The sequence below is a fragment of the Mytilus trossulus genome, chromosome 2, assembly GCF_036588685.1.
Source record: "Mytilus trossulus isolate FHL-02 chromosome 2, PNRI_Mtr1.1.1.hap1, whole genome shotgun sequence".
In the NCBI taxonomy this organism is placed as follows: Eukaryota; Metazoa; Mollusca; class Bivalvia; order Mytilida; family Mytilidae; genus Mytilus; species Mytilus trossulus.
Window position 1 is genome coordinate 36,127,244 of NC_086374.1, and position 144,179 is coordinate 36,271,422.

At 31.0% G+C, this 144,179-nt stretch overlaps 2 protein-coding genes across 4 annotated transcripts; one reads left to right on the forward strand and one right to left on the reverse strand.

Annotated features, from left to right (window-relative positions):
• The first annotated feature begins 3,444 nt into the window (after positions 1–3,444).
• Positions 3,445–26,900, forward strand: LOC134707105 (probable N-acetylgalactosaminyltransferase 9). Of its 2 annotated transcripts, none has more exons than XM_063566624.1 (11): positions 3,445–3,843; positions 7,467–7,633; positions 8,329–8,506; positions 9,230–9,433; positions 12,511–12,628; positions 14,259–14,346; positions 14,868–14,965; positions 16,250–16,384; positions 16,938–17,045; positions 19,908–20,033; positions 22,107–26,900. In XM_063566624.1, the coding sequence occupies exons 1-11, from the start codon at positions 3,512–3,514 to the stop codon at positions 22,245–22,247; spliced, it is 1,695 nt and encodes a 564-aa protein (XP_063422694.1). In that variant the 5' UTR covers positions 3,445–3,511; the 3' UTR covers positions 22,248–26,900. The 2 variants fall into 2 exon arrangements, with proteins under 2 accessions (XP_063422694.1, XP_063422695.1); XM_063566625.1 differs by lacking the exon at positions 9,230–9,433 and adding an exon at positions 11,873–12,073.
• A 5,418-nt stretch (positions 26,901–32,318) lies between these two features.
• Positions 32,319–89,558, reverse strand: LOC134705084 (secretin receptor-like). 2 transcript variants are annotated; one of them, XM_063563851.1, is made up of 13 exons: positions 89,440–89,558; positions 49,394–49,493; positions 48,228–48,338; positions 47,276–47,412; positions 43,581–43,675; positions 41,770–41,938; positions 39,528–39,684; positions 36,840–36,900; positions 36,227–36,296; positions 35,732–35,823; positions 34,945–35,083; positions 34,047–34,088; positions 32,319–32,733 (listed from the first exon to the last, which is right to left on the reverse strand). In XM_063563851.1, exons 1-13 carry the CDS (start codon positions 89,440–89,442, stop codon positions 32,371–32,373), a joined length of 1,539 nt encoding a protein of 512 aa, XP_063419921.1. In that variant the 5' UTR covers positions 89,443–89,558; the 3' UTR covers positions 32,319–32,370. The 2 variants fall into 2 exon arrangements, with proteins under 2 accessions (XP_063419921.1, XP_063419920.1); XM_063563850.1 differs by lacking the exon at positions 89,440–89,558 and adding an exon at positions 60,266–60,413.
• Positions 89,559–144,179: the final 54,621 nt, after the last annotated feature.

The window sequence follows — 144,179 nt, forward strand, 5'->3', positions numbered from 1 at the left end:
ACAGAAGAAAAGTGGACACTGATCAAAAACAAAATACTAGAAATAACAGACAAAAATATTCCATCAAAAATAATGAGACAAAAATAAGATATCCCTTGGCTAACACCAGAAATAAAGAGACTAATAAGAAAAAGAGACAGAATACATAAGAAAATAAAGGCAACAAAGTCAGAAAAAAAATCGGATACTATCAAAAAGCACCGATCCTTAAAACACAAAGTACAACAAAAGCTTAGAACATCATATTGGAACTACATAGAAAAACATTATAATTGAAGACAGTAAGCTGAAAGACAGTAAACCAAGCAAACAAATTTGGTCATTCATAAAAAAACAAAAAGTAAAAATATATATAGGTGTATCACCACTAAAGGTAAATGGTATTACAAAAACAAACCCCCAAGATCAGGCTGAAGCACTAAACCATCAGTTTCACTCAGCATTTACCACACCTAAACCTTTGAAATGATCTCACATTAGTGAACTAAAATCATTAAAATCGAAAACACAGAAATTTGAAATGAAGCAAATAAACATCACCCCAGAAGGAACATCTAAATTACGAAAAAACTTACACCCATCAAAAGCAATTGGACCAGACAAAATATCATCTCATTTTCTAAAAGAAGTTCATCATGAAATCTCACCTATAATATCTGACTTGTTTAACTCATCAGTAAATACAGGCACAGTACCAAACGACTGGAGAGAGGCCTTGGTTACACCAGTTTTCAAAAAGGGAGCAAAATCTAAACCTGAAAACTACAGGCCCATCTCTCTAACCTGTATCCTTAGTAAATCATTAGAACATATAATTGTATCATCAATAATGAAACATCTAGACATTCACGATTTACTATACCCACTGCAGCATGGTTTTAGATCAAAAGTTAGCTGTGAAACACAACTTTTAACTTTTACACAGCAAATGCTTGACTATATGGCAAACGGTAAACAAACTGACGTAGTTGTCATGGATTTTTCAAAAGCGTTTGATAAGGTGGACCACCAAAGACTTATCCTAAAACTTAAACGCATGGTAATAAATAACAAATAGTTATCAAAGGTACCGTACCAGGATTATAATTTAGTACGCCAGACGCGCGTTTCGTCTATATAAGACTCATCAGTGACGCTCATATCAAAATATTTATAAAGCCAAACAAGTAAAAAGTTGAAGAGCTTGAGGATCCAAAGGTTAAAAAAGTTGTGCCAAAAACGGCTAAGGTAATCTATGCCTGGGATAAGAAAATCCTTAGTTTTTCGGTAAATTCAAAGTTTTGTAAACAGGAAATTTATAAAATGACCACATTAATGATATTCATGTCAACACCGAAGTGTTGACTACTGGGCTGGATAGAGGCATGGTTATCACATAGATCCCAGAAAGTGGTGGTTGACAGCTCACATCAAATAGCTGTCCTGTATTGTCAGGCGTTCCCCAAGGCTCTGTTCTCGGACCATGTCTGTTCCTAGTCTACATTAATGACATACCAGACAACCTCAAAAGTAATATTCGCCTCTTTGCAGATGACACTATTGTGTATCTAACAATTTCATCATTAGATGACTGGCACATCCTTCAATCAGACATACATAAACTGGAACAATGGGAGCAAGAATGGCTCATGTCCTTTAACCAAGACAAATGTGAAATCATCCACATAACAAGAAAACATAAACCAATCATCTATTAATACACATTACATAATCATATTTTAAAATCAACAAACAAAGCAAAATATCTTGGCGTTTCCATCACAAACGATCTGACATGGAATTCTCATATAAATGACATCACGAACAAAGCAAATGCATCACTGAGATTTGTTTAAAGAAACGTCAAAACTAACAGCATAAAAACAAAAGAACTGGCTTACAAAACATACGTAAGACCAAAAATTGAATACTGTAGTGTCGTCTGGGGCCCCTGGCAGAAACAACAAATACAAAATTGAAATGGTACAGAGAAGAGCTGCCAGGTATATGTGAGCCAAAATTTGTTCCTGTGATAAAAGTTCCAGTGGAACTAATATCACAGGATATATGTTCTGGGAGAACTTTTTTCACATATGATTTCTATATAATTTGTTCCATCTCTATGAAATAAGTTCCACACTTTACCTGGTGATATAAGTACCGGGTTGGTGAAAATTGTTCCTTACTTCAAGAAATTAGTTCCAGGTTTATGAGATTTGTTCCTTACCTGGTGAAATAAGTTCTGGGTTTGTGAGATTTGTTCCTCACCTGGTGAAATACGTTCCTTGTCTGTGAAATATGTTCCACTGGTTAAACAACTTATCTTATATACTGAGCATTTGTCATCAGTGAGTTTTATGTTATCATTCAAGTGCATTATAAAAATAAGTATTAAATCAATAACATAATAAGTGGAAAGAGTGTAAATCATCCAATTTAGATCCTGTGAAGTATAGTAAATGTTTGATTGTATACTCCGTCAAAAAATATCAAAATGACACTTTTGAGCCAGAATTGAGTAGAATAAGAAAAAACTATTCAGAAAAAGACTAGCCGGAACACAGGGCCATGACAGTTAACAAATACCAAGGAGGAATACCACATACAACATAACTACAAATTATGATACATTATCATCGCTTTTATAACTTATATCTTTATCCTATCATTTACAGTCATGCCTTCAATTGCGTCAAATGTATCCCATGCAAGTACACTCAATTTAGCTTGCATTATAATTGAAGTGTAACAAGAAAATGTTTTGCTGTGCAATTATGTTGCAAACTGGTACTTATTTTCTTCGAAAATAGGTTTGAACGGAACTTATTCATTGATTTCTATGAAATATGTACATGTTCATTTAAAACTGATATCACAGGAACTTATTTAACTTTTTAAAAACTCTTAAATATGTATTGGAACAAAATTTATGGAAGTATGATTTTTGTCCGGTGCCGGAACAAATTTTCTGTGATATTCACTCCGGGGGAACATATTTCCTATGAAAACTGTTCCGGCGGAACAAATGTCATGCCGGAACAAATATTTTGTTACATATACACTCAACCAATACAGCTATCAAAGCAGTGTAACAGTCATGCTTGAACATTTAAGATGGCCAACATTACAACAAAGAAGAAATCTTGCATCCGTCACCATGCTATATAAAATTCAACACTAATTAGTCTCCATCCCAGTAAATACATACCTAATACCATCTAAAGAACATACATTCATACAGCCATTCTCTCCCACAAAGGAAACTATCATTTATATTCATTTTTTCCTAGAACAATAAGGTTGTGGAATGCCCTACCATACCAATAAGCCTGTAGCCCAGACTTAGAAGCTTGAAGTCTGGTGCAAAACCACATAGGTATTGCTAAACCAAACCATGTTTTTATCTATATACAAAAAAAAATAAATTAAAAAGATGTTTACAGGGACTAATTCCGGAAGAATGTCGTCGTCGTTTTAGGAATTGGTGTGGATATTACATCGATGTAAACATGGACATTTCTTTCCGGTGAAAATGTTGCCACGTTCTTTGAGAAGATATCGGATCCCATGGAAATATTTAGCATTGTTGTCAGTATTGACAATAGGAATATATCTTTTTTTCCATAATGACAAATTTTCACATATTAGAAATGACGAATTGTTGGCGTTCAGGAAGAAACGCTACTTGGACTACAAGACGTCTGAGAGTAAAAGGACAGGCCCTGGTGAAAAGGGAAAAGCTGTGATTTTGGAAGGAGAAGAGAAAGCTCTTGGAGAAAAACTGTATAAAAAAGAAGCTTTCAACATCATTGCAAGTGATAAAATATCATTACAGCGGTCTGTACCTGATGTGAGGGATGCTGGGTAAGTTAGCTACATTTGTATGATCCTGATCCAGTTAATGTAGTGTACATGTATGTGTGATGCAGTTCTATAAATACACCCATCTAATATGTTAGTCACACTAGGCCACGATTTGCACTATGATCTCTGAAAAAATGCAAATTTTGACGATTGTAGTGCAATCTTGCAGCGTTCACCATGTTCACACAATCTTTTTTCCCTTGGTCATGTTGGTGGTCCTTGAAAAAAATCTGCTTGTCCTCAAAATTAATTCTATTGGAAAATACTGAAAGTGTGTCAGTCCCATTCAAAATTTTGGTGGTAAAATCGTGAGGACCGCAACTTTTCACGAACTCTGATCTTGAAAATAAAAGTGAGGTCTTCATGAACATGATCAGCGTGAACCAACTTTGAACATGTTCCAAAAAATCAGCAAAATCAGGTTGACGTAAAAGTGAAGTTAGAAGGCAGTAACTGAGTAAGGTTGTTGTAAAAAGGTAGATGTACAAATGTACCGTTGTTGCGAGAGCATAGCGAAAGCACAATTCTGTTTGGAGATATTATGCAAGATATAACAGCTATGTTACTACGACCTGCTATAACCCCAACCCAACCACACTCTACTACAACTATATACTGAACCACGTTTATACCATGCTTTTCAAGACCACAATGCGATTCTCTAACTCATGTTGTTCATCTCAAGCTCCTCTTATGACTAACTTGACTACATTCATATACATGTACATTTCAAGTTTTATTCATGCTCACTTTTCATCATCGCATAAAACATTTAAAAGCTCGACAGGTTTAATTTTGTTTGAAACATCAATTTCAATTGAACCATGCATATTGGAAACAATAGAGCATACATGTACATGTAGTTATGCTTCTGCAATCATAAGCACAGATGCAAATGACCCATTGCTGGCCTTTAGCTGTTGACAGCTCTAGAACTATGGTCGGTTTGTTGTTGCTTTGACACTTTCCCCATTTCTTTCTTTCTTAATTTTATCTTATATCATTATGAAGCCTATATATACATGATATATGCCATGATACTGTAATTGAGTGAGGGTAGAAGAAGAAGAAGAAAAAGTACCTTCTTTAGACTTTTTTTTACTTCTACCCCTACTACCACGCCAACAAGTTCAGGAAGATTTTGGTGGAGGAAAGATAAACATATTCCATTTCGTCTTAATTGTAGCTAGTGTAAACATTCCTGTATAACATTGAAATATCTTAATCTAGTAATGGACATTTATTACCGTTTCTATTTGATTTGTTTAATTTTTGCAGTATATTTAGAAAATTCTTGTTTATTTAACCAAAAAAAATCATTAACATGATTAAGATATATATATATAACTATCATGATTACATGTATACATGTTATAAGTGTTGTTGAATTTATGATGTACATGTACATTGTACATGTAAATGCAATTTAGATGGGTCTTTGTTGAGTTTGGTCATGATCATAAACGGAACATTGTAAAGATTATTTGGACTTAGTAGATGTCATGGGCATCAGTGATGTGCCCCATTACTATTGACGTATTTGATTAAATTACATGTAACTTTGTCAATTGTAGGATAAAATTGAATTTAGGATTACAAATTCAATGTACATGTACATCATTTATCTTATTAAATTAATAATAATGATTACTTTAGTACAAGTTGTATTAAAATAATCATGAATACATTTGATTACAATGAATTTCAAAATAAGCCATTTCAATGATAATAATAAATAGAGGGTTATAAATGTAGCACATTATGAGAAAGGATTTTATTATAGTAAATTTTCTAAATCATATTGAATTGCTTGTACAACTACCAAGTCATGACATGCAGTTATTACCCATGGCATCTGTTTGAACTGTTTGAGCTTTAGATATTGCCATTTGGTCATGTTGATTAGGGACTTTCAATTTTGAATTTTTCTTCAAGTTTGGTAATTTGTTATTTTATTTTTTGATATGTCATGGATGCTTATTATAGCTATAAAAATTATTAATTTGGTATACCACAAAGATATATGAATATATTGTTGTCAGTTCAATATGGCCCATTACACTTTATCTTTATTAAAATCTGAAATATTTTGACTTCAATTGAATAAAAGTTTGTACAAGTAACATAAGTAATCTTGGTAAAGAGGCTTGGTTGTTGTCTTTTTGACATATTACAGATTTTGAATATATATATATATATATATATAAAACGAGTCTAAATTGAAAACTACGTTCAAACCTATGATTGCGTTGGATAAAAACCGCAATTTTTATACGTGTGCATGTCAAACAAATTTCGTTGTAGAAGGGTCTAAAAACAGCACAAACAACATTTTCCAAAAGACCAAAAAAGTGAAAAAGTATATTTAAACAAAACGCATTTGACTAAACATATATATATGTAATATACTTTTCACTTCTTTCTTTAAGGCTAATCATGCTAATGAAGACTTCCAAAACTATTACAGTTTATTTTTAACACAAGAAAAAAAAAATTAAGTTTAACCTATAAATACTAGCAAAAATTATTTGTGAGAAAGACCTGTTTTCAATTAAAATAGCTTTTCTTTGAAAAAATTATTATCAAAACAAAACAGATTTCAATATTTCACCTTTTTTTTTCTAAAGAAACAGCTGAATATTAAGCCTTTCACTTTATTCATGTACATGTACAAATGTATGTCAGTTACATAAAAAAAAGATGTTTTTTAATCCCATAAATTTGTTATAAACATTATTTATATTTCGTTTTGATTATTCAATATGTATTCCATTTAGCTTATGTTAACCAGATTATCACCAGGCAACAACCACAAACTGCTTCAAAGAAGTGGTTCTGGGATACTTGACTAACTAACAACAGCCATACATGCCATATAATTGTATGGAGATGTGGTATGATCAAAATTGCCAATGAGACATTGAACTACATGTAAATTTTTGTACATGTACATACATATATATCTACCATATCTACCATAGACCGAAGGATGAGAATATGAACAACAGTGATATGATAGATTGTACATGTATATTAATACTTTGGAAAATTGTAGATTATTTATATATGGCATTCAACAATGCAATTATGAGCAAAACACATACTTCGTATTGTAAAGATATCTCTTAAATGCAAAAGTATGACAAAATATGAAACAATTTAAAAGAGAAAACCAACTGCCTGATTTATTCCAAAAACAATAAACATAATAAGCAAAATAACCCCAAAAAATGAAGACAGTGAGCCAATGGATTACAGCTGAATCCTTGCTTGCGAGATGCACATAAGGATATAGTGGATTCAACATGTTTTCGAGTGCTCACTTCCTGTAGATAAATGCATTTAATTATGTATTCAAAGCCACAACCTTACATTCATACATGTCATATGCAGCCACTTCTACAATATTAATGAGGAGTCCAATAATATCCCTTTTTTTTTTAAAGTACATTCATGAACATATGATGATATAATATATATGAATATTATTGTACATGTACATTTGTCACTACTGTACACATGTTCAATTTTTTGGATAGAGGTTTAAATCTGATTATTGCATATACAATGTTAATTATAATAATTATTATAATGTTATATAATTGTTCCGTTATTCCTTTTAGGTGTAAAAATATAAAATATCCTAAAGAGCTACCTACAGCTAGTGTGATAATCATATTCCATAATGAAGCCTGGTCTCCATTGTTGAGGACAGCTCACAGTGTTGTTAATAGATCCCCACCAGAATATCTATATGAAGTTATTCTATTGGATGATTTTAGTGATAGACGTATGTACATTCAATTAATTTTGTTTCAAAACCATGACCATTGATGACAGTTACCACTTCTGTTCTCTTGTGATAGTAACCATACATTCCATATGTTTGCTTTGGTCATAAAAATTCTGATTTAGATAACATTGTAATTGTAATGATCATTATACATGTATATGTTATAAAAAATTTGAAACCATGCATTCTTTCTCCTATTAAAAAAAACTGAAATTGCAATGGTACAATAATTAGTGTACGTTTTGTACATGGTGTATACACATGCACAAATTTTGCTAATTTGAACCAAACTTTCCTCGCCATCTACATATATAGCAATGTATAGGTTAATATTTCACCATTACCATTCCTGCATATACATGTAACTGGAATTATTCATCAGAATATCATGACAGAGCATATAGTACCCAAGGCATCACTTTAACAAGTCTATTTATATGTACATTTAAACATGAACAAAATATATTTCTACACTGAATAAATAAATTTTATTGAAACGTTGGTCAATATAAAAAAAACATTTATTATTTTCCAAAAAAATGTATAATATATTTTATATATTCTGTCACAGTCTGTCAGTTTCAGATAAGGAATCAAAAGAAAAAATGTATGTCTAACTTTGTCATACATGAATGTTAATATCAATCACTTTTAAAATAAAATAACAATGTTATAAAACTTTTAACTTTCAGCTGAATTAGGAGACAAGTTAAGAGAGTATGTTGCTAAAACCTGGCCTGATGGTGTTGTAAAAATTGTCAGGACCAAAGAAAGAAGTGGGTTGATAAGAGCTCGTCTGGCAGGAGCCAAGGCAGCTACTGGAGATGTTATTATATTTCTAGATTCACATTGTGAAGCCTCAGAGATGTGGTATGACTTTTTGTTATCATAAAGTCATGAGAGTCCTTTTGAGATTTAAATTTCAACTTATTTAGATGTGAAGGGAAATTTAAAGAGCTGCATTCCACCTGGCTTTTCATAGCCTTTTTCCAAGCTTTTCAAACAGACAATATTTATATAGATATCAGAATTCAATACAACAATCAATTGGTTCAGATCTGTGAATTTTGTTGAAGCAATTACTACCACAATGTTATGTAAACTAAACAAATATATCTGACTTCTCTAGGTACATGTAGAAACAATATTGATGATATTGATTTTAAGTTATAATATATCATAGATTTATTTTAAACCTGACATCAAATAACAAAAATTCAATGATTTTCAGATAAAAACTAGATAGACACATTATTGTGTGACATCTGTTAATTTTATTACTAAAATCATATATAAAGATCTAGAAACATGTAAAAAAAAAAGACAGTGGTAATAGTATTTCTGCATGGGTTTTCAGTATGATGTATTCAGTGAAATTTTACTGTAGAATTATAACTTCAATCATGATCCTGTGAAGTTTCAAATGTTTATATTAATTATATATAATTAGTTTAAGTTTGATAAGTTAAATCTGAACTTTATTCTTCTAATTTATCATATTTAAGAATGCAATTGCTGATCAAATAAAACAAAACATTTGTATCTTAAATAATGAAGCTTACTAATTAATACAAAACAACTGTGCATGTATAGGTTAGAGCCACTCCTTGCCAGAATTAAAGAAGATAGAAGGGTTGTCTTATGTCCAAGTATAGATAACATTGATAAAATGTCATTAAGTTATGGCGGCACTGGCAGTTCTAGTGTGGGAGGTTTCTGGTGGAGTTTACACTTCTCATGGCGTCCTATACCTAGCCATGAACAGAACAGGAGAAAGTCTTCAGTTGATCCCATTAGGTAACCAGTGTGTAACTGTTTTGTAACAAGTTCATTTTAACCAAAATGTTTGGTTGTATGAATATAGATGTATATGTGTGTGTTACAAGTACAGGATCTGGTATTGTAATTTCAGGGAAGTTCTATAAGAAAAAATCCTTTTTTATTATTTTTCTTGCATGTCCTATCTTTTTCTTTATCTTATTCTTTGAAACTTAAACAATGCATGCCTTTGCTCCACTATAGACTCTTTACAGATGTGATGCATCATGGAGAAAGATTAAAACACACACAAACATAAAGACTTGGTTCTGCACCAGAATACAATTTTTTTTGTATTTTTCAGTCTCCCAAAATTCTGCAAGTGGCAATGACAATTTTTTGATCTCAAGGCCATGGGTATGAACCTGTAGATCAATGCTCTACCGTTTATTTTACAAATTACAGTGATTTGTATGCACATTAAAGTTCACCGAAAAATTAATTTAAAGTGACTTAGGCATGATGTGATGCAGTTTTGTGAAGAGCTTTCACACAGTTTTATTCCTATTTCATTTCATTTCATTCATTCAATCTTGAATGTACTTAGTGAATGGGATTCATCCATAAACTGCATTGTTGGTTAGTAGTCTTACAAAGTATTGGATATTAAGTTATTTCAGTTCTTTTTTATTTGGTTTACATATACATATACAACTTTATCAAATTGTATTGTTGATATAGAATAACCATTACATCTAATTATAAGATTGATGACATATGCAAAGTCAGTGAGTTTATATACCTTGAATTATGATGTTTTATTCATAAACATTTTTATCTGTTGGGTATATAATCAAACCAAGAGTTATGTACTTCTTGTCAACAACTTCCTGGTTTATTTCAGGGTCAACAAGTAGAACATTAAGGTTTATGACCCCTTGAGAATCCATGTGCTTTACACAAATTTTAAAGTGAAATTATATCCAAACAGAAAAGATAATGAATAATAGAGACATGAGAGATGTGCCATTTTGTTCATAGATCGTTTTAAGCTTATTTAATATTTATTGTTTTATTGCATTTAAAAGAAAATGAGAATTTATGGCAAATAACATGATAAACCCAAGATTTTTTTGGCATAAAATCCTCAGACTTCAATCCGAATATTTTCAGTATAAAAATTTAAACATAGATTACTCACTATAATGTACTAGCATTTATTGTCTACAAAGAGTCTTAAACAAGCTCATATGTCCTATCCTGGTATGTTTAAGCCATACATCTTAGGTTTACATATGCAACTCCTCTATAACAGTTTAAAAGCAAGAACACCAATTAAACTCTGTAAGCTAGCTTGCTGTTGTAGGAAGCTTATTATTTACCCTGCTTTTCAAAATGATCTGTCTTATTTAACCCTGATACAATTTGTGTATATACCAATTCAGGCATTTAGAACCATATGTTGTTCAATGTTGTTTGTATTTCTGTTTTCTTTTCTCAATTTTATTCATACTGGTTGAGAGAGATCTCACAGCGTTGAAGCCCCATTGGTGTCCTTCAGCTGTTATCTGGTCTTTGGTCAGGTTGTTGTCTCTTTGACATATTCCCTATTCCATTCTCAATTATTACATTTTGTTCTTTGGTTGCTTATTGCCTTTTTACCTATTCTTAAATGCTGTATGATTCAGGTTTAAACAGTAATTGTTCTGTATGGTTGTTATTAGTCTTTGATTTTAAACAACCTAAATATCAATTTCTCACTCTTGAGGTAAGCAGGCTTTTACAAAATCACTGTGACTCTTATTCTACTAAGAAGTTGTATAAAGGATCAACACATCTTCTAAAGACTTCAATAATCAGTATTATAGAAAGGATTTTTGGGAGTGGCTCTGACACTTTCATGCTTTTAACATAGATGGTTTGGAGCATGCTTCCTATCCCCTTTGTCATGCATGTTACAGCAATCTAAATTTGAAAAAAAAAAATTTGATGTAAATATCAGAAAAGGTGCAGGTTACTTTAAAATGGTAGTGTCAAGGAATGCATATAGTTTTAAGTATATATATACAATTGACTTTTCGATTTTTTGTTGTTGTAGAATATGGGATACTTTAAAGTATACAAATACTTTTCAATACTCTTTATTCCTTTATTTTAGAGGATGGTAAAAAAAATAACACATTTTTTGGATATTTGAGTTCATGGATTTGCCATTTTCTCTAAAAAAATTGACACTTCCTGAACATTATAATTTGTGATTTCCTTACCAACAAAATCCACAAAAGTTGATACTTTCCCAATCATAAAGAATCAACAGTAGAATGAGTAGATTTAGGAAAACTAACAATAAATTGACTAACACTTAAAGAAAATAGACATTCTTCATGGAAAATATCACAAGTCAAATGTATATATTTACTTATGCATGATTAGATTTTCATTGGTAGAAGCTTTTCTTATGTTGCTGTCTTTCTATAGGCTTGAGCCTTTATTAGCCAGGATAAAGGAGGACAGACGGAATGTCCTGTGTCCCATTGTGGATGCTGTAATGGATGATACATTGGAGTATTCTAAAAATGGCGGGTACCAGGTTGGGGGGTTTACATGGAGCATGCATTATACATGGCGAGATGTCCCAGAACGAGATAGAACTTCCAGGCAATACACAGATCCTGTACGGTAACTGTCAGTCTAAACACGGAAAAAAAATAAAAATATTCCCTTAAATTTATACTTTTTCTATATGCTGAAACTTGATTTCATATGTGGTTGCTTTTTTTTTTCTTTTAAAAAATCATTGCTTTTGTTGATGCTAATGGGTAATCTCTATGTGTGGTTTTAAAACTTTTCATTCATTTAGTATACATATTGACTTACTTAATTTTGATTTTGTATAAAGATAATATTTGGACAGTTAATTGTTTTCCCCTTTGTATAATTATAAATTGTTCAATATTGTATGCTGTAGATACAATATTTATATTTGATATCTATACAAATATGCTTTTTATTTTAATGTCTCTGTTATAGAAACAGAAATTAATATGTTCTTAGCCTTATATTATAAAATTATCATGTATGTAACAAATATCCCAGTATGTTTTTCTCTAAAACAGATCCCCTACCATGGCTGGAGGCCTGTTTGCTGCTGACAGGAAATATTTCTTTGAACTTGGATCCTATGACCCTGGTATGGATGTGTGGGGAGGAGAAAATTTAGAAATTTCATTTAGAGTAAGTATGTGTAATATAGATATGTGGTATGCTTTTATATTTGAGTATATGATGATGCTGAAATTCATGGCTCATTTTGTGAACTTATCACATCTTTAAGGGTTAGTTTGGCTTTGTCATACCAAGTTTGCATGATTATGATTTTAATGTAAAAGGAAATTATGCCTACTGCCATACAACATATACAACAACGTTCTTATTAAAAGAACAAAAGCACAGAAAAGATGTATTGAGAACTACAAATATTTCCAAGACATGCTTTAGTGTACATAAACTCTTCATAGATACCAGGATTAAAATTTCAAAATACCATGAATACCAGGTACCTTATACAAAATTTTAGATGAAAATCATAAATTATCTTAATCTGCTAAATGATACTTATTTTCTCTTAAGGATGTAATTTAGGTGAGGTTTTGAATTCGTGTAAAATTTTCGGACTCCTTGGTGTTTTTCCATAAAAAACAAGGTAAAATATTTTGCCCAATAACACCCATTTATTTTTCCATATAAGACTAAATAGCTCATGAAAGGTCATTTACCAAAATTTTAGAAGATTCTTATTTTTTTCTTTTGTTTTGGGACACAAATAATACCAATGCAAACATAAGGTCAAAGTCTGAGTCATCCTTTTTCAGCCATATTTTGAATCTCAAATATCTGGAAAAGGAGGTCAATGACCTATCAATATTTTAAGCTTATTTGTATCCCAAAAGAATGCTCTACCAGCTTATAATATCCATTTTAATATCTTGATTTATTAATTTTCAGCTAACCTCACCTAAGTACATCCTTAATACATGTAGCTTAGTATACAATTGATATGTATTTTAGTGCTATAATATTGTAGACACCTAGTTTAAAAAAGGGGGGGTATACTGTTTTACCTCTGTCTGTCCGTCCGTCAGTCTGTCTGTCAGTCCGTCCGTCAGTCTGTCCGTCAGTCAGTCCGTCCCATGAAACTTTCGTCACATTTTTCTCAGGAACTACAATACAAGGATTTCTGAAATTTAGTTTCAGGGTTCATCTAAGTCAGCTATACCGTGTGATGCGTTTTCAGATTGATCACTTGACAACTTCCTGTTTACCGAACACTTGTATGATTTTACACATGATAGCCAAGTTGAAAATTTTCGTCACATGTTTCTCAGGAACTACAATGCAAGGATTTCTGTAATTTGGTTTCAGGGCTTATCTAAGTCAGCTATACAGTGTGATGCGTTTTCAGATTGATCACTTGACAACTTCCTGTTTACCGAACACTTGTACGATTTTACACATGATAGCCAAGTTGAAAATTTTCGTCACATTTTTCTCAGGAAATGCAATACAAGGATTTCTGAAATTTTGTTTCAGGATTTATATAAGTCAGCTATACCGTGTGATGCGTTTTCAGATTCATCACTTCACAACTTCCTGTTTACCGAACACTTGCATATTTTTACACTATTAATATTATCCACTTGCGGCAGGGGTATCATCAGTGAGCAGTAGCTCGCAGTTTACTTGTTTTTTTCTGTGGATACTGTTTTTGTGTTAGGATCAGACAAAGGTAGACATTTTAATCAGGATTTAGCCAGATTGTTATGTTTAAACAATATATTTATGATTTACATTCTTCTCTTTGTAGACATGGATGTGTGGTGGTAAATTAGAGTTTATACCTTGTTCCAGAGTTGGTCATATATTTAGATCTAGTCACCCTTACACATTTCCAGGTAAAGTGCTACAACAGAGGGACATTCAAACTCATAGGCTGTTGTCTGCTCTATGGCCGGGTTGATGTCTCTTTGACACATTCCCCATTTCCTTTCTCAATTTTATCATAGATAAGAAATAAAGTCACAATGCCATAGCTAAAAAAGCAAAAGACAAACAATAGTACACAAAACACAACATAGAAATTTTGTATATTTGTCATGTTGTAGTTTGATAAAATAGGTATTTATATATTTTTGTAAAGAAATAAATATAGCTACAAATGAAATATTTTGTATCAATTGTGTGCCAATGTTTCAATGAGGAAACACATTCAAAATACATTCAAAATATAATAAAAGTAATTGTGCTACAATCATGAATAAGTCATAATTTTTAAGCAATCAAAACTCAAAAGCAAACAAATAGCACAATAATGTTTGGTTCTTCTAAATTATTGATTATGGTAAGATTATAAATATAGAAATTTTGATTTGAAAAGACATAAATCAAAGTATATGATGTCAGCTTTTTATTTCAGGAAATAAAGATACACATGGAATAAATTCCATGAGGTTGGCAGAAGTCTGGATGGATGAATATAAAAGATTATTTTATATGCACAGGAAAGATCTCCTAGTAAGTTACACAGTACACAATATTTAAGGTCATTTTGTTAAAAAATTGTTGTATGGCTATTTAAAGGGAGATAACTTGTAGTTTTATGTGATAGCCAGGCAACATTTTGATTTATGGCCTTACTTTTAATTTTTCTAATGATTTTACAGGAAATGCTTTAGAACTACCATCACTCTCAAATTAATGATATTTTTTATCCAAGTCTAATAATTTTCCTCCTAGAAAGAGTGGTAGGATATATGGTTTCATCCATGTTTGTTCCTCCTTTCCATGAAATTTCCCTCCAATTCTGCAAATCAGAGGTTTCTGTATTTTTTTATTAGGCTTCAAGAGGACGTTTATTGCTTTAATATCATCTTGATACCTGTTAACAAAATACTTGGTTATTTTTACACTTATAACTGCCTATTATTAATGGAATTTTATTCATATTTATCTCAGCATTTGAAAATCATTATTGAGCAGAATTTCGCAGTTATACTTGTTCTTATCCTCATCTTTTATATATGGTTTACATGGATAAATTATTGATTGTTTCAATGATTCTTGTAGCAATCTTTGCAATATCATGGTTTCCATATTTTTTTTGTTGGAGAAAGATACTTCCCAGAGAAAACATTAACTTTCAGCAGGAAACTTGTTATTCTAGTCAATAAAGATTAGAGTTAAAGGCAACTGCCATGAGCAAGGTTTAAAGTCACATTCTTAGTGTTGACAGGCTTGTTATTAATGTAGATGCTCTTCTGACATTGGACTTGGACTTGTTTGAACTGAATTTTACTGTGCTTATTGTTATACGTTTACTTTTCTACATTGGCTAGAGGTAAAGGGGGAGTGTTGAGATCTCAAAAAACATGTTTGACCCGCTGCAATTTCACCTGTCCCAAATCAGGAGCCTTTGGCCTTTCTTAGTCTTGTATGATTTTAAATTTCAGTTTCTTGTTTATAATTTGGAGTTTAGTATGACCTCTATTATCACTGAACTAGTATATATATTTGTTTAGGGGCCAGCTGGAGGACGCCTCCCAGTGCGGGAGTTTCTCACTGATTGAAGACCTATTGGTGACCTTCTACTGTTGCATATTTTATGGTCGGGTTGTTGTCTCTTTGACACATTTCCATTCTCAATTTTTAATTTTAGTAATAAATGTAGATGAAATACTACTCTGCCACTCGTACCCTCATATTGAATATAACAACAAACTTGTACAGGCACCTGAAAATATTTATTGAACAGATATTATATTTTAAAATGAATGCATTATAATGAACTTGTTATTACAGGGCCAGGATTATGGAGATATATCTGGAAGAAAAGAATTAAGAGAAAACTTAAAATGTAAAAGTTTTAGGTGGTTTCTGGAAAATGTGTATCCAGAAAAATTTATACCAGATGAAAATGTGTATGCCTGGGGTATGGTAAGTCACATGCATTTGATTATTTCAATTTCACAAATGAAAATTTCAGTTTGTTTAAGTGAGTTGCCAATTTATTAATTATACTGTTAATTCATATATTATTGTGTGCATTTATAATGGTGATTTTGACGTGAAAGACCAAAATGTGAGAATAACTAAAGTGATCACAGGAACACGAGTTACACAACAGAAATATTCATCCATTTATCTTAAAAGAGTATTAACCTTTTATTCCAATTAAAAAAAAAATGATTGCAGTAAGAGTTCTTTGTTCACTTAAGCTTGTTAAGACAAGTTCAAGCACACATTTAATCATAAATTAACATAGTAGGGTAAAACATTAGTTGTTTTTTTACAAGTTATAAAAAACGAAGTACAAAATGCATATACAGAAAAGTTGTTAAAACATATTTATAGCTCTTGTATAAAAAAAAGTATTCTCATATTGGAAATTGCATTGATCTTGATTAAGTGTTGAAGAATTAACTAAATTCATAATTTTAGATTAATGAAAGAAACAGTTTCTTCAAATATATTTCTGTCATGTTTTCAGGTAAGGAATCCAGCCACAAATTTATGTTTAGACACATTACAGAAAGATGAGAAGATAACATTTAACATGGGATTATTTAGTTGTCAGAATGGTGCAAGTGCTAATGAGGTATATAAGTTATTCATTAATATAGCAACAAAATTTACAATATGGACCATACTTTGCTATTGGGCTCGTTTCCTATAACTATAGAAAAGTGATAAAATTGTGAATTACTGTAAGAAAAGTTGTAACTACATCTAAAGATGCCATTATTTTTATCAACATACAAATGTATGCTACTCTTCCCTAGAAAAAAAATTGAAATATACAAATTTCAAAGATTCTACAACCGTATTTTTGTGTCGTTTCTCGCGTTACTTTTTGCTTCCGAAGAGCATAACGCTGACTGATTTATAGATAATCGTCACCGGCAAATTCGTAACTTTTGCTTTCAAATAACAAAGAACATCGACCAATAAGAATAGTCAGAAAAAAATGCTGAGAACTATAAGTACATTGTATTTATGTAGCAGATGTAAGAACAGTGGCGTGACTTTTGTGTCCAATTTCGTAACGCAAATTTTAGATGATGTAATCTGCTTTGTTGTAATAGAATTCTTAAAAACAGTATGCAAATATGAACTCTCGCGAGATGTTCAAACAGGTAAATCAGAGATGATTTACGTTCTTGTTTTGATCTTAGTAATAATAAAGTAAGAAAATGACTTTATTGTTATGCGTTACATTTCACACGAAACAGAAGTCCAGTTATTTATTAAAATTGTTTTTGTCCTTAAGTTCTGATCATTTCCGGTCATACGTGAAACATGTGACTAACATGTGATCACGGCCTTACAGCCGGACATACGATATACTAGTTCTAAACATTGTTTTTGTTTCCAACGGGATGTTAGCAAACATAATCTGTAGACTTGTTTCAACTTGTTTAAAAAAGGAAAATACAATTTTCAAAGAGATTGCGCGGGGGGTCTATTATTTTTCCTATGTGCATAATGTTACATACGATCTTGTGTGAAAATAAATGCCCAATGACTTGACAAAATCGATTTCAGATTTGACCAACGTTTAAACACACTACGTTTCCCAATAACGATGTAAAGGGTCCTTGGAAAATTCAATCGAATTTACGTCTCTTATCATGGTGCCGATGTTCGTTGGATTGATTTTGCTTCAGCAGTAAATATTACTGGATATTTTAGGTGAATAAAGATAATTAAATGAAAAATGCATGTTAATATACCGTTACACTTGGAATGTACAAAGTTGATAACTTTGTCACAATTTTTAATTAATTTTTTTTATTCATGTTCTGCAAACACTTTTCAGAAACGCAATAAACTTTTCAAAGGAAAAGTAAACTTTTACCAGGCATGACTTGAAAGGAAGTACTTTATTGATTTTAGCCCACTAAAGTAGGTTAAAATGTGGAAACCATGTAGATGGTGTACAGGTCACAAATATCACAAGGGGGCCTATTTTAAAGATTTTAATTCCAAGTTAAAAGTTTTATTCTTTACTGGATTTAAAGAATTTTACATTGCCAATGATTTGGAATAATTTTATGTAACTGGAATTTCAAAACCAAATATAAATATATTTTTTTTGGCCAAAACATCAAGATACAATGATTATGGTATCCTGTATCAATGAAGAAAATATGGAAAATTCTGAATAAATTGTACTAATTGTTTTCAAAACAAGCACATATTTAGGAGTTTTATAATACTGTTACATTTAAGATGGATTTTAAGAAAAAGTATACTGTTCAGATTATTTTAAGCAGATTTTGCAATAAAATAAAACAAAAAAAATGCTTTCGGTTTCTTATGGTTTCCTGTCACGTTTAAAAAAAACTTTAATATAACATTGAAAATAGATTTTTAATATTAACATGAAGCAAGTAACACTAGTTATGGTGTTTATTTATGCCTTTTGAATTATGTTGTGCAAAATAAAGAAAATAAAGATTGGTTTCCTGTTTGGTTTCCTGTCACGTAAATGCTGAATCAAAATGTATTAATTTTTTCTCGAAAAACTCAATTGTTCCATTCATACTATTCTAACACCAACACAACCCACAAAATAAAAGTTAAAATTTTAGAACTTATAAAAAAGGATACAAAAAGAAACCAAAGGCGGAATACCAAATTATGGTCCATATGCATAATTCAACATATTGATTATGTTTCGAACTAACAGTTTTTTTCAATCAAATGAGAACATGTATATTATTTTTTATCTCTTTGATTCTTCTGTATCACAATTCATAGCTTCTTGATAAATGCCATTTAAATTGGTTTTGGACCTTTTACTGTTTTCATTTGAAAATTATAAATGCATATAATATAAAAGTTTTGACCAAAGTTATCACATTAGTGATAGATGTATATCGTTACCAAGAGCAATCTGATTAATATTAAGTTTATAGAATATAAACATACTTTTGGACACCTTGAAATGGACATTTTGTTTATCTGTCTTTCAAGGGTTGTTAACCATATTATCTTTTCTGTAATTATGTATTATTTTTTATTTATTTTTTCAAAAGTCCGGATTTAACATCACCCTTACAGCACCACCTGACTAAGGTGTTACAGGGTTTCAAATATATAACAACAAAAGACTATTGTTTTATCAAGATTATCACACAAACTAAAATCTCTTTTTTGTCTCTCTCTCCCTTTCACCCTCTTTCTCTCTTTCTCTCCTATTACACAATCTCTTAATATAGAAATATCTTTAGATTATTTAATAATAAAAAAAAAAGGTTTACATGTGCTATGCATACATTTCATGTTGTTTGCTCTGTTCCATAAAAAGGTCAAAAAGATATATATTAGATTCAATACTTAACTTGATTAATTTGAAAATAATAAAATTATAATTTAAAAACAGCAATGAAGTAAAGGGAGGTAATCATTTGTATTCTAACATTTTGCATCACATTGTGTCTTTACATATTTATAGGTATTTTCTATAAGCATTGATAATGAACTACGCAGAGAGGAGGGATGCTTAGCACACCATTCTGGTAAAGATGTACCATTAGAAAACTGTAATGGATCTAAAAGTCATAAATGGGTGCATGATAAGGTAAGCTTAACATATGCATGATAAGGTAAGCTTAACATGATTTAGATAATGTTATGAATAGGAATCTAGAGGGAGGAGAAAAGTGCTCAAGGGCATATGATACAGTTTCTATCCCACAATGAATTATTTACGAAAAGTAGTAGGTTCGATAAGGCCCTAAAATGGCCCTCTTTTTTACCTTAAATTTCAAATTAGGATTTATTGACCAATATCACATGGAATCATAGCTAATACATTGACTAGATAGGAAATAAGTTTTTTTGTTGAAAATTTACGTTTCTGCGTTCCATTGATGACGTCACAAACAGTACTCATTTTCAGTTTCCATGAAAAATCAATGAAAAATTTTGCATTGATTATTGGACAGGTAACATAGAGCGCATACGTCAACAAAAAAGATATTTGAACATAATGTTTGTAATGACATTTTACATGTTTAAGTTGAATATTTAGTTTGTCGACGCCTGCACTCTGTTTCCTGGTCCTTAATTAGGTTGAAATCTGGCCAATTTTGTACATTTTCGTCAAAATCTCTTATTTTGACATATTTTGGATGCAGAAATCAACACGTTAGAATAAAACTTTGACCCAATTACTTCTATTTTACTTTCTCATATGTCTTTAAGACAACTTAAAACATATTTTATCTTGTACCATTTTATTTTATAATCGGGGCCAAATAAGGGCCTTATTGAACTTACTCCTTTGCCTTGAAGCAATTCAAATATGTACTTGAATATTTACCTTCAAGTTCTACTTTAAGAAATAGAAGGGTCCAAGTTTTAAACATTTACTAAAATTTTATATTTTTGGAAATTTTCAAATAGACAAACATAACTTTTTTATTTGAGCAGATAAACAGATGAGGATTTAATATGTACAACAATTCCTCGAAAATATTTTAAATTTTACTAAGTTTCAGGATGTTAGGGAAAACAGCAATTAATGTGGTATATTTATCAATTAAAAAAAAATCATCATTGATTTTTCATTAAAATTTGTACAAATAATCTTCATATGTAATTAAATCTAATGCCATTTTAAAAAAGAGAGATCCATGTACTAGTTTTTAAGTAAAACAAATTAAATCATAAAAAAAATATGATGATATGTCACAGTTTGATGTTTTAAAAATAACATTTTTCCTTAGCACGACAGTACCTCCCCTGCTACTGTATCTTTTTCCCTTTTAATATGTGGGTAACTAAAAATATATCATGAGAAGGCTATGCTGGGTGATTATATATATATTGGTCCATTAGTAGAGAAATATCTCCTAAAGACTTATTTTGTTTCAATATGATCACATGAAAATGTTCTCCCTCATCAAAGATATGTGGTAAACAACAATATATGGCTGTGAAGCTGTAGTATAGCATATTAGAGGCTGTCGTTATTAAAGCTTGAAAACTATATGCTGCTATCATTGAAATTGATTCTGACCTACTTATATATATTATAAGTTATATGGTTCATTACTGACCCCCTACAGATCCATAGAGGGTTAGTAAAATCCATAGGGGTTGAGGCCTGAGTCCGGGTCCCATATGAATTTTAATCACCCTCTAAGGATCTGTAGGGTGTCAGTAGCTAACCGTATAACGAATTTATTGGACACTGGACTTTTTCTACGGTGTTTTGTTGAAAAATAAACAAAGAAACACAACAACATTAATAGATGACGTCGCCATTAACAGGTCATGAACCCCATATGAAACTTACTAACCCATATATCGTAGGGGGTCACCATGTGACCGCGTTAAACCAATCACGTGATAATTCATTTGTGGTCCGATAAATTGACATAAACATAACATTTGTTTAACATTGAAAAAAAATTGATATAGATAAGAATGATTTAGTTATAGCTGTATTCTGTTTGTATATAACTGGATTAAAACAGGAAAATATGAGACAATGACACATGTGCATACATATGATGATATAAAAGGCTTGGAAATGTAGATTAATTTGCATTGCAACCATATAAACAATGTTGACATAAGTAGAAGAGTCTCAACAGTGGGTCGATAAAATGTGTGAATTTAGTTTACTTTATCTTTACTTAAACAGGAAAAGGGAACAATAAAACACAAGGAGTCAGGGAAATGTTTAGACATAGCAGGAGTGAAGTCAGGTGGAACTGTTGTGGTCAACCCATGTAATGGTCAAGACTCACAAATATGGACATTTGAACATTATCTCAATTTATGATTGGACATGGTACACTAAGTTGTTGGTATTTGTTTGATATGTGCTTTCAGGGATTTATACAGTAAAGGTGTAGACTATGTTATGCTAGAGGTATATCTGTGATTTATGAGGGTTTTGACTATTAGTCTTAATTCATGTATATTCATGTACATTGACCATATGATTTTAGAGTTTATCTAAGCCATTTTATTTTCAAATTTTTATAAAGATTTTTAAATTAATTTGACTGTTTTGTATAAATTCCATCTGATATATATTATATCATACATTTAAGCTTATTTGATATTCTTACATTGAATTTTTACAAATTTTGTACTTATCTGTTAAAGGTTGTCAAACATTTTTGCCTTGTTATTCTAAATATAAGAATGAGCCATTCCTATTACCTTATTTTAGAATGTAAAGAAAAAGTTTGTTACTAAACTCAGAAATCCCAATGCAGTATTGAAGTAATATATGGTTAGAATTTAAGAACCAAGGTTGTTTTTCTATTTTGAAAATGATGTTGTGTATTATTCAATGGTTAAGGCAAATTATAGAGTAAATTGTTAATATTGAAATTAATCCAATTATAGATTATAATGTATTCCATTTATCTATACTGTGATGACTATTTGTTGTGTTGAAATAGAAAAGTGTGGACTCATGTAATTTTGGTAGAAACAAATTTTTGTGGAGAGGGAAATTGTATTTTCCTAAATATTTAATTTTGCAGTTTTGTTCTATTGTAGAACACTTGTACGTCTTTAAACACTTAAATTTGCTCCTTATGTTTAGAAATATTCTATTAATCTGTTTTCAGTTACCATGTCCCCTTAGTTTAAAACTATTTAAATTTAAAAAAAAACAACTTAATACTGTAAAAGAGGAAATTTTCGTGGGGGATTTAATTTCATTTATTTCATGGATAAGAATTATCCAGGAAATTAAAACCCCAAAGAGAATTTTAATGTAGATTTTAAGTCAGATAATAATCCTAATCTTTTGTTTGTGCAGTAAAAATTACTATCAAAAGCCTTAGTATTTCAAAAATTCAAAGTTTTGTTAACAGTTAATTTATTATTATGAACATATCAATGATAACTCAAGTCAACACAGACATGCTGACTACTGGGCTGGTTATACCCTCTGGGAAATAAATCTCCACCAGCAGTGGCATCAACCCAGTTGTTGTAATATAAAGCCAGTTAGCTTGAGCAGGTTACAACACTTGATTAGTGCTCACTGTTACTATGAAATGCAATTATTGATTTTTCACAACAGAAAGTTATATTGAGTATTGTCAATTATAAAGTGAATAAAACAGATTAAAGTGAATAAAACAGATTATCATTGGTCATCTCAACTCGATTGCTTTTCTTGCATTTCCCCGTACCAGCACAAGGGAGAAAAGCAATCTTATTGAGATGATCAACAATAATCTATAATTATACAGTACTCGTAAAAAAAAATTGAAAATAAAAAATGTATACAGAAACCTTTTAAACACAAAAGAGAGCCATTTTTTGATTAGTCAGACATTCATTTTTTTGTGTAAAAAAAAAACCCCAAGCTTTTATATCTTTTTTGTATCTTACTTCAACATTTATGTTTGTCAGATGAGTAATGTAGTTCTAGGTTCCTATTTCTATTACCTCTTTAAATGTCATCTACTTAATAACCTATTTTTATAAATAATTCCTTTTTGTACCATTTTCTACCATTACCTCTATGCAATTTACACCTTAATAAGAAAATGTAGTGTGAACAATTGATTTGCTTTTTCTCTTGCAAAGAATATATCTATCATAATTTACTGATGAAGTTTTCAGAATTTCTACTGTTAATTTAGTTTAAGAAACCAATTGTAATATTGTAAGGAGTTCATGTTTTTACATTTGTTGTATTATTTATTCTTATATTTACTTAAAGATACCATGTCTATATGATTAAATTGTCCCTTCTAAGTTAGTAGTACAAAATATACTTTCTAACTATTCATGAGTTTGTTATATTCAGTTTTGTTAAAATAAAAAAAAATCATCGCTAGATTTTATCTTAATAATTTGACATGTGCTGTTACAATCTTACTATTATGGTTAAAAAAGTCTCATAGTTAGTGGAAAGTAACTAGTTATCTTACAAAATACATATATTATAGTTATTTATATCTATGTTCTTTGGTTGTTAGATATTATATAATTGGCAATCACACCCCTTTTCTCTATCAAATTTATATTGTTAGTGTTTTGATATGCATGTAACTATTTCGAATTAAATTGTACATGGTATAAAATCTACTCAATGAATAATAAATACTTTTTACATTATGAGCAACGAGTATAATGTGTCTTATTTTGAACATATCATTGACATGTTAATATTTAAATTAACAGATAAAATATATTATTATGTAAATGTTGTGAATAAGTGCTTGTTGTCTGTATATACAATGTATTCTGTTTTATTTTGTGTTGTTTAACCTGTTTTAATTCTCATACTACTTCCTACTTAATTACTAACATAGGGTTTTGACCTAAATTATCTTAAACGCAACTTAAACTATAAGCAGATTTTTTAAAAGTTACTATCTTCTCAGTACTGAAAGTTAGCAAAACTTAAACAAAATGATAAGTTAACATTTTGGAATTCTTTTTTACTCTTATTTTGTCCTTTCTTATTACAGAAATACATTTGTATAGCCTCTACTGAATACTGATTTACTTCCACCATAATTCATAACCCTATTAAAACTTGTTGTTATGTTATATCAAAGTATACTTTAAGTTGCATTTAACACCAAAATCAATCAATCAATTGCATACTAGCTTAAGCAGCTATCAATCCATAAGCCATATTAGTTATTTATAAGTATACTTTTTCTTCCACAACAAAACTTTTTTAATTCATGCTTAAACAAATCACTGCATTATTTTAAACTGTAAATATTTAAGAAAAGTGTCAGTTATTTCTTTATGATAACTGAATTGTCAAATTTCATAAGGTCAGTTAATAGATGTATGAGAGTCTATGATGTATGAAAGATGGATTTATTGTTTCTGGATGGTTTAATCAATATTTATGGACATGAAGTCAAATAAATTACATCAATTTGCAGAACCTTGATTCAGGATTTAAATACCTCTATATGTTTTTCTCTAATAAACCTTTGTTGATTTTTTTTCATTTAAATAAAAAATAAATACTTGAATGTCTAGTACTGCAGTAAAAATTTCACATACTATTCATTGTAATGAATTGAAGGTAAGATTTTTAGTGGTTTTATTAAACAAAATTCAAATTATAGTTAAATTTTATAATTTTTACAAAATCCATGTAATGGGCTTGGACAGTAGCTTTGGTTGACAGTTTCATATATAAGATTTTATGAAATGCCAAATATGAAAAAGGTTGAAGTTTTATACACTTATACATATAAATGATGAAAATTTGTACCTGATAGTAATGTAACATTGTCTTAAGAGACAGTTTCCATGCATTATTCCTATTTTTATTTTTTATTTGAAACAAATCAACAATTGCTTTGGAATAAAAAATAGAACCTTCCTGCAATTTTGAGTAAACCAATGTTATATTATTTTAAAATAAAACAGGTACAGAATGAATAATAGGAGTGAGACCTATAGCTAAGTAAGATCAGACATAATTTAAAGTGAAAATAAGTTAAAGAAATTGGCCAAAATTTCCTAAATCTATTTTTTTTTATGTCAGTGAAAGAAATGTTATACAGTTAACATTTTTATATTTTAAATTTAGGACTATGTCTCAGTTTTTGTGCCTCGACAAATTATCTTTCTTTAAAATACATTATCCTAATGAGCAAAAATATGGTTTAAAAGTAGGCAGCTTTCTTCATGGAGTCTTCTCAGATAACAATGTCTTTATACTTATATTCTTTCATCAAGGATATTAAGGCTTTTAGTAAGTTATTTCTCTATCTGACTGTCATTAGATTGTTATTTGCACTTTTGGGGTTATAATTTACTAGTTTAGTTATATTTGTGTGTATGCAGCAGTGTAATAATGAGTTGACATACGGTGAACTTTGTTCTGATTGAGGGAATTATAGAAGATATAATCATGCATCTAGACAAACTTTTATATTCCAAGTATTTATTTTTTAGTTTGTGTATCTTTTTTCTTCTGGATAAATTTTCTCTGTTTTGGGGTATAATTTCTTATTATGAGTAGGTACACAATGAGTTCATTATTTAAAATACTGTGTAGATTTAGTAATATAGCAGATGTATTCCTAGGGAATCTGAGTACGCAGTGATTAACAATTAGTGTTCCAATACTGATATCTTAAGATTATTATAAAGTTATGAGATCCCAGGAGTTGTTTTGTTGCACTTTTTAAAACAGAAATTGTTAAATATTTGTTTGCTCAAATGAAATAGATAATTAATTTAAAAAGAAATGTTCATTAAAACATTAGTTTTATGTTATTTTATTGGTAAAAGATACTTAAGTCATTGAATTGTCAATAGGTGCATTTGATATTTTATGTAACTTCAAAACATACCATATACAGTCTTAGATCTGTTAAATTGATAATCATACTTAGTAATTTTATTTATTTTATTTTAATAGTTTATGTTGGGTGCTAGAGAAATCCTTGTTTATTTGCTAATAAAATTATTATTAAATGTTTTATGTTGACTGCAGAAGAAACACAATAGTTGTGGTCCTTTTTATGTTTTGAAACTATTCTCTGTCACTATGTTCTTTTATGAAAAACTTTAACGATTTAATTTTGTGAATTCAAACAAATAATTCTTTGAAACTGATATTATCAAGATGCTTGATTATATTTCTTGACAAGATATTTGTTATGTTTGATGACATGTTTTTCATAAAAAATATATTCTTCAATTTCTGCTTTTTTGATGAGTGCAGGAGGAATCCCTGCCGGGTCAAACCAAATACTTTTGAATTAGTATTGCTGCTTCTCCAACAAGCACGTAGCATTAACGAGTAAACACATAGACTGGTTTGGAGTCAGAATAATATGTCTGATGATATGTATTCCTACTGACTGTTATGAACCTTCACGTTAATAGTCCGACTAAGCGTGTCTGTCTTGTACAGAGCAAGGTTGATATTCATATAACATTACCATGTGCTTGTCCTGAAGATGTATATAAATGTTTGCCGCTGGATGTTGATCAGCCATTCATCCATCCATTATATCTTGACTTGTATCTAAATGGACAATGATGGTTGGTAGGAAACCCAAACTTTACGGCAAAAAAAATGATTTCAGCTTCCAAATTTATGAACTTTCAATTTGTATGTAGCAACTTTCCAACAGCGCCTGCATATGGAGTTTGTATCTCCCAGTTGATTCAATATTCTAGAGCTTGCATTTACTAATTGTGATTTCTCAAATTGACGTTTGCTGCTAATAGAAGAAGCTTTACAACTAAGAGGTCAAAGTAGTAGAGTTGTAATCAACCTTCGAAAATTTCACAGACGGCATCATGATTTGGTTGATCGTATTGAAATATTTAAATCACAGACGACGACGGTTATGTGGATAATCAGTTGTCAAAGTAGTAGAGTTGTAATCAACCTTCAAAAATTTCACAGACGGCATCATGATTTGGTTGATCTTATTGAAATATTTAAATCACAGACGACGACGGTTATGTGGATAATCTTCGTAACCAAATCCAATAATCTCATCACAAAATTTGAGTTTACAAATTAGACTTATTATCGGTTTTGTACTTGCATTAGCAAAACGACGGTATCCCCATGTGGAGCAAGATCTGCTTACCCTTCATCCCCATTCATTGGTAGGGTTTGTGATTCTCAGTCTTTTGTTGTGTTTTTATACCATTTATTTTTTATTTTAGTGTTACTCTTTTTTTTATGGCGTTGTCATATTATTTTCGACTCATGAGTTTGAATGTCCATTTGGTATCTTTAGCTTCTCTTATGTTGTAATTCATTTAATGTACCTTGACAGTTGATTAAAAAAAATATGATCGCATAACTATGTAAATACCATGTGCTGCAATGGTATGCACAAACTAGATCCTTTTTCTTAGAAACTATTTTGATCCAAAAGATCATTCAAACACATGATTAAATACGATGAACAGAAACAACTCCAGAGGCCTTTATGCCATTTGTTCTTGATTGAAGTTTCTTTGATGAATACTTCATATATTCTTTTATAAGTTTATCCGTCATGGTCAGCATTGTCAATTCTATCAAATGTAAACATTTTGGTTAACAAACTGTTCATCTGTTTTGGAGTTATTGCCACTGAAATATTGATTTAAAAACATTTTTGCAAATCCTTGCCATTGTATAAAAAATAAGAGCTATGTTAAAACTGTAAATTGAAAGCAAATTATCAGTATGACAAGATGCATCCAGCCTGAAACTTGGAGGAATCCTTGCTTTACAGAGCCCTGTAATATATTTTTCCCAGTTCTAAACAGTTGTGGGTTGTTCCAGTGAAAACTATAGAAGCTAGGTTAATGTGTTTAAACACATTGAGATATAATCAAAATAGATGAAAAATAAAAATAAGAATTTTTGTGCAGTCTTTCTTGGTATAATAAAGGATACACAAAGAAAACAAACTGCAGTAGTTTGACCCAATGTGTTAATTTATTAAAGGTGATTGATCTATATTTATTTTCAGGGTTGTTAGGATACGACTTAATTACATATGAGCAAAGAACCTTATAATTACGATTCCTCTTATAAAGTCTTGTACAGACGGGATGTCATTGACACAGGAAGGATGGTTCCACTTAACGTTGTTGATCAAGTGATATAAAAGTTAATCAGAGAGATGACGTATTCGATCTGCAAAATTTGAAATGAATTTTCCGTTTTTGCTAAACGCGTTAAAAAGATGTACGAAAGATACCAGAGGGACGAACTCATAAATCTAAAATAAACTGACAACATGGCTTAAAATGAAAAAGACAAACAGACAAACAAAAGTACACATGACAAAACATAGAAAAATAAAGAATAAGCAATACGAACCCCTTAATATATTAAGATATTACGTCGATATTTAAGCATCATTACGTTCTATGGAACATTCTTTATCTCTACTTTATGCTGTCTTGCTTGGTAATCAAATTGTGACGTTATCATGATGTCATAGCAAAAGTCACAAAAACATTTTCCGTCATGACAATTTGTGAAATACTCTTGAACCGTCATATGCTGCTTGTATTTCATCCATTTTTATAAGCATGGTTGCTAAAAAGAATAATGGATGGTGCAGAGATAACAGATTGACGACCTTAAACCAACTTTGATAATGAAACATCTGAATAATTTCAAAACAACTTTTAGTAAGCGAGAACCATGCCGCTTACTTTACATTTCCGATAGTAAGTCTCATACCTGTAGGATCATGTTTTGTTTTAAAGTTTTGTTTCATGATGATATACTTTTGTATTTTTTATTTCTCAACTCTTCACCTTTAAATAACTTTTGAATTTTCAAATAATTTGGCCGCGAGCAATCTCATATATTGTCATATTGTGCAGAATCATTGGTACCGTTAATTTTGTTACCTTACTGTCTCAAAGTGAAAACGAAATTTTCGACTAAGAAATGCGGGAGCGCATTAAATCCAAATTGAGTGTACGTTAAACACTTAAAACGAAACAAAATCATCATTATACTCTTCGACCCTTGCGGTAATATGAGACCCTCTACGATAGAATATTTATCAAATTAAAAAAACTACGCATTTCAGTATTAGGCTGCTTGGTATTATTTCATTTGTCATTTGGATCTGCGCAAAGGAGAATTATCTGTTTTATATTTATTAAGAAGATATTATAAATTCCCTTTAAGTATTCGAAACTAATTCAAACTAGTACATCGATTTTGATATAAAAAAAAAATCAAGTATTTGATCAACGACAAATTTTGATTTTTATGAACTTATATTTCAACAGACAGTCGGGGTTTTCCATTTGAGTACTTCATTGTACATCCCTACAGGCGGATTAGTATTTGTACTTGTATGAAGTAGAACGAATATACATATACTGATCATTCTTAAGGACAAAAAGAAATAGCATCTTGCAAAGTTCTTAAATATATTGATGATGTCTTTTCACTTAATATCCCACTTTTTAGTGAATACTGGCATCTCATATATCACAGTAAAGAACGATATTTTTGAAACTTCGTATCTTGATCTTCTCCACGGTATTGACAGTGAGTGCCAATGTCCAGTTTATCAGCAGTAACATAAAACCTCTGTCCAAATGTACATTTCTCAACTATGTGGAAAAAAGTAAAAATACAAAAATACTGAAGTCCGAGGAAAATTCAAAAAGGAAAGTCCAAAATCAAAAGGCAAAATCAAAAGTCCAAACACATCATTGATTAATTTTATGATTGTGTCATATTGATTTTACTGAGTGTGGAAACATGGCTTGAGTTGCATGCTTAGAAGGGTGCACACGGTTTCGTATCTTTTGTGGTTCGTTTGGTTTTTGTTCTCTTGATTCGTATAATCTAATAGATTTATAAGATTTAAACTGTTGTTGCCTTTAATCTAGATAGTATATCTTATGAACATATATAATCAATGGGAATGTTAAATGTGATGCACTGTTAACCGTTTTGCTTTGTTAATTGTTTGATTATTATTTAAAAAAAAACCCGTTTTTTTAGCGTTCTCAATGAAAGTAAATGCAGAAAAGTGTTTCTGACGCATGCAATTTTGAACGCATTGACTTCATTTTTTATTCGATACATCTGCAGGTGGACTATTAGTCCCACATGGTATCAGTAGCTTGGTAATCAGTACTTAGGGACTAACATGATTCATAACACTATTTTCTAAATTTGTCAGTTTATGAATTGATAAATTATAAAGAAATTAAGCTTTCAAATCTCTCAGGCAAATTTGATATTAGCTGGATGTGGTTATATTCAGGTCCTTTTTGGTCATACTACTCTTCAACTTGATCAGTTCCTATACATCCTGGCATTCGGTTTTGAGGGTTTCTTATGAAGGTAAATACAGAAAAGCGCGCCAAAGCGCCTAAAATTTACAACGCGTTGTTTTCATCTTCACATCACTGGTTTGATACCTCTACTGGTGGACTATCAATCCCAAAAGATATCATCAGTTAAATTGTAAGTACTTCATATTTGGGTATAAATTGGTTAATTTTGGTCATATAGCTCTTCAATAGACTATTTTCAGTTATATTTTTTTCGACAGGTTACCTACGACATCCTGGTACTCGGTCAATCAAGAGCAAGACAAATCAAACATTGAATCGTTCTTTTGAGGGGGAATTTGACTTTTTTTCCGATGAGTTTGTCGTGTAAAGAAAATATGAAGAAGTATATTATCCCCAAGAATTGTACAGATTATAAAAGCTTGATGTTACTTCTTTACGTTGCTCTAACTTGACTTGATACCAGGAAGTCCTAGGTTAACTTCAAAAGTCAAAAGTTGGTAACATAAAAATATTATGTTGCTTCGGTTCTTATACAACCTCAGCCGTCGAATATTCGACTGAAAATAAAGGTATATCAAGATAAGCACTTTGGATGCATGAAATATATACGTATTGTTACCGTTTGTAAAATGATATCGCGTATGCAGTATACCAAATTTAAGTCTCCGGTAAAATAAATCACACGGAATATGAAATCAAATTAGACCTCAGTACTTATTTTTATCAAAATTTTGTCGAAGTAACAAGAGACAATACATCAGTTTTCTTTTGAACAATCGCTCATGAGGGTTTAATATCATACATATGCTCTTGTTATGGGCTTTGTAATTTATTCTTTTCCTCAATCTATAATAGTTTTGCTTGTCTTCGACGTTATCCGAAAATATAATTTTATTCATAAAATAAAATGAATTCATGGAAACATCTTTGAAACGAAATAAAAAATCAACAGATCCCGTATGAAATTCAAATTTGCAGGAAATTTTAGAATAAGATATTTTTATGTTTTTTTACAAGACTTCTTATATTTATCAAATCAGAGTGATTGTCAAAACTACTTTTTCATTGTAATACTTGTACAATGAATATTATATAATGTTTTAGTATTACAAGCAGTTTTAACAACAAAACCGTTACATAAGGATCGAACGTCAAAGGCAACTCTGAGCTCGTCTAAGGTTGATTTGTAAATTACAGTATTTGTTTTCATTTCTTTTCATGTAATGCCGACATAAATGGCCTTTAGAGTCTATATGCCATTTGAAAATCCTGGATCGTACATTTCGTGGAACATTATCTGGAGTTATGTCCGTTGATTGAGTGTTCGAAGAATTTTTGTTGGTGTCGTTTCCTGTACCTGTTGAACGAATTTCAAAGTTGTCATATATGCCCGACTGTGCCCGGTCCGAACATGAATTTTGTTCTTGAGATGCTAATCGAGCTGACCTATAATATCGAAGGTAGTGGTTATATGGTCTTCGCCTACATACTCTCTTTAAGATCTCAGATTGAACCTAAAATTAAGAGATTAGAAACAATAAAACTCACATATAAAGTTAAACTCTTTCCATGCTGAATGAATCCTAAATATTAGTAACTATATAAGAATTGAGCAACAAATTTATGCCCGCAACTTTCTTTTTGCTGACGTTCCAAACCCGGAGCCTGTAGTTAAATGGTTGTCGTTTGTTTTCTTGTCTGTAATATTGTTTTTTCGTCAATATTTGTCACACATAAGTTTTAGTTTGCTGTCTCAATTGATTTGTTTCATGTTTGCCTTTCAATAGCTTATTATACAGGATGGATTTTGATCATTGTTCAAGGCAGTGCGTTGGTCTTTTAGTTGCTAGCATTCACAGAATTTATGCACAGAGTCTGGTAGTTTTCTAATTGGCAATATACCATATTCACTTATTCTTACGCTGATGTATCGAATTCATTCTTTCGTTTAGTATGTTTTACAATTTTGTAACCTTCTGTTTTGGCCCTATTAACCCATTTAATTGTTGTTTTAAAAGCTTTATATATAATGATCATTTCATTAACAGAGCAACAGTTTGATTTTAACCGTGGGTACCAAATATTAGGATAGGGAGGACCAAACCTTTGTATATATATAAATTGAAATTACATCTATCAGGAAGGTCAACTATACGGCGTTCAGTTCAATAAATCACACACACAGTTGATACTTTATAATAATTTTATGCATTGATTTTATATGGATAAAAATAATCTGGTATACAATAAAAAATATGTGGTATGACGTCCAATATGACAACTGTCAAACAATGAACAAATGAATCATTTGTAGGTCATCGTATGCGCAAAACAAATTGTATAAAAGTCAGCTATAAAAGACCCCGACATGAGGAAATGAGTTAAAAATTAAAAGAACAAGCCAGCAGTCTGTCTTTTGACTAAACAATAAAAAAACGAACAACAATTATGACAGACAATAAACGACAACCATTAAAATATAGTATAGAAATAAAATAAAATAAAAGAGAATTTTAACTGGTTAAAACGAGAACAAGTTTTATTGTGAAAGAATGAGCATAAAAAACAATGCATATTATCGTTGAACTGCCTTTAGCGCTTCAAATCCAGGAATCAGTTGATTTGCTTTAGATTCTTATGAGGTTTATATAACGAATCTTATTCATGTTATTTTTTTTTTAGTTTTATACAGAAGACAAATTTGTTAAAAAAGCATGTAATATAAATGCTATTTTGCAACAAAGATACTTATACGGTAGCAAGCAATGAAGTCAACAACATAAAATAATAGACTTATACATTTGAATAATTTGTTTATTTAAATTACCTCTCCATTCATGAAGCAAAATAAAATTGCTACTACTAATCCCTAAAAAAGAAAGAAAATGTGTAGAAATAAATAAAAATCGGCATATCGAAAAACATCATATGGTAAAGTTGTTGTCGATCATCATATACTAAGTGATGAATGACACATAAATGTATATTTGAAAGCTTCAGATAACAAAACTTCTACTTTTTATTCACTTTATCCAGTAATATTGAAGGGGATAAAATCCACATCTAGAGATGTGTCTGTTTAATAAATTTTGTATTCCATGAAGGGTTTTGAAAGATATCCAGGATATTTGGTTCTCTCGTCAAACACAAAAGAACCCATCATTTGTTTGTTGAATGTCCTGTACCAAGTCATGGTTATGACAGTTGTTACCGAATAGTTTAATTCAATGTCTGTTTGCGTTTGTTTTTAGCTACATTTCAGAGTTTCTGTTGTTCCGTTCAAGTTGTTTGTCATTTAACAGTTCATGTGTTTCCCTCGGTTTTGCTTTCCCTAATCGAGTTATTAAATTGAGTTATTACTATTGAAAAGAGGTAAAATACTGCTGCTTATATTTTGCACAAACATAAGCCAAATTCAATTGGAACAAATTAAATAGAAAAAGAATACGAATAACAGAACAATCGGCATATCGAAAAACACCATAATGATTTTAATCTTAATACATTTAAAATAAATGTAGAAGTTATATAAAACTCTTTATGTTTTTAAGTTTTATCCGACATCAACTGTTGATTAATTAACAATGAAGATTTATTATACTTAATTTTCTGTCCATACCGTGTTCAAATAATTCCTTTTAATCTTTATCAAACGTTAAAATATGCATTGAAATATTTATAACTGTAATTAAATACATGAGTAGGACTGTTATCAAGTAAATTACCTGAAATGAGCTGAAAAACATTTCAAAATAAAGTTTGACTACTTCTGCCACAGCAGGAATATCATCAGGTACTCCTATAAATACTATATAATGTATCCCAAATAGTGGAATCAAAACTAATGTGGATTTCGCTAGACGCCTGAAGGTAAAACACAACAAACATTACAAGAATATAAATAATAACGATGGCAATGGCAATATGACACCGAAACACCAGTTGTTCAGTTATTTATGTCAGAACGACCAATCGTATCTGGTTTAAAGAAATTTATCCATACTTTTTAGTACAGTTTTAGTTAGCAGTTTTTTTCTCCAATAGTTCGTTTCTATGTATGTTGGCGTCTGTTTTTGTTGAATTTCAATGTTTCTGTTTTTCCTTTAATTTCCTTCTATAGTTGATGTGTTTCCCTCGGTGTTAGTTCGTGCCCGGATTTGTGGCTCTCAATTGATTTATGATTTTTGAACAGCGGTATGCTACTGTTGCCTTTGTTTTTGGAATGTCTTGAACATATGAATGATACTCGGTAAAGTTGCTGTCAATCACAAAACGTTGGAGTGTGAATGACATACATGTATATGTGAAAGCTTAATATGACAGAACTTTTTTAATACATACTATATCAAATATTACAAAAAATTATCAAATCTACCATGCTGTGTCTGATACCAATGCTATTTGGTTCTCTCGTCTAACGCAAAAAGATGTGCCGAGATCAGATAACTCAGGCAAATAAACGCAATTAAGGTATATCGCATGACACACGATAAAACAACACAAATTATGTACCTGTACTTGTTCTTTCTTGCTGACCTTGACAACGCCTTTCTCATCTTAGTATTCAAAGACCATAAAATATTGATGAAGAAGAAAAAGTTTACCTAAAATTAAATCAATGTTAAGTAGAATGTATTTAATAATAAGAACGTGCGACTGGACTGTTCATTTTTTGAATATACTTGTTTAGGTTTGTAACTTTTCCGACATAAACATATTTAACTTAAAATAGAAATTTTAAAAAGCGTTGGCAACAGTTATATTCCTAAATAGACATTCACTGATCAGAAATGAAAACGCACTGAAATAGATGTGAATTCTATGCATAGTTTTTTTCTCTATTGTTGATGTGTTTGACTTTCTTGCTTTTATTTTTTCTCTTAGATATCAGCTATTTAACTGTTTATATTTGTCGGTGTTCTACTACAATTCTTGCATTTTTTTCTTTAAACCAATTATAAAAATGACGAATAACACTTCATAACATTTAAAAATTTGAATAACTACCACAATACTTAAGACGACTGGTCCTCTCAAAATCCAAAAATAACCAGGTGTAGGATTGGTATTCCAACATCTGTAAATAGTAAATACATTTCAAGATTATGAATGTTTTTGCATGTTTTGCTAACTGCAAAAAAGAAAACTGAAATATTGGATTGCAGTTTTCTTTTTTTAAGAGAAAAAAGTGCATGTTCAGAGATACCACCGAGGAGGAGTAGCTAACATATAACACCACCAAGGAAAAGTGTGTATTCCCTCCCCATTTTTTATGAACTTACCCTTTAAGAATTTACCTTGAAGTTCAGTATTTTTGATTTGTGTCATAGACGTGTAGCTGAATATTTCAGCTCATAATTCTAACTCTATATGACTAATTAAATGTTGATTTAACAAGGCGAAAATTTTGTATTTTACATTCTAAAATGATGCTGGATTTGACATTTTAAAGTCGGACAATCAGAACTCTCAAGCTTAAAACCAAAATGAGACGATCGTGTATCAACCTTAGGAAACAGCATGAAATTAGTATCATAACCGGAAATGTTTGTATCCGAACACAGTAAAGGATCATTAATTACAGTATTATGGAACATAGCTGAACGTACATGTTACTTACAAAGTGTTTTCAAATTTTATTCTCAATCCAACCCATGGAAATACAGACAATGTTGGTAAGCCTGTAAAAATACATAAACAAAACAAAATATACATATATATATTTTTATACACTTCAACAGTCTATGAAACTTAATCACTGAAATGTTTTTTTCCATTCTATCTTAGTCGGAAAGGTTAGTTATATATATATATATTTGCACTATTCATTGTGTATGTTTTCCTTTCCTTTGCTGCAGTTAATATTAATATTTATATAAATACTTCTATTTAAGGGAATATCTTGTTAATTTAAAACTAAACACCGATTTGAAATGTTGCCAAGTGCATGAACTTTCAGCGTGTTTTATAAATATGATAAGCTGACCATGACAAGCATTAGTCTTATCATCCTAGTCTCTTTTAAAGCAATCATTTATGAAGACTTAAAAAAAATAAACATAACAATTGTCTAGACCAACATTGTTTCTTTTATTTGTTCATATGAATGCCCGTGCAACATCCTATATCAATAATATCCTATTAATGCCTTAGTATATCAGATTAGTACAATTAAGTTCATCAATAATATAATTCAATGACCGTTCTAGTCTCAATTATTGCTTATTTACCTATAATAACTTACAAATTACTGTGCGCTTTCTCAAATATATTGAATTCAACATATTCATGATTAAGTTTTCCGATTAGATATAAAGGACAAAAGTTAAGAATAACAATTTCGGAACATATTCACTCCACAAGTAGAACTAGTCTGGCTAATCAGCTAGAAAAGAAGAAAAGTCCTTTTTCTGAATAATAACATTTGAAAATGGTTAAAGTGATTGATTCAAGAAATAACCAAAACGATTTCTCAAAAATTAAGGGATGGGGGTACCATAAAATCTGTAACACGTTTGCATGTGTACCATCATTATCATTTTCAGATAGTTTTAACCGATAATCAATCCTCAATAACTAATGATACTAAATAGTATACTAAATTTATTTTATATATTGTGGGGTTCACGTTGCTAAGTCTGGGGTTTCTATGCAGTGTTTCGTGGAATCTTGTGTCTTTTCATCGTTCATGGTTTGTTTTTGCTGTGGTAAATTAAAATTGTCGCTTAACTATGTTTGGCCTTTCTGTATTTATATATTTCTCGAAAACAGCATATAATCTACCACATAAATCCAAAAAGTATGTAGATTAGGTCAATCAAGTGTATACATGTGATAAATTGTAGACAACTCTAATGTGTCTTAATGTTGTTAATATGGCTAAAATTATCACAATGAAAATAATAGCTGAATACGCTAACAACAATTATGTACTAATATCTGACATGCTTTCGGTGTTTAATGATTATGTTTTTTTATATTCATTTATTAATGTACCGTAATGAAATTTTACTAGAAGAATTTACTGAAAAACATTTAAAATTAAGCAACGAGAAACGTACTTTAATACATAATACATACATTTCCTTTCATCTCATTTGATAAATACGTAGTCACTAATGATGTATAACTGTTCATTTAATGGAGCATATCATTACGAAAAAATAAAAATAAAAATATTTTTAAAAATGTTTTGCTATATCAAAGTACTTGTTGGATTTTTTTTGCAATAATCGAAAAATATGATTATAAATAATTCTATTTCTTATATTGATTTAATGTGGAAATAACTTTTGTAAAATTAGACAATCAAATCATCATAAAACTGATTATGGTAGATCTTAATTAGAGAAGTCTTTACATCCTGGTATTTATGATGAGTTTATGTATATGATATTTAATTGTGTATTGTCTTTCTACATTAGAAAATGCCTTTTACAGTATCAAGTCAGAAATATGACAGTTTTTATTCATTCGTTCGATGTTTACATGCTGTTTGAGATTTTTAATTTTGCCATTTGCTTAGGAAATTTCCATAAGAATTACCCTAGGAGTTCATTATTTTACTTTTTTGTGTGAAGAAAGAAAAAAAAAAGAAATAAAATCATTTAAAGTAATTTGTGGCAATACACCACTCCTGTATTTGCACAAAATCCAATACCCAAACCATATGTTTAATACATACTCAATCTAATAGAGTTCCGGATGGTATTTTGTATTTTTATAATATTTGAATGCATTTAGAAGTCGTAGAACTGAATCTGATGATCGAAAAATTGATAAATGTAGCTTATATATTTTAAGTGATACAAGCAATAATAAAGAAATTCTTAGGCTATAAAGCACACAGACCACTACACCACATACAAACAGCAATTATGACACTTGAGTGTAAAGGCGAACGGTAAAAAGAAGAAAAATGAAATTGAACTATAAAATGTATTGCATTTACGCGAAAAGGGACGAAAAGCATTTTTTTGCTTTAGATTTGATTTCTCGTAAAGGTAAAGTTGTTTAAAAATCATATGTTATTTCTGCTAGTATTTCTTTTTCATTTATAAGAGTTCCACAAGATTTGTTTCTTTAGTAAGAATCAATTAGTCGCGATATCTATGGAGATAGAATGTTGCAAAATGATAAATGGTTTAATTGTTTACATTTATCATTTAATCTTAAGTTGTTTGAACAACAAAAACGAAAACGAATATTAAAAGAAACGATATACATTTTTAGATTCCTAGTTTTCCCCGTTAAGTAACAAGAAAAACGCATCTTCGTTAGCATTATATCAAATAATGAAAATACGTACCCCAACCTAGTAGTATATACCATCTAACGCATTTCCGTTCCGAAAATACTGAGACCATTATTAATATATACAGGTGTAGTCCCTCAACAAATATCCACATATAACTTGCAGACAGTATATAGTAAAACGTTGTAAAGAGGAGCTTACATTCCCAATGCTGCAATTAAAAACATAAATACTCAGATAAAAAAAATGTATCCGTTAAAACATGATCTATACCTAACCATATCAATCGTGGATATTTTGAGCTTTTGTAACACCCATCGTGTTGTTCATGCAAATACAATGCAATTAAACATTCGGTGACATTTCGTACACGGGCTCTTTGTTAATTTCGAACTGCGGTATACTACTGTTGCCTTTAATTACTACAAATGGTGTATATCGGAGGTCACAAAAATCATGAAAGCGACTATAAAACTCTATAAGGGATGACTTTAACTTTATAAATTGGAACTTTTGATTAAATAGCCTCCTTGAAAACAGTTACCCTCTACCATGAAAATTTTGTTGGGAAACGCAAACTTAAGATTGTTTTATGAACTTGGAAATATATAACCCATGTTCAGGAGTTGCTGGAATGTTGTTACACATAATGGAAAGTTCATTACTGGAATATAGAAATTATCCCTTCTCATAAAGTAAATTTCTCACCCGATGTTTATGTTCAATTTCAAATTTCTAGATGAAGGTCAATATATGAGATATACCTATCTGTATCTGTAGTATCTTTGATTTTAAGTTCCTGGGATATATATTGGCAGCATAATCACTAAACAGTGAACTATTTTGAGAAAGAATGTCATTTATATAGAGTGAATTGAAGTTCAACGATAACGCCAGCTTCAACTTTTTTTCTTCTTAAAAAGCTACTACATGTCAAAGAAAACATTATGTGACACACCATGAATGACTACGCTAGTCAATTTATATTGTTCTTCTGTAACAACAATTTTGATTTGAACTGACAATGTCTTTCGATAATTGTTTTAAGATGTCCACTTCAAATTCAGGACTGTTTAGACACTTAGGTAATGTTAAGAACAATCGGTTGGCTGTTTAGATAGCTTTATTGAACGTTGGCAAATTAAAACATGAATTGCATAGCAGAAAAGGATTGGCACCACGCAGTATGCCTACGCAATACTAAATTTACCTACGGAGACACAAACAACCCTTACTAAATCTCATATCAAGAAGAGTTTTCGTAATATATGAACTATAAATTTTACAGACATTTCTTATCTTTTAAATTATGTCATGCAAAAACTAAAGACAAAAGGATAAAACAATGTAACTCAAGCAAGTATACATGCACGATATATGGTTTACTGCTTTTTAAACTATATTTTGCATCAAAATGCACAGATCACTGACCATTTTTACGACATTCCTCAAATGGCACAATATACATTTATATAATTAATCAGAATCTATTATATAATGTGGTATTTTTTACACCATGCAATGTTTATGCATCTGAACTTTTCAAATTTATTGTAGTATCAATCAAGGAGTTTCTAGTATCTTTTGATAATATTTCCTTGATTGTATTTTTAATATTGAGAAAAAAAACTATAAACCTGTATCATAAATCATTGCAATAAATGAACACATGAATGAATTCTCAGAAATTTACTATATAATGATAAAACGTCGTTGTAAACAACGTTGAAACAAGTAGACCATTAATCGTTATACGATAAGTGGTAGATAACATGTATGGTTTATCAGTTGATTTCTGTTTCGTTAACAAAGGGGAATAAAATGCTTTCAATATACAAAATATCAATATGGACTCTACTTCTGAACAGGTTTTCCATGGTTTAAAAAAGCAGAACTTATTTCATTGGCAATTTCTTTCTGTTGTCTTACACGAATCTTAATAACCGTATTTCGATCATCAAACAAAAATACTTATAGTTGGTTTGATCAAAGGTTAAATACTAGGAAATCAAAACATTGTAATTGCAATGTCATGTATAACTTACGGATACTATTACAGATAGAACCGACTTTATATTTTATTTCAATAAGGTCAACATTTCAATGAAGTAAGATATTTTCTGACAATTATTTAGTTTTTGAACAGTTTAACGAAGTTACTTTTCTTTAGTCTTTTGTTTAAATGAGAGACCACATTTCGTTAACTGCTGTTCTTGTAATGGAACATGATTCTTCCTTCAAAATAAAATTTATGTTACATGTAAGTCTGCCTAGCTTTATTCACTGGAAAACTTACCGTGCCATTAGTTATAAATATCACAGTATCATAAGGCGTCTGTTCGACATCCCCTGGTAGACCTAGTCCCTGGACCAGTACATTGTCTCGTATGATTGTCACCAAAGAACGTAAAATGAATGATATGAACAAATTCACGTGAACCGTGTTTCTAGGACAATGTAGGCGCCTGCAATTAGACAATTTAAATTGATACAGAAAAACTTTTATTTTTGATAAAAAAGGCGAGTTCAAAACAGTTAATTGAAAATGTTTAAAACAATATGTATAACTTATAATTGCCGAGATATGAGAGAAAACAAACAGTGTGATAAACTTAAAAAACCCTGATGAAACAATATTTTTGCTGTCTTACTAAATCCATACCTAAATTTGATATGTTCTACGTTTCTTTGAAAATTAATTATACTTTTATGTGAATTACTACTCCATTGAATTAAAAGTTGGTTTCTCTGAATATCTATGTCCCCTTTCTTTTATTTCCATTCAAAAAATTATAAAAAACCTGGGAATATCAAGGTTTTAGCTTTATGAATCTATCACTAAAATATACTTTACGCATCAAATATGTAAAAGCGCAATAAGTACCGATTATCAGGTTATCTGCATGTTGATATCGTAAAATATCAGCTGCGAGACATAATATGAAGCTTTTTGTCGAGTGAGCGTAGCGAACGAGATCAAAAATATTTCATATTATGTCAAGCAGCTGATATTTTACAATATCAATATGCAGATAATCTGATAATCAATATATCGGGCTATATTTGCGTGTTTAAGAAGTGTTTTCTTTGTTTCACCAGCACACAAAAGATTACTTGATAAGTTCGGGTCAAAGTTATTAACGTCGGTTCAAACATTATGACGTCGCTGATATGTCAGGGTCAAAGTTATTAAGGCCGGGTCAACGTAATTGACGTCACAAAGACATAATACGGAATAATATTAAGAGCTGAACAGAGTGATATAGACAGTGGGACGACCGATAAGTTAAAGATATTTGACAATATGACCCGAATTTCAGTTGAAAATACATACTGTGGATTCACTTATTTTCGTGGGTACCAACTTTCGTGGTTTGAGGAAAACTTACATATTTGTGGATATTTAATTTCGTGGTTTTGGCAAAGTCTACACTCCTTCCTTTTGTAAACTTATAATTCGTTGAACATTTGAATTCGTGGTTCTCCTATACCAACGAAATCCACGAAAATTGGTATCCAACGAATATTAATGAATCCACAGTACACGTTTATTAAAATGCAAAACGGTTATTATATGATTATTTTTCATATAGAAAAAGTGTACATCAGTTTTGATGGACCATAAAGTTTAAGTTTCATACAAAGTTAAAATTTTATAACAAAAATTATCGTCGCCATTGGCGAGTTTTAGATAAAACTATATATATCTTGTCTTATGAAATTAAAAAAAAAAAAAACATATCATTTTGAGGAGGGTTATTTTTTTCACCTGACTTTCAGATGCATTCTGCGTATAAAGAACAAAAATCTGTTCATATGATACATTTTATATTTTAAATGAAGACGTTTCTTTAACAAAAAACGGATGCTATCATGACGAGGGAGGTTTTTAACAAAAATTTAAAAAAACAAAACCAAAAGCATCCCAACAAAAAAAACCAAAGATCATATTTATATAGTATACCCAACATTCTTCTGAAATCCCCACGATAACAAGACAATGGGACAAGCTATCTTGCATTCGAACGCAGTTTAACCTGAGCACGTTCAGATATTCAATATGGGTACTTGAATCTGGCAAACAACATATTCAACTGTAAAACATACCTAAAATATACCATAACAAACACGGCTAAACTCAATGACACCAGAGATATACCATAACCGATATTGTACATAATTTTGATGTTTTCTAAATGTTGCTGAAAAAAAGAAACAAAAACTGAATCATTATAACTAATAGCTAGATAAAAAATAAAATCTACCGTTAAAGTATTGTTTTGTCAGTTTAGGTTGGCTCAACATTAGGTTAAAATATGATGAGCATTTAATCCAAATATTTGCAAAAACTTGTGCAAAACATGGCTGCAGCTATTCAAGCTTTGGGTAGAAACAAGCTTGAGTGTTTTGAGTAATTCAATATTTTAAAGACAGAAAAGTTCTGATACATGTCTTTTTAATGGAATTTTATGTCAATAAAGGAGTGTTGACTACTGAGCTGGCGATAGAAAAATCAAGGAATTAAGTCTGAGGGAGTCGACAGAACTACATAGGGAGAGAGACCTGGTGCGTTGACTACGTGTTAAAATGTTCTCAATATATAGTAATAGTGCGCAAGGGGTATAAATTACAGATTAAACTTGTACAGAGAGTTGTCTCATTGACACTCATACAACATCTTGTTATATTTATACACGTATATTCTGGTATCTAAAGAATTTGGACATGTCGTCAGTGAATGAAAAGTGGCAAAAAAGACAAAAAGACGAACTAATATACTAAACACAACATACACATCTTGACACTGAGCAACGTACACAATACAAAACCAGGGGGTGATATCAGGTGCTACGTAAGATAGGCACATTTTGATTCACATGTTGTACCTGTTATGTTGCTATTGTAAGTACAATACCTGTGATAAGTCTAATTCAGTAGGTCACATTTTGGGGAGAGAGGACGGGATTGCGGTTTCAAGAATTGGGACATATTCGTTGTCACCTGTAAAACACATCTTCTATAACGGTCAACAATCTCGTGATGGTGTCCATAGAATTTATGAAGGAATGATACCACTTTACGACTTGGAACTCTAGGTTTAATAGTTTCCATCTGAGAAGTAACCCTCTTTCAGGAAAATAATGATAGGAAATTAAAGACCTGGAATATTTTATAAACTGGGAGATATATATATGTTCCAGACCGTATGAGTATTTGGACCGTATGCGTACTTTTTCAAAATACTCATACGGTCGGACCGTACGCCTACGGTCTGACTAATATTAAAAAAGATGGTCAGGTTTATTAGATACAAATGCGTGTAGCAGATCAACATAACTTAACTATCAAATTAGTATAAAAAGGTTCAATTGTAATTGAAACAAAAACTTTATATATTTTTTTTTAAATTCACGCTTATTAAATCTGTTTATCATTTGTATCTTGCATGTCGATCAGTAATACATTAATTGAATTATGATCACTGAAATTGAAGATATCGGAAGTAAATATCATGCGGGAGGTCAATTGTTTTGGAATATTTAGCAACTTAACCACAAAATGCAAATGCAAAGAAAAATGCATGAACTGCATACATGAAAATGTAAAAAATATTACGTTACTTGAATTGTGTCACCTTGGGCGACAGTACCAAAATAGGATTCCGATTTACAATTAAACAAATACTTAATTTTAATTGTTCATTTGTTCATTTTATCTAATTGCAATAAATTATCAATAACAATTTGTAAAACTAAAAATCACTAGTAAAATAAAGATTGTGTTAAATGCTTGTTTCAATTTAATTAATTACCCATATGATAAAATAACATGTATGGTCAGCTCGTATCGGACCGTACGCGTATACTCATACGGTTCGACCGTACGCGTATACGAATACGGTCCGAACCGTACGCGTACGGTCCAAATACTCATATGGTTTTGAACATATACACCTTCTGTAAGATGGCTTGAATGTTAAAACATAGATATGGAAAGTTCACAATTGGGGTAGAATATGAAACGTAAACAAGCAGGTGCATCAATTGAAATCGAATGAACATCTTGGTCAAAAGATATATTGTTTAAAATCTAATTAAAAGATTAGATGTAACTGCTATAGTAAACAGAAATCAAATATTAAGTTGTGAGCGTTCATGAATAATACAAATAAAAAAAGCGCTGCTGACGTATACAACTTTCATAAAAGATTTCTTGTATTTCGTTCTGGTAATCTTTTTTCAAAAATTTGTTAAAACGGCTACCATTGAATCCTTCCAGAAACTGAGAAAAAAATGATACATTTACAGAGAAAGACCGATCTTGCACATTGCATTTTGATCTATTTGAATGTTAACCGATTTTGAATTTGACACATAAAAAGGCAAGTTGTTGAGCTGAAATATTGTCTAGACGATCGTATAACCTTTGCTCGTTTATTCGTATCATGTATCTTTATTAACATCGGGTTTAATTTGTAAACCGGCTTTGTTTTTGCTTAAGGTAGCAATAAACAGATTGGAAAAATATTAAAATTTGCCCTTATAAATTTTATCATCCCCTTTTCATTGATTTCTTGCAATATCAAGCTTACTGTTTGTGTCATATATGGTCATATGTATGTAATCAGAATCGTCCATAGATTTTATATTTTATTTATAAAATGGTAAAATATAAATTCTTTTTGGTGTATCCATGGCAACAGTCTGCATTTATTTGTTATAAAATATTGCAAAAAGTGGGGAAAAGATGTCGCATATTTCCCCCAAATTTGGGTAAAAGTAGAATTTCAATCACTTGAAGTAATACCTTTTCTGAAACTGTGTACATATATCATTCAGAAAATCCAAAGAAAATCATATGTCTTGCATCTCATTTTTTGTAAACTTGTGTCCAAAACTTCGTGTAGAAAAATGTGTTTGTAAACATTACATTAATTTCTGGACCGACGGCCGGTCAAGCTATGAAAATACGGATTGTCAAACAGAAAATAGCCCAAAAAGCATGTAAAAAATAATCTTAATGCTCTTATAAACCATCTTGGAAGGCTAAATTAACATTCAGCTGTCTAAAATGAATTTTATTACACAATAACTTTCCTATTTGAAAAATCCACCAGGGCCAAAAATGCGAAACTTAACTCCTGACTATGTATTGCTACCTAATCATTATATTATTATTGAACAGCGGTTTACTACTTTATTCATAGCAATATTGTTGCACAAATAACAAGACAATCAACTCAAGTTGAAATTATAGCATGAAAAGAGGTTTTCCGTTGTTTGTTTTTTTTGGTTTATAAAAAGTTTATTCTTCTCCCTTGTTCAACAACAAATTTGCTTAGCAACATATGGAGTATAGCAAATGTGTAGTCATACCTTTTTATCATTTTGACGAAACCAATTAAAAAATAAAATAGACAACATTGTGTATATGTTTGTTGTTCTAGTTTTTTGGGGTGTCTATTCAAGAGATTAAAGCCGCATAATCATTTAATATTTGTGTAGGAAATTTCTGATATTATGTAGTCAATCGGTAATAAGTTATATGTGTAAGGAGTTCTCGACACTGACGGCAAGGTCATAATCGATTGAAAGTGATGTCAAAATGTCTTGAGTTTCATCAACATTTACTTTTATACTTCTTATTATTCCGTATCATTAACTATCTTCCCTTCGGTCAGCTGAGGATGCTGGTTTAATTAAGAAAAGTTCATTGAGTTGATACAAAAATAAACGAAAACAGATGACTTTTAAATTCAAATCTAACTCAATCTTATTGTAATTATGAATATTAGAAATTACCTGTACTAATGTTGGAACCATCGTCGGTTGATTTTGCTGCCTTTGATTATAGCAAGATGTATAATTTGTCCATGTCTTATTCAAACCATTGTGGATGAACCATCTTCCGTCTGACATACAATGTTTCGAAGCATTATCTGAAGGAAAATTTCTCATCAATTATTTATGCATCTTGATACCACAACTGAAACAAAAGGACATACTTTAATTTTACAGCCAAAGTTGTCGAAAGTATTAGAATCATATTCAAAACAGTGTGGTCCTGGCCATTGATTGACGACCTAAATTATCCCATTGACTGGGACAGATTAGGTGAACGTTTGACGGTAACAATCACTGCTCACTATGTACTTGTTAAAGACACTGAATCTGTGGGGCCACCAAAGGTTCTCAACACCTAAATAAAGCAATTTGAAAAACGAATCCGGAATAATACGATGTGTTGATTTATATCAATAATATAAATCAAAACATAAAGTTATTCCTGAATAATTTTTCGTATTATTTTATTATTAAAGGCGTTAAGAACCTTTGGTGACCCCACAGTTTGAATTCTATAATAAGTAAGAAGTGAGCAATGGTCGTTACAGACAAACGTTCACCTAATCTGTCCCAGTCAATGGGATAATTTAGGTCGTCAATCAATGGCCAGGACCACACTGTTTTGAATATGATTCTATCTGTTATTAGTTTTTATACTCACAGATTTTGGCTATTTGAAATTATTCAAGTCTGGTTTAGACTATAAATGATCAAGTTTGTTCTACAAAGGTTTCACTTGTGCAGTAATATTGTAGGCTGATAAAAAACTAAAATACATAATATTTATACACGAATCGTTCTAAATCACAATATGCAGACATTATACATAAAATAGTGCATCATTCACAATGAATTTAAAAATTGCGTGATGAGGACTCATATTACAAAAGAAGAGTATACAGATACTCACTGTTGTAGTAAAATTCATGGATATAATCTGGACATGACAGGATAACCTCTTCATCTGCTTTAGTCTCTGGCCAACACAGTATCCCATCCCATGTTCTATTGCAATATACATCTGAAGTGAAGATAAAACAAAAAGTAGAAGTAAAATATCAACTGTTTGTGAACAACTGAGAGTTCTTTTATTTTAATTTCGTAAACACCTATATATGCAGAAGTTCTTGCAAAACAACTTATGTGATAAGAATCTTAGATTTCGGTGTCATAGATGATAGTCTCTTTTTTACAAACAAGCAATGGGTTAATGCCTCTGAGGTCTGAGTTGCCATGTAATGACCCGAAATCTTTCCAATATCAAGATTTTGCTTCGAACGAATGTAATTTATGGCGTATTTGAAGTCATTCTGATAATTTTATGAGTTGAAGATCTCATGTGTCTACGACCTACAGTTTCTTGTTTTGTTTGGGGCAAACTGAAATATGTTAATTTTCATAATGCATAATTCTACTAAGGTGTCTAGAATCTTTTTGGTTAAAATTCAACAAGGACAGTTCGACTTTGGATTTCTCTACTTATAACTAGTCCGATGTCTATCCACTTACAAGCCTTTTTAGTTTGGGGCAAATAACCTTATACTGTAAATATCAAACGATTCGCAGAGTGAGTTTCAGATGGATATTTATAATATTGATACAGGTGTGAACATGTTGGCGACAATACATAGGGTTACGGAGAAACATTATCCAAAGATTGGCGGGAAATTATATAAAAATGCGGAAGTAATAAAGTAGGGTGTATCACTTTGTAAAAGGAAAGACCTTAAAATAATATCTTAAATAATTGATAGAAGAGGGACGAAAGATTTCAGAGGGACAGTCAAATTCATAAATCGAAAATAAACTGACAACGGTATGGCTTATTAAATTGGAAAAGACAAACAGACAAACAATAGTACACATGACACAAAGCTGTAGAAAATAAAATTGCTGAGACTAATATCAGTATTCATGCTTGGTAATTGCCTTATAACTTCAACAGATTCCTTGGTTGAATATTTAAAATAAAAAACGGATTCAAAAACAACTATTATGTGAGCAGATAACGCAATTATGAGTAAAGCAATTAATATACAAGTTTCAAAAGTTTATCAATTTAATCTAAATAAGTACCATTACTAGAATGTGGTCTGTGTGAAGGCTGTGATAAACAATCAATATGTGCACGTAGAATAGCTTTTTCTTGATCATCTGGGCTTATGAATACTTTACCCTAAAAAGAAACATAAAATTCAATTTGGCAACAAAATAATATTTACAATTACATTTCAGTTTAATAAGAGGAAACCTACGTGATATATTCGTAAATCGATTAATGAATAAAACTACGAGCAATGACATGAAGAAAATATGCAAAAATATATAAAGAGGCATTATATATGAAAGTCATATTTTGCAGGGACACCTGACAAACCGGTAAAATATGGTAATTTAAAAGATACCAACGAAAAAAATGTTTCATGTCATTTACTGCACTGTATTGATAACAGTTACCATTTGTTAGACCAGAACTTAATAATTATACAAGAATTTTAAATCAAATAACGAGCGATAACCAACAGACGGAGTATATATATCATTGACCTATATATGGAGTAAATATCTTCCAATTAATACGATATTCCTGGGCTTGTATTTTCTATCATGATTTTCTTGATCGAGTGCTGCTTACAAGAAAGCTATTAAACCAAGGGTGAAGTTGAAATCATCCCTTTGTAAATTTCACAGACGCCATCACGAGTTGGTTGACCGTTATGGAAATAACCGTTTCACAGATGATATCGGATATGTTCCTTATGTAGTAATAACAATCCCCTTCCCTTTTTACGAATGTGACCTACCGAATCAGACTATTTACCGGCTTTGTGATAACATGATCAACACGACGGTTGCCACTTGTGTAACAGGATATGCTTACGCTTCCAGAGCACCTGAGATAATTCCCAGTATTTGGCAGGGTTCGTGTTGCTTAGTCTTTAGTTTTCTATGTTGTGTCTAGTGTACATTAGTTATCTGTTTTCCTTTTCTTAGTCATGGCGATGTCAGTTTATTTTTGATCTATGAGTTTGACTCTCCCTCTATTTTATAAATAACAATGAAATGTCCAGAATAGCATTACATTAATTTTCAACTCACGGAACTTTATTTGAACATCATGTAAACAATCAGTAAAATAAAGATAAAACGACAGGATATTTCAACAAAAAGATGTAGGTTTCCTTGTTCCTCTTGTTAAGACTTATTAATTACAACATCAACGGATGCAATAGATATATCATTGGTTTTTTGAAAGTTGATTGTCATATTTTTAGTTATTTTTATTTTGATATTGTGAAGACAAAATCGGTCAGGAAGATGATGTCATATCGATGTTTTCATTTCTGAATTCTATTAAAGAATATCTGATATAATATTAAATTTCAGCTCCAGGAGATTTAAGATATCATTTGAACAAAGATTGACATGTTTATAAAACATCCTTTGAAACATATTTACATGCATACAACTTGAATTTTATTTAAATCAATATAAGAAGCTGAATGGCTTGTGCTTTATATTGGTAGTTTTTTTCTAACCTGATTATTTCATGTTTTTCAACTTACACGCGTGACATGAGATTATGATAAAATATTTTGAGTCTTAATTGGTAACGTTTGATGACCATTCAATACACATATTTTAAATTGTATTTCATTTTAAAAATTATTATATCGTTTTCTTGAAAAAAAATTAGCTTCGTGGCCAAACGGTAATATTTCCATGAAATCAAATTGGAGATGCTGGAACATAATAATTCAAAAGCGACATTGATTTCGTTTATTTTTCTCGTTTATTTTTTTCCATTTTATTGTGTTACCTTTTTACTATACCAAATGTTAATGAATAAATAACTACAGGATTTGCAAATTTCAATTACGTTACTTAATTTGAAAATCTGTAAACCTTCAGTTAAATTACGTGATATTTCAATACATATTCCCTTGTTCCCGAATAACTTATTATGATATCCACATTTGCAATAGACCTAATTGTTGGAATTTTTAGTCCTCAATGGTCTTCAACTTTGTACTTAATAACTATTCTGATTTTAGCGTCACTGGTGAGTCTTATGTAAACGAAACGCTCGTGTGGCGTATTAAATTATAATCCATTATCCAGGTACCTTTGATAACTATTTAAGAAGAAGTGAGTTTGATCACATACACTGTTTTATTTTTTGCTATTCAATTTCAGATGATTACCGTAAAACTTATGAAAAGTCGATTTCGTCAAGAGTTTATTCAAATTTTTACTCGTGTTTCCTTGTATATGTAATTCTGAAGATCATTTTTCGTCAGTAGAACTCTCTTAGATGAAGTTAGCAAAATCGGGAACAAGAACGAACGTAAAATTTAAATTGAAATAAATGAAATTTTAAATATTAAACAGCAAGTACGGTATTGCTGGGAAATGGTAAGTTCATCAATGTAATGTCTGAAAGTATTCCGTTTGCCATAGACAATCATTTGAAGTCGTACATCGGTTGCAAAATCAAGGACAAAGTCATGATTTTGAGCAGATCTTATGACATTACAATATAATTGATATTCTATATTAGGAGTTTTGGGCAGTTTAGTTACCGTCACTCCTTATGTGAATAAAGAGCAGAGAAGGACGCAAATCCGAATTTATTAAAGCTATTGTGGGATATTTGGTTCTCGGCAGGAATGCAAACTGACGGTTGAAAACATATCAACAAAACGTAACATTTTAATGGTATTTTAATGTTTATTACAAAGGACGAATTATCACCGAATATATGATATTTGTATGCATATTGAACATTTCTCAAAATGTAAACAATGATGAACTTTTTCGTTCAACCAGTCTGTCGATTTTAAATAGAGAATATCTGAGGGAAGAGTTTAACTTATGACTACTTACTTTCCGAAGCACCTGAGATCAACCCAAGTTTTGGGTGGGGTTCATATTGCTACTGTTTTAATTTTCTATGTTGTGTTTTCTGTATTTAATTGCCTGTTAGTATTTTTAACCATTGCGGTGTCAGTTTCTTTTCGAATTCGACTTATAAGTTTGATTGTTCCTCTGGTATTTTTCGCCTCTTTTTAAGCATTTAGATGTTGATTATAATACTGCAAATGTCTAATATACTGAAAGAATATGACCTAAAAGTGCATTTTGATTTAGAGAATATATAACAGTATGAAAAAAGTAAAATCACAAAAATACTGAACTCAGAGGAAAATCAATTTGGAAAGTCCATAATCACATGGCAAAATCAAAAAACAAAACGCATCAAAAACGAATGGACAAGCGTACTTATACAACACTTGGGTTGTCTAATTGGCAATCATACCACATCTTATTTTTTTATGCCGTTTGAATAAGTATTTATTTGCAATCAACTTTACGAGTCTTTTCGGAATACACCTGCGAAATCAATTAGTTCGATCTTGAAATCATTTGTTTAACGGATATGTTTCCCTTTTTATTAACCTCTAATAACCATTGTTCTTATATTCTAGTCGTTTTTATACCAATCCTTAAGTTGAGAGCAGTGTCGTTAAAATCCATCTTTTATATTATGCTGTAACTAATATGTCAATAAATCGTAGAATTGTCGACTCTTTAAGATCCTTTGACAGTAATAACTTTATATTTGAATCTTAGTAATCACTAGATAATTGAATGTCAAGTTTTAATTGAAAAATATCCTGAATTATTACAACTGGAAAGTGTACTGTTTAATCTGGAGTATAACTATGCTAAAACTCTTTTACACCGAAAACACTTGTCTAAGTTGTAAATATATTTCGTTTGTCAAATTTGAGCATTTTTCGGAAAATTATCTTCGATTGTCTCTTTAATACAAGACAAGCTTTGAAAGCATTTATATGGATTCTATAAGTAGAGAAGATCGACTGTATATTTACATAGCTGTCTAGAGATACACTGCAGTCATATGCATTCATAACAAGCAAATATTGAAATTAAATTGTTCTTAAATAAAACCATATCCGTGTCATCACAATTACAAAAAAAAAACCATTCGCGCATAAGAAAAAGTGTATTAAACTGTAATTTAGCTCAAATAACACAAAACAATATATCCAAGATAACATTTTAAATCAGGTAAATATTTTACAAAGGGATTATGATAAAATCATAAAAAGTATAGATCTTCCTAAAGAACATCATAACATACGTCATCAACGTCTATCTAATATTTGCTAAAAAGACTAACATGGTTGTTTGTCATGATTTTGTTTAGAATCAATTTATCAAATCTGATGTCCTGCTGTGTATGCATGTTTCACCTGCCCTGCGAATCAACACCCAGTATAAACAATGTTACAATTGGTAAATCATTAGACTAGACAAAGTATCTATTATCTGAAAATCTAAGACCGCGAAAACATACCACTAGATAGTTGGGACACGCCTTCTTAGAAAAGTATAAAATACTGGGAGATAACAAGGGGGCCTTTTGTTAGGATTGACGTATCAATAATCTGTTTTTTGTCTGTCTCGTTCTTTTAAAGAACACCTCTACTTTGTGGATTCATCGCAGGCGTTATAAATAGTGTGGCGTGACGGGTTCTCTGTTACATAATGGCAAAGTGGTATGCAAGGGAAGGTGCGGCACCTAATTAGGAAAATTAACATTTAAACAATAAGAGTTTTTTGGTAGCATGGAAACTATATAGGTCAAATGGGAATTGTTTGTTAAACAGGAATGTATTTTATCTCCTAGGCTTTTTCAGTGCTTATGAATGAATTGTTAGATATTTCATATGAGCACCGTGTGGGTTTAATCTTTGCAAAAACTAATTGAATTCGCATATTTGCAGATGGTATTGAACTAATTGTTTGATAGTAAGAACTACAGGCGCTAATCCGGGATTCACATGCTAGGCATTCAAATAGAATTTGAAATTTGATCATAATAACATGGACGATACCAATTTAACAGCATCAGACGTGAAAGAAATTATAACAAATCTCATTTAAATGTTTAAATTTGAAGACAAGAACACGTATATTGTGTCCTTAAATGAAAGGTTAAGTTTTCATTGAAAGTCCAAAAAAATGTAGCAATATCCCAGTGGCGGATTTACCGGGGGGCACAGGGGGCACGTGCCCCCCCCCCCCCAGTTCAGGTCACCAAAAAAATAATTTCTAACATAATTTTATTGCTACTGAATCTTTTTATCTAGAGCGGAAATGAATCACAGCTTGATTTGACTTCTTAAACTGGCCGTTAATTAATGCCAGCGTCCACATGCGTGATTTATGACAACTTATCGATGGGTGTGTAAATATTGACACCTTTGTGTGTTTTTAATGTCTCTTTGCAAGCTTAAATTATGGAAAATACATTTACATGTTGATTGGAATAGTACGAATTTTTATTGGTTTATAATACAATACAGATTAAGATCGATTACCAGGTGAAACTTCTGATCTGTGTTTTTAAAGAATAGGTACAAATTATATGTTTAATGTCGATTATGTTGGTACTTAGTTTCTCTCCATTCCAAAATAAAGTACTCACAATACCATTTTATTTAGAATTTATGTTTTTTTTTCTCTTCAAAACTGTCTTTTTGTGAATTTATTCAGCAACAAATCAAATCATTTGTTTTTTGATACCATACACGTTTGTTTTTTAAATGGAATGTCCTATTTCCTTCCCTCTTATGTTCAAGGGAAATCGACGATTTGTCCCCCCCTTTTTTTCACCGGTCTAGGAAAAACATGATGAATTGACATTTTCTTATAAAAAAAATCATTAATAAAATGCTAAATTATTTTCCTAAGATCTATTTTGTAACTGAATCTGGGACGTAATCATTTCTTTGAATACCCGAGCATACAGATATATTTGTTTATTTTTCTTGTTTCAATTGCCATGTACATGTATGAGGCTAAAAAAAAGGTCACCATTTGTAAGGATATGAAGGTGTTTTACAGATATTAGAATAATGTACAAAAAAGTAAGTCTAGAGAGCAAAACCAAATATATATAGAGGTCATGAAGAAAATATTGATTGATTGTATGTTGTTTAACGTCCAGTGGCAAATATTTGATGCATGTTGAGGACAAATATAATAAAGATCAATTGGCAGGAAAAGAAAGTATAAAGTGAAATAGTAAAAACAAAGATCTAAAAATATAGAGATATAGAAACGACCAGTGATCCCCCTTTAGAAAAAAAAACAACAACCAAAAAACAAAACACTCACACTCGCATATACCGTATATACATCTCTAAAAAATCTAAAATTCTGGTTTCATGGTGCCCCCCCCAGACATCAAGGTTCTGGATCCGCCCCTGATATCCTCAATCTAGGTTCAGAAATGTTTCTAGTTGAACAGGTTTGTTTGCACTCAGAAAAACTTTTGTTGTGATGAACATTGCAATGCTTACCCCAATGTAAAAAAATGTTGATTTTGATTCAACAAACTCCATTATGCAATTATATATTAAGATAATCAACATTTACATGCTTTCCGATATATTAGAACAAAGGACAGAACTTAATCCTATTAAGTGATTATGTGTTGAAGAAGTAGATGACTATCCAATTATGCTTATATCAGGATTGTAATGTTATCGAGGGAGACATTGTATTGGAAATTTTAATGAAAGCAGACGTCATGAACTCAAAGATGTGTATTTTATTGTGATTATTCATGAATATATACTAATTTTATGGTTCTGATCCCTTTTAGTATATAATGTAAAGGATTTATATAAGATGAAGAAATATATGTAGGTCATTGATATTATATGCACATAAATCACTCATTTCATTGTGAAAAGGTTTTAAGAAATACAAAGTAATACTTTGTTTTGGAACGGAATGCGACTCATCAGTGGCCACTAATTTACTTTAATATTACTTTTACTGTTTATTCTGTATTTGTTTGGTAATATAATTTGACCTGGTTCGGTACTTACGCATCCCGTCTTTGTAATAATGTGCAATGGTAAATATCAATATTCTTGTCTTTCGTGTTTGTTAGTGTGCAATGAATGTGTTCGTAGATAGTAAATGTTTTTGTGTTCTGTTAGATTGTTCCTTTTTGGGGTTGCTATACGATGATGACTGATGTGCCCATATTTTGACGGTTTTGTTTGTTGTGTCTGTGTATTTAATGTATCAGTGTGGGTGTAGCGGAGTTTAATGAGACTGTCATTAAAGTGAGAGGGTTAGCGCTACATAATCAGGTTTAATCCACCATTTTCTACATTTGAAAATTCCTGTACCAAGTCAGGAATATGACAGTTCTTGTCCATTCATTTTTGATGCGTTTTGTTATTAGATTTTGCCATGTGATTATGGACTTTCCGAATTGATTTTCCTCTATAAGTTCAGTATTTTTGTGATTTTACTTTTGTGTATATGCTTTTTTGTTTTTTCTTTGTTGGCATGTTTGTTTGTTTTCACATTTTACCTATTATGTTTTTTTGTTCTGTTTACATAAGAATAAAATAAAATGGATTTTTTGTTTGCGACTGTGAGAGGTTAACTAGATATAAAATCATGTTAAGCTAACCGTTTTTTATTAAACAAAATGTATGTTCCAAGTCAGGAATATGATAGTTGTTATTCATTCGTTTGATGTGTTTAGCTTTCGATTTTGCAATTTGACAATGAACTTTCCGATTTGAATGTTCGTTGGAGTTCAGTATTTTTGTTATTAACTTTTGATTGTGAAATCTATTATTATATGGGACATCCAACCCCGACCAGTATGGTAGATTCACAGGTTTATACAAAGTTAATTATGATTTCTGTTACTCGATAAGGCTTTCATTAGAATTTGAAATCACCAAATAATTATTTCATGTAATTACATTTTTGAGACTCACCGGTGAAATTAAACTGAGAAACTGAATGAATCTCTTCTTTGCAGTATAATCAACATGCGATCTGGTTTCACTGAAAAACCAGACAAAAACTCTAAATCTGATATTGCGTAGACAGAGTTTGAAATTGTGAACCTGCATGTTACTTTATATATGTAATACATCAACGTTTAATTAAAACTGTAACTTAAAACTGATCGGGTTTAACTACCAAAGGTAACTAGGTCAAATTTATTTCGTTGATCAGGGAAATTGGGATAAAGTTATTGGTTGTCACTATCAAAGTTTTTCGTCAAAACTTGGTCAGATAAAAACGGCACCGTGATTGGATACTTCTCGTCTAAGTCCATCCAAGATTCATGAGATGATATTGCATCCAAGTCTGCCATTTCTTTTTCAGTAAATGTTCCTTTAATCCTAGTTACTATATATAGTTATCAAAGGTACCAGGATTATGAACGCCAGACGCGCGTTTCGTCTACATAAGACACATCAGTGACGCTCATATCAAAATATTTATAAAGCCAAACAAGTACAAAGTTGAAGAGCATTGAGGATCCAAAATTACAAAAAGTTGTGCCAAATACGGCTAAGGTAATCCAAGCCTGGGATAAAAAAATCCGTAGTTTTTCGAAAAATTCAAAGTTATATAAACATTCATATAAAAAACTGTGACCTAGAAAACTTGTTCCAGGCAATTATGATAGTGACGTAGTACCTTTGTATCACACATGATATTTTATTATATAACAGCTTAGGAGGCGTAATTCACCAATTAATTCATCTTAAGCTTATAGTCCCTAATTGGGCTATTTTTGCAACAGACACGATTGGTTTACGGTAACTAATTGGATTATTTAAACAATAGACACGACTGGTTTGTGGTTCCTAATCGGGTATTTTTACAAAAGACACGAACAATGTTGAGAAAAATACTATTCATTTCTTTAACACTTAAGGCAAATAAAGCTCTTCAGCATAGATTTACATATACAACTGATTGATCAATTATCAAATATAACTGATAGATGACATTCAACGAATGGATACTCACAAATCGGTTTTACGTTTAAAAAAATGGAAAATAAATGAACGAAGGTTACATATGTGCTTTACAATTGTGCATATCATAACGCTAACTAGTGATTAATTTTAAAGCACTGTGGATTCATTATTATTCGTTGGATACCAATTTTCGTGTTTTTCGTTGGTATAGGAAATTGAATATTCCACAAATGACGAATTCTATATCGGCTTGTATGCAGACTTTGCCAAACCACGAAACTAAATACAAACGAATATGCAAGTTTTTCTTTATCTAACGAAAATAGGTACGCACGAAAATAAATGAAGCCCATGTTAGGTTATTTATTTACACCTTCAATACACACGAAAAGTCCCACTTAAAACTGCATACTTTCAAACGATGTATATTAACCTACTTTTCTAAGAATCAAACAATCCCGACGAATAGCGATAACTGTCACGGTGAAACATCATCATGCCGTTTTGTGACATACTATGTTGTTTTATTCGAACCACCGTGTACGATGATAACTTTGTCTTGATAATGAAATGATACTTTGTCATAACAAAAATATGAATCATTATAATGATATAGTTTTCATTTCAACATGTAATGAATACGATATCGTATGTTAAATTTACCATATTATTATGTTGAATAACGACACATAAAATGACATGTCCAACTAATGCATCAAAAACTAAGACAATGTCGCAACAATTATAGATTATCGTTGGTTATCTCTATGATACGGCGAAAGTAAGAAAAACAATCGAGGTTTGATGACCGATGACCAATGCTTATCTGTTTATCGCTATTTTCTCTGTGACGACATTGTTTTAATTGTGAATTTTATTGACAACGGCACGTGTTCCCTTACAATGTAATTTCTGGCGATAATTTTTCATTTCACTCGACTCCACTGAGAAGGGAAATTATCAGTCAGCAAAATCAGAGGAAATTGTCGTAAAAATAGCGATAAAACGACATATTTTATTGTATTGAAGAACACACAAATTGGCTTTCGTATTTTTTTATGTAATGTCGATAAATTTTACAATTTTTATTTAAATATACTTTTGCTAAGTTCTCCATCATTTGTTGGAACGTTTGCAACAATACCACATCTTCTTTTTATTTCAATATTGATAACATTTTGATAAAAACAAAATTACAGTTTTAATCACTTTAACTTATGTTTAATAACTATTTTTATTATTGCAAATATTATTATCCGAAGGAAATATTTGATATTATCATAAAATCTATAAGATTATATAATATTCAGTGTATAAAACTAGTTTCAATTCTAATTTATAGAATTCTCATCAATTCGCAAAATGCAAGAAAAAAGTGGGCCCTCACCAGTAAACATACTAAACAAATATCACTAGATTCTTAAATTTATAAACTAATTAAGAAATCCTTCAAACGTCAACTTATCAATATTCCTAGACGATATGCACATAAAGATATGATGTTTTTACTATCATTAGAGTTTCATCGAATTCTGTTGTGTACATTCACATAAGTCGCGATGACAAACTGTTGTACGAGTATATAATTTGTCCAAAATTCTATCTTAAAAGGGACATAACTCCTTGAAATAAAATTAACTCATAAATTGCTGTCGACATGCACATCTAAATAGTATGTGAGTGTTATCTATAAAGTATTAGAAAATTATTTTGTGTGGTTTCGGAGAAGCAGAGATGTCAAAAATAGGATTTACAGAACAAGGACGGACAGACTAAATAAAGAAAGATATTGGACAGAAAAAATAATTGTAAACATCTGAAGACTATTATCTATTAGTCATAAAGTACGCTTTTATTTTCGAATTCAAAGAGACCAAAATTGTTGCCTTACAACCCTTCATTTTGCAGTATAAATGAAAATTGTTTCAATTGATAAAAAAATAAATGCCGTATACATTATGTTTTGAAAATATTAAAAAAAAACCTGCATGTGTATGCTTTATTATAAGAACAAAATTATGAACTGTTTGCAGCAAAAAACATTGTTAAAAATGGATAAGTGATATAGTTTTGAAAGACAATGAAATATAGAACGTTTTACCTCATATGTTATGAATCCATGTGCACACCACTCTATCAAAAATAATACAAAACAAATAAACGTTCCTCTTGTGATATCCATGTTAATGGTTCACTGTTGTATTCTGTTGATGGATATATTTCATTACCAATGAGTGGGCGAGTCTTTATTTCTTTCTAGTAGCACAAGTAGAAAAGCTAAATACAGAGGAGTTGTATATAAACATTTAATTAGGTATGGTATTATCTCGTATTTATCATAAAAGATTGAACTATGATTTCTTATCAATTGTGCTAATAAATGAATTTACAAGCAAACTTTTTTTTATTCACTTGTTATATTTTTTTCAGCAATGGAATTATAACCCAACTAAAATCGTGTTTTGCTTACACTAAGGCTTCAAAAATATAATATATAAGTTGTTATACAACTAATTCAAAACCCCTATACTATACTATAGTAAATAAATTCTAGTCTTATACAGTTTTTTTGTTTACAGCGTCATGATAAAAGTCTGAATAATAAATTCATAAGTTATATTCAATCTTTTAGTCAATTTTCATACTTATACACTGTCGTAAATTCAGTCTTGTTCAGACAATAAGCGTACAGTCAGCTTTTAACTATTAAGTAGCCATTTGGTTAATTCAGTATGATGCATATGTTGATATATACAGATAAATAGCAACTACTGCACAGTTTGAACACAGCTTCATGGACTGCAAGCGAATGATCTGAACAGATTTGAAAAAAGAGTTGTGAAAGATTCAGAAAATCAATTAAAGGTATGAAGATAGAGGCAAAAGATTCCAAATGATATTCAAACGTAAGGATATATTGTTCAGTCTATCAAGATACTGGGGATATATATTCAGCCAAAATAAAAAGCCAATTTCCACAGGTCGCTTAATATTTACTTTTAGTTTTACTTTGGTATACTATGCATGTCTGAATTATTCTTATTTTACCTTTTAAATGCCAGTTTACATTCCATGTTTGAATTAATGTATTGAAATGTGACTTTTGGGAAGTCACCTTATACAAAAAAAAACCAAGTGAACATAATATGTAACTATTCTTCCTCTAAATTGTAATCAAAATTCATGGACAACTGAGGTTTTTTTCAGAAAAAAAAATAAAACATCAAACCGCTATATCCTGCATAAGTAGGGTTACGTTTACATTTATTCTCAATAAAGATTGGTTGAATTGGTGTCGTGGCACCTTAAATACCTTTGACTACGTCATCGTACTTGTATTACCCACATTTGTGATATGTGATTATTTTCGGAACACCTGGATTGCGTTTAATATCGTAGCGACTACATAGGGCTACGTATAGTTATAACAATTGAATTTGTATCTATCCTAGTTGCTACATAGATATTGATAGCAGCTAGGCTAGCTACTCCTTCAATAGTCATAAATCTACCCAGCACTTCGTAGCTGCTACAATATTGAACACAATCCTATTCTACGCATACTGATCAGATCGTGTATTACCTTTCAATTATATGGGTATGTTTTTTATTCATCTTTTTTAATAGTACCTTCGATATTTTCAATTTGTTTGTGAAAAAAAACAAGGGCTTTGCATTAGTATATAGTCTATATATCTAAAAATAAGAAGATATGATATGAGTGCCAATGAGACCAAAAGGACATAGAAATTAACTATAGTTTATCATACGGCCTTAAACAATGAGCCAATTCAATACCGCATTGTAATCTATAAAAGGTCCAAAAATCATATATGTGAATCAATTCAAAGGAGGAGATTAAATGCCTGATTTATGTATAAAATAATAACCGAAAAGCAAATATGATCTACAGCAACAAAAGACAATAACCGTATTGCCCGCTGCTAACTTGGGACGGAAACATACAGAATGTGGCGGGTTTAAACTAGTTGGAAGACGCCAATCCTCTGCTAACCTGGAACATTGGTGAAACATAACAACATATGGATAACAGTTTAATCTATTAAAATTTACTAAACTCATTACATCGATGCACAGCAGAAATATTTTGAACACAGACCGGACGTGACATGGTATTTATACATCCTAACAAAATAAACGACACTAAGAATAGATCTGGAAATACTTGCAGTTATTGAAATATAGTACAAAGCCAAAACCAAAATATAAAAGCAATTGTACATCTAAGACTTAAATATCAATCAGTACACATCCAACATACACAGGAATTAATGTAGGTACGTCATAGTATTCTCCCTTCTTGGGTTTTAAATTTACCTAAAAACATATAGTTACATCAATGTGACAATTTGACGTTTTTTATACTCATTTATCACCTGATTATCTGTTTGTATTTTACTTTTTTAGTCATTGTTTTTTTTCTGTCTTTGATAGATATTGATGGTTCCCCGTTGTTGTCTCGTTTCTTTCATTTATTTGCGGGAATTTATAAACGTAATATGAATACTCGGATATCACTATAAACGTAAAATCAAATTTGGACACTGATTTGTATTAGATTCTCTAGATATAGCTACTTAACAAAACAGTCAAATACTAGGAGAGGGAGATATGTATAGATTACACGTTAAATAGATAAAATACAAAACATATCATATTAAATTGATGATTACTTCGACTTTCTCCATTAAAGAAAACCCAAGACTTCCCGGTGTCCTAGAACTTCCGTTTTGTGGGATAGGAACTGTCATTGTAGATATTGTTATTGATACATTATTGCCAAATTTGCCTTTTAATCATTATGAGTGTATACGAATGTTATTGTATTCTCGTAGCTCTCGCGTGGTGCTTCGAATAACGGTGGAATCTACCAGAACATACATACGTACATATATACTTAGCCATTTAAGGGGAGATAACTCTTTTAATAAATCTTTTCAACGAATGATCGTAAAATTTTCAACTTCGGTAACATTTGTTTTGCTTTTTTTTTCTTAAAGCATTTTATAGAATTCATCTCAAAATTCTGTCTCAAAGATTTCTTTTGCTCACATACATAAATGTTTTTTATGAACAATCTAAAATTGAGAAAGGAAATGGTGAATATGTCAAAGCGACAACCACCCGACCATAGAGCAAACAACAGCCGAAGGCAACCAATGGGTCTTCAATGTAGCGAGAATTCCCGCACCCGTAGGTGTCCTTCAGCTGGCCCCTAAAAATATGCATAATAGTACAGTGATAATGGACGTCATACTAAACTCCGAATTATACACAAGAAACTAAAATTTAAAATCATACAAAACTAACAAAGGCCAGACGCTCCTGTTTTGAGACAGGCGCAAAATTGCGGCGGGGTTAAACATGTTTATGAGATCTCAACCCTCCCCCTATACCTCTAGCCAATGTAGAAAAGTAAAAGAATAACAATACGCACATTAAAATTCAGTTCAAGAGAAGTCCGAGTCCGATGTCAAAAGATGTAACAAAAGAAAATAAATAAAATGACAATAATAAATAAATAACAACAGACTACTGTACACATTTGGCAATTTTGAACAACTTGTAGGTTAAAAAATGGCATTAAGTTCCATAATTCTATTATATTTTTGAAAAAAACATAATCAAATCATCATTTTGGCAATACATCAGAAAACCAAGAAGAAGTAATATATATCTGTGTTCCATCTTAAATGGTACCGATTTCTTACTATCAAAATTTAGTTTTTTATAACAAAATAAATACTTCTACTATAAACCTTGTATTTGCTGTATTCGTCATTCAAGAGTGTGTATGTGTCGTGTATAAAATCTTTTTGCCGTTAAAGTGTTTGACTTTTTCATAATATTGAAGTGAATTCATATTCATTCACCTGCTTTTGAAAATACAAAATTTACATAGATTTTTATCCATATTTACATACAGTTCTTTATTTACCAGCAAAAAAATGATAAATGCAAATGATCGCTTCTTACTAATAAAATTGTGTATTACAAGACATTGATCAGAAACTTTAATAATTGTTTCAATATAAACTAAGACAGACACTCAAAAATGCCTTCAAATCCAGATTCCCGAAAGAAACCACACAGAGATATAACAGATGATATAGACAGTCATATGTTCATTAACCCTTTTGTTAGCACTTCCAATTGTTGACCAAATAATGTCAATGATCTGTTAAATGACTTATCAACTGCATTCTGTATATCGGTGAATGTGTATATTTTAATTCAATCGAGAGTCAACCACTTAGACAATAAAGTAACACGATATTTTGATCATGAATTAATTTTTTGCTAATATCTTACTTGCTTTTGAGTTTTACATTAGAATTAGTTTGGATATACCAACAATTGACATAGAAATGTGTTTTGACCAATATTTCTACTAATATAGATATCAAAAGTTTCGTTTAAAAAAACAATAGTTTCACGGTAAAGTTAAAATGTACGGTTCGATTTTCAGGTGAATATGATGTAATTATGTAAGATAACTGATATCTTTTTCTTTTTGACTTGAAACCGAGTTTAATATGAATATAAAGTATATGCGATGAATAGTATTTATGAACTACACATTAAAAAAACCATCAGGGATATTCAATTTTCTTGTAAGTTGATTTCATCTATTTGGATGTCGTAAGCTTGTACTAAAACAATTCTAAGAACAGTTTCATTTCAACATGTGACACCATGACCTTTTGTACAACAATTATATATTACTTAACATTTACATTTACCTTAAAAGAATACTTGAGTGTAGATAAATGAATACAGTCATTTTGAGATAAAATAATTTTTATGCATCCATATATTTTCGAGAACTACTTTTTGGATTTTTGTAACGTTGCATCCAAGTTTGATTTCATGTGATCTTTAAACGCATAGATGTTACAAACAATGAAGTTTATTATGATAAAGTGATATTGAATAAAAAATTAGATAATACACAATAATTACTTTAAACGACTTTGATAATGTGAACGTACACATTTCCTAAAATAATTGTCGTTAATTTGCCAAAAGTGTGCTTTTGACAGAAAACGCTGGGCAATTGAAGTTTTCCCGATGGAAAATTTATTTTTCATTTATCGTACAATTAGAAAAGACACTTTAAAATAAGTATTAGGAAGATTAATCGGAACTGGGATATAACACTTGGATAAGATCCTGCTTTAATAATTTATTTATTTATTTTACAAAGTAATATATAACAATAGACAATACAGGAGCTTCATATTTTCATGAAATGTTCTAGTACAAGCTTACGACAACTGAATAGATGATAGCAACAAACAAGATTTGAATATCCCTGAATCTTCTAAAATGATAAAAGAGGATATACTGTTTCTTTAAATGAAAAGGAAAAGTGCGCAATACATTTTATTGCGACGGCATCAGTAGGTCTTTAACAATATCAACGTGTCTATACCATATCTCTAGTTATAAATTGTCCTTTGTTCATAAATAATAGCAGGGAACACATTAAACAGAGAAAGTCAAAGATCTAGAATTGACACCTTCATGAACTTTGGTATTCGCAATAGCTACACTCATCAAATAATTCAACACGTCGTGGAAACATAAAAAGGATAAAGCTGAAAACAAAGCAATTAAAAAAATAACGATTCTCTTGTGGATAATTTTATTAGCTTCCAATGTTTCGGTAAAACAGCAAAGTTGTGGTGAAATTTACTTACAGAGCGTAGTTTGATTTAAAAACTTGCATAATATTTAGAATAAGTTGGGAAGTATTGAATTAAACTAGGGTATTTTCAAATAAGGGTTAATTGCTGTTATCGTGTGTTATTTCACTCAATAAAAAAACCCGGTCTACACTAGAAAAAATGGTCAGACTCACTCAAAAAACCTAAACACAACAAAACCAATCGTGACTTTCGCAATATCGTTCAAATATATGCTTTGTTTACAAAATTCGTTTTAAGAAATGAAAGAAATTAATTAATTGATACTTTCAATATGAGAAAGTTAACACAAAGTAAGCTGTAGCTTCTTTGGAAATTTCATTTCAATAATGACGCAAGTACATTAAAATTAATACAATTCTCGAAATATGAAAATAGAAAATTTAGTTTATTGCTCCAATGGGAGCATATGATTATAAAACTGACAAAGTTGATACATTGTAATTCATGACACAGAGAGCATCAACAATATTCGTAACAGTAAAAATTGTCATATGAACTTTAAAAGTCCAAGACGAATGCTTGTTAGTAGAAAGTAAACCGATGTCAATTTCTTAACGAACGTGACTGACGAATGTGAACAATTCTGAGATAATAATAAAAAATTAAATTAACAATAATACAGAACACCAAGGAATATTCAATTCGGAAAGTCCCTTATTAAAATGCAAAATTTGTCAACAAGGGCGCGGTATCTTTTGATAAATGTTTGTAGAAAAATAACGACATTGAGTAGCGTAGCAGCTGAAAGCTCTTGGAAACCGATTAAGTTGGGAAATGGCAAGTGACGCGTAGGCAGTAAACGATGATTTACAAATTCATACATTAACCCAAATCGGACTTTGGTTTTTACAACACTTTCACACCTCCTTTTTTATATACAGTGTTAAACCAATAAATATTGGTCAATTTAATCCGTTTCTCTTTCTATATGAAAAAAATATGCTTTATTCAAAGCTGCATGAATAAAAAAAAAGATGTGAAATAAACGTTAGAGTCACATCAACCAACGACATAAAGACATCTGAAGAGTAACATAAAACTTGAACAAAAGACAGATTTTTATACAATGTGTTTTTACATCAATATCAAATTCTCAAATTACAAACGCATTTTTGACAGTCACACAATCATATGCCTTACATTTCATTTGATATCTGAATCTTACATCTTCGGTTTAATCAGTTGATTACGAAAGAATAAAAAAAAAAACCTACTCAATTCCAAAAAAACACACCAAATAGTGTAAACGAAGTGAAATCAAACCCAAAATATTATTTTGATGTGTAATCATGTCGACCTCCACTCTCATACCTGTTGCTGTGCTTAAGATTCCCCACTTTCATATCATTTTTTATTAGGTAGTCATTTTATACACCTTATCGCTATTTGGAAATCTGTCCCACCTGACCCGAGAATCCGTCCCGCTTGATCTTGAGACGACACACAACAATTACTTTTCCATTATGGTTTCAGATATTTTAAAATATGACGTCAACATTTTACAAAAACTGTTGTGATGTCCCGTTATGGTGCATTAAATTGGCCAATATCCTTAATTTACAATCCGTTTCAATGTTAATGCATACAGTGCAGGATGATACGATCTTATACAATGCCCTAAGCAAGCTAACAGAATTTCATTGCATGAAAATATTATCAAATTAAAGGAACAAATACATGAAGATAAATGTACAAAAATTGTGACTAGTATTGCAATCACAAAAGTTTTGCTGATGCTAGACAGTATATAATATAATTTTTTTTGAAGGGTTAGTAGATTAACTGTAGGGATAAAAATCCCACACCTTTTGTATACATAAGTCTGATCTTTAACACTTTGGTACACGCTTGTTATAATCAAAAATCAGGAGAATGCACAAATTACTTATAAAACAAAACGCTAAGTGAAGATGGTGTTAATATTATTATTATGAGTTTACTGATATTTTCTAACCATTATTAACAACGAACGACGGTATATGTTCTTATTGTTATAACAATCCACCTTCAAGTTTGTCTTATTTAAAGAACTATAAACAAATGAAAATAAGGGTAATGTTTAGTAAGTTTAAGATCAGTTTATCCAAAGATTTCTTATCAAAATCTTGTACAAAGTAAAAATTTTGACAGTTGTTTTCAATCCATTACGTCGGCTGAAATAGTTTTATTTTAACGGATTTGTTTTAGACATCACCCTTGTTGAACGTACCTTGTACTTTTTTTTGTAAAAACATTTTGATGATATCCATTGATACTCATTTTTGCATGAGGTATTTGTATGATTTCTGATCAAATGTTCATATTTCGGATTTTTGAGCGCTTGGAATTTATCGTGTCAATAGCTTTCCATACGTTGTGGACATTTTCTTTTTTAAATTCTTAAATTAAGATGAGCGTTTTGTTTTGAAATATGAGCCCACTTTTTTGTGCAGAAATGAAAAATAAAAATAAGCGTCTTTATGGATACAGAGAATTAAGGTTTTTAGATCTGGCGTTGAAATTAACTTTGCTAAAAGAAAAATCGTACAAACCAAATCATCTGTGTTATTCTTTAAACATTAGACAACGAATTGTGTAAGTGGCTGACACTATTAACGTAACAAAAACAAAACATCAAAATCTCATCGAAAGACAGAAAAAAAATATCTTCTGGTGGTAAGTTTGATGAAAAAACCACTTATTTTTAATATGTCTTTTTTATAACGAAAAATATTGGTAGGATAGAATGCAACATACTCCCGATCCCTTTTCCATGGGTTATATGGCACTGACCATGACTTGGTTTTAAAAAAAGTAGTTTTTATCGACATAATATTTCTTGGTTTGAGAAATGCACAGGTTTTTTCTCGGTAGTATATTACACACTTTGCGTTTAGAACTGTGAAAAATATTTTTCCCTGTGGACATTTTTAGTAAACATCACTCGGACAATACCTAAAATAGACAACTAAAGTAGACACGTACAATTATCTTGTAATATGTTATATCGAAAAAATGTATATACTCCGATAATTGTCATAGAGTGCATAAAGTGAAATGGCAATTCCATCTCATAACTTTATGTCTATATATAAACCCTGAAGTCGTTTTCATCCAAATATAATAACTACAAAATACTAAGCTAGCGAATGTTGACTCTTTCTCCACAAGTACAGGAAATAATTAGCGCCAATAATAAATATGACCATACTTATTGTACTACCATAATAAATAGACGGACCTCACTTTCGTTAGTATCAGAACAAGTTTACATGTTGTTTCTATCGGTGTTAACTAATAAGCTTTGAAATTCAAACAGTTTATAAAACATACTTATTCTTTAAATTTAATTTTAAGAAATGATTAATTGCAGTCGAGTAGCGTTTGTATATAGTTTTAGGCAACAGTAGTACTGATGTTCAAACCGCATTACTTCATTTGGAAAATAAGGCTACAAATTTAGTTCACTGATGTTGAAATCTCATAGCTATAAATAAGAAGGTGTGGTATGAGTACAAATGAGGCAACTTTCTATCTAAGTCACACGATATAAAAAGTAAAGGTCTAATTTAGGAAAAAGAGGGCATGATTGGTAAATCTCCAGAGACATGATCATTCCAATACTCATTCAAAAAGTCAGATGCATAATTGTGTAGATACCAGCAGTAAAAATAAATCGTGAACTTCTGTGCGGTAGTTGTATTGAATTTTACAAAGCATTCATTTTGTTATGAAAATTTTTTGTTACATAATTTTACATGTGGTAGGTGGATATTCATTCGTATACTAACACCATTATAAAGGATTTTTGCTTATTGGAGTATATAATATTTGAACGTTTGTTAACTTGAATATTTTTTCTTCAATTGATGTGAGCGAATGAGTACTTACAAAGGCAACGACATTTGTTTGTTACTATTGTTATTTATATCTGTATAACGAATTATGTGTCCTATGGTATTAGGTGTTTTATTTCCTTCATAAATTAATGTATGTTTTATTATCTGTATTTTTATAATTATTGACCACAGAGTAACCAAATTGGATTCTAAGGATTTTATACAAAGCAGCTTAAATTAAACATTTCTCTGACAATCGTTCATATATGTTTTTTTTGGTAGTAACTTTAATCTCTATTCACTGGATTTTTCTGAATTAGTTTGACTGTATTATCGTGACAATACAAATGTTAGTCAGATTTAACTTTGCATATATGCATTAATAGCTTTGGTGATAGGATAATCAATTCTTGAGGACGAAAAGGTCAATATATTATCCTTATATAGCGCCTTCAAATATTTTATTGCACTTATATTACCTCAAATCAAGAGAGGGATAGTCAAAGACTTATAAGATTTCTTTTTTGGTTGAAACTTTTATCGTATATTTTAATGTAACAAATAAGCTATAGCATTTACATTACATATGTTCTCTCAAAAACACTTTGATATAATGATATAAAATCAAGTCTTCATGCGACAAAATTTAAAAGCGTACATCAATAAAAATAGCATATAGAAAATGAACATGTAACATGCACCAGTTGTATTTCACTAAGAGTTCGGAAGCTTCATACAGATAGGTTTGTTGTTTTAAATCCAATATAATGAAATTGCTGCTGAAAAATATTTACTCAGCTTTGCCAAACAACTGACCCTGAGAGTAAGAAGATTAACCAGGAAAAGGATTAGACTTTATCGTTCTTTAGATAACTTAAAAGCTTCCTCAAGGTGTCATGGTCAGTACATGTCATAGTGACCAGCTCTTGTTTATATTATTTTAAAGCTTAATATTGTGTCTGTTTAACATCTTTTTCGTGTCACATTTGTAACAACAATATTCAATGAATGTTTAACGATAAGTTAGTTGCTGAGAAATAATTGAATATACAATTCTGTATAATTATATATTAAACATTTATTTATTGTTAATTGATATACTTGGCACTGATGATGAATTAAGTAGACTCGGAAACATTTGTTTACAAGAATCTGGCAATCATTTGACAGTTTATTTTACGTGTAATCATTTGAGATTAAGTTGCTTTTAACATTTGTAAAAACATTTACTTATAACTTTTTTTGCCCAAATCACAAGGAAATATTATAGTACATTTACTGATTACTGGTTCGTGTAAATAGAAAAAGCCTTCAGGTAAAAGATACTTATTTCATGGAGAAATTATCTAAAATAATTCATTCAATAATACTAAGAAATCTTTATTAAGAATCAATGTTTTCAAAGTCGCAAAGGGTATCTGTTTTCTTGTAACTGCCGTATACCATAATCATTTGATTAAAAGACATACTTGGTCGCAGTGTTAATTTAAGCTTCGGTTATTATTGTTTATCAAGAAATCAAGTAATTAACTTATACACATATATGTTTTCCTACACCTCTAGCCTTTTTTGGTTAAATTTTTGTGTTTTTGCGGTTTAGTGTAGTGTCTATTTCGCTGAATATACATGATTATGTCGGGGTCAGTAGAATGCAGACTCCGATTGCAGGATTTTCTCGCTGTGTAGAAGACTCATCGTGGCTTTGATCTGCTATTTTACTTGGATGTTGAATCTTTAACATATATTCCCAGTTTCTATAAGATATCGCACTTTAAATGATATTCGCAGCATACAGTATTAGTGCAAATATTTTTGATAATAACCGAGTTTTGTATATTATATATTATTACTAGAAACCTTGCAGTAACAACTATGTTTTGATATTTTAAGACTTGGAATAACTAAATAGGAAAGATATTATCCAAAACTTAAAAACAAATTAAAATCATCTCAACATAAGCATAAACAGTCACATGAAGCAAATAACGGACATTTATTTCCAACTTTAAACCAAACACCTATTTCAACAGTTAGAGAAAGGCAAAATATACCAAATGGATATTCTAACACATTAGCTTACAGTTAAATACTAACTGCCAATGTCATGACTACACTTTGGAATCACTGGGTATTCTCTGATTGTTTCAATTTAGTATGAAGTTAAACTGGTATGCAGATACCTTTAACAGATGAATAATCGATATTAAGGACCATATTTTATATTGATGATACTGGTGTATTGACTAAAAACTGATTTTTATCATCAATTTCAACGCAAGGAAGTCAATATTCAGTTATCCTATTTGTTTAAAACGACTACCAGAACTTAAAACGCTATAATTGCTACACAGTTTCAATTGTTCTAAGGGCATTAGGTAACTTGAATTTAATCTAAAGCAAAATGTATTAATACATGCGTACTTCGGTGTTGACTTGAGTAATCGAAATTCTAAGGCTTTTCTTCCTCAGGAATTAGCTTAGCTGTATAAAGCAAAACTTTTAGGAATTTTTGATTCTCAATGCTCTTCAAATTCGTAATGTATTCGTCCCTTTTAACATTTTTTTGATTCAAGCGTTATACTAATGAGTCTTTAGTAGACGATACGCGCGTCTGGCGCAAATACAATATTTCAATCCGGGTTTCTATAATGAGTTTATAGCAATCGAGATTTATAAATTTTATGGTAATGATGACAGATTTGTAACTACAAACGAGTTATCATTGTTTCAAATAATAGTGGCATGTGTTTGCAGTTTTAGATATGTAGATACCAGGATAGTCGTTTGATCTGAAATTTTATCGATAGTGAAGTTTTGACTGAGTGTGAATTTGCATAGCAATTGAAGCATACATAGCTGGAGAAGTTTACTATGTGATTCACTCACATTCTATTTGTTACCCTTTGTTTCTTGTAATCATTTAACGAGAATTACCATTTTAGACTACTGTCTTCATAAGCTATGTACAATATCATTGTTTTTCGTATCATTTCCCCCATGAAAATGGAATACTGTTGCATTTCATAAGCGGCACTATCTCTGAATATAAATATGCTAACATTTGAAAATGATATGCACGATTTTGATCCCTAAATCGACCTCGAAATATTAAACCACTTAAGAATGTTATGATGTCATTTATAATAAAACATAACGTACACATTGTATATGACCTAGAATTGCTCTATTAAGACCTCAAAAATTAAAGTACAGTTTTAAAAATTCCGATAGTTGAAATAATCTGTATAGATTAAACTATAAGATCAAAACAATAGACTATGCTTGAAAGTGTGACTTAAATCTTTCTAAAAAAAAGAAAAGAATAATGCATGTTTTATGAACACAAATTATGAGTGGGAGATATTGAGCAAATGCTCGTATCACATACATATTAAATCACGATTAGATTTGTTCATAAAGACAAACATTAGGGTAAATAATTTTAAAAGGTATCATGCAGAGAACTCTATCTTTGCTGGTAAAATAAATACGAAATCTATATAATTTTGTGTAGAATGGTCTTTTCAGTGACGACACAACTGCAAATAAAGTGACGTCATAGATTTACAAATACAGACCTTGTTTTTTTTTTATTTCGATCATGCATTATTTGTCAAACATAGTAAATGAAACTCACAAATCAGAGTTCATATAATATGAACATAAGACATAACACGACTCTTATAGAATCTTGTAAAAATTCAGCTGAATAAGGAGTTGAATATACAGCGCTGTTATTTCCGATAAGATTTAGATTTTACATTAATTTTGTTAAAACTTTATTACTGCTATAGTGTTTAACTGTATTTTCTTCAAGTCTCTACTTTTTACTTTATTAGACATGAAAGGGAAAATTATTAAGTACTCAAGTGCACAGAAGTTTCAAACGTTAGTATTTCACCAATGAACAATAAACGATTACAATGAAATACAAAATTGACGTAAAAAGATATTAATGAATAATTTCACTATCATAATCCAAGAGCTACACACTTCCCTTACGTATATTTCATCAATTTATTTGTTTTGATAAATAGGAAAAAGGGAGGCAATTTCTCCCAGGAGTATAATGTGTAAGACAATCAGACTTGTCTGATTGTTTTTGTATATATGTAAGCTTGATTTCAAGACATTTGAAAATTCCCTTTTTACTATTGTCTTTCTATTCATGGCAAATTTGCACGTAGTTGTCAGATAATCTATCAAAATCATGGTTACTGCACGAAATAGAAATGTATTATATAATAGCACTAAAACACACTTACAACTGTTGTATTGGGTTGACTTTCAAAAGAAATTAAGAGTAATTAATTTCTACCATAGAATACTTTATAGCTCTCCACGACCTTCAACCTCGGTCTTTAGATAACTATTTACATGTTGAGTTGGGCGTCACTTGTCAGTCTATTTGTAAATCAAGTCAAAAGTATGTTTTACCAAATTATAAGCATGTTATCTTTGATGAGCTTGTTTGTCAGTTCTGCCCCAGAAAAGGTTTGACAGTTCTACCGTAGAACAACAATAGAACGAAAAGATTATGACAGTTTCACCCTAGAACGACTCTCGAACAGAAAAGAAAAATAGGTTTCAAAATGTACCAAACTGTATGTTAATATAAGATGTTCTGCAACATTTTATCAAAATTCCTACGAGTTCCTGAAATATCATATGGTATATTTGTTCTAATGGATTACGAAAACGGGACAAAGGAGAGTGGGTGAAAAAATGCTTATGTTAAATATATGAAGTGCTTTCCGTTTTAATTATTCTTGTCTTATTACAGATTTCACGAGGAGTGATATTCATTTATGTTGTACATAACAATAGATAGAGATTATACAACTAGTAGTAAATATTCCTATCTTGAGATAGTAGATTGTAAGTTAGACTACTTTCACGAGTACGCTAGTCTTTTAATTTATTTACTGACATGACACATTAATAGTAATCAAAGGTACTAGGATTATAATTTAATCTACACAAGACTCACCAGTGATGCTCATATCAAAATAGTTAAAAAGCCAAACAAGTGCAAAGTTGAAGAGCATTGAGGATCCAACATTCCAAAAAGTTATACCAAATACGGCTATGGTAATCTAATTCCTGGAATAAGAAAATCCTTCGTTTTTTCGTAAAAAATCTAAGTTTTGTAACAGGAAATTTATAAAAATGACCATATAATTGGTATTCATGTCAATATCGAAACGCTGACTACTGGGCTGGTGATACCATCGGCGACATTAATCATTTACAGAAAAAGAAAGAATAAAATATCACCTTGTAATTCCAAAACCAACATCTGAATTAAGAGAGAACAAAAACCGATGGAATTGTCACCACGTTCAACCAAATACAATTCTATTAAACACATTTACAAGTTGTAATAGCATGTGCAACCCATATTCTAAATCTTAGATGGTATCATAAGCCCAGACATTAGTTGTTCATGATTCATGATTTTTTGTTTGTTGAAATTATCCGTTGATGAATTTATAAATATTTGAGAAATTAAAAAAGGGTCCAACTTCCCTATACAAAGTCGACCATAGAAAGATTTGGCTATTATATTTAGGTTCTTATTTGGTCATTTAGCTCTTTGTCTTTTTCAATCCTTATATATTCGTTACTTTTAATTATTCGGTTTTTAGCGTTCCTGGTGAAACCAGCAACTGTTTTCAGATACATGAGTTTATAAAGAATTGGTGTTTTATCATGTTCTAATTGCAGTGGTTGTTGGATCATTGCTGCTTGAGATATTAAACATTCTCAACGAAGACAATGCAGTCATCTCTATACCATAAAATCTATTATCTAGTAGATGTCGCTCTCGATTTCCACCAGAACTAGACATCTTGGATATCAATGTGAAATTCATTATACTTAAGATTTTTTAAATAACTGCAGGTTATCTGGTAATCAGTTGACATTATGTTAAAAGATTAAAAGAGTATCAACGTCGTTTGGTGATTTTTCATAACATTAAAACATTTACAGGACAAATTTACTTTAAGGATAAATAAGTTGCGTATATATCCAATACATAAAGCAAACTCTTAAACATATCAAATAGTTATACATCCATCATTTTTTTTAATACCAGTTACAGACAAACAATAATTTTGAGTCATACAACACACATTTCGTCGACAGGACCCTAGTTTTTTCAATAACAGTGCCAAATGCAAACAGGTACTATTTAGCATTTCATAGCACCATGCAAAGTGCATAAATCCATGTCACAAAATATTTATTTAGTTTCAATTTTATTTTCGAAGGGGATTACAGGTGGCTGTTTTCTTTCGTATAAGCATGATTAGGGCGAACTATGTGATAGAAAAATGTTATTTATTACCCTTTCATCTCTTACAAGGCATTAATACATGTATTCACTTTTAATACCCTTTCACCCATCACAGGGAAATCAAAGTATCGTTCTCTCAGAGAATGTATCATAATAAGGATAAATTGGGCTTAACACAACTTTTGCCTTGTTTCATTATTTATAAAGTAGAAAAGATACAAGTATAAATAGATATCTTACTGAATTATTTATCTAACGTGACTTTTGGTCATGATTTGTCCCTATTTCAGGAAATATATGCAGATAATTTGTGATGATATAACATAACATCTTAATTGCATACTGTATCATCTCTATGTTTTTTTAATTGGTTTAGTTGTAACTTTTAAATGAAACTGACATTGACATAGATCTTTAGCATGATTATCTGCTATATATGTCAACATTTTTGGGTTAAAAGTTGATTTGTTGAAAATTATATTTTTTCTGAAAACAATTTTATAAAAGTGATAACATTATATAAATACCAAAGCAATTAATCTGAAAATCAATTTGAATACAAGATATTATAAAATGTGTACATTGACCGACTATTTGGTCATAAGGGAACATTATAGTGTTCTATTCATTACGAAGCACAAATATATCTTCCGTCAAAGGTGTCTTCTATTTCATCTATACAATTTTGCATGAAGCAGTTATAATATATATCAAGGTCCTAACAGCAATGGCAATTGGTATTCGTTTGTTTGTACATGTATGAACTCTTTTGTTACCAGTACAATGTACAATTTTTAAAATGAAACATAAACGATGAATAAGCAAGACAGTCTATCTGAACTAGCTTTAGATATCTTAAAAAAAAATGAAAGCAAAACAAAACAAATAAATATCAATTATATTTAAAACTGCAGTTATGTGCAGCTTTTCGTCAAATCTTACAAATCCCTTGTTTTTCCTTGATTAAGGTTCAATATCATGGGGATACATAACATCTTCATGCTGTAGAAACCCTAAACTAATTGTCTGGATTTTAAACGATATCATCCGGTCTTAAAAAATAGAATATCGGTTTAAACCAAGGAATTATAACATACATTGCAATGAACATGATAACAATAAACCAAAACAAAAGTTTAACAATCAATAATAAAGAAGAGAATGGAAATGGGGAATACTCGCTTCTTTCAAGGGAACTTTTTGGTAAGATGTGAAAAGTAAATGATACACAACCAAACTCTTTTTTTTTAGAATTACAGATTTATGTAAACATACGAATTTTATTTTTTCACAACACATAGTTTTATCAATTCTGTTGATGATTAAAGGGGCACTAGCTGTCAAACTCATGGTCACCGATTTGACTCAAATTCTCATATTTTATCTATAACAATGTAAACATTTATCCAAACTATCAAAATTGTGAAATAAACAGTTTACAGAAAATAGGGTCAATAATATGTAGCTTCGTTTCGTGTGTATTTTAGTCTAGACTTCATCTAATTAAATATCGAGTTATCCTCAGATGACCATATAAGCGATGTAAACATAAAAATACTATTTTTATTTTTTTTATTATTTGGTCGGGTTGTTGTCTCTTTGACACATTCCCTATTTCCATTCTCAATTTTAATGGTTAGATATAAATCGATTAACACGGGCAGTTGGATTTTTATAGGTCTGTTTAATTTTTTTTATAGATTAAAAATATATGTTTCTCATCGTTTTTACATGTAGAAGAAAGATTTTTAGTGGATCGAATCAGTCATCAAATGATTTACCTTTGTTTCACTTTCAATGTTGACATTCCTTTCCTTTAAATTAATAGAACACGTACGAAGCATGCGTTGTCCATCTCTAGTTAAGGGGTTAAATCGAAGTTCACTTGAATACAGATTTAATGAGGTTGACTTATTCACTTGCAATTGAATACTTCATTATCAATATTATTTAGCTTAATTTGACAAATTGAACCATTTTGGCTGCTAAAAGCGAATTATTTTTTCACTATTTCACTTTTATTATTGATTGAACAAAAACAAATCATACTTTAGATTTTTAAACATCTCGTAGCTAGTGCCCCTTTAAAATAAAGAAATTATCAATCCTAACCTTCCAGTCAATAACTTTTTTTTTAGCTCACCTGGCCCGAAGGTCCAAGTGAGCTTTTCTCATCACTTTGCGTCCGTCGTCGTTATCTTTTACAAAAATCTTCTCTGAAACTACTGTGCAAAATTAAACCAAACTTAGCCTCAATCATCGTTGGGGTATCTTTATTTAAAAATGTGTCCGGTTACCCAATCTACCAAGATGGCCGACATGGTAAAAAATAGAACATACGGGTAAAAATGCAGTTTTTGGCTTATAACTCGAAAACAAAGCATTGACAGCAAATCTGACGGAGTTGAATTGTTTATCAGGTCAAGATATATTTGCCCTGAAATTTTCAGATGGATCGGACAACCGGTTGTTTGGTTGCTGCCCCTGAATTGGTAATCAGCAAAGTAAGATTTAGAAATAAGTCAACAAGACCGAAATGGTCAGTTGATCCCTTTAGGAGTTATTGCCCTTTATAGTCAATTTTATCCATTTTTCGTAAATCTTAGTAATCTTTTACAAAAATCTTCTCATTTGAAGCAACTGGACCAAATTCATCCAAGCTTGGTCACAATTATCTTTGGGGTATATAGTTAAAGAAAATGTGTCCGGTGAACCGGCCATCCAACTAAGATGGCCCCCATTCTTAAAATAGAACATAGGGGTAAAATACAGTTTTTGGCTTATAACTAAAAAAACAAAGCATTTAGAGCAAATCTGACATAGAGTCAAATTGTTAATCATGTCAATACCTATCTGCCCTGAAATTTTCAGATGAGTCGGACAACCTGTTGCTGAGTTGCTGCCTCTGAATTGGTAATTTTAAGGAAATTTTGCCGTTTTTTGTTATGATCTTGAATATTATTATAGAAAGAGATAAACTGTAAACAGTAATAATGTACAGCAAAGTAAGACCTAAACATAAGTCAGCATGACCAAAATGGCCAAATGACCCCCTAAGGAGTTATTGTCCCTTAAAGTCAATTTTTAACAATTTTCATAAAATTTGTATTTTACATATACTAACATTTTCAACTGAAGCTAATGGGCCAAGTTCATTATAGATAGAGATAATTGTTAGCAGCAAGAATGTTCAGTAAAGTAAGATGTACAAACACATTACCATCACCAAAACACAATTTTGTCATGAATCCATCTACTTCCTTTGTTTAATATTCACATAGACCAAGGTGAGCGACACACGCTCTTTAGATCCTCTAGTTTTTTTTATTATTATGCTTAAATATAATACTAATATCATATTTATTGAATGATATAGCAAACATTGTTTTAATAACACCTCTTTTTTTATTATCGTTCGGAACTTGCCTTTTCCTAACTCTATTTGTATGACATGAACATGCATTTCATGATAATGCAGGCTTTAAAGAAGTTCCCATTATTTACCAATCATTTTATTTTAGTCTGATTAAACATATACTGACACTTTACTGCACGAACAACTTTGTAAAGAACTGTGATGTTGCAATGTTTAACAAAACAGAACACCAGACTCATACTTATGCCAAATTCAGTGGTATAAATAGAAAGTAATGACACATTTAAAACCCGATATTTGGCAACTCAGTATATGTTTATGTCAGGTTGATCTATATACATAGAGACGTTTGATGCTTATAACAATATTATAATCCCCATTGTAAATTATCAATAGCAGAAACTGCATATGTTACATATATCTCAATAAACAAAACAAATCTATTGAATCGAAAGTTTTGATCAACACATCCGAAAAATCTTATTCCACAATGCCAAAATCAACAAAAAAAGAATAAATTCAAAAGACTGGAAATTATTCAAGTATGATTCTTGATTTGCAGGTGGGCAATACATTTTCCAAAGTTATGATGGGAGCCCTAACAGATCGATAGACAAAGTAGGTTACGCAACGACTTGAAATAACACCGGATAATTTGGCACTTGATATAGACGTATTAAGAGATGTTTGCTAGATAAGTCATTTTGCCTTACAGCATTTCACTTACATACCCCTCGATAGCGTTGAGAGAGGGTTGCACTCTACCACATAGAATTATCATAGGAAGCGAGATCAATACAAATATTTTCGAAGAATATGTTCAGGTTTGTTGTCGAATTTAGTTATTATTTATAATTTAAAAAGCGATAAACAGTTTTGAATAGTTATCAAAGGATCAGGATTATAATTTAGTACGCCAGACGCGCATTTCGTCTACATAAGACTCATCAGTGACGCTCAAATCAAAACATTTATCAAGCCACATAAGTACGAAGTTGAAGAGCATTGAGAATCCTATTGGATTGCAAGCCAATTTCGAAAATATCTGTACATGAACTTCATTGTCTTGTTATGGGTGATCAAAGTTGTTTCATACACTAGAATTAGACGTTTATACACTTAACACGAAGTGAACTATTCCGTGAAATCTATCAATTTTTTTGGAACGTCTGACACTGACATTTATTTTTACATAATTCAAACTATAAGACAAGTTATACCTAACTAACATACCTTTCTCATAATTAATTCTGACTAAACTGAACTCAAACGAGTGAAACTTAATCAAAATAGAAAGATAAAACAAACTAACAAATCCTACAATAATATACGTACAGTAATTTGTACATTTATTTATATATAAAAATCCTAAAAAGAAATATATCAAAGGGACAGTCAAAATAATAAATCTAAAATAAACTGACAACGCCATGGCTAAAAATTATAAGTATTTTTAGGCTTAGATATCAGAAGATGTGATATAAGTGCCAATGCGAAAACTCCCAATTACAAGTCACAATTTGTAAAAGTAAAACCATTATATGTCAAAGTACAGTCTTCAACACGGAGCCTTGGCTAACATCGATCAGCAAGCTATGAAGGCCTAAAAAAATGACTATTACTAGTGTAAACCTTTCAAACGGGAAAACCAACGACACAATCTATATGAAATACGAAAAACGAAAAAACACTTGTGAACCACTTCAACAAACGAACAACATTGATCATTAGGTTCCTGACTAAGGACAGATGTAAACAAATGCAGCGGATTTTAACGTTTTATAGGTACGAACCTTCACCCTTACCTGAAACGAGAGTGTTACATCAAAACATAGAAAGACACACTTTTAAATATCAATTGATTGAATTAACTCAAGCAATAGACAAAGTATTAAAAGTGAATATACACCGAACAAATAAATTTGATCAATGACAGAATGTAAATATAAAATCAATAAAATAAGGGTGCGATGTTAAATAATTACAGAATGTCAACCACAACATTGAACAAAATGCTGCCAAATATGATAATGTACACAGGTAAAGGAAAATAATGTTGTTGTGAGGTATACAGTCTAAATATAGAACGGAAATATTATTTTACAAAATAGATAATTTTGTTGTTCATAATACGAGAACAGAAGACAAAATTAATAGTCACAAAAACAATTATCAAAGCTAGTATATATTCATAATATTGCAATAAAATCAGGATTTTCTTTATGATTGTTAAATCAAATGTTGTTATCTACAATTATAGTTATCATTTGTACATTTTCATAATTCAAACGTTTGAGCAAGCCAACGGTATCTAAAAGTTATTATTAAGCATCTCAAAGAAAATTACGTTGTATAGAGTTCATAAATTGTTAACTAATGTTGACTCACAAAAGACACAAATAACACATTCTTCACCTGTGTTGAAAGTCGGGCAAGGTAGATTTATACTAGTCTATATTAATGTTAAATATTGTTGTTCATACTCGTAGCATCTTTATAAGATGGTTGTTTTACATCAAATATAAACTTATAGTTAATCTTGAAATTTAAGAAAGTTAAAGTGTAATAACTTTCTCTATATTGACCATATCTCTTACGGGGTATAGGCATTTCTTTATGTAAAAAAGGTGTCGATTTTATATCATAAATGGCCAAATAAACCTTCGTTATGATGTTCTATGAATAAAAATATGTTTTAATTCTGTTGGTTGTCATTGTAGTATAACAAACTTTAAACCGGCTTATAATATTAAAAAAGGTAAAAGTGGGTAAATGATTATATGCCAATTATGACACATACAATTAATTTTTCAAGAATTACTTTCGAAACTTACTTCAGAATGCGGATATTTAATACTTTGGTCATTATAATATTTGCAGATTGGTTAAATTGACTTTCACACCAAGGATTTATCGCGATTGATAGAAGGATTTGATCGTACTTCAAACAATATTTTCTTTCATTTGTTTACATAAAAAAGGCCGTTAGTTTTCTTGTTTGAATTGTTATACATTGTCTTATCGGGGCCTTTTATAGCTGACTTTATGCGGTATGGGCTTTGCTCATTGTTGATGGCCGAACGGTGACCTATAATTGTTAATGTTTGTGTCATTTTGGTCTTTTGTGGATAGTTGTCTCATTGGCAATCATACCACATCTTCTTTTTTATAACACTACTAAGTACCTTAACAATGCTTTCAAGATTTCTGAATAAACGTTAGAGTTTTAGTGCAAAACTATTACATTATTTCTTCGTCTTTATTTATTGGTTTTTATGGCAAATGTCAAATTTTGACGACTGTATATTCCCTCTTTAAGTTTTTTCTTCTTTTTTGATTGTGTTTATGGTAACTGTCTTACTAAAACGTTACTAAGTTGAAAAAACTTGTGTCTGATCCTTTTGGTGTTTTTTTAACGATTAAACAATTTATAGCGTTTGCATATTGTGGGTGAACTTATCATTTTAATGTTTATTTCAGGTAAACGCTTCGGACGTACAAATTATACAAAGAATAGTGTTTTATTTATTAGCACTAGGTGGGTTCGACTGTTGGTAGGCTGTAAATTTCCGATGTATCATAAGCTCAGTGGTCAGTAATTTGATACTGACATGAATATTAAAGGGACATAATAAAAATAAATTTCAATTTTGACGTGTTACCATGGCAACACAACCTGACGGCGTTTGTATATTTTGTGAGATTACTTGATTTTCTGTATTTGTTTCAATTTTCAAGTTGATTAATGATAAAATGTATTATACAACTTAATAAAAAATCTTACGATTGTCTTCATCGTCAGGAAATATGTGCATAAAAAGACTTGTTTTATTATTTAATATATCTGCATTAGGCCACACCAATTTAATTTCTTGTTCTACGGATTTTTAAACTCCAAAAATGGGGGCGAGTGAGCAATTTGAAAATTTTGATAGAAAAATATTTAATTTGCCAAATTTTGAGGCGAAGCCTTGAAAGTAAAGGCGAGCGATTATAATTTTTTTTTTGTAAACATAAAATAGTAGGTTTTGACTAAATTAAAAACTTGATTTATCACTTGAAATTTCTTTAATTTTAGAAGTATTTTTTCCCTGTTCAATAAGAAATAATTAAATCTGCTCTATGTATGTGTGACTGACAATGAGACAATTCTCAATCCAAGTCATAATCAGGTTCAGAACAACCCCTTAATGTTATGAATATCCCTTTTATGAGGGGTCAATATATGTTTTAATATTTTTTTTGGTAAAAACACTTTTAGTACAAAAGGTCTAATATTTTCCCAAAGAACTATGATATCAAATGGTTAAAACATGTCCAAGAATTTTGTAATATTCCTAGACTTAACCATGTTAACCATGTTAACATTTACTTTAACAGTTTAATATTATTCAAAATAAGTTGACCCCTCTTTTAGAAAAGTGGTTTAAAATATAATGCATTTCTCCTCTTTTGAGTAAAAATTTCAAAGTTTTCAAAGGTTTTATATAGTAGCACGTATACAAATCCTTAGTATTTCTATTTTCTTTTCTACAACAGTAAACATGGTAAAATGACACCTTCAAGGCCCTTGTCTTAGCGATAACCTGATAATCACAAACATAGGTCAAAGTACGGCCTTTGACACAGAGCTTTGATCCAGACCAAACAGCAAGCTATAAGGGACCACAACTTAGTATTGTACACAATTTGAACAGGAAAACCAACGATCTAATTTATACTTCCAAACGGGAAAATACCAATGAACCACATCAACAAACGATAACTGCTGCACAACAGGTCCCTGAATCAATCAGGACAGGTGCACAAACCTGCAGAGGGTATGACTGTCAGCAAATCCTTCAGAAGTTCTTTGTACTTTTTTTTAACAACGAACATTTTTGATAGGGAAAATAAGTCAGTGGGAAAAGAAACCAATATAATATTTTTTGTTCTTCACAGGTATTTCCGCTGATATATTTATTTCGGAGCACTCCCATTTGGAAAGTGAAAAAGGCCATCAAATCCCTCAAAAATGGAAAATCTGCAGGCATAGATGAAATACCACCTGAAGTTTTCAAATCTGGAGGCAATGACATAATCGAATACATGTACAAACTCCTGAATAAGATTTGGCAGGAAGAAAATATATCAACAGAATGGTTAAAAGGTTTGTTAGTGAAGCTGCCAAAGAAAGGTGATTTAGGGCTATGTGAGAATTGGAGAGGCATAACACTTCTATCAGAAACTAGTAAAATACTGTGCAGAATTATACTCAGCCGAATTAAAGATGCAGTTGATCAGGTACTGAAAGACGAACAAGCAGGTTTCAGATCAAAGAGAAGCTGCACTGACCAAATATCAACACTTCGTACCATCATTGAACAATCGGTAGAATGGCAATCATCCCTCTATATTAACTTTTTGATTTTGAAAGGGCATTCGATAGGGTCAACAGAGAAGGGCTGTGGCAACTGCTAAGGCATTATGGCATACCAACTAAAATTGTAAACATGATCAAGGCGTTGTATGAGGATTTTACAGTACAGGTGATACATGAATCATCATTCACCAATCCTTTCCATGTAAATAGTGGTGTGAAACAAGGCTGCCTACTCTCCCCTACACTATTCTTGATAGCTATAGACTGGGTAACAAAGCAAGCAATAGACACTACACCAAGAGGTATACAGTGGAACTTCACACAAAGGCTAGAAGATCTAGATTTTGCAGATAATCTGGCTCTGTTATCTCACCGTTTGAAAGACATGAGAGACAAAACCACCGAACTCCATGAAACAGGAAAAAAACTAGGGCTAAAAATCAACATCAAGAAGACAAAAATTATGAAAGTAAAGACCAGAAAAGGAGGAACAGTGTCAATTGAAGGAGAAGATATTGAAGAAGTAGATCAGTTTACTTATTTAGGAAGCATCATGAATAGAACTGGTGGGTCAAATGCAGACATCAGGACGAGAATACGTAAAGCTCGACAAGCATTTGCTATGCTGAAGCCAGTTCGGAAATCAACATCATTTACAGAAAACACCAAAATTCGTAATTTTAACACAAAAATGTTAAATCAGTCCTTTTTAATGGCGCAGAGACCTGGAGACTGACAGCAGGGGTACAACATTAAATCCTGGTTTTTATCAACAAATGCCTGCGCCAAATTTGTAAATTTTGGTGGCCAGAAACCATTAGTAACAAATGCTTATGGGAAAGAACCAACCAGGAACCAGCAACTAAACAGCTTAAGAGGAGAACTTGGCAATGGATTGGGCATACTTTGAGTAAACCTTTAGGTACCATAACTAGACAGACATTAGAATGGAATCCCCAAGGACATCGGAGACCGGGAAGACCATTTCACAGCTGGAGAAGATCAAGGCACAAAGAGCTGGAGGAAATTGGATATATCTTGACCGAAGCAAAAAGGATAGCCCAAAATAGAGTAAGATGGAAAGCGACTGTAGCAGCCCTATGTTCCACAAGGAACGAAGAGGATTAAGTCAAGTAAGTCAACTCCCATTTGGAATAAATTGGTTTCTTGCTGAAACAAATATTCTCACAGATATTTACAGTGTTGTGGGGTGCTTATATGTTTAAAGTCGTTATATAAGTTTTAGACTGTGATTTTAAAAACAAATGTTGAGATCTTTTTATGATATTTACAACAGAAAAACGGTGCGGGAAATGGACATGATTACATTTCTGGATGCGGGAAGCGGGAATATAATAAAAAAAAGTCTGTTTTGAAAAAAATAGGTGCGGGCGGGTCCGTCGAACAAGGAATTAAATTGGTGTGGCCTTACATGCATTTTCCTATAATACGTGCAAATTGGAACCAACCCAAAATCCTTTTAAAAACGATAAAATGGCTATAACATACTAGCAGATATTATTGTTTGCGCTGTGATATCCTAAGATAATCCTAATTTGTTAAATATTCAGAGTACAACAGTTAAGAAACCATGTTTATTTATTTTGTAATCAAGAACATACTTGTTTACTTTTACCTTTTGATCAAATTAAACATGAAAGCTGTTTATAACCTCGTCCGTTTCTGTTTTACCTTATTCATTTACAATAGAAATATTTGTAATACAATATTAGATAACAACTATACTACTTTACGATATAGATACAAGCAGGTGTATTGTGATCACAAGAATTAACTTAAGTGCTTGTACAGTTATTGATAGTTGCTTGCCTTACTTAATTCATATTCAATCATTACTTTCGATTACAATAGGCCAATTTATCTTATTAATAATTCATTGCTTATTATAATCTTTAATATTGTGCAACAAAAGCAAAATGGGAATGTCTGTTTCCTGAGAGAATGTAGACACCGTATTAGTGACAACCAAAATATCAAATTGCAACATATATATTTGTGTTAGTTTCTTCAGGGTAATTCTAGTTTAAACCGAAGAGTATCATTCTCAAATAGTAGTATTTAATTGGTACGGATTAATTGTATACCATACATTGCAATTCCATTCCAATAGTTGAGTTTTGCGTTTTCATAACACCAGGATATTAGCCTTTAATGTAAAATTGACGTTCATTACTATTAGATTTAATTCAAGGCTCTGTGTTGTTGGCCGTACTTTGACCTATATTATGTTGCGTTTTACACATGGTGACTTAGATCGAGAGTTGTCTTATTGGCAGTAATATTTTTTTTTAAATTTAAATGTTTTGACTACTTTAGTCACTCCATGTTGTTTTTAATTCTTTTGATAATTTATGTCTCTGGTTATACAGGAGTGTTTTCTTATGAACATGGCATTTTCGCGACCGCCTGCATATTGTACGTTAAATTGTTACCAAGCATAAACAAAACTTAACTTTGATATACCTAACAAGGATCGTTTAAATAAGATAATACCAATTCTGATAAATAGTATATATTGGATGATAACTATTTGTCAAAAACCACATAGACCATTCTTCAAGTTCGTACTGTATACTTTATATCATAATAGTTTCAATCAAAAACTCTAACAGAACACTGCCTTTTCGTCCCATGGCATTTATGTATAACTTAACTTGTGTAATATACAATATGGGTTTCAGTGAAAAGCTGTTTTGTTAGTGAATCCACAGCAATATGTATTAACAAATCGAAAAATAAACACATTTATTTAAAAACCAGTTGTTGACATGCTACGGGCTATGTTCTTTTCGTTTTTTTAAATTTTATGATGGTATGATACTTAACCCCTAGCGGGAGGGATTGTGCTTGATTTTATTTATGATGAAAACTTAATCTACCAATCGGCTTGATTGAACTCTGGAGCTGGTATGTCAGTAACTGCTAGTAGTCATTTATTAATTCGGGTATCATTGTCAGTTTGCTCAATTCCTTTTTTTTATTACTTATTTTGACATCGGACTCGAACTTCCTTTTAAATTGGGTTTTACTGTGCGTACTGCTGTGTGTTTCTACCTTGGCTTGAGGTATAGGGAGAGGATTGAGATCTCACTAAACATGTTTAACCCCGCCCATGTTTTGGAGTTAAGTATGACCGCTTTCACTTAACTAGTAAACATTTCTATTTAGAAGCCGCCGAAGTCCTCCTCAGGGTGCAGTGTTTTCTCGCTATTTTGAAAAAAACTTTGCTGGCCTTAGGCTGTTAACTGCTTTATGGTAGGATTGTTGTATCATTGTCACATTCCTGATTTCCATTCTCTATTTATTACGCAATTTTATTCAAAACTATTCTATGAAATTTATTACACTGTGATATCAACCCCAAAACAAAATCCCAATTGGTTTAACATCCAGAGACAAAGCGCTACAGTTATGAAAGATATTTATTTATTTAATAATCAAGAACATCATTGTTTACTTTTACTTTTGATCAAATTCAACACAAAAGATGTTTATTACCTCTTCCGTTTCTGTTATTTTTTATTCATAAACAACAGCCAGATTTGTTTAAAAATATTAGGTAACAAGTACGTAACGATCTAGATATTAGCAGGTGCTATATGATCATAAGGATTTACTTAAGTGTTTGTATAATTATTGAAAGTTGCTTTCTTTATTTAATCCAGATTCATTACTTTCTTTTCAAATAGGCCAATAAATCTTATCCATAATTCAATGGTTATAATAACCTTCATAATTGTGCAATAAACGCAAAAGTTCGAAAGTCTGTTTTCTGAGAGAATTTAGACACCTCATTAGTAACCACCAAACTATTATATTGCAACAGATATTGGCATAATTTTCTTTTGATAAAACCAAAGACTTTCATCCAGAGTTAGTATCATGTATAATCAGAATGTTCCTGTATACAATACATTGGTTTTCAATTCAATTTGTAGAGTTTTGTATTTTTAATACATCACGGTAATATACCATTTGGTAAAGTTTACTTTCATTTTGTTAACTTTTATAGGATGAGTTCATTAAAACATTGCCTTTTGGTGTCTTTCCGCGTTCTTATTCTTTTTGTGGTTTTCAAGACATATCAAGGCCAAATAGAACTAAGATTTACCTAAATAGTTTATTTTGTATCTCGCACCAGGACTATGACTTAGAAGTTACGACAGTGTTTATGCCAATAATGAGTTTAGATAGATTGAATGACACTTTCTTGTTTAAACAGAAACCTTAGTGTTTACTCTTAGTTTCCATCCTAAAAGCAGTTTTTTTTTACTAAAATGTTTAGTTGTTTCATTAACGTTTAGCTACACTTAATTTTGACGATGGGTTAAAACACAATAACAAAAAAAAAACCCAAACAGCACAAAAACTACAAAGGTATAAAACGTTTGTAATTAAAAAATGAATTATGATGTGGCTAGTGCCTATAAACCTTACATATCATATCACAAAATAATTAGGGTCCTTTGAAAACGAGAGGTTATTGGCAACATACTGTCTTCAAAATTAATATTACTATAATAATGAAATTGGGTTAGATCTAGGTAAGTTTTACAAACGAATGCTCTAAAACCGATCCCTTCCTTTGGTGGCATATAGTGTTAAGATCTTGATACATTAAACAACGCATGCAATAAGAAAAAGAATGAAATATCTGCACTTACCATTGTAACTTTATTGTTGAGACTTCATTATAGTTGTTGTTATTCCTACTTTGCTTGTTGAGTAGCTGTTACTACGATGATTCCTACAAACTAATTTCAGTGTGATTATGTCAAGTATGGAGCACCAACTTGTAATATTTCGTAAGACCAAACAAACAAAGGGTTATATCTTTCAATACATCATTCAACGATAAAAGAGAGAATTATGTGAGAAGTATCCGGAAATATTTCTTGATGTTACATATGGTCAATGTTCGAATATTGTACTAATCACGTATCAGCAAACAATCTTCGAAATATAATACAAAAAAGCAATAAATTACATGCACATAATCAAATGTGAATCTATTTCAGGAAAACATCCTATATAACTAATTTCAACATATATCGACTTTGCCATTTAAAGAACAAAAAGGTATTCTTACATGACAATCAGCAAACCTTAAAGGAGTCTTAACACAATGATTTTCCAATCTAGAAACATCAAACCAAATTCTCACAGTTTAATTTGATAGCAATTTTTATATTCACATTAAAAAAGGCCTTTTGAATATCAATCGTTTACTGATCCGCTACTAATCCGATTACCTGATTTTACTAAATAAAAAAATAAAAATTGATATATGATGTTTTTATAAGAAATTCCCACTGACACTAGAAAAGCGTTGACCATTCCTCTAGTATCTTTCGATAGGGCTTATACAAATGAGCCAAAAGTTAACAAATATCGTCACATTTGATCAAGATATGACAAAATCCTACTTTGCACGGCATTATTACATACACTGTATTTGACTTTTATTGAGTAAACATTGCAAGTGTTGTAGTAACTGCATATCCTTCTACAGGATCTGATTTTGTTCATTTTTCGATTAGTTTGAATTGCTGAAACTTAATTTTTCTGTTAGGTGTCACGGACTTAAAGCTTTTTTGTGTATTTTTCTCTTGGCTGTGGTGTTGTCACAGAATGTATATTCTAATGAAACTAAGTATATAATTTAGTTTTGTGCAAATCTTATAATACTCATTACATTCAATTTACACTAGATGCAAATGCCTTATACATGTATCTTTGGCAAATCTCAGGATATTTTATCATTAAGGTTACCCAAATTTGAAAAATCCATTCCCTAAGTAAAGCGTTGAAGACAAAAGTGCTGTAAAACTTGCTGAGAGATGTCTTTCATTTTACCACCTGTGACCCTTGGTTTAAAAGATTTCAAATAAGCAGTAATTTGCTATTAAATAAATCACGAGAGGAAACGCACGCTTAAGAAATATGAGGCAGATCTGCACTCCATATGCAAGTGTTGCTTTTATGTTGCTATGTAGAAATTGAAAGTTGACGATCGGAAAAATAACATGAAATTAGTAGAACTTGTTCTTGTCAAGAAAAATAACTGACTGTCTACATGTATAGACTATCTGCGAAAAAGAACCCATAAAACGTTATTAGATTATGACTTAATATTTTTGCAAACTATTCACACCAAGCGCTTACAGTTCTAAACAATATTATAAAGCATATGGGTTATTTATTTATAGATATCACAGATGTTGTTTAACAGCACGTCTTTGTGAAAGAGCTGAAGATCTCTTTGCACTTTTCGATAAGATAAATCATTGCCGAATGATGTGGTTTCATGTAACAATGCATCAATAATCTGTATTACCTTGTAAATATATTTCAGTCTAAACACTGCAACAAAAATAGACGCAATATTATTGCAATAATTTATGAACAGAAATACAGTACAGAATAATTCGATATATTATTTACAATGTATGATATGTAATGGGCACCTTCTTAACGTGAACAGTAGTGTTTAAACACAAATTTAACTAGATTCAATTAATCAAACTTTAATTGTCAGTTCTAAACGGTCAGTTCTGAATAATATTTATATTGAAACACCAGATTTTGAAAGCTGATGAAAACCAATACTCAACCGTTTTACAAACATTTATAGAGGCAAAGAATTTTAACTGCAATTGTAATGGCCGTCAAAGAAAAAAAATTAGTTAATTTTGGTAAAAATGTGGACCTAGATCCATCATTGACCAAATTATAAGTCTTTTTGTAGTTTATAGTTGAAAGACAATACGAATAATTTCTTCTTTTACAGAGTTGATATTTGATTTGGTTTCGATTCTCATCTCAATTTCATATGTAATTAAAATATTTATTTGTTTCACAGTTTTGAGACAGATTGTTAGCATTCATAAATAATCATATAACATGACCAGAAACATAACCTGATGTTGTCAAAAAACTACAATTACAAAAACAAATTCGTGTGATACTGTTTATTATAGAAAATATAGAAGACCTTTTTCCTAAATGTTTGAGATTCTGTTACTACCACACACCCATTGTAGTTTTCAATAGTCTTGTTTCATCGAAAACCGCAGTGTACAAATTACAGCGCCGATGTGTATTTGCAATGACATTACATGCACATTTGCAAACATAACACACCACGTCGTGTCATATAACATAATTTGATTTCTGTAATTTACTCAAACTTCCCTTATGAATTATACATTTGTTTAAATTGTTAAGTGCTTGTGTTGTACTATGATGGGCCTCTGGCATCAACTGAGTGTTAGTTGTTAAAAGTTTTACTAGGGTTCGTCATATTTATCATCAAACTAAACATTAAACATACATCGAATACTAATTGATATTACCTGAAATCATGACGGTATCCCTGGTTCAGAGGTCATAATAGATATAAGAAGATAAGGTATGAGTGCCAATGAGACTCTACACCCAAGGCACAATATGTAAAAGTAAACCATTATAGGTTAAAGTACGGCCTCCAACATGGAGAATTTTCTCACACCGAACAACACGCTATAAGGAGCCCCAAAAATACAACTGTATAACTTTTTAAACAGGAATATCAACGGTTTAATCTGTATACTAAAAAAAATGAGAAACGGGAAACGGGAATCAAGTATGAACAACAACACCAAACGACAACCGCTGACCATCAAGTTCCTGACGTAGGACAGGTGCAAACACATGCATGGATCAGGTTTAAACGTTTTGACAGGGGCCAACTTTCATTCTTACCCAAAACCATAGCGTAACACCACAACATAAAATGACACCTATAATATCGTCGTAACAAAGACAATGACACTTTCCCGGAACTAAAACATAAAGGCAGGTCATTGAAAAACACTCAAACCGATAGATGGCAGGCTTGTGTTTGATTCCATTGATTTAGCTAAATTTAACATTGAAATTCGGAAACATATCTTTAATCGCATTTCATCATTTCTGATCACTACCAAAATCATGCTTTAACTAGCATATTGTATAGAGAAATGAAACTTGTTAACACTATTTATAATCAGGACTATATCACAGCTCTTTCGCATTCACAGAAACTAATTACATTTAGAGAATAAGATAAACGTATTTGTTTTCAGAACTCAAAACATGCCAGTAATAATTAGTCAGAAAGAAGTAGACTAAAGTATGCAATTATTACGACACTGATGTGGTTTTTCAAAACCTCTTGGTCTGATATTTCCAGTTCATAAACAATTTCTCATTGATAATAGCTATGTTTAAAAGTGCATTTCAAAAAAAAAAATCCATCCTAGTGCTTTATATCTATTATGCACTCCAATGATATAGTTAGAGATGAAGTTAAGACGCAGATTGCAATGCTAAGTTACATAGTTATTTAATAATTGACACTGAAACCAAACAACGACATGAAGGTTTCTCGCGCATTATTTGGCGATCAACAATTTGATTATTTTTTTACGACCCCAACTATATTTAGGGACCAACAAAGGGACATGTTTAAAGAAATTGATGATGCATGAGCAGATAATTTAATATTTATGTATCTTAATTGGTCTCAAACTCTGATCAGTCAAACATTGAAAATATGCTTCAACTATTCAAGCAAAATCAAGTTTCATTTTGTTAAGGGTGAAATTATCAGAGATTGATCAAATATCAAATAGGGAGGTAAAGAATAACCAAACCCGCTAGTTCCTGAAAAGATTTTGTGTTTGTATTGTGAGTTTCATGTAAAAAAAAATACACCCAACATCCCTTGTTTCCGCCACTTCTAAGATATTTATCTTATATCCATTACCACAGTTAACCCGATAAATGTTTATTATCTAGGTCAATTATAGATTATTATTTTGCAGGATCATAACCAAATTATAGAACAATCAGGACATGGAAATCGGTAATAATAATAAAAAGTTATACACGTAAATGCATAAAGATTAAGCTACTAATTCAGCAAAAAATAAACTATGAATTCAACATTAACAATACTGTAGGGATAAGTGTGATCGACCAATTTATGAACAAGCAAAAGATGGAAGATAATCAACTCATTTTTCAACGGGTGTATAAATTAAAACTTCATGCATAATAGATGGAATTCATATGGCAAGTGCTGATTTTATCAATGGAAGCAATTAGAAATTTCCTTCTTTTCTATGTTATCTATAATTATGTAATGTAGCAAGATTTCATATCATTGACATTAAGATCTGTGATCGATCAAATATATTCATGATTTTTTTACAACAGTATTAATCTTTCTACAAATGTATCTTTACTGGAAATTGTCGATTAATAATATTTATTGCGCATTTAAAAGAAGTTATGGGTTTGTACTGCTTGTTCCCAAAAACTTATTAACTAGTACAATTGTTTGAACACGACTTTTGTAGGTAGAGTTTGCATTTTCTTAATTTCCTATATAATTGAATGATCATCAAATGGTAGTTCAAAAAAAGTAAGAGCAGGTGTTGTTTAGGTATGCCTACAGTTTAAGGTTATGCACATGGCAAAGGAGGAGTTATGATTAAGTCACTTGTTTGGAACCTTGCGTTTGAAATTAGACAATAAACAAATATTCCTAACGCCATCCTTTCAGATATTCTAATGACATTAGTTTGACAAAAAGTAGTGTGTAAAGTCTTGGCATATGCCTTACATATTTGCATTTAAGAATCAAACTTTTTTGAATAGGAAAAATATGATATTTAATGTATTTGATAAAGGTAACTAAATGTTTCGGAAAGGCTTTAATCATGCATGTATAAATTTGTTCAAAACTATGTAATAGACCTGCTGTTATTTTGAAACATGTCGAATTTGATTTGTTTATGACGTATACGTGTATAGTTATCTTCAGCTAGCAATTAGATTTTCTGATTTAAAATTAATTGTTTTGTCCAAACATTTTCAAGTTGTATTAATGTTAAATACATATTCATCTGGTTACTGATTTCGTTTTTGATTCATCATCCAAAGGTGAGCTGAGTTTTCGGGTATATTTCCGCTACTCGCAAAGCATCGGTCACACCTTACCGGATAGCTCGAACAAACGCCTAACGGACAACTTTTTTCAATCCGTTCATGTCCGTTAGACGTCCGTTCTTATCCGTTAGACGTCCGTTATTATCAGTTGTATGTTCGTTAAGCGTACGTTTATCCGTTGACGTCCGTTCTGTCCGATGGAAAACTTTGAGCATGTTCAAAACTTTGAACGGACGTCCAACGGATAAAATGTCCGTTGAACGTTCGTTAGGCGTCCGTTTTGTACGGTACTCGTCCGTTTCGTTTACGTTATGTATCCATTTCGTGTACGTTATACATCCGTTGCAGGTCTGAAAGATAAATTCACCAACGGACTTCTATCGGACATATAACGGATAAAACGGATGAGTAACGGACTCATACCGGACGTATAACGGATAAAACGGGCGATGAACGGATCTGAAACGGATAATGTCAATTGAAAATTTCGCGTCAGAAATGCCAATTATTGGTATGTCAGATTTCTTAAGGTTCGTGAATTCTTATTAATCATAATTAATCTTAGAGTATAGGCACGTCTTCACAATCAAGCAGCTCTTATTCAGGCCAGACACTGCCCTTTGGCAGAATTTTGAAGACCAAACCAAAGCCAGTTACACAGAAACATTTTGAATATTTATGCGATTTGCGTGTATTATTATTGTCGCCTTTGATTTTTCCGTATATCCTGTTCATCCGTTTTATCCGGTACGCATCCGTTAGGTGTCCGTTTTATGCGGCACTTGTCCGTTGGATGTACGTTCGACATCCGTTCTGTCTGGTACGTTTCCGTTTCTCGTACGTTGCATATCCGTTGTGGGTCCGTTATGCATCCGTTACGCGTCCGTTTTATTCGGTCAGTACATCAACGGACTCCCAACGGATAATAATTTTGTCAACGGACAACTTTTATTTTCATCCGTTAAGCCTCGGTCACACCTTACCGGATAGCTCAAACGGACGCCTAACGGATAAAAAAAAAGTTATCCGTCGACAAAAATTTTATCCGTTGGGAGTCCGTTGGTGTACTAACGGACATATAACGAATGTCTAACGGACACACAACGGACATTAAACGTACGTGAAACGGATATGTACCGTACAAAACGGACGTCGAACGGACGCCTAACGGACGTTCAACGGACATTTTATCCGTTGGACGTCCGTTCAAAGTTTTGAACATGCTCAAAATTTCAACCGGACGTCAACGGATAAAAGGGACGCTTAACGGACGCCTAACGGATATGGACGGACGCCTAACGGATAAGAACGGACGTCTAACGGACATGAACGGATTGAAAAAAAGTTATCCGTTAGGCGTCCGTTTGAGCTATCCGGTAAGGTGTGACCGAGGCTTAAGTAACGAAAAAAATATGATAAGATGGCTGCATAACGTTTAATAGCAAAGTGAATTGATATTCAGGACAAGGATATGTAAATGCAATACAAATATATATATATTTCAATTTTGAACCCTGTTTTGTACAAGATTGACACACCGAGCAGACACATTTTTAACTAGCTTGTTCATAGAAAGACATGGTTAGCTATTCGGTCAAATGTTTAAACTATGAGCCGAATACTCTTTCCACGGACTATTTAAGTTCGCATAGCGGAGAAGCTGAAAATATGAATTTTCAAGTTTGTTTTTTTAACCCGACCGGGGATAAAATGAACTCATCTTAGATACCAGGACTTAAATTTTACACCGACACTAGACGCGCGTTTGGTCTACAAAAGACTCACCAGTGCCGCTCGAAAAAAAAATGTTTATAAGGCCAAATAAAACCAACGACCCCTACACTCGAGACAAGCACGTAACCACAAGACCACTGATGCTGGATATCGTTAAAGAAAATGACGCTTCACGGTAAATTCAAGTCACGAAGACATGAAGGATTTATATCGTCTACTAAAAGAAAACTTATCTTGCAGCCTCATGTCAATTTTTATGAAAGATAAAAACGGTTTTAAGGAAAAAGCTTTGAAATAAAGTTACAAATAAGTTTTACTGTCCCTCTGATATCTTAAGCTTTCGTCCCTCTTTTACACTGACTTTAAATGCATTTTTGTGCAAAAAATACATCCATTGCAAGTATATTCAGTTTATTATTATTGTGAAATAAAAGAGATACATTTATAACTTTACGATGCTAGATGAAGTTAAACGCTTATTCCTTTTATACTAAATGTTATGAGGTCATTCAGTTGTGTAACTTTGCCCAAAGTTAAAGCACGTAACAATTTTAAAGTTCAAAAATAAAAAAATTGCTGTTACTAAGGTAAATATATATATACATATATATGAACGTTGTTTTCCATTTTGACTTGTATAAACTGATATGCATTTTAAAATTCTTAGATACACAGCCACCATATAAACGTTTTACAACAAAATATTGCAGTTTATCAATAATACATTCTCAATAAATACCATTTTAAAATGCTTCAGATAAAAAAAATCTTTATCTGGGTTTTTTTCAACATGGTACCAATATAACATAGTATAATGGTTTACTTTATAAATTGTAACTTGGATTGAGAGTTATCTCATTGACATTCATACCACATCTTCTGATATCTATAATCAAGTTGGTAGATTTTACCTATTACTTGATGCATATCGTTGGTACCGCAAAAATAAAAGTCGCAACGTAATTGAAGAAACCCGTTGAACAATAACTTACATTTGAAATTCAGTAAGTATAGATATAGTTGTCGTAGGCAATTGCGCTATTGCATTGAATGTCAACATGCAAGAATGAAGTATCATTTTGGGATAATAAACTTTAAAATACCAACATCCATTACTGTTCAAAGAATTCGTACTTAATAATCTATTCCATTTGGCTGTGTTGCAGAAAGTTCTATTTACAATATTTCTTTCGTCTGCATTTTAATGTTTGTTATTTTTCGCTTTCTTTTATTTAAATCTTTCGAATGCTTTTTAGATATCATTTGATGATTGATATGGACCATTTTTCTTGAACTTACAATACCGTTCAACAATTTTAGCTGCATAAACATTAAACAACCGACACGATAACGACTATATTATTTATTGATATAGTTGTTGTGGCATTAATGGTAACCCAATCATTAAGTGAAGCGTCAATCACCAGCTATATAAATACAACAGCGTATTTAGAATTATTTTTATATTCTGTGGTTTATATATTGTTGCAGTGGTTGTCGTTTGTAATTGAACTCTACATTTGCATTTCAATATTTATTACAGTATACACCAAATATTTTTTTCTTCAAATATTTCTCGTCTTGTCATTCCAAAGTCTTTTATAGCAGACGTTAGATTTTCCTCCTGGTTGAATGCCAGAAAAAAAAGAGAAGTAAAATCACAAAAGTACTGAACACCGAGGAAGTTTTAATCGGAAAGTCCATAACCACATGGCAAAATCAAATGACAAAACATGTCAAACGAATGGACAACAACTGTCATGCTTGGCACAGGCATTTTCAAACGCTGCAAGTAACATATTTGTCTTTTGGTCTTATTAGTCTCCATTGTTGTCTCATTGACAAACCCCATCTGTTTATTTCTATCGGTATATCTTATAGAAAGGGATAGATGGATTGTTGTCAAATAGTATTATGACTGCAGTTTGGTACAGACTTAAATTTCCTAAAATTTGTTGCATTAAACATTTCGTTTGTCGAAAAATATATTGAAGAAGTTATGACAAAAAATAACAAACATATGAAAACAGCTCAAAATAATATATGAAAAGGGTATTAGGTTTATTGAAATACAGGCTCCGTGTTGAAGGCCGTACATTGACCTATACAAGTTTACTTTTATAAATTGTTATTTAGATGGTGAGTTGTCTCATTTGCACTCACACCACATCTTACTATATATAATAAATGCAAAAACAATTCATGAGGTGGTACAATACGATTCACAGAAAATTAATGTCATTCAAGTGTTTTCACTAGTAAATAAATATTAGTCGCAAACAGTTATTTTGATTTTAACATCATCTGAAAATTCAATGATCTATTCATTCATTTTGAGTCTTCCTGTCGATTTCCTGAATCAGTCACTGCTTTAATTTAGTCCTCAGACAACTCGCTAACGGTCAATTCAGTACTGTTTTTTTATTTAACAGTACGTTAGTATGTTGCTGATGTAAACAGGTATACAACAACTAATGATCAGTTTAAACTAACGTAAGTCATTTGTCGGATCAGTACTTAATTACTATGATTTTCTTGATAGAGGGTTACTGCTTACAAGGAAGCTATTAAACCAAGAGTTCCAAATGGTGAAGTTGAAATCATCCCTTCGTAAATTTTACGGACGCCATCACGAGTTGGTTGACCGTTATGGAATAACCGTTTCACAAATGATATCGGATATGTTCCTTACGTCGTAACTACAATCCCTTTCCCTTTCATGAATTTGACCTACCGAATTAGACTATTTACCGGATTTGTAATCACATAAGCAACACGACGGGTGCCGCATGTGGAGCAGGATCTGCTTACCCTTCCGGAGCACCTGAGATCACCCCTAGTTTTTGGTGGGGTTCGTGTTGTTTATTCTTTAGTTTTCTATGTTGTGTCATGTGTACTATTGTTTTTCTGTTTGTCTTTTTGATTTTTAGCCATGGCGTTGTCAGTTTGTTTTAGATTTACGAGTTTGACTGTCCCTTTGGTATCTTTCGTCCCTCTTTAACTCGCATTTGACAAGTCTTAAAATTGCCTGAAACTTACTTATGAATTCATAGTTCAGTCAACTCAGATCTATTCAGATCAAAATTGGTTTACATGTGCACGTGGTTGCTCATCTGCAAAGATTTAAATAATTAGATTGCGCATTTTTACACAATAATCATTCTATATCTCTGTAAGGTTTGGGATAAACATGTAAAACTGTTAAACATTGTTTTTCTTTCAATACAACGTATGACTTTGAAAATATGCGTCACACTTTGAAACTATAAACCAAGAGTTTCAAATGGTGTAGGTGAAATCCCTTCTTCGTAAATTTTACGGACGCCATCACGAGTTGGTTGACCGTTATGGAATAACCGTTTCACAGATGATATTTCATATGTTTCGTATGTCGTAACTACAATACCCTTCCCTTTTCACGAATGTGACTTACCCAACTAGACTTTTTACCGGATTTGTAATAACATAAGCAATACGACGGCTGCCACATGTGAATCAGGACCTGTCTACCCTTTCGTAGCACCTGAGATCACCCTTAGTTTTTACTGGGGTTAGTGTTGCTTGGTCTTGAGTTTTCAATGTTGTGTCTTCTGTACTATTATTTGACACTGTTTGTCTTTTTATTTTAAGCCATGGCGTTGTCAATTTATTTTCAATCTATGAGTGTGACTCTCCCTCTGGTATCTTTCGTCCCTCTTATTATGCAACTGCTATAACAAGTGAAACATTGACGGAGCCATTCTATGCATTACGCTATCAGTACTCAAATTAATGTGCATCAAACTTTAAAAAAAGTATAACAAATAACATTAACCACCAACAACCAATACTTCAACAAGATAAACGTACAGTTCGTCATCGTAAAACATAAATCTACTTTTGATTGTTTTTGGTCAATGTATACAATTTAAGTTAAATTATTTAACTGATTCATAACTATATTAAGCATGTTTCACAAATCTAATATCTATAATCAGTTATTTTGACAGTTATCTAAAGTAAAAAAAATGCCAGCTATAATCTTTTAAATTGATGACTGTCATCCCTGGTATAGAAGGTATATTGGATAAGTAGTAGCTATAATAGTTCGTATTCAAACGGTTTTTATAAATGAAGCGTCGTGCCTTAAAGGCGATCTAGTAAATATTAGTAGTTAAGATCCAGAAACTAAGACAACACTATTAACATAAAATGTGCATGATTGTCAAAGACACAATTTTACCCCAGAGACTAAATGGCATAGAAATTTACAACTGGAAGAACTTCAACAGTTAATTAAACCAATACCGTATAACAAGCTATAATAGGCCCCTAAAAGCAAATTATTAAAAGAATGCAAACGATACATCTAACGGCCTGATGTATGTTATGCTTTCATTGTTTTATCACAAGATAAACTATACTGATAATGTATGTTATTATTACGATTAGTATCCTATGGCAAAGTACTGTAATGTATTTTCATCTGTTACAAATGATGTTCGTTCTTTAGATTAACTCGATATTCTGTTAAAACTTTCTAATCACTATGACATTATGTGAGGTTTTCAATCGATTTCACAGCATTACGTTATTCTGTTCGCACTAAGATTACTGATAATGGGAAAATATTAAAGATATCATATCAAAACTTGTTTGAAGTCATTTTAATTAACTAAAATGAAATATGTTAAAACATGTTACGATAGATAAAAAATGTCACCTGATGCAAATTGAAAACAAACATTCATCCGAGGCAAAAAATAGTTACAATTATTTGGTTGTGTCTAGTGGATATTCCGATACAATGCAATTATATTGTTCAGCTTTATATTTGTCCTTCGATGTTTTATTTTCGAGCAAGGGGTTACAGAAAACCATATCACAGTAGGTTATTGTCATCCGGAATTGGCCTGACATCTTTTATTAAATTAGATATGAGATTTATGTTTCCTGTCTCTGTTTTATGTCGTCGAAAAGCTAGCCTAGTATCATTCAAACATACCCTTGTGATAGATTTACATAGAACATATTAACCTATTCACCTAAGATAATACTATTATAATAGTCACTTAATTAGCCACAAAAGCTGCCTTTCATTATCAAAGTCTAATAATTTGTCATCTATCTTACTATGAAATCACCTTGAAATCTATCTTACTATGAAAACACCTTGAAATTGCAATGATCTTTGACCTCAATGCTCTTCAACTTTGTATTTATTTGGCTTTTTAACTATTTTGATCTGAGCGTCACTGATGAGTCTTATGTAGACGAAACGCGCGTCTGGCGTATAAAATTATAATCCTGGTACTTTTGATAACTATTTGATAGCCGCTTAAAACAAATCTTAAAGAAAAGGAGAAAAAATGCAAATTCAAAATTTATTTTGAAGTATTCTAAAAGTATTCCGGACACAAAAAAACATAAAAAAGATCATTCATTTAAAAGACATCGTAAAATCACAATATCCGTGAAGTTTGTCCGGCTGTCATAAATCGCCTGCTTCTTAAAGAGTTAACTATAGGAGATATAAGACTTCTGTTTTACATTTGAAATTATTGGATCCATTTCTAGAGAAAAAACAAAGATACACTAAAATATTCAAATTGTATCTAAAATAAACTATTACTTACCATTTGTACTATATACTTTATTCACGGGTCCATATGAAGATGTTCAAATTGCATGTCTACTTATCCGAATTGTTAAAGATTTTCTAATAGTAATATAAAAAGCTGTTGAATTCAACATACTACCTACGAAACACATGGAATTTAATGCAGTTTTACCCACTTTAAAAACCTTTAATGTTGAAATGATACAATACGTTTGTCTGAAACTATTGAATAGGTCATTGATAAAATAGCCACATCTGAATCTAGCTACTTTACATCTTTTCAGGTCTTCAAAAATATTTCCCGTTCTGAAAGATTTAATCGTTTATAACAGAATCGATTATACAACGAAAAATAAACAATAACTTTTACCAACAATATTTCTTTCCGATTTTAAACAGAAGACTGTCGACAAAATCATTAAACTTTATTATTTTCTATCAATAAAAAAAAAATAAATGATTTATGATTTTTATGTGTTTGAATTGCACAATAGCTTTATCTTCAATAAAAAAGAATAATTGGCTTTTCAACATCTTTAGCTTTCAAAAAGGTTGAACACGCGTTTAAATCAAATCGGGGTAAACATTTATTACTTCCGTTCTGACAAAACGTAGGCCGCAATTCCTTGTATGCTATCTTGGGACTAATAACTTCTATAATATCAGGTTAACAATGGGAAACAAAATATTCAAACTTTTATAATCGGGTCTCACGTTTTTCCAATGATCTTGGGAAGTCATATTTTGCAGGTCCTAGTATCACTAGTGTAAACCAAAGTAGATATGTTTTAATATATTTTAAATGATAATGAAATTCGTGGTCTGAAATACGGAATCGAATTGTAATAAACCGTGAAATTATACTTTGGATCAACATTGTATACATATTCAAATAATTTCACTGACCTCACTGTGCACAACCAATATTTTGGATAAACTGAAACTTGTATGTTTCAACGAACTTGTACAGATTTCAATCAAAAGACACTGAATTGGTTCTTTATTCCGTATGAATAAATTTCGACCTAAAATAATATTTTGGTAAAATGAATTTTTTCTATACAATTTTATTCTATATCTATTGAGGATCCATCTATACATCTAATAGTCGTAATTGTTTCATCATACCCAATTTAAGAACAATAAGCAAGCGAACATAAACAAAATGCGACAAACTGATAATGCATAGAAACTGAAGTCTTGCAATACCATGAAACATTTTTTCATTAAAAACATTATATGCAATATAGATTTCCAAAACGACACAATCAATTACACAAGTCATCATTGATATTTTTGACAAACTGACTTCTCTAGTCTTATGTTCCGGATGCATTGCCATTACCGTTCCTTTTTTGAAATACCTGTATTAGAATCTGTATTGTATAAATAGTAATTGTGTCCATTAATATTTAAAAAAGAAATTTATCACACTTTTATGATTAAAATCTATTTATAAGTAGCTTCTAATAGATGATAACTTATGAGTGAAAAGTGTATGAAATGTCCGATTATGGTTTGTAACGTGGTATTGTTTTAGATTGAAATTAGGTCTAAGGGAACTTGGTTAAATAAAACAATTTTGCACATTTTTCTAGTATTTTAAAATGTTTAAATGGTTATTTAAGTACACGATAAATAAATAAGTAAGTTAAAAAAACCCAGTAAAAATGGTTGGCTAACATTCAAAAGTTGTTTGGGAATTGATTTCTTTTAAAGTCATGAAACGAGAAAATTTATATATATCTTGTTACATGTGATTATTGTAGATATCGGGGAAAACACATTTCTAACATACATATTGAAGGCATTAATCTAGTTTTCAGTCCAAATGAATGTATGTATGACTTCACGAATAACATATTAAGAAACATGATATATATTTTAAGTTTTTGCTGAAATATAAGTATTGATTTTAAACTGTTTTAAGTGCTTACAGCTTTTTGTTATTGTTAAACGCGTATACAATATTGCAGATGATACCGTAAAAACATACTTTACAAATTGCTTTGTCGCATTCAAATGTACCTCATCTCCTTATAATCATATAAACAGTATTATTTTATCAATCGAAACATGCATTAAGGTGTCTACACTTTACCTGATCAAACAATCGCTATACATACTAGAATATTATCATTGACACATTTAACCTTACTCTGCTCTGTTTTTGTAAAGTTTTTTTTCTGTTTCTGCTTTAATCATTGAAAAAAATGTTAGTATCTAACAAAGGTGATTTGATAATCCGAGTAGACTTATCACAAAAGACCATTTTCTTACGGAAAATTAAAATAAAATAAAATCGAACTCAGTGGAAAGTTCTAAATGAAATGTCCCTAAGCAGATGCCAAAATCATAAGCTCAAACACATCAAACAAATCGATATCAATTGACATATCCCGGACTTAGAAAAGTTTTTTTTTTTGTATAGAAAATGGTGGATAAGACCTAGGTTTATAGATATCAAGATAGGAATATGACAGTTGTTTTCATTTCGTTTAATATGTTCAAGCTTTTGGTTTTGTCATTTGATATTGGATTTTTCGTTTGAATATTTTCTTTGGGGTTAGGTAATTTTGTTATTTAACCGGTTTTCTGCGTTTTGTTATTTACGAGAAAATCCTGAATATCAATCCTAAACCTCGTAATATCTATTTCGTGCCAAAATATTCTTGAACCCATAAGACCCAAACATAACATTAAACCATTAAGATGAAAAAATGAAAAATTCAGGCAAAAATTTATTGATGATATTAGTACCCTTTAACTTAAAATTCCTTTAATCGCTTTTACATACATGAATTTCAGCTCAGTCAGCTTAAAACAAAGAATACGAAAGGATACTGAAAGGACAAATATTTTGCTTTATGTTTGGATGTTGATCCTACAATGAATGCCAAAGGCTATTGAGAACAGGGATGAATTATCAAACGCAATGCTTTATGTTTTCATTTGTTAACTTCCTTTTCATGAAAAAAAATTATACGTACCTATATGTCTTTATGCAAACCTACTAGAATATGGCGTTTAAGAAGATCTATTTTAGTGCATTTTTTCATAAGATAATTGTACAATTAAAGTACAGTCTTAACTCAAAACTATAGATGTAATTTTATAAAATTACCACTTCACCCTCAAATCAATTTGCCCCTACCATGAATAATTTAATCTCACTTTTCTCACTTAATTCTATCATAATTCCAAAATATTAACTATGGTATATCCATTCGATATTATTACTGATTTAATCGGTTTCAGTTTTACTTATTTGACTGGAATTATGTGCGTTGGGTGAGACTTGCACATCAAATACCTTCCCTAGCACCAGTGTTGCAAACTTGCACAATGGATGAGTGTGTTACCTGTGTTAAAAGATGCACAGAGGGAATTATGTATGATTATCTTATGGGTGCTCTCGTTTACATGTATGACGTACAAGCTACGAAACCGCCTGATCAGAATCCGCTTGGAAGTTATCATTTTTAGTTTACCACACCCACGCATCGTCTCTGATTTATAAAGGAATAACAGATGTGTTAAAAAATTGACAATACAATGATTTTTCTTTCTTATAATTTTAAAATTGCATAACATCACTGATTATCAACTTATTGTTTGATATCTTTATTTTATGGTAAGATTATTAAAGGAAGGAAATAAAGCACTGGGGAATTGATACAAGAGATAATCAATTCTAAAAGAAATCATCGCAGTTGACGAACACTAAAGAATAAATCATATCTCTTTATATGATCACTTAAAGCTGTCACATTTGTCAATTTTCCTAACAAGCCTAAGCGATTTTAAAATATTTTGAAGAGTCTTGCATCCAAACTGAACTAAGATTGTAAAATGCGAAACACAATGAAAAGTCAAAGGTTCTAATTTTACAAACGCTCTGTATACAGAATGGACTTTGAGTCGTAAGACCAATTGTCTGGTAGAGTGTAATATTAACCCTGAATACAAAGTGAAATAGCAATTGTTAAGTGAATGAAATGGGAGTGAGAAATGAATTGAAATAATTAAATTATCAAGTTTGTTTAAACCTTCACTTGAGTTGTAATCGGGAAGTTCATCAAACGCACTCAATTTACTTGTGAAATTTTGATAAATGAAAAAAATATATAGAAATAAGTTGAAATATTCCTTGTTGACAAGGATCTATATGAAGTACTATAATTTCTATGTTTTATATGCATCATATCAACTTTGCATACATCTAGAAATTGACAATGTAAACAAAAGCGAACGAAAAAAGACTGATTACAGCATTCCAATTGTTACATTTCAATTTCCAATGTAGCAACATTCCTGAGCACCTGCACACGGAGTAGTTATCTCCAAAATAATACGATAATCATTTTCATCGTCCTTCCCTTCACCTATATCTAACTGCTCTGTTGCTCCGTAATTCTCGAATCAAGGCTTCAAAACGAGACCAGGCATTAGCAGCGACGACCCAATGTGAGAGGAGAAGTTATCAGCCACGTCACAATGCTAGAGGAGACGTTTTGGTGTAACACCACTAATTCGGGCCCGGCCAGAAAGCATATACCAGAAAGTCGTACATATTTAACGCAAAATAGTTCCTACGCATGAGTGTAACTTTCAAAATATGTAAGGTATTTAGGTATTTTTGGCATCAAATGAAAGCTGAAGGACTGGTGATCACTGTAGAACACTTTTGGACTTTTAATTTGAAATATTTAAAAAATTGCAGCAAATTTTAGAAAGAGGGTACATTTGGTCTGTTTGTCAGATCTCAAGTACCTGTTTTGGTACATCCAAAGTTCCGGGAACCAGTTCTTTCTTATATGCCATGTAAGGTATGTTGATTTTTTCAGTAGAAGACACCATAAAGTGTTACTTTGACATGCAATGATTGCCACTTTATTTGAACTTAAAATGAAAGAGGTGTGCCTGGTTGAAATGGAGGAATTTAACATAGAAAGTAATGGGACCATGAATTAGTGATGTACTTCCTTTTCAAGCTTGCTTTTGTCAAGCGTAAAACTGTCTTAGGAAGAGGGAAAATACAAGTAATAGAACGATCAACAGATAATCGGGGATTCTTCGTATATACATCGTAAAATAACAGCCGCTCGACATGCTGTAAAACATTTTAGCTCGTTCGCTGCGCTCACTTGCCAAAAAGGTTCACATTGTGGCTTGCGGCTGATATTTTACGATATCAATGTTTAGAAAACCCGATAATCTATACATATCATGATTTCGTTGGAAGAGGATTTCTATTAAACCAAAATTTACGAGTTTGTAGACCGTTATTTAATATTTGTTTTACAGAGAACAACGGACGATCCATATAAATTTTAATGATTGCGACCTATCGAATAAAACTTCACGAATAAAACATCACGATGGTTGCCACATGTGTAACAGGATCTGCTTACCATTTCGGAGCAACTGTCACCATCCCCAGTTTAAGTTAGGTTCATGTTGCTCAGTCTTTAGTATTCTAAGTTGTGATTTGTGTACTAGTGTATGAAATTGGTATATTGATGTTAAGGTGGAGGAAATATAAAATTTCAAAATAAAAATTGTATCGTTTGTTATAGTTTCAGGTACTGAATGAAAACGTAACATTAGTTCACAATGTTTTTTTTTATCTTCCATGAGCCTATACTATGCTGGGTTTATATCTTCATAATTTAATCTAACAAAATGACTACTGTTAAATAGAAATTCACTAAATAGCAACGGAATAGTAAGACAATATTCATAACTATTTCTGCGTCGTCTATACATATCTACAATGTTGCTGCAGAAATTGTGTACTAATTTTGACAAGTTCGTTTTAACAGAACATGCTTTTACTTTTAATGGATTGAATGGTGTAAGGAAATACTGAAGCAGGATACAAAACAAACATTTCATTTTGGATTTAGAAATATAGCAATTGAAGGAACACATCCAGAATCTACTTACCATTTGTTCTGTATACTTTATTCACAGTTCCGTATGAAGATGTTAAGATTTCATTTCGACTAATCCGAATTGTGAAAGATTTTTCCAATAGCAATGTGAATCAAATTGAGAAAGGAAATGGGGAATGTGTAAATAGCTGTTTCATTAAACATACTACAAACGAAGGACATGAAATTTAATGAAATTTTATCCACTCCAAAAACCTTTAATGCTGAAATGATACAATACATTTGTCTGGAACTACTGAATAGGTCGTTGATAACATAGCCACATCTCAATCTAGCTACTTTGCATCTTTTCAGGTCTTAAAAAGCATTTCCCGTTCTAGAAGATTTAATCGTTTATAACAGAATCGATTATACAACAAAAATGAACAATAACTTTTACCAACAATATTTCTTTCCGATTTTAAACATAAGACTGTCGACAAAATCATTAAACTTTATTATTTTCTATCAATAAAAAAAGACTAAATGAGTTATGAATTATATAAGTTTGAAATCGCACACTAGCCTTTGCTTCAATATAAAAAAAAGTGGCTTTGCAAAATATTAAACTTTTAAAAACGTTGAACACGCGTTTAATAGTCTAAAATCAAATCGGGGTACACATTTATTTCTTCCGTTCTGACAAACCGTAGCCGCAATTCTTTGTTTGCCATATTGGGACTAATGAATTCTATAATATCAGGTAAACAAGGTAAAACAAAAGATTCAAACTTTTATAATCGGGTCTCATGATTTCCAATGATCTTTGGAAGTCATAACTTGCACGTCCTAGCATAATAACAAATGTACACAAAAGTATCAGTATGTTTAAGGTATCTTTATTGATAATGCAATTCGTGGTCTGAAATACGGAATCGAATTGTACTAAACCGAGAAATTATAATTTGGATCAACATGGTATACATATTCAAATAATTTCATTGATCTCCCTGTGCAAAACATTTATTTGGACAAACTGGAAATTGTATGTTACAACGAACTTGTACAATTTTTCAATCAAAAGACATTGAATTGGTTCTTAATTCCGTATGACTAAATTTCGACCTAAGATAAGATATAGGCAAAATGAAATTTTTCAATACAATTTATTTTATATCTATTGAGGATCCATTTATACATCTAATAGTTACGTACTTGTTTCAGCGTCCCCAATATACGAACAATAAGCAAGCGAACATAAAAAAATGCGACAAACTGGTAACGCATAGAAACTGAAGCCTTGTATTACCATGCTTTTTTTTCACTAAATACCTTATATGCAATATAGGTTGCCGAAACCATACAGTCAAATACAGATTCATTTAAGTCATCATTGATATTTTTGACAACCTGACATCTCTAGTCTAATGTTCCGGATACATTACCATTACCTTTCTTTTTTTAAATACCTGTATTATAATCTGTAGGGTATATATAGTAATGGTGTCCTTTAATATTTAAACAAGAACTTTATCACATTTTTATAATTTTATTTAATAAGTAGCTTCTAATAGGTGATAAATAATGAGTGAAAAGTGTATGAAATGTCCAATTATGGTTTGTAACTAGGTTATGTTTTAAATTGAAGTTAGGTCTAAGGGAACTTGGTTAAATAAACAATTTTGCACATTTTTCTTGTTTGTTAAAATGTTCAAATAGATATTTAAGTACACACGATAAATAAATGAGTTAGTTAAAAAAAACCAGTAATAATGGCTCGCTAACATTCAAAGGTTGTTTCGGAATTCATTTCTTTTAAAGTCATGAAACCAGAAATTTTATATATATCTTGTTACATGTGATTATTGTAGGTATCGGGGAAAAACACATTTCTTACATACATATTGAAGGCATTAATCTAGTTTTCAGTCCAAATGAATGTATGTATGACTTCACGAATAACATATTAAGAAACATGATATATATTGTATGTTTTTGCTGAAATATAAGTATTGATTTTAAACTGTTTTAAGTGCTTATAGCTTTATGTTATTGTTAAACGCGTATACAAAATTGCAGATGATACCGTAAAAACATACTTTACAAATTGCTTTGTTTCATTCAAATGCACACTCATCTCCTTATAATCATATAAACAGTATTATATCATCAATCGAAACATGCATTAAGGGTTCTGCACTTTAACTGATCAAACAATCGCTATACAGACTAAAATATTATCATTGATACAGTTATCCTTTCTCTGCTGTTTATGTAAAGTTTTTTTTCTGTTTCTGCTTTAATCATTGAAAAATATGTCAGTTTCTAACAAAGGTGATTTGATAATCCGAGTAGACTTATCACAAAAGACCATTTTCTTTATACGGAAAAAGTGAAATCAAAATAATAACGAACTCCGAGCAAAGTTCTAAATGGAATACACCTAAATAGATGGCAAAATCATATGAGTAAACACATCAAACAAATGGATAACAATTTTCATATTCCTGACTTGGTACAGGCATTGTTTTAATGTTGAATATGGTGGATAAAACCTAGTTTTATAGCTAGCTATAGTAGGTATCAAGACAGGAATATGACAGTTGTTTTCATTTCGTTTAATATCCTTAAGTTTTTGATTTTGTCATTTGTTAATAGACTTACTGTTTGAATATATTTCTTTGGTGTTCGTTACTTCTGTTATTTTACTTGTTTTCCGTGTTTTCTTATTTGCGAGAAAAAAAATAACGATTTCAATCTTAAATTTCAATCCTAAACCCCATAATATCTATTTCTAGCCAAAATGTTCATGAATCCATAAGATTGATTTCACTTTCTGATTTATGGATAATACTAATATTCTTTTTCTCAAAATTCCCCTAATTGCTATTACATACATTTTTTCAGCTCAGTCAGCTTAAAACGAAGATACTCAAGGATACTCAAAGGACAAGAATTCTGCTTTATATTTGGATCTTGATCATAAAATTAATGCCAAAAGTTATTGCAAACAGGGATATATTGTCAAACGCAATGCTTTATGTTTTCCTATGTTAACTTCCTATTCATGAAAAATAAAACACGTACCTATACGGCTATATACAAACCTACTAGAATATGGCGTTAATGGTGATTTATCGCAGTGCATTTTTCAATAAGACAATTGTACAAATACGGCATACTCGTTACTTAAAACTATTGCTGAAATTTTATGAAATTAACACTTCACCATCAAATCAAGCCGACCTATCATGAATTAATTTATTATTCCATTTCTCACTTAATTCTATTAAAATTCCCAAATATAAACTATAGGATATCCATCCGATATAATTAGCAATTTAATCAGTTTTAGTTTTACTTATATTACTTGAATTGTGTGCGTTGGTTGAGACCTGCATTCCGAATACCTTCTCTATTGATATACATGACAGCCGCGAAATTACACAATGGATACGGGTGATACCTGTGTGACGTGTAAAAGATGCAAAGTGGGAATTATGAATTAGTTATTTTAAGGGTGCTCTCGTTTACACCCATACTGTACAAGCACCGAATTCGCTTGATCAGAATTATAATGGAATTTATCATTTTAGTTTACCACTCCCACTTATTGTCTCTGATTTATAAAGGAATAACTATTGTGTTAAAAAATTTAAGAATAGAATATTTTTTTCTTTTTTAAATTTCAAAATTGCATTACATCACTGATAATCTACTGATTGTTAGATATGTTTATTTTATGGCAAGATTATTAAAGGAATGAAATAAAGCACTGGGAAAATTAATGCAAGAGACAATCGATTCTAAAAAGAAATCATCGCATTTTTAGAATATTATAGAATTCATCATATCCCTTTATTTGATCACTTAAATCTGTCGAATTTGTCAATTTTCATAACAAAACTAAACGATTTTAAGTTATTTAGAAGAGTCTTACATCCAAACAAAACCAATATAAAAAAGAAGAGGTGGTATGATTGCCAATGAGACAACTATCCACAAAAGACCAAAATGGCACAGACATTAATAACTATAGGTCACCCTACGGCCTTCAACAATGAGCAAAGCCCATACCACATAGTCAGCTATAGAAGGCCCCGATAAGACAATGTAAATCAATTCAAACGAGAAAACTGACGGTCCTATTTATATGAAAAAAATGAACGAAAAACGCTAAACACAACTGAAAGTTATAGGTTCTAATTTTACAAACGCTCTGTATACAGAATAAACTTTTAGTCTGAAGACCAATTATCTGGATAAGTGCAGAATTAATCCTGAATACACTGTAAAAGAGGAATGATAAGAAAGTGAAAAAGGAGGTAAGAAATAGATTCAAAGAATTTAAATATCTAGTTTGTTAAAACCTTCGCTTGAGCTGTAATAGGGAAGATCATGAGACAATTTACTTGTTAAATTTTAATACATGGTTAAAGGTAATGATAACTTGTTGAAAGATTCTTTGTTGTCAATGATCTAAATGAAGAGCAATAATTTCTTTCTTTGCCTCATATCATCTTGGCATATATCTAAAAATTAACAATGAAGGTTGGTTGAAACCAAAACTAACGACAAAATACAGCATGACGGTTGCCACATGGGTAGAAAAATCTTCTTACTCCTTCGAAGCACCTTTCATTATCCGCAGTTTTAGTTGGGTTCGTGTTGCTCAGTCTGAAATATTATATGTTGTGATTTGAGTACTATTGTTTGACATTGGTATATTAATGCTTAGTTGGAGAAAACATACTATTTCAAAATTAAAATCGTATAGTTTGTTATAGTTTCTGGTACATGTGCCTATACTATGTTTAGTTTATATCCTCGTAAAATGGACAACTTTTGTTAAAACGAACCTTTCGTTTAATAGCCACGAAGTAGTAAGCCTACTTGCAACGGTAAGAAAATATTCATAACATATTACGCGTCGTCTATTCATATATACAATTCTGCAGAAATTGTTATTACTTTTGACAAGTTCGTTTTAACAGAGTATGTTTATAGTTTTAATGGATTGTATGGTGTAAGGAAATCCTGAAACAGGTTACAGAACAAACTTTTCATTTTGGATTTAGAAATATAGCAATATTGAAGGAACACATCAAGAATCTACTTACCATTTGTACTATATACCTTAGTAATGGTTCCGTATGCAGATGTTTTAATTTAATTTCGACTAATCCGAATTGTGAAAGATTTTTCCAATAGCAAAAAAAAATGCTGTTTAATTCAACATACTACATACGAAACACATGAAATTGAAGTTTTACCCACTTTAAAAACCTTTGATGCTGAAATGATACAATACATTTGTCTGGAACTTTTGAATATGTCATTGATAACATAGCCGCACGTCAATGCAGCTACTTTTACATCTTTTCCGGTCTTAAAAAAACCGTTTCTCCTTCTAAAAGTTTTAATCGTTTATAACAGAATAGATTATGTAACGAAAAATTAACAATAACTTTAAACAACAATAGTTCTTTCCGATGTTATACATAAGACTTTCGACAAAATCATTAAACTTTGTAATTTTCTAAACACAAAAAAAGTCTGAATGATTTATATGTTTTTGCAATTGCACAATAGTGTTTGCTTTAATAAAACAAAATAAGTGGCTCTAAGAATAGTTTCCTTTTAAAATCTTTGAACACGCGTTTAACAGTCTGAAATCAAATCGTGTTAAACATTTATTTCTTCCGTTCAGACAAAAATTAGGCCGCAATTCTTTGTTTGCAAATTTGAGGCTTATAACTGCTCTTATATCAGGTAAACAATGTAAAATAAAAGATTCAAAATTTTATAATCGGTTCTAATGATTTCACCTGTACTTGCGAAGTCATATTTCAGGTCCTGGCATCACAAGCGTACACAAAAGTAGCTGGTGTGTAAGGTATCTTTAATGTTAATGAAATTCGTGGTACGAAATACCGGATAAAATTGTAATTAACTGTGAAATTATACTTTGGATCAATACGGTACATATATTCAACTAAATATAATTTCACTGACTTTCCGGCACAAGAACACATTGATTTCGACAAGCCGAATATTGTATGTTTCAACGAACTTTTACAGTTTTTCTATCAAAAGACTTTGAATTGGTTATTTTTTCCGTATGAATAAATTTCTACTTAAAGTAAGATTTGGGTAAAATATTTTTCTTTTAATATAATATTTTTTTAATATAATTTTTTTAATTTAATTGTGTTGTCATTTTGATGTTATATTTCACATGGCCATAAAAGTGCAAGGTTTGGCATGCCACAAAACCAGGTTCAACCCACCATTTTTTCCTTTAAAAATGCCCTGTACCAAGTCAGGAATATGGCCATTGTTATACTATAGTTCGTTTCTGTGTGTACTACATTTTAACTTTGTGTCGTTTGTTTTCTCTTATTTTTGAGTGTAATTGCGATAAGACGTGTCACGGTACTTGTCTATCCCAAATTCATGTACTTAGTATTTGGTTTTGATGTTATATAAATGTTATATTTTTTATTCTCGTGGGATTTTGTCTGATGCTCGGTCCGTTTCTATGTGTGTTACATTTTAGTGTTATGTCGTTGTTATCCTCTTATATTTAATGCGTTTCCCTCGGTTTTAGTTTGTTACCCCGATTTTGTTTTTTGTCCATGGATTTATGAGTTTTGAACAGCGGTATACTACTGTTGCCTTTATTTACATTTCATTTAAATTAATTAAAAATGTATTCATACAATTACTATTTACATACCAGTTTAAGCATAACTAATCATCTTAGAACAATAAACGAACTAACTGGTAATGCATAGAAACTAAAGCCTTGCAATACCATGAAACATTTTTCTTCTTATACAAAACTGATGACTTTTGTTAAGAAATAGATATGCAATATAGATTTATAAAATGACAAAATCAATTACAGATTCATGTAAGCCACCATTAACATTTTTGACAACCTGACATCTCTAGTCTTATGTTTCAGATACATTGCCATCACCTTTCCTTTTTTCCAATTCCTGTATTAGAATCTGTGTTAAATTTAAAGTAATGGTTTCCTATTATTTTTTTAAAAGAACTTTTATAAATTTCATTCCATTTATTAGCTACTTCTAAAATACGGTCAATGATGAGTGGAAAATGTATAATATGTCCGATTATGGTTTGTAACTGGTTAGGGTCATAAATTGGGGTTATTGCTAAGTCTAAGGGTTGGTTAAAAATAACAGTTAGGCATATTTATCTTTTATGTTTTAGTGAATAATGAGGTAGACTTGTTTTTAAATTAATGAGTTACTTCAAAAAGCGTTTCGTTATTATTCAAAGGTTATTTTGGAATTGATTCTTTTTTAAGTGATGAAAGCAGAAAATTTATATATTCCTTGCTATTTGTTATCATTGTAGATATCAGAATAAAACATATTTTTCACATATATTCTGAAGGCTTTAATCTAGTTTTTCAATCCATATTAATTTATGTATGACTTCACGGCTAACATTTTGAGGAACATGATATACATTTACGGTTTTGCTGAAATATAAGTATTGTTTTTCAACTGTTTTAAGTGCTTATAGCTTTATGTTATTGTTAAACGCGTATACAATATTGCAGATGATACCGTAAAAACTACTTTACAAATTACTTTGTCGCATTCAAATGCACACTCATCTCCTTATAATCATATACACAGTATTATATCATCAATCGAAAGATGCATTAAGGGGTCTGCACTTTAACTGATCAAATAATCGCTATAAAGACCAGAATGTCATCATGAATACATTTATCCCTTCTCATTTATGTCTTTGTAAAGATTTTTCTTTCTCTGCTGTATTATTTAAAAGACATGGAAGCATCTAAAAAGAGCAAGAGGTTTGAAAATCCGAGAAGCTTCATCACTAAAAACCATTTTCTTCATACGGAAAAAGTAGAATAACAAACAGAATAATGTATCAATACTACAGAAAAATGGGTCAAAAAATAGAAAAGAGAATAATATGTCAATACTCCAGAACATGGGCCAAACACTAAAGAAAAGATATCGAACACCGACAAAAGTTCTATACGGAAAGTCCCTAAGGAAATGGCAAAAACAAATGATCAAACACATCAAACGAAGTGATAATTCAACTGTCATATTCCTGACTTGATACCGGCATTTTGTATGTAGAAAACGGTGGATAAATCTGGTTTTATAGCTATCTATACCTACTAACATGACAATTTCTTTCCTTTCGTTTAATGTGTTTAAGCTTTTAATTTTGCCATTTAATAATGAAATTTCCGTTATCACTTTTCCTCGGAGTTCTTTTTATTTTCTTATTTTACTTTTTTTATACGTTTTCGTATTTGTGACAAAAACAAACTCTCGATTTTAACCTAGAATATCAATCCTAACCGTAAAACATCTATTTCTAGCTAAAATATATTTGAACCCATAACACGCAGACATAATATTACATCTTAAAAATTACAAAAGGCAAGAATTCTAACAAAATACGTTGATTTCATTTTCTGATTTATGGATGATACTTGTGTCCTTTTACTTGAAATTCCAACAGTAGCTATTATTTAAATGTCTTTCAGCTTATTGTGCTTAAAACTAAGAATACTCGATAGACAAGAACTCTGCTTAACATTTGGATTTTGATCATTAAATAAAATGCCAAAGATTTTTGAAAACAGGGATGAATTGTCAAACGTAATGCTTTATGTTTTCCTATGATTACCATCTATTCATATAAAATAAAATACGTATGTATATGGCCATATACATATATACTAGAATGTGGCGTTTATGTATATTGATTGAAGTGCCTTTTTTGAATTATAGCAATTGTAAAATAAAAGTTTTTTTTTTAACTTAAAACTATTGATGTTATGCTATTTAATACCACTTCACAACTTAAATCCAACTGCCACTATCACGAATTGGTCAATTATCACATTTTAATTCTATCATAAATGTTAAGTTTAAACTGCTGTGGTATGTCTATCCGATATTATTACAGATTCTGCCGGTTTGAGTTTTGCCTCTTACTCATGTGACTAGACGTGTGTGCGTTGTGTGATGCCTGTGTTGCGATTGCATTCCATACTGATGTATCTGACAGTGTCTTGAAATGGCAAAAAACGGAAGAGTGTGTATTCTTTATTAAATGGTGTGAAGGGTGAATTGTGTATAAGGTATTTTTATGGAACGTGGATGCGTCTGTTTACAAGCATTACATACAAGTTTTGAAACTGCCTGATCTTAATCCGTTTGGAAGTAATTCATTTTCGTTCATTTTCCACTTATTTTATTCTGATTTGTACATAACAGTTGTGTTAAAAGAATTAAGAATAGAATGATTTTTCCTTTTTTAAGATTTCAAAATTGCATAACCTCACTTATTATCTAATGATTGTTAAATATGTTTATTTTATGGTAAGATTATTAAAGTAATGAAATAAAGCACTGGGGAAATTGATGCAAAAGACAATCAATTCTGAAAAGAAATCATCGCATTTTAAGAACATTATAGAATTAATCATGTTGCTTTATATGATCACATTAATTTGTCACAATTCTTCAATTTTCGTAACAAAACTTAGCGGTTCTATGTTAGTTAGAAAAGTCTTGCATCCAAACGGAATCAAAAGTTCAAACACATCAAACAAATGGTTAAAGATTTTTGTATTCCTGACTTGCTACAGTAATTTCCTTGTGCAGAAAAAGTGGAATATGTTCAGTTGTATTGCTAGCTATACCTCTGACCTGTTAGACAGTCAGTTAATTTGACAACTACGTGCGAGCACATTCAGTTGGAATATACCTCTGATATCATTTGCCTCTCTTTTTTGATGATTTTATTTTTAGAAATCGGACAGGACGTTCTGTGACATAACCCCGGTTCACAAACTGTCTGCACGTTAACTGGTGACGTTTTATAAAGAATGGGTAGCAGATGCAAGCTCTTGAGTTTGAAAATCATTTCATTATAGTATATCACATCATTTCCACATGTATGTGACTTTGAAATATTGATGCGTAGGTGAATAAATTTAAAACTTCAAAATTAAATTGTTTGCTTGTTCTTTGTAAAAACTTAACATCATATTCACAATGTAGTGCCATCCTGCATCACCATTACTATGCGTGGTTCATATCTAAGTGAAATCAAACTAAAAATATCACCACTTCTGTGCAAAAATACTTAACGAAATAGCTGCTAAGTGGTGAGCCTCATTGTAACGTTAAGATATTCATAACTCATTACGCGTCGTCTATTAATATCTTCAATTTTGCAGAAATCGTTTATTAATTTTGACAAGTTCGTTTTAACAAAATATGTTTAAATTTTAACGGATTGCATAGTGTAAGGAAATATTTAAGCAGGTACCAAAACAAATAAATCATTTTAAATTTAGAAATATGGCAAACAATCAAAGGAACACAACACGATAGGAGATTGTATTTTATTTAAACAATATTCAAATGTCAAAACATTAAGATTCAAAGTATATCAATACCATCTAGGAAATTTACAGCTGACGACACGTTTAAATAATGATGGCATTAATGTATTTGTCTTCAGCATAATGACTACTTACTTGATATGACATTCAACATATAAACGACCTTACAGTACAAAGTCCAGATGAACTTTGACAACCACCGTCCATAGTATATTTGAATTGTCAATCATTTATGATATGAAATTAAATTAATAATTGTTTGAAGTGAACATCGTCAGAGTTTATTAACAAATGACAAAAATTTGAAATATAGACATTTTCGCATTTAAACGAGCTTTTTAACGTGAAACGAAAACGCATGACTGTATCAAAAGTGAAATAACAAAAATACAAAATCCTAAAAGGCTATTTAAACATTAAGCCCGTGTTAAAATGTTCTGTAGAAAGATACTAGAGGATCGCTAGAGTAAACAGACTCATCTAATATACCAGGCTTATATTATTACAAGTCAGGTGCGTGTTTCCCGTTAAAGAAAACTCATAAGTGACGATGTAAAAATCAAGTTTAAGGCTAAATAAGGTATAGAGTGGATGCGTTAACGATGTGTTTAGTGTATTCTTTTTTTAATGTAGATTTTGTGTCTGAATTTTGAATAACTGATTTCATCATACAGTATCATATTTACCAATAAAGATGCATCTTTCATGTTTCGTCACCAATACGAAATCAGTGGTACACAAAGAAACTTGTAAAAGATATTATTTATGCAATAAATCAAACACACTCTTGAAAAATAAGTGATTGTTTTCGTCACTCATGAACAGTTCAATACAATTTAAAGGAACATAGAAAATTACTGTTGTAATTCGTAAACTTTAAAAAAAAATATACAAATATATATGTTTTAAGCAAGAATGTAAGAATATACGCTATGAATTCCAAGGACAATGAATGGCGAATGATAATAACACACTGAATAGTTTAAAGTCGAAAGAGTGCCGATGACTCATAACATAAAACATCTTAATATCTTGAGCGAGTCCGGAGTAGTTTTTCTTATTTGTTCTCCCTCCTGATCTAACCAATTTGTTAAACACTTTTACTAGCTTCAACATATCTAACATTTAATGAAAGAGGCATATATGGAGGATTAGCATATTGCACATATTATGCAATGGAATTGTCAGTGCGTTAAGAGCATTAGTTTTGAGAGCGCTGAAAACAAAATGTCTGAGATTGTTGGTTGTGAATTGATGCATACAAAGCTTCTACTAGTGTTTCTAGCTTTTGAACATTGTTTTTGTCAACAATGTGAGCTGCTGTAAATCGTGTTTGGTGTTTAATTGACAATTTCTCTGGTTTCTAAGTTTCCATACGGTTATACAAAAGGTAAATGGACAGGTCCCCTTGCATGAAGTAAAACCGTAAAAAAATTGAATTTAACTACAGTCACTAAAGTGTGCTTACGTTGACACAATTGCAATACTTCCATAAATATATTAGAAAAAAAATTTATCTGGACATCCTGATTATTGAAAATGATCCTGATTGTTATATTTATCTTGTTAACTTGGCTCAGCGTAGAAAAACACGAGACTTTTACTACTGTTGGCTTGCATAGTTGGAACTTATCAGATCAATGCTCCTCCCTTATATGGAATGTTTTATTGTTATTAAACCTGTGTTATATTTAAACACAGTTGATCTGACGTTATTTCTTTCTTTCTCGGTGGACTTCTAGATTGCTATAACTGTCTGAATCCAATGGATTGGATATTGATATGCTTTCAAGAGCTATCTGGTGTAATATTGGTTAAATCTAAACGTTTCAACGTTCATGTGTAACCTCACATTTGAAATTTATTTCATGTGGGATGACATTAAAAGAACACATTTTAACATTAAACAATCTAAAGTATCAGTGCCGCTGTTCAAATGAATCAACTGAATGTTCTTTGTTATATTGACAAAGCGATTACCAATCCAAATGTTACGTTGTATCTAAGTATGTTATCTTTTGGGATGGATTCAAAGAAGACGTTTTAAGGTTTATAATAAATCTCTGATTCGACGAGGTGATTAAGTACTAATTCTCGATCTGCAATAATTTGATTTTTTTCTGATTTAAATCAAGCAAATTATTCATATAGAATACAAGTATTTTGTCCCTTGATTACAAGTAGACTGCTACTACTTAAAGGATTGTTGTAAAATTATTGAAGCTGAGGTTGGACCTTAGTGAAGAGCTCTTACATCTTGTAAAAACATCTCAGATATCTCTTGTGGGTTTTGTTAATGTGCATATGAATAAGGCGCCGTTGAGTTAAAACTTAGTCGCCGATATCTTTTGTTTATTCTTTTGAGAACAGATATGCAGAAAGGGAGTCAATTTTGAAAGGTTTTTGAATTACATTGCGTCAAATTTCAGGTGTTTCAAATTTATCACCGTTTTTTTCCCTTTGATATTTTAGGACCATGAAGAGCCTGTTTTTGAATCATTAAAAAAATCATTTAGAGGAACGTGTTTTAGAACTCCAGTGAACGATAATTATTTGTGTCCTTATATTTCTTCAGAAAACGATCAGACTCTTCAACGGGTATCTTATTATAACCAACCATACTATCCTATTTGTATGACATATGTTTATTGTTCCGTTACACCGATAAGATTGGTTGATTAACCCGAACATAAACAATGTAATTTGTTAATATGACAATAACTGGGATTTGATAGCAAAAGATACACATCACATAATAAAAAGACATACAGCTGGAAAAGAATTGCAAATGTACGTTACCGGTAGCAAAGTTAAAAATAAAATAAAAATGTGTGATGAACATCATGTTTAATCCCTTTTTTATCATTAAGAAAACTGCAGTTCGCGTTGCTTATTACTGAGTTGTTCGTTGTAATGTTTGCTAAATCTAACATTCTAAACATGCATCATATGTTATCTTGCATTGTGAATTAATTTTATGCAAGATGAAATTATCCCTAAAATATAATTATATAAAATATCTACACATTATCAGATCAGCAAGTTGCAGTGCCTCTGTCGAACTTAACCACTTAAATATACTGTTCAAATAGACAAAACGATACTCATATCCAACTGTGACATTGAATCTAAGTATGATATCTCGTGGGATGAATTCAACGTTGATTTTTTTAAGTAATAACGAATGCTAGTTCGACAAGGTGATTGAGTTCTAATTCTCAATCTAAAATTATTTGATTTTTCTGATTCAAAAGAAACAAACCTTCTAAATAGAATACAAGTCTTTTGTCTCCTGGTCTTAAGTGCTATTACAGTTGTTGAAGCTGAGGTTGGACCAAAGAGAAGAGCACTACCATGTTGTAAACATATATCAGACGATTCTTGTGGGTGATTTTAATTAGCATATGCATAAAACGACGTTTATGTCAAGACAGATTAGTCAGTATCCTTAGTTTGTTAGATTGAGAACTCCCGAAAGGAATCAATCATAAAATGTTTATGAATTAAGTGCGAAAGATACCAGATACTCATAAATCGAAAAAAAAACTGACAACGCCATGACTAAAATTGAAAGGGACAAACAGACAAAAAAAAGTACACATGGCACAACATAACACTAAAGAAAAACAACACGAACTCAACCAAAAACTACGGGTAATATCAGGTGCTCCGGAAGGGTAAGCAGATCATGCCCCACATGTGGCAACCCGTCGTGTTGCTTATGATATATCTAATCCGGTAAATAGTCTAATTCGGTAGGTCACATTTATGAAAGGGAAGGGGGTTGTAGTTACGACGTTGAAAAAAACATATCTGATATCATTTGTGAAACGTTTATTCCATAACGGTCCACCAACTCGTGATGGCGTCCATAAAAATGTTTACTCTATGTCAGGAATCTGATGTACAGTAGTTGTCGTTTGTTTATGTAATTAATACGTGTTTCTCGTTTCTCGTTTTTTTATATAGATTAAACCGTTGGTTTTCTTGCTTGAAAGGTTTTACACTTGTAATTTTGGGGTCCTTTATAGCTCCGTGTTGAAGGCCGTATATTGACCTATAATGGTTTGCTTTTTTTATAAATTGTTTTTTGGATGGAGAGTTGTCTCATTGGCACTCACACCACATCTTCCTATATCTAGTTAAAGGATATTGCTAACTTCTTATCTTTCTTCAGAAAAAGTTCCTGTATGAAGTCAGCTTCATAATAATAAAGAAACAAGTCGGCAAGAAGAGGGGCACAATTCGTTCCCATCGGAATGCGTTAGTCTGATGAAAAACACGTCCGAACGTTAAAAATATGTTGTCCATCAAGACATTAAGCATCTTGATAAAAGCAGTTTCAGAGAATGTTTTGTATGAATCAGAGTGATCCTTTACAAAGTATGATTTATCCAATTCCAAGACAAGATACCTGTATCGTCGTTGCCCATTCTTTGAATATAATTTAACGTCAAATTGCAGTCGTATTACTAGACTATTTGTCTTTTGATTTCTTATTACCATAAAGAGTGTGTTAAAACTAGCATAAGGTGTAACACCACTACGTCAGGGCCGGCCAGAAAGCACATACCAGAAAGTAGTACATATTTAACACAAAATAATTCCTACGCATGAGTGTAACTTTCAAAATATGTAGAATATTTAGGTATTTTCGGTATCAAATGAAAGCTGAAGGACTGGTGATCATTGTAGAACACTTTTGGACTTTTAGTTTTGAATATTAAAAAAACTGCATCAAATTTTAAAAAGAGGGTACATTTTGTCTGTTTGTCAGATCTGAAGTACCTGTTTTGGTACATCTGAAGTTCCGGGAACCAGTTCTTTCTTATATGCCATGCAAGGTATGTTGATTTTTTTCAGTACAAGACACCATAAAGTGTTGCTTTGAAATGCAATGATTGCCACTTTATTTGAACTTAAAATAAAAGAGGTGTGCCTGCTTGAAACGGAGGAATTTAAAAAAGAAAGCAACGGGACCATGAATTAGTGGTGTACTTCCATAAGGCATTAAATAACAAAGAACATCATATTTAATTCATTTGTTAAATCTTTGAGAATTATGCAGTTCGTGTTGCTAAATCTTAATTGTTCGTTGTAATGTTTGCTAAATCTAACATCTTAAACGTGCATCATGTGTAATCCTACATTGGGAGTTAATTCAATGCAGGATGAATTATTTTTCAAAGATATATAAAATATCTAAACATTATCAGATCTGCAAGAATCATTTCCTCTGTTGAACTAAATCACTTGAATATTCATTTCTATATTGACAAACGATACCCATATACAACTGTAACATTGCATCTAAGTATGCTATTTCGTTGGATGAATTCAAAGTAGATTTGTAAGGGTAATTATGAATGCTAGTTCGACAAGGTGATAGAGTACTAATTCTCGGTCTACAATTATGCGATTTTTCTGATTCAAAAGAAACCAATCATGTAAATAGTAAACAAGTATTTTGTCTCTTCATCTTTAGTGTTATTATGGCAGAGATGGTTGTAAAATCATTGAACCTTAGGATGGACCAAAAGGAGATTTGTTTAGGGGCCAGCTGAAGGACGCCTCCTGGTGCGGGAGTTTCTCGCTGAACTAAAGACCTATTTGTGATCGTCTGTTGTTGTCTGTTCTATGGTCGGGTTGTTGTCTCTTTGACACATTTCCGATTTCCATTCCATTTGAATGTTTAATTTCATTAACCTAATTGAGAAAAATATGTTTTGCATTACGTATAATAGGCCGATTAAAATGAACAGCGTGAGCATCCTGTTCAATAGTTTAGCTTGATAACGTAATGTCAGGTATTACTGCAGTTTGAAATTGACACGATTATTTATCAATAGATTTTATAATAGTTTTACAAATCATGATCAATATACATGATATATCTTTATCTTTATTTCTCTTTATAGAATATACTGATAGTTTATGTTACCTCCTAAAAAAGGTGGACATGTTAGTTATATAATGTTTTTTTATTAATACGATTATGAGAATATTCAAATTATAACAAATACCAATGTAAGTATGTTAATATAAACCAATTTAAATATTGGTTTATAAATTACAAAAGTTGATTTATTACTCCTTTGAATAATTGCTAAATAATGAAAACCAAACATACTATAGACATATTTCATTTTTCATGCATAATTTTTATTTTTAATAGGGTAAATAAACAATTATTGTACCAAAATGTGCCTTTTGATAATAAGCAGTGTACTATTTTATGATGATTATAAATTTTAGTTTAGCAATAAAAGAAATTAGTATAAAACAGCAAAAGAAATTGTTTAAACAGTTAGATATGTCTATAAATAGTTTAGCTGAAATTTATATTGTTGAAATATAGGATCTAGATATCTTTAAGACCGTCAAAAATATGTGGAGATATATTTAGACAGCTAGGAGATGTCGAGAATGTGTAGAGATATATTTGGACAGCTTGGAGGCTGTCGAGAATGCGTCCAGACATGTTCAGACGACATTACTAATAATGTCAAGAAAATGTCAAGGCATATTCATACATTATTAAGAAGGTTAAAATATGTCCAGATTGATAGAGACAAATTAAAGACGGCAAAAATTCATACAAATTCAGACAAAAAATGATCTTTTCAGACTTTTTGACTTTTGTAGTGCAGGAAGGCGTTGAACATTGTCTGGCAAACAAGGTTCATAAAACAAATCTTTTATTGATAATACAATATGATCTGAACAAAATAAATGCAACAGTAGTTTACCTCTGTTGAAAAGTCGTAAATCCATAGACAAAAAACAAAAACGGGGTAACAAAATAAAACTGAGGAAAACGCATTAAAAACGTGTAGGGCTTTTTTGCTTACATTCATTAGTTTCTGCCAGATTAACGGAATGTCAATAAAAAATGAAATGTTCAAATGTTAAACTTTATTAGCAAACGTAATGAATGTAAAACAACTATAATATGTTATTCTACAAAGTATGATAATCGGTGGACAAAATCTTAACCTTCACATTCTATACTTGCTTATTTAATACAAACATGAAACTGCCTAGTTATGGAATATTTTGTTAAAATCTTTAAACAAATGACTTTTAATTCATACAGTTTGTAAGTCAAAATTTATAGGATTTAATGCTTGCCTTTCTTTTATCCGTATTAGTTAATCTCGCATAGCTTGTCGAAACAATCAAACGTTGTTCTACGAGATTTTTAATCAATAGTTTTTTTAACCATTAAAGGTAATATATAAGGTTGTAAAGGATTAATATTTCATTCATCTTATACATTAATTTTGTGAACATGCACTTTTAGTTATCAGTTCTGAAATTTGCTACTGTTTTATCCTGTAATCAGACACTTATTTTACAAATAACATTCAGGTGTTCAAATTAATACTTGCTTTTTGTAATTGTTATCTTTTGCAATCTTGATCGAACAGTAATATTGAAATTAAAGAGTACACACCAACTATTTTTTGTGTTCTCTTCGCGGTCCTGTGGTTAAGCCATGTCGATTTTCAAAACGAATATTAGACAACGATGTGGAGTAATAAAACCCCTTTACAGTACTGGATTGGATTGCAGGATATAAACAATATGCGTACATTGTTTAAAATTATAAAATTCATATTTATCTTGAGAAAAGCACAACACGTCACGATTTTTGTCAAGTTTCTTACGCTCAGATTTAATGCACCTGTCACATAAGTGAGAGGTTTAGCTAGCTATAAATTCAGGTTAAATCCACCATTTTCTATATAAGAAATTGACTGTACCAAGTTAGGGATATGCCAGTTTTAAGCCATTTGTTAGATTTGTTTGATCTTTTGATTTTGTCATTTGATTAGGGCCTTTTTGAATTTTCCTCGGTGTTTTGGGGGATTTTACTTTTTACACATGAATTTGCTTATGAATATAGCACTGCTGCTATCATTGTACTGTTGAAATTTTGATTTACATGTTTTATGCAACGGACTGAAAATATTTTATCATGTTTTTTTCAGTTAAACAAAAAGAGGCATTGATTAGAAAGGTATTACTGAAAAAATGTATTCAACATTGTGAATAGAAAAACGATCTAATGGCGAAAAGATCAAATAAAAATTAGACTGATAAATTACTAAATTTATTCGTCACATTTTATAGCAGTTCTGACATTTAATTTTGCAGTGTGAATAGAAAAACGATCTGATGGCAAAAAGATCAAATCAAAATTAGACTGATAAATTACTTAATTTATTCCTCACATTTTATAGTAGTTCTGACATTTAATTTTGCAGTGTCCAGATAGAGATTACGAACATATAAAGTTTAACAGAATGTGGATGATTTTTCATTACAATGACTTGTCAATCTCGGTCCTATCACTGTGTCGGTTTCTGTACAGGTATGACCTTTATTGATTTGTGGTTAGAAGATTTATAATCATATTTTAAACACAAAGCAATATTAATAATGTTGGTGATTAACCGGTTATATATTTTCGTCGTTGCTTAGTTTAAATAAATCTCAATTAAGAATGTTCGACGTTTTTATATAATGATGAGATAATGTGAGAGCTAATTATCAAATGTGCTTTTATGTTACAGCTGTGCACTATGTTATAAATCATGTACTAGTACTGCTCCCTAGATAAAAAAAATCGATGATTGTCGATTCCATCATCTTGTCGTCTGCAATACTTCATACAAATACAAAAAAATCACAGATTTTCCTAAGATTCATATCAAGGGTTTATATCAATTCTATCTAATATAGGTTGAAGAATCAGTGCCGATAAAATTTCACAGAAATTATGTCCGCTTACAATGTAAATTCTTAGGTAAATAATTATTCGCTAACATTTCGTGTTATACTTAATAAAAGCAACAGTAGTACAGCACTGTTCAATATTCATAATTAAAACCCGATTAAGCCCCCAAAAATTAAATCCGGGTAACAAAATAAAATCAAAGAAAACACATCAACTTTAAGAGAAAATCAAAGGAACTACACCAAAAGCAAACGCCAACATACTTTCTAAATTTCTAATATAGGTTGAAGAATCAGTGCCGATAAAATTTCACAGAAATTATGTCCGCTTACAATGTAAATTCTTAGGTAAATAATTATTCGCTAACATTTCGTGTTATACTTAATAAAAGCAACAGTAGTACAGCACTGTTCAATATTCATAATTAAAACCCGATTAAGCCCCCAAAAATTAAATCCGGGTAACAAAATAAAATCAAAGAAAACACATCAACTTTAAGAGAAAATCAAAGGAACTACACCAAAAGCAAACGCCAACATACTTTTCTAAATTGTAAGATACGGTTTTACTTACATTAAGGATTTAATCTCTAATTCTAACGCAAGTGTTCATTTTTCGGACAAAACAGAACGAAGTGACAGTCCAGCTCACTTTTCTTAAGATTTGAAATATTGACACTACTCTTAATCTAACAATACAACAGGTTATCCGACGGGGAAAGCTTGTCGTAAAGTTTTCGCATATTTAAGCGTATATGATAAAATAAAAATATGTGGTGACGGCATGGTATGTAAAACAATCATTCTTTACGATTAATTTTAAATGTATATACATCGAACAAACCTATGATTTTACATACTAACACCATAATTTATAAATACTTCGCCTCAAATTACAAATAACATTAGATTGCATGACAGCGTTAGAACACTGTGTTCTTCCCCTAGCGGAATTCGAACCTCTAGATCTGTATCTGTGACATTGTAAAACACTACATGTACAGTGTTCAGCGACCTGAAAGACTCGACCTACTAGGCTATATATTATATCACTTTCGTGTTCGGTTAATACATTTCAATGTCAGCTTAATAAAGGGTTGGAACACAGAAAATGATGTGTAATTGCAATCAGATTTACGAAAAAAACCCAGCTGATCTGCAAGGTATTCTATCTACTTGCCACTACGTAAAACCTATCAGAAAGAGTGTCACCATTTCGCATCAAGATACCGAAAATTTGTATCTGTTGACTATTTGATGTTCATTTGTCGTCAATGAATTCATGGAATACAGTTCACTGCATTTATCGTCAATAATACAGTCGAAGGCATATCCAAGTAATAAATTTATCATCAAAGATAATTATACGACAATTCACTGAATATTACAGCAGAGCAAAGTAGTTCTATGAAATTAAAACATATGAAAGTAGGTTAAAAAAATCCCAAATTGATTTTTTTCAGATTATATTCGTAAAACAATTATTTTGATAACTATGAACATAGTAATCCTATACGGCATAATTGCTGATAATAATCAAAGAAATCAATTATTCAGGAAAATATTTTAATAACAATACTGCATATTTAGTAGACGATTGCAATACGCCGAAAAATCCATGATATATAGGCAACATTGACAAGCAGAAACGAATTAAAAGTCCGAATTTTGAAGAAAAAAAACACAGAATATTTGAGTAATTTTGAAGGAGTAAAACTATGACAAAAAGAGATCTGTTATTAAGGTAAAACTGACCAAAGCAGAATAATTCTGAATTAAAATTTTCAAAATACTGATATTACAAATTTTAATAAAGGAAGAGCCTGATTTCACCATTCTTATTTTTCTTTTTGGTATTGCGATTTTCGGTTGACTTATTATGGAGTGTATATTTTTTTTCTAATTTGGTTCGATTTGCGCGTGTTAGAAGTTACGTGTCATGTTTTTTATGAGCGTTATTATTTCACAACAAAAGCACTTCTACCACTGCGATATAGCTAATGTCATATATTGGTCAAAATTTAACATGTTAAGTAATAGTCCTATATTTTTTGGTATAAATTTACTTGGTTTTGTCGATAACTGCCGTATGAACATTGTAATACTGAAAAATTCAGGGTGTTGTCTGCATTAGACACATGCTAGTCACGAATGTTTTATATTTATCACTGTGGATAAGTGTTTGAAATATATTTGAATACAGTCAGTGATATATGTGTGTTGTTTCTCATTTTGAGCATTCGATCATTGAATTTCTATGACACAGTTTTGTTCTTTAATGCATTAATTGTAATTGTGTTTTTCTAATCTATTATACCGTCATCAAAATAGAGGTTGAAAGATACAAAAGGGACAAACAAACTTGTCAATCGAGAATTAGCTAAAATGCAACGACTATACAAGGAAAAGACCAACACAAAAATAATAGTACATAAAACACAACATAGAAAACTTAAGACTGAGCAACACGAAACCGACCGAAACATGGGGATGTTCTAAGGTGCTGTGGAGAGGGTAGGCACGTGTCGTTTAGTTCATGTTAATATATTCCTGGAAATACGTCTTTATGGGTGTGCCAACTTATTAAAGTGTCAATTCCTTTCCGTGAAGTTTTATTTCAAAGTTAGTGTATGATACTTTGTTAGTTCACTGAACAAAATAAACAAGGAGGAAGGTACAATTTTAAAGACAATTTTTAGAAACGCCACAACATTTCATGTGTATGTTGTTTAATTTCAACATTGTGTATTCACTTAGGGATTTGATGTATTGTATTTATATTAGCCTTCATTCGGGTTTAGTCTTTGTGTCTGTTGATCAATTGTGTCGCTGTGTTGTTGTCTGATCTATGTATTTTTAACCCTTTTTCCTTTTATATAACGCGAATGAATTAACCACATAATTATAATATTCAGTGTTGAATGTAAATACCATATTGAATCAAATTTTGCATTATCAAACAAATTTCCTTCAGATAAAGAAGTAGTAAATGTTCAATCAAATACAAATGAAACAATCTGTTTAATGTTGAATTTCAACACATTTTTGAGATAGTTACAACAAGATAAATAGTTAGATCTTCACAATTTAATCTATCATTCCGACATTTATGTCAATTCATATTTCATAATATATTATTTAATCGCAGCGTGAATCGGTTTTCCATATGCAATTACACGGTCATTTGTTTTCTCCTCTTTATAATATATAAGAACATTCATTTCATATCTTTTGCTCTTGCATTCAGAAAAAAAGAATTATCGGAGTTTTTTAACAGTACAAAAAAGTGTTGTTTATCATGATATAGATCTAGCATCTCAAACTACTTCCTGTTCAATGACGACTAGATGTTTTGTGTCATTCTTGGTGTTGCGAGATACTCTGTTTACGATCAGTTGGGTTTATTTGTATTGTGATGGTTTTGTCTTCAAAATAACTCATGAAGATTTCCCCAGAGAAACGCATAAAAATTTGCAACATTTTTTTTTTTATCTACAAATGACTTGATTAGGGTTATCGGCAGCTAGACGATTCAAATGATTTATAGAAAAAGATATAGTTGTTACAACTTTTTTGTGCAAATCGTTATTAATAAACATATATCAAATTTAGATGAAATGTATTTAACTTGTTAAAGAAATCATGTTTAGAAAGAAGCATTACAGTATGGTGACTACGTTCAGTAGAGTGAACAAATTTTTGAACCTATACTAAGTAGGAATTACATACGGAAGCCTTTCATTTTTAAATGACGATTTTGTCCGAAAAAGTGGGAAGGAGGTTTGAAGACTAAAGCAGTTTCTCATTGAACAGAAACTTAAGGATCAATTTATACAATTTTGGTATTCAGAAATGTTTAAGTCTCCTGCGGCATTGTGCTATAGCTTATTAAAACTCATTTTTGTTTTGAAAAATATATCCCAGAGTTATCACCGTATTATATGTACATCCTTTGTAAATTTAAATGTGGTAGTCACCGATTACCAGTCGAGACTGGCAGATGGCGCAATTTACCAAGAAGCGAAAGAGTGTGCTCTCTATGTGACTATATGGATATCGGTGATGAATACCACTATATTATGACATGTAGATACTTTATCAATGAAAGAATGAATCTGCTTCCCCCTTTTTGTCACGAAAATGTTACCATTTATAGGTTTGAACAGCTATTTGCTTCCAACAATGTAATTGTATCAGAAAAACTATGTAAATTTATAAAGAACGTCCAAGAGAAGGTCGTTCCTCTAGGTTAGAACTTCTAAGCATCACTTTATGTATGTATATGTAATTCACACATGCTATATAAGTTTGTATATTTTGGTAATATGTATATGTTCTCTGTAACAATTGTTTAAAGAGAATAAAGTATAAATTCATTCATATTTTTTTCCTTCAAAATACGGAAAGAGCAATTGCAAAAAATAAAAGCTCCACCGTCTCTCTTAATGGTTATGGGAAGTACAACTGCATTATGAATTTGCAAATGTTATATATAACAAATTCAACAATGTATACCTCCAATTATATATATAGTGTTGCAAATGTGATATTTAGAGCATACATTCTACTATAATTTAGAGTTCATTTTGGTTATTTTTGCCAAATTGTTTATTTATCATGTAGATAATTGCATATGTTTATATTATTAATAATATTTTCCGAAAAATAAAATAAACCAATGTACAAAATAAATGTAAGAAGAAACTCACCTGTAGTACGGTCACTAATCTTTCGTTCGTGTTATTATGCATATGAGTTTCCATCAGGAAAAATAATGTTATTATAAATTATCCTCTTTTAGTTAAAGTTGAAAGATGTTATCAATATAAATAAATGAGCGGAAATGTTATGTCTTCTAATACCACTAGTTCGTCCGTAAAATATTACTCTATATTGGAATACACAAAACTTCTGATTATAACAACAATAATAACAAAGTTTGTTCTCTCATTGAACGCTTATTAAAGTAACTATTTAAGTGTAAAAAATATGATTGGTTTGTAAATTTCATGATTGGCAACAAAACAATTTGAACAAAAGTAAGGAAATAAACGAAGACGGTACAAAATCGGAAAATTATGTGATATAAATATTCATTACATATTATATATACTGACTGCAAATCTATTGATCACGTGTTTTAATCTTAAAGTTTTCAAAAGAACAATTTTATGAAAGGGAAGTATTTAAGTGCATCCAGCAGTAGAATACAAATTAAATTGCATGCAGAATAACTATTATGATTATAAAAAGCAATACTCAAATGATCATCAAGGAAGTCGTTTACTTAATATTTGGTTTTGATAGATACACATTGCATGTATCGAAGGATTGAGTTAATTCTAGTAATAATTACTTAAATTCAATAATTATTTTTTACAAAAATTGCTTGTTTTTAAATATTTGTGTTTTTTTATTCCCGTTTGTTGGTCAGTGGTTGTCTTTATGTATTGTGTGTCTTTTTATTTTTATTTCGGTTAAGTATTGATGTCAGATATGTGATCGTCTCCGTAATACAATTTATTTCTATTTTTGGCCGTGTGTTGGAACTTAATGTCGTTTTCGTCATGCCGCATTTCCGTTTATTTATATTTTTTGGCAAAATAGAATGCTAGCATCAGGTGTACCCAGAAAAGATACTCCTTTCGTTTTAACATCTTTGAATAAAACATTTTGTAACACTATATTTTTGTTTTGAGAAATAGTGTGGCTTATATATATACACGTAAATTACATCTGGTGATCTGTGTGATTGGCCAGTCGCTAATAGCAGTCAGCAGGGTTAAAGAACATTGGTTGTACGACCTGCTCGTCAAATGCGTTTTGTTATTTTTTTTTCGTTTTAACTTGAACTATTTTCGTCTTTGGGTCTTGATAGAGGGTTACTGCTTACAAGGAAGCTATTAAACCAAGAGTTGCAAATGGTGAAGTTGAAATCATCCCTTCGTAAATTGTACGGACGCCATCACGAGTTGGTTGACCGTTATGGAATAACCGTTTCACAAATGATATCGGATATGTTCCTTACGTCGTAACTACAATCCCCTTCCCTTTCATGAATTTGACCTACCGAATTAGACTATTTACCGGATTTGTAATCACATAAGCAACACGACGGGTGTCGCATGTGGAGCAGGATCTGCTTACCCTTCCGGAGCACCTGAGATTACCCCTAGTTTTTGGTGGGGTTCGTGTTGTTTATTCTTTAGTTTTCTATGTTGTGTCGTGTGTGCTATTGTTTCTATGTTTGTCTTTTTAATTTTTAGCCATGGCGTTGTCAGTTTGTTTTTTAGATTTACGAGTTTGACTGTCCCTTTGGTATCTTTCGTCCCTCTTTTCGTTCTGTTAATCTTATTTCGAAACTTTCAAAATTCAAGAGTCTATCCTAACTTGAGGTTAGCCATATGGCATTCCAAATATCGTTTTGACTCCTAACATCACTGAAGAGCCATGACTTGTCGAAATGCGGATATGGTGTACACATTTTTGCACCACATGTTTGAAGTATACCATCTTTCATACAGGTTTATTGTTTTCCGTTTGGTATTTAATTTATAATTAAGATCAATTTGTAACAAGTGTTATATCTGGTGATCATTTTATTTGGCAATCACCAATGACAGTCAGCAGAGTAAAAGAACAGTCGTTGTTCGACCTGCCCGTTAAATGCCTTTGTTAAAATATACTTTTTTTCACTTTTTGGTCTTTAGGAAAATGTTGCTTGTGTTGTATTTAGTCCCCTCTCCTAAGACATTTGTTTTGCATACACATGTATATATAAATTGCGGTTTTTATCTAACGCAATCATAGGTTTGAACGTTGTTTTCCATTTAGACGTGTTTATATATATATATATATATATATATATATATATATATATATATATATATATATGTGGGTATGTGTATAATTCAAGAACATTATCTTATTTGTTATTATAACTGCATTGAAACTATTTAATAATTATTTAATTTAACACAGCATCAGATTATAAGAATATTGTTTGCAGATTAGACAAATTATCGTTCAAGTTACCAAATATTTTGATTGACTGATCAAATTCGTAGATGCAGAAACTATTCATTCCTTTTCTTGTAATTTTAATAGATTGTATTATTAAATTGATCAATGTCCTATTAACTTCATTTCCATATCTTTGCAGTTAACTGCAAATTAAAGACAGAGTACGGCGTTTGTCCCAACTTCAAGACAAGTTGCATTATGTTGTATGATCTTCCAATATGAATTAATTTCCTGGCGAAGCCCTTCAACGTTTCAATTTCGTCTATTTTTCAGAGTGACTACATTTTACTTGGTGTCTTCTAGGAAACCATAACAATTTATAAAAAAGGGAATTTGACAGCAGGATTTCCTTCCTTATAAGCTCGAATAAACCGTAAAGCAACACGACTATTCATGAACAAACAACGTGTTCCTGTGTAGACACAATTCAAGTTTATAGCCAAACTCAGAAAATATATGACTGATTGTGAAGTATTATCGTATCAAATTAATTATATATACAAAATGACATTTTTTCTAGTTCACCGGCTTTTGACCTGACCAATTCCAATATGCCGTTTGCCGATGTACAAAGCCTTTATAATAGATATTGCTCTGCCTTTATTGTTCTTCTGGTGACTGCTAAGTGAGCTATTACTGTAATCAATTTTCTTTTTGTCTGTCTGTTTGTCGTTCGCTGTTAGACATTTGATTATCTCTCTGAAACTACCATGCAATATAAATACAAATTACAGGAATAGCTTATGGAACTGCAGAAACCATCCTCAGTTCGTCCGGATCATTTAAAGAAAATTTTGATGACAAAGTAGTTTTGGAATCTGCTGAGGCGATCTCCAAAACTTGATCCGTTGCAAAAAAATATTGAAACGCATTGATCACATTATCGAGTATATCTCTATTTGCCCAATCTGAACAAATGTTTATAGAAAAAATAGACACATGATCTGAAGCCTTTGATTTTTATATAGCAATTCTTTTTGTTAAACTCTTTTGCGTCTACTAGTCTTAAGATTTTGAAACTTTCTGGAATTGATTAGAACAAAGTCATTTTAAAACCCTTTTACTCTTGACCAATAGATGGATACAATAGACGGATAAATGAATAGAACCACATATCGAATAAAGAAACCCAAACGAACATTAGACATACATAGAACTTAATTCTAAGACGACTCAAACCGAATTCATATCGGAATTACAATACTTTTGATTTACATTTCAATCACTTTATATAATTCTTACCAATATTGTAATTTTATTTAAAAAAAAAAAGAGTAGACAGCAGTCCATGAAAGAGCAAAATCATAATTGCGTAATATCATAAGATAAACCCGGGTATTATCTCATGTGATCCAGAATTGAAAGGTGGCACTTATCATGCTGATGACAAAACAAATTATGTGATATGTCGCAGTTTTTTTTTTCATTATCGAAAACAAACTTAACGAAAGTTTGACTACGAAGATGTCCTCTGTTAAACATATTGAACACGATTAAACAATGGTTAAATAATTGACTTCAGTTTAACCTTCAAATAAGTGACATTGGATTCAAATAACTTATTTTATATATAACTTATAAATTGATTTCGTTACAATAAATTTCTAAAATGATGAAAGGTATTCATTCATAAACACATTTAATAAAATTGGAATATGTACCCTCTGTGTGATCAATTCATTTGATATAGTATTTGGTACAACTTTTTGGAATTGTGGGTCCTCAATGCTCTTGGTTTTTTTTTAATTGTATATATTGTGTCCTGCCTATTCTGTTTATTACTTACTATACGTTTTGAGTTTTCAAAACATTTAACGAATGCGAAAAGAACATTGAACATCGATTAACATCCGAGATAGATTCCACACCACTCAAAATAGTAAAAAATACATTGGTTGCTATATTGTTGATTTGGTACAAGTACTTTTTGTGCTTCTTCGTTACATTCGTTGTTTTATAGTGATTAAGATGATAACACAATATTGACTGCTGTACCCCTATTTTTCACATTTTTACTCTTTTAGTTTAAACATATTTTATTGTTCAAAACAAATGGATTAGACACAAGTTTTTCAATTTAGTTCCCTCTTCTCCATAATATACATGAATATACATTATATTTATATAGCACATTACACAAATTTGTATTTTTCTAATAAGCATGAAGGCATGAAAAATAATTAAATTAATCACAACTATTGTTATTATAATATTTATACTCAAAAAACAATAGAAACGGCTCAATGAATATCAAACATTCTTATTTGAATAATCAAACACACCCAACGATCTGTCTAAAGGGAAAACACCTACTGGTACTAGTGTGTTTTTCAATGACTTTCAGTGGTTGTCGTTTGTTACATATTTGTTTTAGTGGTTGTCGTTTGTTACATATTTGTTTTTCGTTAATTTTTTTACATTAATAAGGCCGTTAGTTTTCTCGTTTGTATTGTTTTACATTGTCTTATCAGGGCCTTTTATAGCTGACTATATGCGGTATGGGCTTTGCTCATTGTTGAAGGCCGTACGGTGATCTATTATTGTTAATGTTTGTGTCATTTTGGTCTTTTGTGGATAGTTTAGTTGTCTCATTGGCAATCATACCTCATCTTTTTTTATATATTCTATAATATTTACCTGTATAAGTTGTAAAAGTAACATGCAATCTTGTGAATATATATACTTTGAGTATGTTTGTTTTGTTCATGCATCGTTGACAATGTAATGAAATTTGATGAGACTGTCATACAAGTAAGAGGTTTAGCTAGCTATAATACCAGGTTCTATCCATCATTTTCTACATTAGAAAATGCCTGTACCAAGTCAGGAATATGACAGTTGTTTTACATTCGTTTGATTTGTTTGGACTTTCGATTTTGCCTTTTGATTTCGGACTTTCCTTTTTGATTTTTCCTCGGAGTTCAGTATTTTTGTGTTTTTACTTTTTTTTCATACTTTAGTGACATTAAACTTTTTATAACCTTATGTTTCCATAACAGAATCTACACAAAATTTACCTGAAACACAAATGCACTATGTACTATCAAATACTAATGATCCACAAATTAAACAAATTATATAATTTGAACAATTTGATCAATGTCGTTTTCTCCCTACAGAAAACTTACGTTTTATTATTATAACACACCCGCTATTGTGTTCCTGTCCGTTTTAATATTTTTTCCGAGATTAACATAGCTTTTAAATCAACTCAAAACTTCGGAAATGGACAAAAGCATTAAGAAACAACGACAATAACTGACTATAGAAGTAGTTATCGAATTACTGTTAACGACGTCAGAAACTTTCTTCGTAGAATCGAAAGCACTTGTGGTTTTATTTCGAATTATATATTTCACAAATATCAGGCACTCCTGTGGCCAGTATAGTAAAATATAATTACAATTCGATCAATTGTTACATTTTAAAATAGAATCGTTATCCTTTTTCAACAAACATATAAAAAAGAACCAATGTAGTAGTTGCATATTGTCTTGTCTTGAGGACGTGCTATCAAAAAAGAAAACTATGACTTGTAAACGTACGCATTAGAAAATCGAAAGCCATTACCTACTAATAATCGTTGGATTATTGACCATTTTAACTAGTTTTTGAAAATGTACAAACAAAATGCGTAATAGTTTTTTTTTCAAAAAGTGGAAAATAACATCCTGTCTTTTCAAAACAAAACATGGCAAATAATGATATCCCTTCTGTAGTAGTGATTTCCAATATAAAGACATGCCTAGAAAAGTCTTTGAAGTTTATTGGTAAATAGGTATGTTGCGTTAACGTTGTAACTTTGTAGATCATTACGCGTACGTAGTCAGAGTAATAATATTATATATGCCAGTGCAGAAAGGCAGCTGTTTTAAGTGTTTCCCTCGGTTTTAGTTTGTAACCCGGATTTGTTATTTTCTCAATCGATTTATGAATTTCGAACAGCGGTATCCTACTGTTGCCTTTATCTAAACTAAGATGCATAATTAAGCAACAAATGGAGGATGCATTGTTTGGTTTAAAGTCATAAGAAACGAGTGACCGGTGAAAAGTTATGTTCTTCCAATTCTTGAACCAATGCATACAAACATCATAAACTTAGTCTTCTGTGCTCGAATTTATCATTTTTTTCGTGTAAATTTCGTATAATTGTCATTTTTTTTTCAATCGGTCAGTGTTGTTGTGAAAATATGGCAGGTAATTAAAGTTCGTGTTTTGAAGCCGAAGTTTAACGATTGTCACCTGTTTGTCAACAATTGACGAAAAATAAACAAAAAAGCATGGAAATTGAGCACGTGTTTAACATTTAAATTCAGATAATAGTTTATTTTAAGGACATCCATGCGTATTGTGGTCACCGGATTTTTACGAGATGGGTCACACTGAGGTCACCTTGCATACGGAAAATATGTCGGGGGAATTGCTTGCTGGAAGGAAGCTATTCAAATAAAGTAAACTTCTTCTAAATATGAATAAATTAAAGAATTTTCTTCAGAAAAAAGTATATGTACATAAGTTTTATAATGAAAACTATCCATTGAGTTATAAAAATCATATGCATTATTTTTTTTGATTTGAGGTTTCTTATGACTTTAATGTAAATCAACGTAGACTATGCGTTCTTACTCTGTATAATTTGCAATCAGAAGTGCACTCACAGATTACCTCATTCAATAAGTAGTTGTTTACCTCCATATTTGTTATCAAACAATTTCAGAAAACAACTACCAATAAATGTTTAGTTACAACGAAGGTTGTCAAAGCAACGCCTAGTACATTTTATCTTCTTAAAAAATCGGCAACATTACCAACCCGCATATTGAAAATGTCAAATAATTTACTAGTAGTTATATACCCTTCTATTCAGTTTACCATACATCGTATATATTGTTTTTTATTCTAATTCTTGTAACCTGCAGTTTAGTTTCATGAAACCTTTTTACCTTTTGAAGCAAAAAGCATTCAACAATCAATTTATTTGTTGTTCGCATGTTGAACTTATGTCTAAAACTTATACGCATATAACAAGGAGACATGCATTATATGATTGCAAATTAGACAGCTTTCAACCAAAGTCCAAATACAGGTTATTTAAGTACCTAGGGATCACTACATAAATATCAACAACGAGGAAAACCAATATCTAAAGTCAGAAAGTAAAAAAAGTGTTTCATAACGTTCTTTAGTTTACGTCTATATATATTGATGATGTTCTTTCAATGTGAACTTACATTTCATAAGTCTATGCGAACCTGAGATTTATGAAAACAACAAAAGTAGAAATAAAGGCAATAGTAGTAAACCGCTGTTTAATAGCCATACAATGATTAAGCAAAAACAAATCCGGATTCTTAACTAAAACAAGGAAAACGATAGGAAAAACAATGGAACAACAGAAATACTGACCTACAACAACAACAACAACAAACACCAATATAAACAGAAACGATTACTTAATATGTTGATTTTTATGTTCAAATTGAGGACTTTAACCTTTTATTTAAAAAAATTCAATTTCTCAGCAGTGATATCCCCTCTGATCAATCGCATGGCGCTTACAAGTTGATAAGGTAGCTCGTGATTGTTCACAATATACAAACTCCATCACAAGGGGCTGGTTACTTTAATAAGACTGCTCCAACAGAGTTACCGACAGATCGACAGAAATAGTTTTTTTCTATATAAGTTCAATGTCATTATCCTGAATAGATTGACCGATAAGATGTGTCATTAGTGGCATATTTTGTCGTGTTAAGTCTTAATATATCAGTACAGATCTATAATCTTACCGATTTTATCTTATTCTTGACATTTTGGCCGAACGTTAATACAGGTGATAAATAAAAAGCGAGACGCTTACCCAGTCGACGATCCCGGTCTCGCTTATTTTGGAGTTGATGCCATTCCCTCTTTTTTTTTTTGTTAACTTGATTTGTCTCTTCCTTATGTCAACATCAGTTAACTATTTTTTCCTTAATTTATCACAAAGCTTAATCTATATAGTAATTTTGGTTTGACTACGTTATCAAGAAATAAACTAACAAATAAATTATAAATCCAACATTAGAATATAAAATCAACAATAGATGACACCAACTTCGGAAGTATTTTTAAAACATGGAAAGTTTTTACATTTTATCATTGTCATTGAAATTCATAAATAAAATTCGTTGATAATATGTAAGAATTTTTCTCAATTCAGATGATTTCCCCCATCCTTATTCTATTGTAATCATTATGGCAATTTGAGGCTTGTAAACACATCATTCACTTTGTATTGTTGACAAATTCCCTTTATATCTTGTTTTCTCGATATCTTGTATGATGTGCCAGGATACACGATATTTCGATCTCTTCTCCATTAGGGACGGACATGCTTTTATTATGGTATACTTTAATTCGATTCAATTATCCATTGAGTAATCTAAATGCTATTAGAATATTGTCACGTTCATATCGTGCTTGCTCAAGATATGATGACATGGATCATCAAACCAGGAAATGTTACTATAAAATATGAGCTCTACAACGTGGTAACGTATATATTGATTAAGTTAGTACTTATAATTGCAGTACAGTTCAATAAACAAATTATATCAGAAGTATGGATGTTATACAATTCTAAAAATCTGATTCCAACACACCTACTACTGAGCACTCACGGTCACAAATCACACTGAGTATTACGTATAGGATATACAAAAACAAATGTGTTGATGTGATAAAGAGATATTGAATCTTCGAGCTTTGATATTGGCATTTATTACATTTGCTTATGATATTCCCCGTTGGTAAATTAAAATGTCATAGAAACAAAGGTTCTGCCTGCCGCAAGCCATGTTGTTTTTGATACATTTTGCAATTATTTTTATTTCAATTAGCTAAAACTTTTGTCTACATATATATATCGTTACATGGAGACAGCGGCTGCATATTAAGTATATATATATATCTGAAAGTCGCTACAATATTCAGAAGCTTGCGTTTGCTAAAATAAATGTTTGTCACAGAGGATAACTGCTCATTAAAAAAAACGCAAAGAGTTCCAAGCGGTGAAATTGAATTTGTCTTTTCGGGAAAATGACGGACTCCATCAAGAGTTGGTTATGTGGAATACTTGTTTTCAGACGGCGATGAATATGTTCCGATTGTCATAACCATATATATCCTCTTTTCTACAAATAGGATCTACAGAATCATATTTGTCACCAGGGTTTTCCTTACATGATCAACATGCAACGGATACCACGTGTATAGCACGATCTCCTCAACTTTTCAGAGCACGTTACATCATCACAGGTGTTTATTCTGGTTTGTGGTACTCAGTCATTGGTTCTCTACGTTATGTTTTGTATACACTGTTGTTTGTCGTTTGATCATTTTCTATTTTTACCATGGCATTGCCACTTTTTTTTCGACTAACAAGTGTGAATGTCCTTGTAGTATCTTTCACCATTTCTAATTCCTTCCGTTTTATTGTCTTTATACTGTTTCTTACTTTCTACAGTTTTATCTGTATCAACTCTTTCTATTTAAGGTAAGAGGAACGTAATGACATATTTCCCGGATTTTTAGAAATTATGCATCCATCTGAAATATGCGAAAATTCATGTGAATATCTACAATGATACATGTAAGTTATTTACCTCTCCGTGTGCCATTGAGTAGTCTTATGTTGACGAATATGCTCGGCATTACAAGCCTTGTATTTTAAGTGAGTTTGTATAAATTTGGAAAATGATGTGTTCTTACTACTGACAATTGCGTTTTATTGGCAGGAATGTAAAGTTGTTCTATGATTCATATTATTTAATTTGAATACGTAAATTTTCTATTCCGTATATGAAAGCTTTGAACAGGCAAAAGAAAGCTAAACGAAAGCTAAACGAAATGACTACATTGTGAATCAAATTCTTAATCTCGAAAACACTCATGCAAAATTGGTATCCAGTAGAATGAAGATTCAGATCATCATCCTTGGTTTAAATACGAATGGAACATAAAACGGACCTACAATTGTAAATGATTTCCTTTTAAGGCCTGTCGTGCGAGTATGTTTTGTGTATCCAATTGTAAAGAAATATCCAATTCACTCATCTAACCCTCAATAGTGTTAGGTATTGTCAAGAGGTACAACATAAATCCAGCTACATTGAAGTTAGATGTAACCGTAGCATTCGTATTGATAGACAGGTTCAGCCTTTTAACTATATATTGCAGTTTAAACGATCTTGCAGATTGAACCTATTCGGAAATAATAATTAAAAAGTAAAATCTCAAAAATACTGGACTCCGAGGAAAATTCAAAACGGAAAGTCCCTAATCAAATGACAAAATCAAAAGCTCTAACGCATCAAATAATGGATACCAACTGTCTTATTCCTGACTTGGTACAGGCATTTTCTTATGTAGAAAATGATAAATAGAACCTGGTTTTAAAGTTAGCTAACCTCTCACTTGTATGACAGTCTCGTCAAATTCCATTATACTGACAACGATGCGTGAACAAAACAAACAGACATAATAGGTACAAATGTAAAAAAAAAATAGGATACAGCAGTCAACATTGTGTTATAATCTTAATCACTATAAAAACAAACAAATATGTAACAAAGAAGCACAAAACGGCATATATCAAATTTAACAACCTCATTCATGGTTTTTTGTCATACCATTGAACAAAAATAGAGTGTTCTTTCATGTCTTATATTTATGAGTTTGGAGCATCAGTAAACTATGTGTTCTGGTTTATAATGCATCTTTAAATCAATTAATAAATACTTTTGAAGGATTTAACGCTTCTCCACTGAGAGTCCGCTGTTATTGTATGGAATGTTCAAACATGCAACATGTCAATCAGGGACTTTAATCTTTGTCCATGTTAGGAGTGTTTCATGCCCCTGTATGAAAAAGACCAAACAATCATCCTTATGTTCTGAGACTACCCGATCCCGCATATATTCCTTGTAGTAGTCAAAATTCTAGTCATTTATGTGTCCCCTCAAATTTGTGTTTCTTCTATATTAACCATTTCATTTCGTCGTCTGGTTATAGCCGTTTGTACTGCCTAGAAGGAAAAGACCAACATCAAGCAATATCTTATATCGTATCAGAAATTAAATCGCAGAACCATGTGGTGTGCACACCAAAACATTTGTCAATGCTTTTTTGTAATTTAAATCAAATCTTTTACGGGCTAACGAAAATATCTCTGGTAAAATTATAATATTTTAGTATTTTTTAGTTCAAAGCTTTCGAAAATCATCTACATTTTATTAAAAAACAAAAAAAGATACTGACTCACAAAAAAGAATTTGCTTAAAGTATTATTGTGGTATGTATAAACTTAATAAGGTTATGAAAAAGATTGAGATCATGAATGTCACTTAATTTGTTGTTTGAGTGACATAAAAATGTGTTAAACTTATAATGTGGGTTATTCGAACGTCTACAGATCAGAAAGGATTCCATTTGTCATTTTGATTTTACTTCTATGGTCTTCGAATGTAAAGACAATAAAATATAAGGTAATCAAGATAGCATCATTATACAACAGACAGTTTTAAGAGGATTACACCTAAAACCTAATAAAACACAACTCAATTATCTAACACCGGATTCAGCATTCAACTAAAAGTACAACAATTATAGATTAGATAAGTATGAAAAAAGACCCTTTTTGGGTTAAGTGTAAACTATGATATCATCAAGGTGGTTGTCCTTAACATGTGAAAATAATTAAACTATAAAAAAAAAAATAATCACAAATCATGACTATTCCACCAAAAGAACCAATTTTACCACAAAGTATACGGAAATAATTCAGAAGTTTTGAAATACTAGATTATTCAGAAAGGTGACTTATTGTTCCCGCCAATAGTTTAAACCCGGAAACTAATGATGGTATGACTTAAATTGTAATCTAAGATTTAGAATAGGTTGTTTTATGTAATCAAGACTACAATTATTGTTTTATAAATAAACTCATCATAGATACCAGGATTGAATTAT

Bases quoted from the DNA above. Each gene is read 5' to 3' on its own strand.
- LOC134707105 (XM_063566624.1), top strand. From the start codon at position 3,512: ATGTTGCCACGTTCTTTGAGAAGATATCGGATCCCATGGAAATATTTA. The intron at 8,507-9,229 runs GTATGACTTTTT...GTGCATGTATAG, and splicing joins TGTGAAGCCTCAGAGATGTG to GTTAGAGCCACTCCTTGCCA. The intron at 14,966-16,249 runs GTAAGTTACACA...TTGTTATTACAG, and splicing joins TGCACAGGAAAGATCTCCTA to GGCCAGGATTATGGAGATAT.
- LOC134705084 (XM_063563850.1), bottom strand. From the start codon at position 60,346: ATGGATATCACAAGAGGAACGTTTATTTGTTTTGTATTATTTTTGATA. The intron at 39,685-41,769 runs GTAAGTTTTCCA...TTTTAATTGCAG, and splicing joins TATTTATAACTAATGGCACG to CATTGGGAATGTAAGCTCCT. The intron at 36,901-39,527 runs GTACGTATTTTC...GTATTTTTACAG, and splicing joins GTATATACTACTAGGTTGGG to GCTTACCAACATTGTCTGTA.